This window comes from Cheilinus undulatus, linkage group 16 (assembly GCF_018320785.1).
Source record: "Cheilinus undulatus linkage group 16, ASM1832078v1, whole genome shotgun sequence".
Lineage (NCBI taxonomy): Eukaryota > Metazoa > Chordata > Actinopteri > Labriformes > Labridae > Cheilinus > Cheilinus undulatus.
In genome coordinates this window covers 13,303,308-13,425,959 of record NC_054880.1, presented here as the reverse complement: position 1 = coordinate 13,425,959, position 122,652 = coordinate 13,303,308, and the positions used below count along the sequence as shown (strand labels likewise).

Below are 122,652 nucleotides of genomic sequence, written 5' to 3'. Positions count from 1 at the left end.
GAATAAACATTTCTATAATTTCTTAAAAGGTTTATTTTGGGGGCTTATCTGCTTGGCCATTCCTGATAAAATTGTAAATAAGTGGTAGGGTCAGGATCATTGTTTACAGTCTGAAACTTGAACTACTACCTGTTGATCATATGTCTCAGTGAAGTGAACAAATGTAGACCAAAGTACATTGGTGGTTCAAGAAGAGGGGTTGGAGTTATGTCTGTGGTGGTGTGATTTATTCAGATCTTACAATGAAGGGATGAACATAAGGCCCAATGACCTTGCCCTTTGACATATGACCTCCAAAGTCTAATCACGCTATCCCTGAGTCAGTGTGGCATTTGAACAAAGTTTGAAGAAAAATCTGTGTTCTTAGAATACCATGTCTGCAAGAATGGCCCGCACAGATGTATTTACAGGTGGAAGGATGATCCATAAAAAAACACATCCAGCCTCAGCTATAATCTGTGCAGAGGCATAAACATGTATTTCCAAAACAATTTAATATCTACATTTGCATGTGGCTCAAGGCCAAGCTTTGCTTGTACTGTGCGCCTGTAAAACTGCTCAAATTAGAAGGAAACAATTAGTCTATGACCAACAAGGCCACTACTAAGCAGCACTTGCAGCATATGATGAGGGCTTGTATGCTGAATAGTTCAATTTTAATGGTACTTTGACTGTTAAAATTAATATGAGAGTCAAACATTAAATAGGTAAAAAGTTACACAGCCATTTTTATTTGAGTTGGGAGTTCAAGCATTGCAATACAGCAGTAACAAGTACTGGATTAAGAGGGGGAAAAAGATGAACAAATTGAAATCATGAAAAAGACAGGGAGAGAGTAGTGGTTAAACTGCACAAAGACAAAGGCAACATTTCGGTACAGAAAGATTGTCAAAGTATTTGTGCAGTTGTGCTTGCAATATGTATTAATATAACATGAAAAAATACTCTGTACCGGTACCTAGGACCTCTATTTTTTTTTTGCCGTGGCATCGAGATAGATGATTTCTGTGAGTTTATGGGAATTGAAAAAAAAAACATGCTTTTATTTTGTAGGATCTCACAGGATAGCTTGATTTCATGTTCTCGCGAGCTTTAAAAAACGAAGCGAGAGGGCGGTGTAAGTGCAGATTCAGACCGGTTTCTCGCCGATACCGAAGAGGAGGACGCTGGGGGTGGTGGACCCCTGATATCTGTTTGATAAAGAGGAACACCGGATTGTCACTTTAGTCTACAGGGACGAAGAATTTTACTCGCTAACTGGGTAAATATCTTGATTATTCTTGTGTGCCGCGTTGTCAGTTAGACGCTAGTTTCGTCGGCTAAAGCTAACTGACGCTATTAGCTTACCAACCGCCGCTAACGTCTCAGTGTAGTGAAACTGAACCAACTCCGTGTTCAAACTGTCAGACATTTACAACGCTCATACTAATGTTTTTTTTCTTCTAAATATAACAGCAGAAACTCCAGCTGACGGACGAGGTGACGTTTAGAACAATTTGGAGCTGTCATAAACAGTGAAGCAGGTCGGAGGAAAAAGACTTCAGCCGAGGGGAACCCACAGCGGCCCCGTTCCACCTCAGAGACCGAAGCCGGGGAGCAGGGAGTCGTGAAGCCCGGGAACAGAGAGTCTGTCAGCGGATATAAAGTCACGTTTTGGCTAGTGCAGAGAGAAGTAACAACTGTGAGCCGGGTCGTCCGGACTGAGACCTCATGAATGGAAATCGGAACAACAGGTGGGATCCACTGACTAATAGCCATGCTTAATGTGAAGTCCAGGTGCTGCTCTGGAGTTGTGAGCAGATACAAGTTTAACTCTCGTGATTGAGCTCTTAGGAACTACAACCTGTTTTAAGCCTGTAATACTTGATCAGACGAGTTATTAGGACCCTGATGTCCAGGATCAGCTAACCAATTTCCACTTTTCCATTTTTTTTCCATTTTTAAAAACAATTTTGATCGGCTCAATCTTATCCAGACAGACTTCAAAGTTACCATGTCTGCTTAATCAATGCTCTAAGTAATTGAAATATTGGTAGGGCTTCGCACACATTGATGATACTCGAATGAGCCATCTACGCATGTTTACAGCCACTTAAGAATGTTTGCTGATCATTTATTTTCTTGTTGTTTTACATATATGAGCTCCATCCATGCAGAGAGATGCTTATTTGTACATAAATGCAATCTGAGGAACGACATTTTTATGTGAGATATTCAGCTTCTTACCTTGTTGATATAAAAAATTTTTCTAGGGATGTACAGAATTATCAAGAATTATCAACATGAATGGTATCGGCATTTATTAAGATTTCTACCAATGTTTTTACCATACTTATCATCAGATTTCACAAGTAAATTTGTGCAATTTTAAGCAAAACTGATGGTACTAACTCAGCTTTAGTTTGTATTATTTTCATTCTTAGTCCTTAAACTTCGAAGTGTCTGACTTACAGCTAGTTTAATTTCTTGCATTTCAGGAGAATATATTTTATTGTTATTTTAAGGACATTGTCAGGATTGTTTTAGGGAATCCACATGCAGAACCTGTGATTTAATTAGGAGAATTAATTTCAATAACAGGGCAGTTCTATTAGATGAAAGACTTTTTTTAACCAGAAAAGTATATGGTATCAACATTGTCTAAAATGAGTTTGGAAATATCAGCATATCAAATACTGGCAAAAACCCAGTGTGATGCATCCCTCATTTTTTCTGTGCTTCTAGCTGCTGATATCCTGTACTTCTGCACTCTAAGATGATGGTTGCAATATGCAGTCTCATGAACAATAAGCCTTAATGCATGCAGCTCACCTGCAGTTATTAAAGAACATTAATCGAACATTTCAAGAGGCAAATGATGATATTTGAGCAACATCCTGCTGATGAAAACAGTCAAAAGACTAGAAACACAAAAAAACATAAGCCTACAAAATGAAGCAGGTGGCATGACCCTCTTTGCCACTCCTACCACCTAAGCATAGTCTCAATCTGTGGGAAACACTGAATAGTAAAAATAGCATTTATAGTTACTTTAACTTCTATGTACCACTTTGGAAAAAAAGTGCCTTAACAGACAGACATACCATAATGTAGTGCACATAAATTAGGCTAAACACTGTTTGAAAAGTTTCAGTGCATTTTAGTGCTACGTGTTTGAAAACAGTTTAATCTCCATTACTTCAATATCCCATAGTCTCACAAAGTACTGAAACTGTAAAAAAAACTAAAGCTACACCTTTAGACAGATGTTGAAAGAAATTAGTCTATCAAAAAATGCAGGTAAACTCCTGCTCATGCTAAATTATGTTGCCTACTGTATGTATTTTTGCTTTTTAGATAATATGCAGGTTTGCCTGCAGCTTTTGATGATTGACATTAAGACGCTGCCCTAAATTTGGTGATTAGGTCTTCTATTTTTGTTTCCGTGGTATAGAAGCCAAAATTGATATCGTTTAATTGTTCTAAAGTTATTGATTAACTTTGAAATTCTGTTGTTGTGATAATCCTTCTAGCTCTGTAAAACACAATAGGAGGAGTAGCTGGACATTAGGGGACAACTGATAAACTGTATGTTTCTAGGGCTAATGCTGATTAATAGAAGTTCATGTTACCGATGTGTGTTTATCATGATGTACAAAATGCACTTAATGTGGCAAAAGTAAAATTGCATGGTAAAAAAATGAAGGAAAGTAGGCTAAACATTTTAGCCCAAGGTCTATCAGCATGAGAAACTGCACAGAGCAGCACAGTAAAAGTAGGAAAACAGGAGGTGATTCCATGCACTTACTATGTCAGTGCTACCCAGGATTAAGTGATGATTGGCTAGTACTCTTGTGACATCTAGCCAATCAGGTTGTGTTGTATACTGGACATTCGGTGAGGCTGTGGAGACTAACTTTGCAGTGGAACCAACATAGCATACTTTTTGATTAATTAACTTCATTGATTGTCTGTAAAATAATATGCTTATACCTATAATTGGCCAACTGCAAAATATCGGCCTTAATAATTGGTCAAGCTGATAATCAGTCGACCCTTAATTCTAATACAGAAATATACAATAGGAACAAAACCTTCCTCGCTTAATTTCATTATAGCAATAAGTTTTTTTTAAACCACTTTTTATTCCTGATATGATGATGGATGGTTGGACATTTTACCTACAAGTAGCTGTTCATCTACAAAATGCATAAAGCCTCTGCAATACTTGTTTGAAGAAGAAAGCATTTCTTTTAACACATTATTTCCCAGTATCTCTGTTTTTTTCTTTTTCCACCGCTTTAATGCATGGTTTTGCTAAGTAATTAAAGTGATGGTGAAGTGATCGAATGGATAGCCTGTTGGACTAGTATGGTTTGTCTTGGACAAGACAAGATTTGTTCCAAATCAGAACCAAATCTGTATAACCTTATTTAGTTTAATGTCAATACTTTATAAACAAATGGTTTTTGAAGTTGGAGCAGAATGGTGAGAAACGATCCAATCCTCCTCCATAACCAACAAGCATGGTATACTGAGCTGATGGTTTCTCTCTGTTGTTTTAGCGGTCACTTTAGCCCTGAGCTCTGTGTGCGTCTGTGCATGTGTGAATGTCCCAAACCAGTCTCACGGGTTATTAGCTCTGTTTACGTCACTCTTTGTCGGCTGTCAAAGGCAGGTGGTGATCCCGTCAGGTGTGTCTGAAGCCTGAGAGAGGCTGCCTCACATTTAGAGAGGTGTGTGTCTTTGAATATGTGTGTATGTGCTCCTATTGGCTTGAAGGGCAGCCTTTCACACCAGCTGCAGCCATAATTACCCACGCTATCGAATAATGTTCAGTTAACCGCTGCCTGTGTTGATTAGAAATCAATTGAGCATGGCAGCACATTATTCAATTGACTTTGTTGCTAAGGGCTACAATTTGTGAGTCACAGCTTGTTTATTATTGATGTTGTTGGTGGCCAGTGGTGCACTGGGAGAAAGGAAAGAGGGTCAAACTGGTTCACAGATACAGACCCATTTACACTCTGTTGCCATTTTCAAACTTTTTTGAAGAGGACAGACAGAAACTGTATCTGAGAATAACATAACTTTAGATATTTGTGGCAGAGTTACATCACGCACATGTCTTTCACTGCACTGAAACTGATCTGTGTTAAGGGAAAAACAGCCTTTGCTTCTCAAACCTCTAAGACACAAACATTATTAAAACAGGTTTGGTTTTTTTCCTGGTAATAAGTAGTTTGTCAGTTATCCATTTCTTTTCTTTTTTAGAATGTGAAATCATACCCAGAGCCCAAGGGAATCCCTTCTACAGACAGTTAGGGATTCAGGATATTGGCAGATAATGATTTAAAAAGTTAATTACCAGTAAAGGCAATCATAAAAAATCTGACAGCATCACTGTCAATATGTCAGCTGTGCACATCACAGAATGAACAAATACATGATAATGCTTCACCTTACAAGATGAATCTTTATGTTTGTGGAGTTTTAGGCATCCTCATTAATGAAACTTTTAGGTTTGAACGACAGCTAGTTCAATTTTTACTCTTGTGCATTTTGTGGCACTGCTTTAAGCAAAGTCTTAGGATTGTCTTCTGAAACCACCCTGAGAACCCATTGATTAGTTAGGAGAATTAATTTTTAGGTGAGGTATAATCTCCGTTAAAGAGGGCCACTTTAATTTCATGCATTGAACAGCTCATCCTCTGTCAGCAGGTTGTCAACAGTGCTATTTGTAGCTTTCCAAAGACAGGTGAAGCTTGGTTTTACTTTTCCTGTCAAAGATTCATTTGTATTGAATGCACATTGGAGCCAAAGATTTTCTTTGTTTTATATTACTGAATGTCTGTATTTGGATAATTTATTTTTATTTATGGTGGAATCCAATGTTTGTCCACTGTCATGTCTGTTTCTAAAACAAATAGGCTGTCACTGTTAGAGTAGGAGAGACAGGAGAGACTTAGTGTCCTCTACCATGAAAAAGGTGTCCATCTATTGATAGCTTCAACCCATCTGGGTACTTTGCCCAAACGATGCTGGCCCTGCTCCTTTCTGGTTGAGAATGTTAATCAAAATGAATGGGGTTAAATGGAAAAGATTGGGTCATTTGTAATTTAATACTTAAGATATGAAACAGAACTGTGGAACTGTTACTGAGAGCCCAAATCTGATAGCAAGTGAGTTAGGCATAAAAATATGACATTTCAGTGTGATGATTGGCAACTTTAAATTACAAAACAAAGAAAGTTTGAGGTGAATATGGGCGTCTCTTCTGACTCTTTGTCAAAATGGACAAACTACCCCATCATGTGACCGGAGATGTTTTAAACCAGCGTCTCATGCCTTATGATTATATTGTAGTCATGTTTTGTGAGTTGATTCTCCACTTTTAAAAGCTCATTAATACACTGGTGAAAGCGTGAAAACTCTGTTTAAAGGTAAGTAGACTTTAACTCCTGCTGTTACTAGCTTAAAGTCAGTAGTAACACATTAACGGCCCAACATTTGACCACTGCAGTCCTCTCTACTTTCAGCCCAAAGACACAGAGTTCTTTTTTTACAATCTCTTGTCAATTAAGGGTGAAAAAACCCTATGTGGTAAATTATGGCTTTTTAATTATTAGATGCTCAAAATGCAATGCAATACCATTTAATCCCTTTGCTACTGCTGTTTCCCAATCTACTGCCATTCAAATAAGGCTGTTTACACCCAAATACAGGCGTGGTTTCTCTGGAGAGTGGGAAGTGATGTTGCACTGTTTCTGTCGATTGGTATTGAATAAAATAAGTTTGAAGTATGAGCTTATCTGCAAAAGTCTATTTTGCATCCCTACCAACAGTACTCAAACCAAAAGTATTTACTTGATGACAACATAACCTCGACAGTCTTCATATTTAAGTGATCAGGATTTATTTGTTCTGTCTTTATCAACATGCAAATTCATATCTGTCAACAGTGTTGGTAGGAGTTTTTGACAGACAAATTGAGGGCATGTTTATGGGGGTTAACTTAAGTACTTATCAGCGTGGGACCTAATTAGATTGATGAAATTAATTTTCCTGTCGGAGGATTTAGGAGTTGATCCTTCAGGAAACTTATGAATCAACAGAGCATTCATCCCTTCTTTGAGGCTGAAATGAAAGGGTACTGTGGAAGCATGCTGGTTAAGAGTCATCAAACAATCTGAGCCACACAACAAAGCCGTGGTTTTGTCTGTGGCTGTGTCGTCTGATCATTCCAAAGCATTACTGCTGTTATTTTATCTTCTCAAAAATGAAATGCTATGCATAAAATGGCAATTTCCTCAATTGAGAAGCCCTCTAATTTGATGAATATGTCTGTTTGAACTGAACCTTTTCCTTTTCCACAGCTAAACACAGAGGTCTTTCATTTTCTGTCCAAGGGCTACGGAAAACTAATTTACATTGTTACATAATCAGATGTTTATTTTTGACTAACTGATTAATCATTTAGTCTTGTAAATATCAGAAAACAATTAAAATCACAATTTTTCCTGAGCTCTGGAAGACATTTTAAAACAGGCCAAAAGCCGAAAAGATACAGTAAAATTATATTGAGTGTAATCTATACATTAACTATAATAGGAGGAAAAGGTAAATTCTAACAATTGAGTAGGCAGAATATGAGTTGTTACCTTTTTGATGTGAACAGATTTAATTTTATTAAAAAAAAAAAAAAAGAAAGAAATGGTTTACCTGACATCATTCTGATTGTTAAACACTTAGAGTCTGCAAGGAAAGAAGGTTAAGATTGTCCCTTTGTGGGCTGCTTCCGGTTGTGTGGGGCATTTTTTACGATTGCAGTAGCCTGATGAGTGCTGATAAATCTCTCCTTTGTTGCTTATTTTACTGTGAACCTCTGTGTTTTGGGGTCTTAACTGTTGAAGTGGCTGCTGACTGACTTTGGAGTAGATAAAGATGTTTTCCATAATTCCTCAAAGAAAGTCTGTATTTGTTTTTAATGCCCTTCTTTACATTGTATGAAAATGAAAGTAGATATTACATTTACTTCTGTGGGGGATTGAAACAAGTATGAAAATAGTGCCTTTAAAGGACGGTACAAGATGTAGAATTTTTGCGACAAATTGTCGAAGTTAATACAAAAATGTCTTGTTGTATGACTGCTATATAAATTGAAACTTCTACTGGAACCTGCTGTTCTATTGCTGTTTCTCATTCATGTTTATAGCTGCTTGCTTGTGATGGACTACGATTCTACTCTGCCATTAGCTGTGCATTCTGTTGCCAAAGCTCAGTCCCCCACCTCTTTTCAACTCCTCCTTATGATGTGGCCCCTCTACACATTTCCAAGACAAGTAGAGATGTGCTGACGTGCTGCTCTACTCCACCCATCCTGCTGCTCACTTCTTGATTTGAACTGAGGACTTGATTGCAAAAAAATTTAAAGATGTTTACCATTTTTGTTTCAGTTTGGATGAATTTTACATAATAAGGGAGTAAAGTGACCTTTCCTGGTGCAACAAGCTATTCAGAAAACACTATGGCAGCAAAAACAATAAAGACCACTTTTGACTGCCTTTCTCCCTCATTATGTTATATTCATCCATGAAATGAAAATGGCTGTGTACTGTTAAGGAAATACGCCTCATGAAGTTAAGTATTAATTTAATGGAGTTCTTTATTCATAACAAGAATAAATAAAAGAGGTGGGCAGAGCTGTGCAGCACATCTCTACACGCCATCCTTTGTGCTTTTTTAAAAAAGAATTAAGACTGAGAGCCCCGTGGTAGCAGAATTTACACAGTGTATGTATAAAAAGCTGGAAACAGATATTTTTTTTTGTTCTCAAAAATTAGACAAATCATTGCAGAAACTTTTAAAGTAGCATTTCATTCAATAATTATCAACCATCAGTCATCATAGTATTTATGTTCCGAAGAAGCAATGTTCATCCAAATGAATTTAAAATAGGGTTTAACAGATCCCAACAGGTCTTTGTTTTTGTCACCACATCCTCCAAATCCTCTGAATGAGACAAATCTGTGTGCACCTGTTTTTCTACCACCTGTCCGTGTGCTTTTGGTTTCCATGGAGAAACTGTTGCAACGTGAGTGCCATCTCCATGGCAACAGCACAGGGGAGGAAGCAACCTGGGGACACAGACAGATAAGACCTTATGGCAGCTTTAGTGTCAGCCCTAGACCCCTAAGAGGAGCTGTAATCTGGAACTCTTTCATATTTTTTCTCACCAAGCTGCTCTGGCATGCTCATTTTAAGGCCACGATTATTATTTTGTTGTCAAATGTCAAAAATGAACCACAAGTTAATTTACTAGCTTGAACTCTGTGCAGACTTCGTGCCATGTTCATCACTGTCTGTATGTGTGTGGGTTCTCTGAGTCACATTTGTGGAAACTGTGTGGCCGTGTGTGATGTCATTTAATTTCTTTCACCGAGTACTTTCCAGTTTGGCATTTCTGAAAATTGGTGTCAAATTGTCATGGTGTGTCAGCCGCCTACTTTTCCTCCCGTCTGGCAAAGGCCATGTCAGTCAGGAGAAATCGCTCTTTATTCAAAATGTCACCAAACCCTGTAACCTTTTTATACGGTCATTATCAGATCAACAAGGGGAAAAAGCATCCTCCCGTTTGTTTCAGGTTTGTCAGTTTTATATGAGGAAATCGTTTAACGTCCCTGACCATATTCAGTCCCGGCACATCATCTGCTCTTTCCTTCTTATTAACCACTTCCTTCCTCTCGTTTGCCGTCTTCTGTGAACACTCAGCTTGTTTGAAAGAGTACATAGCATTCAGGATTACTTGTTAAGGCTTTGTTTTGAGGGTTATATGTTGGAACAAACATGGCTTAGAAATGGCAGAAAGTTTTATAGACATCTAGGATGATAAAGTTACGTATGAATAAGAAGAAAAAAATGAAACAAAATCCAAGTATGAATTCTTGAAGCAAAGACAAATGGAACAATTTTGGCCCATTGCAGTCAGGAGAAGCTGTAATCACACAAACCACATTTCTCATCTATTCAATGTGGCATATTATTATGGAGCGTGTGTAATGTTACTTCCTACAAGTATAGAGCAACATTAGAGAATTGTGTTTGTGTCATAGAGGCAATTTTGAATTTGTTGACTTTTGACTCTATGGTTTGAACTAGGTCATGTTGAAAACATTTGTAGCTACCAAAAGATTGCCAAAATCTTGGTAAGCTTGATACTAACTTTTATGTTGTATCAGTTTGGTGATCGTTTGTATGAAGCAGATTTTCAAAGCTTTATTCCTGTAGAAACTGATAAGAACATCGTGAGTGAACCAAACATTTGAGTGGCAGATGTTCAACACAAAAACCGTGGCACAAAGAAAGCACAAAAATCTGTGTTGAAGAGCCACAGATGAAGGTCGTGCATTGCTGTAATTAAATCCACTTAACATCCACCGTTCGTATGAAAGTATCAAAGTATGTCCATTAATAATAGACCCATACATACATCTATCAATATATTTTGCTTGTGTTCCCATAGGAGCCGCTGGAGCCCAAGCCCTTTTTTCATTGCCTCGTCGACCGGGCTATGGCACCATTGGGAAACCCATCAAACTTTTGGCCAACTGCTTCCAGGTGGAAATACCCAAGATCGACGTCTATCTCTATGAGGTGGACATCAAGCCTGACAAATGTCCTCGCAGGGTCAACAGGTAACAGAAGACATATGAACAAATCCACCTTCTGTTTTCTGTGAATTGCATTGTTGAAATGTCTTCTTTTATTGTGTTCTGATCATTGTTTTTCTGGTCCCTTTAGGGAGGTGGTGGACTCTATGGTCCAGCATTTCAAGGTGACCATCTTTGGTGACTGCCTGCCAGTTTACGATGGGAAAAGAAGCCTTTACACTGCTAACCCACTGCCTGTCGCCACTGGTGGGGTAAGACTCAACGTAAATGTTTGAATGCTAATGTTTTGTACAGTTGAGACCATCAGATTTAAATGACAAAGAATGCCAAGATAACACGCTTTGGTCTATTATTTGGTTTTTGAAGGTATTGTCAATAGTATCTCCTAAAAATTCATCCTTACTTGCTGGATGTTGCACAAAAGTCTGACATTTACAAAGAACTGGTGGCAAATGCTTTAACCCAGTTGCAGTAACCCTCATCTTCCTCTTCAGGTGGATCTGGATGTCACCCTGCCAGGTGATGGCGGAAAGGATCGCCCATTTAAAGTGACCATTAAGTTTGTTTCGTTGGTCAGCTGGCACATGCTGCATGAAGTCTTAACAGGACGCGCCATGGCCGAGCCAGTGGACCTGGACAAACCGATCAGCACTAACCCTGTTCATGCAGTGGATGTAGTTCTTCGACACCTGCCCTCCATGAAGTAAGCTTCCTCTTCTTGTCTCTCAGCAGAGGTTTGTTTTACATGGGAACATGTTAGCTTTGGTAAAACCCCTGTTTTTATGAGGAAATGATAGTTTTTGAGATTCAGTTAAGTGATAATCTGCAAATATAAACAAGTATATAATTGGTTATATTACTATCATCTCACCAAAAAGCTTTGTTACTTTTTTACTTAAAACAGAAGACCTTCAGACATATACATTAAATGTGCTCTATTCTTTGAAATATATGTGTACATCTCAGTTTAACATCTTAAACATGGTGATATGGATTGTTTTAGGTTTGTATTGTTGAAATTTTTGCCAAGAAGTCATTAGAATAAAATGAAATTACACTCAGCAAAGCAAAATGAGGGGTTATTTCTAGATTTAAAGTTTCAAAGTTAACCGTTACCACGTTAAAGTTATTATCAGTTTAATTGTCGACAGGAACATGAATAAAAGAGTTCAAATCTTAAAATCTAAATTTAGAAAGAGGCGACTATTTTTCTGCAGACTACTTCTGGTCATGAAATGTGATCCAAGGATACTGTCATCCTGGAGCTGCTGGATAGCTCCCTTTATTTATTATGCAGTATTTCAACTGTTGTGTGTCACATATTGTAGCAGGTGCAGTGTGATGGATACATGCATGTGCCGTAAACCTTAACATATGAAATATTTCTTTTTTATTAGTCGGCCCAAGCGGGATTTAGGTTCAGCATGGAAGTGGGGATCAAAAGCATATTTTATGTAATCCACCTCAGGATATGCCATTTGGTGAATGCATTAACCAGAATAGCTTTTTGTGATCTAAAACCTCTCTACCCTCTTGTGGTTCCAGACATGTAACTCAGACAGCGCTTGTGTTATGCTGCACCCAGTGAACCACGCAGGGAATGCAACTCTGTCAGTTTTATTTTAGCACCCAACTAACCTCTGTGTCACCTTTCTGTCTCCATCAGGTACACGCCTGTTGGAAGATCCTTCTTCTCCTCTCCAGAGGGCTACGACCACCCTCTCGGTGGAGGGAGAGAGGTTTGGTTTGGTTTCCATCAGTCAGTGCGGCCCGCAATGTGGAAAATGATGCTAAACATTGATGGTAAGTAATCTTCTAAACCTGGGACATGGAAAAAAAAAGAGTTGTGCCATTTGAGGAATGTATTTATATGAAAGTAGTTCTACTACTTTCATCACCATAGTCATCCATATCTCTACTCCCTCACTAACCAATCAAAATCAGTGCATATTAATCTGCATAATGCCAAAAACCACCCTCCCTAACTTAACCTATGGCCCCCTATCAAATACACCCTCTAAAACCTCCATGAAGTCTAGATGATTAGTAACCCTGGTAAATGAGCTGCAGGCAACTTTTTGGATGCAAAATATGTATTAAAAGTGCAGCTAATACACTGGATTTTAAGTGCGCATTGTTTGAAAAAAAAACAATGCGCAAAAAAAAGAACAGAATGGAGTTTTTAAGTTTACTGAAGTCTTTATTTATCATTCTCTGTAGCAAATGGAGGCAAGATATAAAATCAGCTTGAAAGATTAAACGGCAACACTTTAACTGTAAATCATTACATTTTCCCAAAAGAGTAACATTTATTCACATAGTAATAACAAAAAAGGGATAATGTTAAATCAGTAAGTATCGTTCCCATGATCTTCTTGTGTAGTTGTTGTTGTCATCATCTAAAATTCTGCTGTAGTCAGCCTGTATGCCCACCATTGTCTGTTATCGTTCAACTTGTATTGAAAAACTTTTTCCACCATTTAATTTTCCTCATGGAAGCTGAAGAGGCTAAAACAGAGACATTGTTTTATCCTATGTGCCTTCTAAACAGTTGCAGTTCATTGGTTATATGTCATAAGAGAGGCAAGATTATCCAAAATGTGCAGACTGTGTTTCATCTTGTCTTAAAGGCGTATACATGTGAATGTTGCATCTAAATGGGTTGAAACAAATTTGACAAACAATGTATAGTGAGCTCTAAGGTGGCCCTTTCGCTCCCTTCTGCTAACCTTAACTAACCACCTGCTAGCGGAAGCATCTTTCACTATGGGTGTTTTCAGTCAGATACGGTTATGGTTCTGGTTCTGGCACTGGTTCCATTCTGGAGACTCAGAACCTTGGTGCTTTCTGGCAAACCAGCCTGTGTTCACACCCGTTTAAGCAGAACCAAAGTTTGAGGACATGATGGACATGTATTACCATGTCCTGCTCCACTTTTGCCCATCCCGGTATTCCTTCTTCAGTTTTTTGAATAAATAAATGATTTGGTCTGGTGTTCAGGTGAATCCAGCCTTTGCCATCTCTTCTGCAAGTTCAGCATATAACCTGCTCTTCCTTGTACTACTCTCCAGCTTCACCTGGAATTCTGTTGATGCCCAGATCACAACCAAACATTTTGTCTAACCAGTGAACCACTGTTACTTCATTTTCTAGTCATCTTCACAACCTAGAATATGATACGCCCACTGATGATGTCACGGTTCCCAAGAAAGAACCAACTATTTTTGGTTCCAGCTGAGAACCAACTTTTCAGGTTCAGAACCAATTTTTCCCGGTTTGAGCACACCGGTCGGTTCAAATTTAGGTTCAGGAACCAGAACTGACACAGAGCCCTGCCAGTCTGAAAGGCCTAAATGTTTGCTCTGCATCATTTTCTAAACAGATGTGAAGGTGATGCGGATTTGACTTCCAGAAAGAAGTTCAAAAGATGAAGAAAATGACCATGTTATAAATGTTTTGATTTTATGCCAGCTCTGTTAAACAGAGGTCTTGTGAATAACAAAGAGCTCAACATCCAGATGAAGTGGAAGAAACTCTTGTGACAGAAAAAAATGTGATCAAACTCTCCCTGCATACACTGCAGTGTGTCTAGTCCTGTTCTGTACACATAACAATATTAACTTGAAGTTTGATTTGCTTCAAAATCTAATGACTATCTTAAGATATCTTGCTTGTCTGCAGAAGGCTCAATAATTCTTTTAACAGTGCACTTGCCCTGTTAAGTTCAATGAATATGAAAGTGTCACCACTGTTTAAAACATTTTGCACTCTTTCACAAATTTATTTTCTTTCTGTTTTGAACTGAACATAAACAAAGTAGAACTTTGTCATTTATTTCTCTAATTGAACCAGACTTACACTTTAAACTCCTGTATCATTTCAGTTTCAGCCACAGCTTTTTACAAAGCCCAGCCAGTCATCCAGTTCATGTGTGAGGTCCTGGACATTCACAACATTGACGAGCAGCCCCGGCCTCTTACTGACTCCCACAGGGTCAAGTTCACCAAAGAGATCAAAGGTATGTCATTAAAGAAAGGATGATTTTCACTGTGCTGCAGTGCCAAGTCTTATTCTATGTAGGACTTAATTTAAGAGGTGAAGAGCCTGTTTCAATTGAAGAATTTCCTCCTGTTCTTTTCTGTTCCTAATGCTTATTTACTTTGATGCTCATCCATCTTCACAGGTCTGAAAGTAGAAGTGACACACTGTGGAACCATGCGTAGGAAGTACAGAGTCTGCAATGTAACACGACGCCCTGCCAGCCTCCAGACGTATGTTTCTACATCACACTACTGAAGCTGCTATCAAAGCTGTGGCTGGCTATAAATTAACAGATTCTTGTGTCCTTCAAATGCACAGATTTCCCCTGCAGCTTGAGAATGGTCAGACAGTTGAACGCACAGTGGCACAGTACTTCAGGGAGAAGTACAACCTGCAGCTAAAGTATCCCCACCTGCCATGTTTGCAGGTGGGCCAGGAACAGAAACACACCTACCTGCCACTGGAGGTAAGGACTGATAATAAATGTATAAATCTGTGCTCACAAATGTACATACTGTGTCAAAAAGCCAGTTTATTGGTAGTTTATTCTTCTAGTTTTTAACCAAAATGTCCAGATAGATCAGTGCAGCCAATCAGAAATCACATTTTTGTCCAGCCGGCTGCTTAACACCGTTCCTGCTTCCATGAATCTAAAGGGCAGGCTGCGCCACAATGAGCTCTCTCCTCGGATAGGTTCAACTAATCACACAGGTCTTGTGCCAAAAATAGCCAATTAATCAGACTCAGTCACTTTAAATTACATACAAGGGCATCATCTTCTTGAGTAATCAGTTGCTTAGCAACATTTATAAATGGTGTCAGAAATATTGAGTCATGTTTATATAGTTAATGTGCAAATCTTAAATCATTCTATTTTATACATTTAATAGAAATACATACACTTTTCTGCTTCTACAGCTTCTGTTTTAGCCAGAAACAAAGGCATGACTTTCTCCCTGAGGTTAATCTCACTAACTTCTGCTGTCTTAAGGTGTGCAATATTGTTGCTGGCCAGCGCTGCATCAAAAAGCTAACAGATAACCAGACGTCGACCATGATCAAAGCTACTGCTCGCTCTGCACCGGACAGACAAGAGGAGATCAGCAGGCTGGTGAGTGTTGATGAAATAAAACAACAATATTTTTTAGTTTGGCATCCATTTTATCATCTTAAAACAATAACATAACTTTCTTATCTTGTAGGTGAGGAGTGCAAACTATGAGTCAGACCCGTTTGTCCAGGAGTTTCAGTTCAGAGTTCGAGATGAGATGGCTCAGGTGACGGGCCGAGTCCTGCCCGCCCCCATGCTGCAATATGGCGGCAGGGTGAGCTCTGAACCATTTATGGTACCTTCCCCTTTAAATCATGCTTCATATGCATGTGTGTTTTTGTTCATGTTTGTGTTGATGTGTTTGAGGCAGTAGGGTTCTTCTAGTTTAAAAGAATTCTCAGTGTTGGACTAATTATCCTGATTCTTTAGAATCAATCCTGATTCTGTAGTCATTTAATGGCTCCAGTTTTTCCATCTTAATTGCAATAATTAATCGTAGCTACACTCAGCAATGTAAAGATAAAATAATTTTGTCTTAGGAAATTTGTATGTTAATTGCAGTTCACGATAGAATTCTCTTTTCTGTCTCAAACATCTTGTCTCTTTTTTGTCTGTGAACTTACACTTTTTGAATTTGCTGTGGTTTTCTGTTCTTTCATACAGTTCCATGTAGTTTGAAGAGATCGTATTAAAGCATCAGTTCCAATTCTCTGTTTTGCATGTCTGCTATCAGGAAAAAAAATCCCTTGCATTACAAGCTAAATCATGACTTAAAGAGAATCAAGCATGTGTACAAATTCAGAGTTGATTTGTTGATAATGCCATGATCAGTTCCTTCTCTGTTGATTAGTTAATCAAGATTCCTTGATCCTGATATCCCACCACCTCTTTTGAATCCTTGAATCCATCCATTTTCCTTGTCCTTGTACTGTATGTGTCTGTGTGACTGTCAGCCCCAGCAGATCAACCCTGCACTGTCGTTGCAGAACCGCACGGTGGCCACACCCAGCCACGGGGTGTGGGACATGAGGGGAAAGCAGTTTCACACTGGAGTGGAGATCAAGATGTGGGCCATTGCCTGCTTTGCCACACAGAGGCAGTGCAGAGAAGAGATCCTAAAGTGAGTAAAGATACAGTACCCCTCCAGACTACACCATATCATATGATACAGAACACTAAAAGATGAAGATACAACACATGACTTACCTGTTCTGGCAAAACTAATGAAGTTAAAGCACAAATTAAAATGAAGATAGAGAATACGATTTAGCCTACCTTGTCTTTGGAAGTTTTTCAAATTAAGCCAATAAAAGATTATGGGATTCTCTAATAATCTGTTGAGAGATACTTGAAAAAACTCTTTTTTTCTTTTGGAAACTGCAAACTGAAGTGTTGATTTGTGTTAAAATTCATTTTACCAGGTTCTCAAAGTGAATTTTATAGATGTTTTTGTTTGAAGATAAGATACTCTGTGTTTGTGAAATAACTATTTACTGATACATCAACCAGTAAGCTTGTTTTGTCTTCATTCTTAGGAGCTTCACTGACCAGCTGCGTAAAATCTCAAAGGATGCTGGGATGCCAATCCAAGGCCAGCCATGTTTTTGTAAATATGCACAAGGAGCAGACAGCGTGGAGCCAATGTTCAGACACCTGAAGAACACGTATGGGGGCCTGCAGCTCATCATCGTGATCCTACCTGGAAAAACACCTGTCTATGGTATTCATCACTTCATTTCTTAATAATGGCACTGTCTCAGGTGCAACAGGCAGCAGTGCTGATCAGGTATCCTTTATCCATGCTTTTATCTCAGCCAGATAAAATCTGATGGTAGCCAGGCTATGGCTCAGAAGGTAAATTTGGTCGTCCTGCAGTCGGAAAGTTGTGGGTTTGATCCCCAGCTCATGTAGCCACATGTGGATTTTTTTCTGTGGGCACACACTTTGCTGTCACATATTTGTTGGTTGTGTATAAATGGGTATGGATGCATATGATTAGCTAATATTAACGGCCAATTCTCCAAGGCAACCTCTGCCATCAGTGTGTGAATGGATAGATGTGACATGTAAAAAAGTGCTTTGAGTAGTCAGACAACTAGAACCACTATGCAAGCTCAAGCCCATTTACCATAAGGTCAGTTTGCTTAGACCTTTGGTTATAACCTTTATACCTTTTAACCTTTATAACATTTGCTGTTTGAGACAAATGCAAAGATGTTGGATAAAAATGTTAAAATGAACAAGTGAATAAAGTTTATAAGGAGTATGTAAACTCTGATCCACAGCTGAGGTGAAGCGGGTGGGTGACACCCTCCTTGGCATGGCCACTCAGTGTGTGCAGGTGAAGAATGTAGTGAAGACGTCGCCACAGACCCTTTCAAACCTGTGCCTCAAGATCAACGTCAAACTGGGAGGAATCAACAACATCCTGGTTCCACACCAACGGTAAAATTAACACAGAAAATGCTGGGGTTTTTTCTTACCTAGAGGGTTGGTAGCATAATTAGACATTCTGGTGGTTATTCTCCCTTAAATTGGGCTAGTCGTTTTCTTCTGATCTCTCAGCTGTTTTATGGGCTGTTTTAGCAGACTTTGTGTGAAATGTATACGTTTTAGTCTATCCTTTAACAATACTAAACAAGTTTTTGTGTTTCTTTAATCCATGTAGACCCTCAGTGTTCCAGCAGCCGGTCATCTTCCTTGGGGCAGATGTCACTCATCCTCCTGCAGGGGATGGGAAAAAGCCATCTATTGCAGCGGTGAGACTTGATGAAGATGAAAAAAAAACATTCTTTATTGACAGGTTTTCTTTCTAAAAACACTATTTTAGTGCCCAGCTGAGGCCTGTACGACGAAGCTGGATTTTCTCTGTTCAAGGTAATTTAAGGATTAACCCTGGATTTTCTGTATGACGACACTGGTTCACTTCTTACCGGGATAAATCACTGCCGTAACTTATGCTGAATGGCTAACCTGCTCCGGAGCAGGTTATGTTCTGGATACGAGATCAGCAAGTATAAAAGCACCGCCTCCTGACCAATCAGTTCTCTTGGAAAATGGCCTGCCCATTCTTAGAAGATCCTGGTTGGTGCACGGATCATGAGAAGAGCGCTAAGGAGAGAAAGAATATTTAGGGTGCAATAGATGCAGTCCTTTCGATTTACCCGATGACATCCTATACGAAAGGTATAGATCAGTGATACTCAACCTGTGGCTCTTCTGTGATGATTTGTGGCTCTCTTGTGTCTTAATTTCAAATATTATTCCCCCCCGAAAACCATAAAATAGAGAAACTTTGACTTCAGAAATTATCCATTGCAAGTCACATTAATCTGTTTGTTTCCCACAATTATACAGTTTGCTTTAATTGTCAACCAATTTTTCCCCTTTTTTGCCACTGGTAATCTATTTTTACTGCTTTAAGCCCACTTCTCGACACTTCTTTTTGCCACTTTCATTCTGTTGTTGCCCATTTTTCACCAGTTTTTGCCTATTTCATCCTGCTTTTTGCAAATGTTTGCTCTTTTTGGCCTTTTTTTACCCACTGTTCACTCATTTGAGCTGCATTTTGCCATTAAATGCCACTTATTCCCATATTTTTGCCATTTTGGCTACCTTTAACTTATTTTAATTGCTATTTTTCACCACTTAGATTGTGGCTCTTGCAAATGTATTTTTTGTAGGAATTTTTGGGAAAAAAAAAGTCTTTTCAAGTGCATATTGACTAATGTGAACCCCAAATGCTTCTGAAGATGACATGTGACCATCATTTGATGATCACCAGCCTTGTGGCTAAGTGGCCAGGGTCCGTTCATGACTCCCTGATCTTCAGGGAGTCTGCACTGGCGCAGAAACTTGAGCAGGGTATGACAACTGTACATTTAATATATAAATCATGTTCATAAACTGTGGTACTAATCAAGGTGAGGAATTAATATTACAACACAAAATTTGCTAAGGAAGCACTGCCCCAAACATCTGTGCCATAATAAAGTGAAACTGAGTGATCAGAGTGCTGTCCGTTTATATTGTCCAATGAATTAATATTGTATAATCTGACGAATTTATGCATTAACAGACTCGGCAATTTTCTGTCAGCATTCCTTTCTGTCTTTTGCTGCGGCCACAGTGTTGCTCCTGGCCTGGGTGATTGCTTTAAATTACTCATATTATTTAAGAATAATTGTCTGTTCCTCCACTGAGAAATATGCCGCTCTGCAGGGTTTCTCCATGTTTGCGATTGGTCAGGTGCTGCAAATACCAGCCCTTTTATGTGAGCGCGCACTGATCCAGATTGGAAAACCCGGGCTGCAGTTATCGAGTTAATAACCAGCTTTGTCGTACAGCTGATCTGGATTGCGAATGTCTTGATAAGTCAATCCAGCTAACGGAGAGATATCCCGGCCTTGTTAATCCAGCTTTGTCGTACAGGCCTCAGGTGTCCTTTACTATATAAAAAGACTGCTTCTATACACCATGTGCACTGCATGGCAGCACTTGTGTCCAGTCGGACTTGAAGCACTTTGTGACTGATGTTGTTTCCTCCTTCCTCCTTGCTTGTATTGCACTTACTCTCAAATCAATGTCACTTTAGGCAAAAGAGTCTACTAACTGACGTTGTAACTATTTATATCAACTTGGATGTATCTTGGATGCTTCTATACTTTGGTATTACACTTCAGTTTCTGAACTGTCTGTAATGTTCTTGTTCCCTCCAGGTGGTGGGCAGCATGGATGCCCACCCTAGCAGGTACTGTGCAACAGTGCGGGTCCAGAGGCCCAGACAGGAGGTGATCCAGGACTTGGCCTCAATGGTGCGGGAGCTCTTGATCCAGTTCTACAAATCAACGCGCTACAAGCCGACCAGGATCATTTTCTACAGAGATGGAGTGTCAGAGGGACAGTTCCGACAGGTAGAGCATTTAGGTGGTTTTGTTTGGCAATTATCAAATTAATTTTTAAATAAAATAGGCTTTTACTTTCTTTGCAAGGACAAAGTATTTGATCTAAAATACTTAATCACAATGTCTATTATGCCAGTAAAGATCAGGCTGTCTAGTGATCCTAACTTTTCAATGTATTTGTGAACCAAAAACACATTTGCAATGTTTTTTATTTAAAGAGTTTAACCATATTTTTCTCTTAAGGTGCTGTATTATGAGCTGCTGGCTATCAGGGAGGCTTGCATCAGTCTAGAGAAGGACTACCAGCCAGGGATTACCTATATCGTTGTGCAGAAACGTCATCACACAAGACTCTTTTGTGCAGATCGCAACGAGCGGGTGAGAGAAAAGCAGCTGAATGAATCCTTCAGCAGCTTTCAATGACACTTTGACAGTCTTTAAATGTAACAGGGTCAGGCTGAAAATCTCTCAATCTGTCTGATGTATTTGATAAATTGCAGTTGGCAGTTCTCTAAAAGAGAGAACTGAGATATGACAGGTTTGTTTATCATGGTTGCTGTTCAGGCCATTTAACAGGATTTTTGATTCAGGCTGTGTGAGCTTCTTAGCAAGGAGTTAAATGTCATTTTTCTTTCAGGTTGGACGAAGTGGAAACATTCCTGCTGGCACCACAGTGGACACGGACATCACCCATCCCTACGAGTTCGACTTTTACCTCTGCAGTCACGCTGGAATCCAGGTAACCTGCATGGGTCTACATAAGATTGAAGGACAATAACTGAGAGCATATGTATAAGTTTTTGTTCTATAAGGGGCAGCCAAAGACTAAAGTGAAATTGGTTGTAGCCATGCTGACATTCATCAGTTTGTGGAAGACTATTTCAATGTCATATTTGGTATTTTAGGTATCACATCACTTTGATACAATACTAATAAAATTGATACCTCTGTGAAAAAAATGTTATCCAGTGTCACTTCCTCTGTTCTTTGTCTTTAAGAGACATAAGCATAACCCAAAGGACTTAAGAGACTATCAATATATGATGGCCTGGCCTGTGGATTTGGGATCATAGACCCTGACGATTTCTGGGGCTGTAGTTAAATATTCTTTAAACTGTCAATGTGCTGTATACTTAGGTTACCTGCAGTTGTTGGATTACTAACATTGTACCCATATAGGTCTATGAAAAAGCAAGAACTATTTTTAGCTGCTGATTTTTTGTCTTCTCTCATCATCCTTTGAGGTACGATTAACTCTGCCATCCTCCCTCCAGGGTACGAGCCGGCCCTCCCACTACCACGTTCTTTGGGATGACAACTGTTTCACCGGCGATGAGTTCCAGCTCCTCACCTACCAGCTGTGCCACACCTACGTCCGCTGCACACGCTCCGTCTCCATCCCTGCACCGGCCTACTATGCCCACCTGGTGGCCTTCCGTGCTCGCTACCACCTGGTCGACAAAGAGCATGACAGGTAGGGAAAAAGTCACTGGATAATAGGATATATTAAATTAAAGAAATGGCCACTAACAACAGAAATGTTTTTTTACAACAGCTGAATATTACAAATTTGTAGTGGTATTAACCTAAAATCTATAAGAGTTTGACCCACATGGATTCATAAAACAGACCCTTAGTGTACATTACTTCTGTTCCTTCAGTTTTAAAGAATCCTTGAACCATTCATAGATGTTGAGTTACAAGTTTTTGATATGAATAATCTGATTTATATTGAAAATAACTAACTGCATAAATCTTGATACTTAACAAACATGGTTCAGGGGTCTGACCCAGAATTTCTGTGCATATTATAAGCAAAGAGTCATATTATAAGCAAAGAGTCATATATATATATATATATATATATACTCACAATTTTTATACAGGAAACTCCTTAAAAATTTTGTTGTATTTATAGTCCCCAGTGTTATACTGTATATGGATTTGCATGAAGGAGCATCAGAGTCAGAACAAAATGAAGGTTACTGTAGTTACACATGTTCTCCAAGACATGGCAGCATTTACACACATTTTAAAATGTTTAATGGCGAATGTACAGTATACTGTAATGAACTGTCCATTAAAGACTTGGTTCTCAACTAGTGGGTCAGGACCCAAAAGTGAGTCACTAAGCCATTCTAGATGGATTGTGGATGTGTGCCTAGAAAAAAATGGGACAACCTCTTTGTTCAGTCCATTGTCTTCAGTCTATGATCCAAATTGCACCATTTTTCATAAAAAAAAATACATGCAATTGAACATTTTTAGAAACTATGGTCCCAATTGTCATGAAGGAGATGATGGATTTTGGGGCAAGAAGAGTTGAGAACCTTGGTAGTTAAAGGTAGAGAAGTATGCCATGTTTTTCATGAGTTGCTGTTAACATTGCACACCAATCTATCTACACAACACTGATTAAATCAGTCAGGATTTAAGTCAAATTTAAATTGAAATCGAGCAGGACTGATCTATAAAGTAAATATCTTCTGATTGAAAAGTTAAAACTTTGTTGATCACTGGATAAGTAACAGTGGAAGCTGCATATTTCTGAATGACATCTATTTTGCTAGGAATTACTAATGCTTAATTACAAAGCCATTCATTCTCATAAAATCTGAATTGGATTATGTTTACCTTGTGCCATTTCCCTTTCCTGTGAGGAGGTTTTTAGCTTGTTATGAAACAGACTGAAATTAATACTGATGACTCTCTGTGACCTACAAAAACAAACCAGACCATAATAGAGATTACTGATTATTACCATTATTTTATTTGATGTTTTTTTTTAGATCTGGTTATTTTGTCTGCTTCTCAACACTGCTTCAGGGTAGTTTGAAACAAGACCAAAAAAAAAGCATCTCACACTGCAGGGCTCCAAAAGTCCACATTATTTATTGCCCCAAAGTGACGTTTCGAGCACTGCTGCTCTTCATCAGACTAAAGTGACATGTGCTTAGCACCTCATTAGGTACAGCTGAAGGTAATCACATGAACAGTCATATGACCAGACATGTCAGTCATCACATGATCAAGTTTTACAAGTAAATTCACACGAGATATTTATAAACTGATAACCCAGTGATAATAAATGTACATATATACAGGCTACCCATAAGGGGAAGGGAAAGGGGAGAGCTTCCAGCGTCCCAGCCAAACTGGGGGCCCATGGAGGTCAGCAGAATCATGGTCTATTGTTAATATGTGTCTTATTTTATGTTTAACCTCTCTTATCAAAGCAGAAAAAATGAAGAAAAATGGTTTTGTTTGTTTATGCTTTAGTACCATATAGCCTTCTTAAAAATCAGAACAGAAATGACGTTTTCTTGTTAATGTTAGCAACCTGGACGGGCACACTGAACTAAATAATTAGGAAAGTAAAGTAATTTGCATAATTAAGTCATAATATGCACAAACATCATGATGCCAGAAAATAAAATAGAAGAAACTGAGACACGTTTCATAGAAAAGAACTGAATAATTGTGATAAGAGACCAAAATGAGTGAAAAGTAGCAGGAATTAGCTGAAGTGGCAAAATAATTCTAAAGGGGCCAAATGGTTGCAATAATAAAAAAAAAAAAACAGCAGAATTGAATTAAAAGTGACACAAATTGGCCCCAAATTGGCAAAATAAAAAACAGCTGGTTAGGGCGTATTCTCTGGGATTCTGTAGACAGGACTAAATATTTCCAGTTTCAGAAGTTCACAGATTCTCAACTAAATTGTCAACAGTGTCAATGCTAAGATGTTAAATGCTCACAGTAGGTGCACACACAATGTAAATCCATGCAGACATGATGGTATAAAGTATCAATAAAGACGGATACCATAAAAAAATCTCTAGCTCTATTAAGGATGTAAAAAGACCAATATATCAGTGGCTAAACTCCATAGATGGATGTAACAAACTTCAGGTAGAAAGCCATCATATGGCACATAAACAAACTAGAGCAGCTCCTCTGTAAGTCGTGTGAATGACATTTATATAGTCAGAGTTCTAGTTTTCAGATGAGGCAATTAAAACTCCTGTGAGGAGTTTTTAACTGATTATAGAATATAAAGTGTCCAAAGTAAACTGATATTGGTATGTCTTTATGACATCGAAAAGCTGCTGAGACCATCAATGGCAAGATAATTTCTATAGAATTGCTGCTAATGTTGTAATTGCTGCCAGGTCTAGTATAGCACAGTACTGAAAAGTGTAATAGATTTTCTCTTACATGTAGACATCCACTATGTCTCTGAATAGAAACTTATGTAAATCTGATCAGGACAGTATGTCTAAATATGAAGGGTTCTTTTTCAAGTGAGCATTTGGTGGAAAAGGTAATTTTCCTTCTAGACATTACTAAATCTTCTTTTCCTCTCATGTTTTCATGACAGTGCGGAGGGCAGCCATGTCTCGGGGCAGAGTAACGGCCGGGACCCTCAGGCACTGGCCAAGGCTGTCCAGGTCCACCACGACACACTGAGGACCATGTACTTTGCCTAAACCCCAACATCCCTCCATCTACACAGACAGTCTGACTTCCATCAGCCACACATGGAGCGTCTCATCCGGTCAGATGCAACCTCGCATGCTGGATTTGGATGACGACTGTTTGGCTGTGGGCTGCGTGAGGATGTGATAAGCCAGAGAGGAGCAACAGCCACATTATGCAATAAGAAACCAGCCAATCATTTCTGCTCTGTCACCTTCATCTTCCTCTGCTGTATTCAAACTGAGTGGATTTTTTTGTCTTTTTAAGCTCACACATCACATCGACAGCTTCCAGTTTCAACAGCAGCTCTTAAGTTTTATTTTGCTCTTTATTTTATGTGTTTAAGAACAGCGGAGCAGCAGGGAATTCAAAAACTGATGATGGTTTTTGGGGTGAGGGGCTTAAAACAGAACCAGTGAGGACTTGACTCGCTCTGTAGCCTCACATTGAGCCTCATGTTGCTGGTTTGTATTGTAGATGGTTTTACATGTGTGTTTGTGGGTTTTCTGCTTCTTTAGATTCAATATTGTTTGTGTTGTCTGTTGAGCAAATGTGAGATCACAATGGCATGTCGAGTACGCTTGTGACACAGTAGTTTCCCCCTCTTGCTGCCTTTATGGTTACTCCTCTGACTCCCTTTAAGCCCGTTGTTCCTCACAGGTGTGACTCGGCACTCTACCAACACAGACACTGAATGAAATCTTAATTTTATTTAACACAAAGCCACGCACAGCCATCGATTGTTTATCATTTGAGGCCTTACTATGAGGCAAAGTGCACAAACAGGACTGTTAGAATACAACGCCACAAAACGGACAATTTTTAACTTCTCTTGTGTGAAAACCAAACTTTTGAGTGTTTTATTCCTCTTGCTATTTAAACGTTCTTTATTTTTTTTTTTTACTTAAATTAACATTCAGCAATAGCTCAGAGCAGACAGATTCTAACCACCTCTAAATCTTTAGACTTCTCATATTTACTCAAAGATCTGACCAACACAGTCGTCAGATTGTCCTTCAGTGCAATAAAGTGTTAGCGCAGAGCGAGCAGGGTCAGCGGTGTGTGTTTCCGATAAGTATTGGCGTGTTGAGATAGTTTTATTTGTGGGTTTTGGTAAGTTATGTGAACTTGGTTTGAGGAATGTTCAGTGTTTGACATTCTGATGATCATGGAGGACTGATGCAGCAGGTGTGAGGTGGTGAGTGGATCAGTCGTGATCTTTGAGAGTGAAGAGATTACACAAAGTGCCTGATTTGTTGGCTGGAAAGTTTTTAATCGTATGTTGGTTCGGTGCCTCTGTTGATACATTTAGTGAAACGGTCTCGTAATACTTTTGAACTTTAAATCATTGCACTGCCCGACACATGGGGCTAGATTAGCTGATTTTGAAGCATGAATGCATGCCAAGTTCAGGTGTTTACTCCTGATGTTTTCTTCTCTGCCGACCAGAAATAATGACCTCCATATCCTATTTAAACTCTAGTTTCCTTCTTAGCAGAAATATTCAGTTAGATGTGCTTTGTTGAGGCGTTAAATGTTTGAATTGCACAAGTAAGAAAGCTGAGACTTGCTGCAAGAATTGCTTTAAATATCAGCTTTTGATTTTATTGCAAGCTTTTTTGATGCCTATTAATATGGGTTATTTTTTAAGTCCAAGTCAAAACTCTTTAGTTTCATGTTACAATGTAGGACTACCTTTCCATCCAAGAAAACCAAAAACAGCTCACGTACTGCAGAACACTAATGTCCAAATTATTTATTAGACCAAAGTGACTTTTCAGGCTCTAAACTAAACCCTTGCACGCACTACAAGATTTTGAATAAGTGAGAGACTCCACAGATTCAACAGTTTAGTTTTGTTAGCAATGAGACAACAAGAACTTGAACCAGTCTCAGAACTCCCAAACACAACATTAGAGTAAAGAAGCTAATGTTTAGCTAAGCTACCTGCTATATCCATTCTGGTGCCGATGTCGGTCCATCTCCTCTCCTGTGGTATGATTCACAGTACACCCAGTATAAACACTTGTGTTGTTGCCACAAACCAGCAAGTTAGTCCTCCAGCCAATGTCCAACTAGCGTAATGCTTACTATTGTTGCTGTGGCTGTATTTGCTGTGCTTCCTCCTTTGGTCATCTTGCTTCCTGATTGGCTAATGCTCTGTTCCTGTTCATGCCTGCTTAGCTGTCCACATGGTTCTCCCTCACATTAGGATTTCTGATCATAGATATTAGATATTAACAATCTCCAGTCTGAGTGGCTCTGATAGTCTTCTGAGCTGGTCAGAGAAGGTGAAATCACTCATACCACTGAAAAATCTGGCAAGATCATCAGGCCTTTTATTGATTTAGGTCAGAAGGGGGGAATTTGTCCCAAAATCAACACGGTTATCCTCAAGTGTGTAACCACGTCCCAAGAGCAGCTGCCCTCCAAACATCACTTTGGTGCAGTAAATGATATGGACATTGAAACTAGGGGTTGCTGATAATAATTTTTCTGGGCTAATGTTGATTATTTATAGCTTAAGAGACCAATAACCAATATTTGGAACTGTTCTTCATTTATCATGATAAACTAAATGTACTTAATGTGACAAACATTAGATTGCATGATCTGATAATGAAGCACTAGCTCTGTTGACATAAGAAACGGCAGGAAAACAGGAAGTGGTGCCATACGCTCACTGTGTCAGTGGCAACCAAGCCTCAGTGTTGATTGGCTAGTCCTTGTGTTGTGGACTGATAATCAGTCGACCTTTAATTGGAGCCCTGCAGTTTGCAAGCTGTTTTTTGTTTTTTCCATGTTCTCTTTGACTCAAAACCTGCCCACTTTGGTTTGGATTCATCTTCCTTTATAACCATCTGCATAAAACCAGGAGACTCTTTATCCTTAGTGATGTTTTTCTTTCAAAATTAGACTAACTTCATGGATTAATTGACATTTTAAAAAGGGGGTTGCAGCCCTGCTTACTGTGTTTAAGAAATGCGATCATGATTTTCCTCTTCATCACAGAATAAGTTTGCGGCCAGAGCTGAAAAACAAGCATGATGGAAGATTGGGCTGTGTCACAAAACAATGCTAGAGGACAAAGTTATCATCTTGGGCTATTTTTCATATTGAAAATATTTTTAAGCAGATTTTTTACCCTATTATTTATCAGCCCAAGTATAAATCTGCTTCTACAGCAATTTTTAAGAAAACACATCATCACAGGAGAATATTTTTTGCATCTCTGTGACTTATTACAAGTTATTACCCAATAATCATGAGTTTAATGACGTAAAATGTCCTAATTTCAACAGCTTCCACGGCTGGATATATTTCACCACACTTCCCAGAGGGTGCTGTGTGTCATGGCCTTGCAGTAACAGTGTAATACTGGCGAAACCTTCAGGTTTCACCACTCGGACCAAACCAACGTGCCTGGTTGAGGGAGGGGGGGGGCTAGGGGGGATATGGGTGAGGGTTTGGACCGCTTTTACAGCATGGTGTTGAACGGCTCTGCTGGCCATGCTAGCTACACGTCACTGAACCAAACCGAAGCTGCTATAAGAGAACACCTTTAAGAGGCCATCAGATACATATAGGCTTTATTATATGAATATAGAGAGATGAGGAGGATATGGTATTTTACTGCACTTAAAAAGATGCATGTTTTTATGGTTGTGCTTGATTCTTTTGCCTCTAGGTGAAGCATTTTAAGTATGAGATCACACCAGATTGTCCCCATGTGTTATATTGATGTCAGCTGTTTCTTAACGTCGGACATTACCAGCATTTGATTTTACTTGAAAGAGAAATTAGGTGTGGGCATGTTTATTGTTGGATCTGCTTGATTTTGAGAGTCTATATAATTAGCCTTATAACGAGAACCCTTTCTGCGCTCATGATGCCACGTGCGGTATATCGACCTCTGGAGCCTGTCCGCGGCAGGACTCTGTCTTATCAGATGCCTTTATTTCCTCAAAATAAACACATTTTTAAGTCTGAATCGAGATATATTTATATGTGAAGATGTTAATGTAACGCACACACCACTTATTTTTTCTAACACAGCCCTATTTGAAGCAGAGGCGTGCTAGCTGTAGTGAAATATGGCGTTTAATAATCGTCTGTGAGATTTTGTTGTTTCCAAATTTAATAATGCAATAGGTTTACTTACTTGTGTGTTTGCTGGTTGACCCGCTAATATGTGGAGACTGTTAGAGGTTGTTTTTAGTCATGTAGGAGATCCGATGGACCCTCAACCCTCCTCTCCTGAAAACCTGTGAAACCTTCCCTCTTACTGTTGTTTTATCATCTCAAAATCTTGTCAAAGGCTTTTTTATTTTGAAGGGGTTTACAACATTTCTTAGCTGCAAACTGAATCAAAGTTAGATTTTTTTATTATTTAATTTAGCATATTCATGAGAGGAGGAGGGTTGAAAGTTCATCCTCGGACTGATTCGTCCGTTAACAGACTGTGCCTTTCCTGATGGTGCTGAAAATAAAAAAAAAACAAGTAAATCAAAGAAATCTTAACTTTCAGAAAGGCCGCAGAGGCCCAGAGTCTACATTGATAAGTATATATTGATACATGACAATACTGTAAGATGTGATTGTGTGAGTGTTTGATGTACTGCGTGTGAGTGTGGATACCTCTGACAAATGCCAAGAACACAAAAATATGCAGACCTGATCAGTGTGGAGCTGACCGGACCAAAAGGCCTGTGGGGATCTGTTTCAGAGGACGGGCACTTCTCAGCACAACCCAAAAATGAACCTTTTGGAAAACGGATAAAAACTAGGGAAACCTTCACGACCCCAAGTAGCTCTTTGTAGACATTATGTAGCATTATTTATTCACTGTCTCTACAGGGAGGATGTCATACTCTCACTGCCTGTAGACATATTTCCCTCCTTTTATTGAGTTTTCATCTTCAATTGGATGGCAATAATGAAGTTTCTCTGTATTCATGTCTTTAAATCTGACCTGTTAATTTAAGTTTATTTTAATGTGAAAATGTTGTGTTTACAGATCTTAGACAGTTCCTTGGTTTGATTGCTCATCTACAAGTGCCCGTCTCTCGTGTTAAAGGATTCCCCACGTTAATAAATCTTTGAACCTCTGTGGTCGGCTGCATATCAGATTTACAAACGAGACAAATGATGTTCGGGTTTCACAGTATATTCATGTGCTTTGATTTTGTTGCCTGATTTATGAAACGGTGTCACTTTTAGAAGTAAAAACTGTACATCAAGACCTTTGTCTTAACACTCATCTGATCCCGGTCCTAAGTTGAGCCTTTTTATTTGGATGTCATATTTAATTTTTTTTTGGAATAAATACTCTATGTATGAAACGTGACTCAGTGTGGTTGTTGGGCGTTAAAATTTAGGAAAATGCTGGCGTCGGGCCAAAACCTTGTATCTCCAAAATAACCACTTTTCATTTTTAAAAAACACTATTTTACAATTAATTTAACACTGAATGGTCATGGTCAGCATCTTTTAGGCACTTTTATTGCTTTTAATTGGTTAAAACCCACTGACAGATGATAAGGATGAATAATAGCGTTGATTTATGAAAATACATAACAAATGGAGATAGGAGTCAGCAGATCCTGTTCCATACATCATTTGCATTGTTTTCTATTAAATCTAAATTCCATGTTTTAAGTTTAGGTACTGAGGTTTCATCCAAACCAGACATAAGCCACCTCTTTATTAATCAGATCAAACCATAGCTATTGCAATTCTTTTTCATAATTTCTTCTAAGGCTGAATGAGCTGGAATTGTTAGTGGTTGATTTTGCATCCAGTCCATTAAACTTCTCAATTGCAAGTATTTAAACGCAGGATTTTGTTTAGATAAAATAAATAGAATTTATGATGAATAAAACAGAATATTCTGAGATTAAATAATTTACAAGAAGTAAAACAGAACTGTATAGTGCTTTATTTTGTCAATCTGACAACACAATCTTTTGGATTATAATGCAGAGAAGCAAATAAAACTCAAACGTTTTGAGAGCCATTTTCTAAGGCCTCTGGACTCCATGAACCACAGTGAGAGCCATTACCCACAAATGGAGAAAAATTGCAACAGAGCTGAGCCTTCCCAGGAGTGGTCAGCCTACCATCATTACTTCAGGAGAGGATTGACAACTCATCCAGGAGGTCGCAAAAGAACCCAAAACAACATCTAAAGACCTGCAGGCCTTAATAATATTACTGAAGGAAAAGCCGACCAGATGCGGTGTTTTGATTTGTATCATATTCACATTTTTTATGTTTTATTTGTCGACAAGATGTAATGCAGTTTCATAAAGGCTGCTCTTTATGCTAGAAATTAACATCAGAAGACTTCATCTTACATCTTTTAGACCATATTTCAAACATATAAGATATAATTTCACTTTACATAATAAACAGACATAAAAAGTGCAGCAACAACCGCAGCGACGTTCACTATAAATGGATGTTATCTGTGTTTACATGTACTCCACCTGCACTGGAGCGCTGCGGTCGTTATTATTGACAGGAAATGACCTGTCGGGCAGTTATGTTTGAAGTCTCCTCAGAGCGCAGTGTTATAACGGCAGCATGGTGTCCTTTCTGTGTTTACACGTCTATGTGTGGACTTATAACTCCAAATTAAGTCAGCCTCAGCTTCCTGCTTCTGCAGCCTCACATCCCTTGATTTTTGATTACTTTATCCCTCACTCCAATAAAACTCTCATCTTTGATTAAACTGTTCTTGTTCTACTGTGAGTCACAGGAAAGGATGTTTACCCATGACACCTGATGGAACAGGTTCCAGCTTTAGTTATATACAGAGGTCACTGAGTGCAGCGCTGGTCTTTTAAAAATGAACACTGTGACCCCACTATGAGCCCACCTCTCTGAGAAGTGACATCTAATTTTGCTATCTACAGTCATAACTCAAAAATTGAGCACTTGGACAGCTTTGATCTTGCATTTAAGGGCATTTTTTAGATTTGACTGTGCCTAAACATGATTACAACCTCCCAGCTGATCTGCATTCAGATTAATAACATCGTTCCATGCCTCAGCTCACTTGCTTAAACACAGATCTATATAGTTGGTTTGCAAATCTGCCAAAAAGAAGAAAGAAAAAGCAACCGCATTGCATCAGGGATTGAGACATCTTTTTATAATCTGTGCAGACAAAAGAGTCCATCCTGCTACTATGGAGGTTAAGTGTCTGCTAAACAAAGTAAATATGGATCTGTTTTAATATCCCTCTGTTTTGGTTAAGAGCTGCGCACAGCTCAAGGAAAAATAGGCGAGCCCTCTGCTCCTTAGTTTCTGTGCGCGAGAGACGTGCATTTCGTTGCATGAGTCTGCAAGCCTGGACGTGTAAACATGCAAAGAAGGTGAAAAACAAGCCAAGTCACAGCCAAAAATTGCGCCTTCCAGTTTGAAACAAGCTTTACACCTGTTTTTGTCGTAACACTCACAGCGCTTAGACAAAAACAACTGAACCTTTGGAAAAGAGCCATGCTCATCAATGTCACTGCTCTCTTACTGACCAATCAAAATCAAGAAGGGGCAGAACCTCTCAAATCACCTTTGTCATGTCCAATCAATTTACTTTACCACCATGGACTCCAATCAAGCAACAATCAAAAGAAATGGGAGGAATCTGAATTTAGTGGGTACTGTATCCTGTGTACTGTGTCATACATCCTAATATACTTTTGTCTTTATTCATTTCAATTACAATCAATTCAATTCAAAAGTTAGTCAAATTTCTGGGTACTAAAATCTCCATACTCAAGTATTGTTGGCAAAAGATGACCATTGTTCTTACATTCAGCCCTATAATCATCAATATATGTGCAAAATGCCATGATTATAACATTTAAGTATTGTTTCAGTGATCACAAAATATAGAAATACTAAGATGCTGGAGTTTAGATTTATTAATATGCCTTAAAACAGAGGAAGAAGATAATGTCAGATAAGCTTGGCTAGAGCAGAAAAACAATCATCAGCCCTTTATTTTTGCATGAAATTAAGAAACACGTCCCCTAGAGGTGCTTTATGTTCCTGATTCCTGCAGAACAATCAGTGAACAGGGGCTTTGCTGTGATGTACGATCATGGAGGGTCTCTGCTGAGGAGTCTTTTTACACCTCAGGATGTGCAGCTTGTCCATGACATTCCTGCAGCAGTGCTTTAACATGCTCCTGACCGCCGCTGACGAGAAGTAGAAGATAAACGGATCCAGGCAGGCGTTAAAGGTGCTGGAGAGCAAAGCCACGTGTCTCCACTCCTCGCTCTCCTGGCGAACGAACCCCACCACGTGGGAGGCGTTGTACGGCACGAAACAAACCGCGAAAACGATCAGCGTGCCGAGTGCCAGGCCGATGGCTCGCAGCCTACGTCGCCTGCTTATGTTGGGTAGACGGGACAGGATGAGAATGAAGTTGATGTAGCAGAAGCAGCAGATGAAGAAGGGGATGCAGAAGAGGACGAGGAAGAGCTCAAGGCGGACCGGCAGCACGATGGCTAGTTCATCGTCTGTGAAATCCAGGTAGCAGGTGGGTGGAGGTGAGGTAGGGCTAGTGCTGTTGCTGCTGTAGCTGTCTGCGTCTCTACTCCACTGGGCGTAGGGCATGATGTAGACGATGAGGAGGTTCAAAGAAGTCACCAGCCAGAAAGTGAGGCTGGCTAACACTGCGTAGCGAGGTCTGCGCCACATGGAGTACCTGAGAGGGAAGGCGACCCCGAGGTAGCGCTCCACGCTCACAGCCGTGAGGAGCAGGGTGCCGTTGTAGATGGTGACGTAGAAAATGAACCCAGTGAAGGGACACAGGTTGTAGGGTAACAGCCACACCATTTTATCAGACGCCTCCTTCATTTTAAAAGGCAAGAAGGCGAGGAAGATGAGGTCAGAGATGGTGAGGTTGAGGAGGAGGATGTCGATCGGGGCTGCCTTGCGTCGAACTTTGCGGTAGAAGGTGAAGAATGCCAGGATGTTGGCAGGGACCCCCATCAGGAAGGTGACGATGTACACGGCGAGCAAGAGTTTACTGCACAGCATGTCGGATGGTCAAAGCAGGGAAAGACTCGATCAGACTCTGGAGACAAGAAACAAGAACGATTATATGTCAAAGGACAACAGGCTTAAACATCTTCAAGAGCTGATAGTGCAGTAAACCCGTCTGTGGTTACAGCCTCCAAAAGTAGTATGGGAGGTAGAGCTCTCAGTAATCAGGATGATCTGTTTGGAGAGGCAGACACCCCCTCTCTTTTTATGAATTTGTTCAACTTTTTTTTTAAGTCTTTTGGTGAGTTTCTCTTGTGATTTGACACATCTAGAATTTATGGATATAAGCTTATGATGTTGTTGAGTTGATAACATTTAAGACAGACATTGTTTTTGAGCCCATCTGCTAATGTGCACAGCCTGCTAGAGCAGATGAATAAGGTCCTCGACCACCACCTCAAGCAGACTCAGGCCCGATTATGTCACACTGACCAAATAAAACTGGACTTTGAGATGAAGTGTACTCAGATCTGGACCCAGGTCCCTCATGTTTAAGCCCCCTCACAGGCAACAGTAGAAGGTGAACTATGTGATGAAGCACACGTTTCAAATCAAACAAACAAGCACATGACGAGAAACTCCACAGCTAGCAAAATGTAAGCAAAGATTATGGGAGTATTTCGGATTTTTGTAAATACAAGGATGTCCAGAGGTAGACATGAGCCACACAAAACAAGGTAAAATACTGCAACAACACGGCAAACCTTCAGACAAGTTGCTATGATATCAGCTATGCTTGCTGCATGTGGCCGGACAGTCTTGCAAATACAAGTGGACTCATATTTTCATAAATTGAAACCAGATATTGTACCAAAAAAAAAAAAAAAAGGGTAAGCAAGGCATCAAAGTTTAAATGTGGATTGGTAATAGCTCTGGGATAATGAAAAGATTATTTGAATGCAATTCTTGGATCCCTGAAGACCTGAGCTCATTAAAACTAGCTCTTTCAAAGTAGATGTCCGCTAATTATAAGCCATAAAATGCAGATTTTTATCAGTTTGGTGCAAATTTCAGAAATAACCACTTTAGGAAAACTTTAAGAGCCATAAAAGCAGGTTGAAGTTTTTCTACAGTCAGCTGTGCAGAAACATCAGAGCAATGTAAACTAATGTCATCTGCATCTGACTATTTAGGAGGAAACAACATTATTAATGTAGCTAGTGAATAAAACAGGACCCAAAACTGATCCTCGTGGGACACCTTTAGATAAAGATAAAGAATCAGATTTTCTGGCCTGAACACACCTTAGAAACTGTTTTGTCTTTCTACCTTGGAGCAACCAAAATAATTTTGTGTAAAATGCTTGGCAAAAACAAAATGTAAAGAAAGGGGGAAGGGGAAATATTGAACTACGCTACAAAAATACTGTACATTCATTTAAACTTTTTCCAGAGTCACTTAAATCATCTTTTCTCCTCATTCTGGACTTCTTCATGTCCACATGCCTTAATGCGTCGTTGCTGCAGTGTGATTGGCTGATTAGATATTTCTGTTAATGAGCAGTTGATCAGGTGTACCTAATAAAGTGGCCAGTGAGAGGGCATAAACAGTCCTTATTATTGGGGTTGACCTAAATTTCACTTAGAGTAAAATGACCCAGAGCTTTTAATTTGACCATTTATCTCCCATGCTTACACATTACTATCAAGGACAAATCAATTAAAACATAAATATAAAGCTGCTTGGAAAGCTGGACTGGAAAAAGCACTGGGCACTGAGCAATGGGACAGCCTTAGCCGTCATATTTTGGAGAAGAACCAGATCTTGTCAGGATGTTGATGGACTTTAAGCACCTGCATGCAATAATGCAAGTTATTCATTTATGATGTGTCGGCAGTATTGTATCCAACCTCTGCTACACATCAGTGTGTGCTCTCTTTCCTGTCTGCTTTCGTCTACTGCCATAAAAATGACAAAAGTTTGAAAAACATTTTTTACTACATAGGTTTACAGCTCAATTAATTATTGTTCCTGAGCAAAAGTAAGATGTAAGAAAGTAAGACAAACTCACCTGTCAGGCTCGCACAGCTCTCCTCTCCATCCCTGTGTTGTTGTCTCGGTGTGATGCTGCAGCTCTCTGTCTGCACACTCCTGGAAGCAGACTGTGTGATCAGATCAGACAGCTACACTTAATATGCATGTTCTTCTGAAGATCTGCCGTCTCTCCTTCAACGGAGGAAATTTAATTAGCTTCTGACTGCGGTCTTTGTTTTCATCGCTCTCTCTAAACAACATCTCCCAGCAACCTCTCCAAAGCTGGAAGTGACGTCTGCAGAAATGTGAGATGATAAGTTTTAATGTGAAAGGTCAGGACAGATCAGAAAGGAGGGTGAATGTTGGAGGTGATTATGAAAGAGACAGAGATTCATCTCTTTGTTTGACCCACAAGAGGGCAGAAAATCCCGATTAACTTTTAGAGACTAAATGGTGCAGCCCTTATTTTCTCTTCACAATGCTCAAAGCAACAAACAAGAATCTACAGAAGCCTTGAGTGGACATGCTTGCAATCATCTTAAAATGCCATGATTTGAAGTCAATTATTTTAACACTGCAAGTTTTCTTGAAGAGGAAAGGGTTAATTCTGTCAACCCAGCAAGCCAAACAACCTCGATTGAAGTGGTGATTTCCTGGAGTAACCAGATCTTTTATTATGAAAGGGGTTCTGGTTGTGTCAATCAAACTTAATGTCTGCTTTATTCAGATTAATTTGAACTTTCTGTCTATGAGGGCATTTTAATGTCTTTATCATCCTTGATCTGACATTTCTGGTTTGAATGAGTTGATATCAAGAGACCATCCATACATGTTTGATTGCACTATTGATGTTGTACAGACTTTAATTCAACACATCTAAAAAGAAGTAGGGACATTGTGTAACACCCCCTCTCCTTTTAACAACAGTCTGTAAACATCAGGGAAATGAGGAGACCGGTTTCTGGAGTTTTAGGAGAGGAATGCTGTCCCATTCTTGTCTGATGTAGGATTCTACCTGGGGAGATTTTTGTTTAATGATGAGCCAAATGTTTGTAAAACATGCAAAAGATCTGGACTGCAGGGAGGCCAGTTCAGCACCCGGACTCTTCTACTGTGAAGCCATGCTGTTGTGATAAATGCAGTATGGGGTTTGGCATTCCCTTGCTTAAATATGCAAGGCCTCCTCTGAAAGAGACATCGTCTGGGTGGAAGCATATGTTGCTCTTAAACCTCTACATCAGGGGTGTCAAACTGAATCACAGAAGGGGCCAGATTCAGAATTTGGGTCTAACCTGAGGGCCTAACAGGGTCAATATTTAACAATAGACCATCAACCTAAATGATATGATATTAAAAGGTCAACATGATAAGTTAAAAACTCAAAATCTGAGATAAAAAGTCAAACTTATGTTTTAGAGGTAAAAACATGACATTTAAAGTCAAAATAATGTTTTCAAATGGCAAAATATGAGATAGAAATCAATATTTTAACATTCAAAAATGACATAAAAGTCAAAATCATGAGTTTTAAAGGTCAAAATATGAGATAAAAGTGAAAGTTAGGAGTGTTAATGCTCAGCAAAAAAGGGGATAAAATTTTTAGTTTTAAAAGTCAAAATATTAAAAAAAATGAGAAATCATGAGTTTAAAAGGTAAAAAATGAGATAAAAGTCAAAGTTAGAAGTTGAAAAAGGTCAAAACTGAGATAAAATTCAAAATCATGACTTTAAAAGTGCAAAATAGGATTTAAGATTTAATATTATGAATCTAAAAGATAAAAAATATGGGATAAAAAGTAAAAGCAATGAGATGTAAACCATAAACCATAACTTTGAGATGCAAAATTGAAAATAAAGAGAGAACACAAATTTCTCCTACGTCCCTGACTTTTTATCAAATTATTTCTTCTGTGTACTTTTTCTCATTTTTATGACTTAACAAGGATATTATCATCAAGATTAAGTTTACATTTTATACTGAAGGATATCTGCAGACCTCATGGGCCAGTTATAATAAAAATATCATATGATCTGGTGGGCCAGATATTACATAATACATCACCTGATAACAGCAGAAAAACTGAAATCTTACTTTAAACTGTAAGCTTTGAGTTGATACTGCTGGAACGTGAAGGGAAAGATCTTTATTATCAGGATCACTGTCAGCTGTTGGTCAGTGTTCTGGTGCTGTAATGTTACTTAAAGTCAATTTTATTTTGATAAAGTTAACACAATATTTGCCTTACACTACAGCTGTAAAGGATACAGATCTGACAGTGGCAGCTCATCTAGAACTCTTCAGCAACCCCCTAAAGGTCTCTTAAAGTGGGCTTGAAAGAATGGGTCTGCACACATTTACATATAAAGTAATTTCAAATTAAAAGCTTGTAAAGAAAAAAGTAGAAGTTTGAGTGACGATGACTTACATGTTCTCCAGTTCAGGTAGTTTACTCGTGTTGATGGAACCACTGGGAATCGTCTGATTAGCCTGTTGTCCACCAGTTCGTCAGTTTGAACCAAAATCCTTCCAGCAACTTCTCTTTTATACTGTGTGTCTGCACAGCAACTTAGATAAAAAAAGGTGTGATATAGTCTGCGTCCTGGTGCCAAATGATCCCTGGGTGATCTTTACTAGCTGAAGTTGAGCCTTAAGGACACATTAAGAGCAGATGGTTCATGTGAAGGTTTTTATATGGGAGGTCAGTATTTACTCCCAACAAAAGAGGGAACACCGACCAACTGAGAGGATTCAATAAAATCCCTTTAACACAGGCAGCATAGCAGGTTAGCCAAACAAAGGCAGAACACGCTGTTGTATTCATCTCAAGATGTTTTTATATGAAATTTTGAAAGTAGATCAGAGTTCAAATAACTTACTGAAACATGAATTATTTAAGCAAACTACTATAAGTCTGCTAAACTGTCCTGCAACAAAGTGCACTCAAAGCCTCTGTGAGGAGCTTTGGGGCTGTGTTGATTTTGGCGACCCCTGTAGACAAAACAGGACAATTGATCTCTTGCTGATCTTGTCCAGTATACAGTATGTAATGGTGCTTTTCTACGTGTGGAGCTGACTTGACTCGGCTCAACTCTGCTCCGTTTTGGTATCAGGGCCTTTTTTTTCATTTACAGTAGCTATGTACTTTATTAGTACCTCCTCAACGTAGGTGAGGCCGTCACGGCTTACCTGTGCCAAACTGCTGTGACATCCAACACAAGAACAAAGGAGGACATTGAGGTGATTGTGTAACTGCTCTTCAGTCTGCAGCTTTTTGGCTCGACAAGGAGACAGGTTTTGTTCCAGAGATGGTTGCAAGGGGTGAAACAAAACACCACCAAAAGTACAGGAGAGTTAAGGATATATACAGCAGTACAAAGCCGACTACGAGATGGGTTTGGTCTCAGGTTTACCCACAGTAGGAGATGCACTGAATCCAGTTTGACTGGCTGATTTCCATTTCTGAAATTAGTCCTGGTCTGACCTGCTGATACCAGTTTTGTCCAATACCAATTTTCTTTCTTTGAAAAAAAAAAAAAAAAAAAAAAGACAAAAACTTTATTGACAGGTCTTCTTTTTTTACATTGCCTCTAAAGGATGTTATATGTTATTTAATTATTACAATAAAAAAATGGCTATTCATTGACATTTAATTGTAAAAAAAGAACTTCAAATGTGCAGCAGGTCACATGATCACCTCTTATTCTAACTTAAATTAGTCCCATAATAAAAGTGTTGTAATATTTTTTAAGTAAAATACAAAGATGTTTGAAATATATATTTAATACAGCTGCCAAGATTAATGCCATTAATCATGATTATTTAAGGTCCAAAATAAATACACTAACCTTTTTTTTTTTTTTATCAGCGATTAATCTAATGCTTTCTTTTCACTCTTTATTCAGGCTACTGCAGCTTCTTTAATCTCATTTTACTGAAAAAAATACTCACAGACAGCTGAGTGTACTAGTCAAGTCATCCACACCTTGTGTTGTTAAAAATGGACCTTTTTACCGTCCACTTGTCTCCTTTCCAGTCTGTACCAAGGTCCTTTTTCTGTGGCTAAATTAATGTTAAAAGCTACCTATAAAGTAGGTCTGTACCCAAACATGAAGTTAATAAACCTTAGTTTAAGAAAGCTGACAAATCCAGAATGACACAAAGACTGTTTTACGTGCAAAATAGTGGAATTTAAAAATAACAAAGGGTGTGATTATCAGACATCAACAACAGGAGTTCCTTGATTAATCACGATTAAAATCTGTAATCTTTAGACAGCCCTAATATTTAAATAAATATTTAATATGTGCATAAAGTTTATATTCTAGAAAGATCTAAACAGCAATTATAAACACTCATTATTCCTGCTTGTGTAACATACTGGTAACTCTTTATAACAAATCCTAGAAACAGAGATGCTTTTTGCTTTACTTAGCAGTATTGGTAACAGATGGACAGGGCGAAAAAGAACAATATAACACCTGCAAATGTTTTAACTTTTCTTTATTATCAAAAGAGAACAGACATTCAACACATTTCATTCCATATTTCATCTTGACAGACATTTAGGAGCACATTAAAAGAAAACAGAAATATTAAAATGCTGATTAAAATGCCAACTACTGCACATCTTTTCTAAAATGTGATTTTTATTTTTATTCAATAACATTTTTTCATGTGTCAGTAGAGCCATTTTAACTCATCACTGTCAGTAAAGGACACTAGTAAATATCTGATGCATACATGTACCCATGAGCCATGTGGTTTATCTGTCCAAATACAGCCATAAATGCTGATTTAAGCCACAAGCGTGTTTAATAAGCCAAAATATTATCAGGCTGAGGTCAGCTGATGTTATATCTAGTCTAATAAGAGGGAAAACAAAACTAGGTTAAAACCTAGAATATGGCTAACCGTAACTATCTGGGATGTCTGTTGAAACGCCGGACTGAATTGTGTGTTCTGGCAGTGATTGGTTTTTGGGGTGTGTAATTATGCTGTCCCATGTCTGTGGGTTGAGAATTAAAGAACCCTAAAAGTTTAAAACATAAAGCCCTGCTGGCAGGAAATGGCTAACCTGACACGCCAGATCGACTCATATATCCATTGCATGAATATATTTGACATTCATCTGGGAAAGCTCCTATAGAAAGCATTTGGGAAGGGTATACTTTTCAGAAAATCCTCAGGTGATTGGAGGAACGTCCTGTCTGTCACATTCATGACAGACCAATCAGAGTGACAGATGACATAGGGTGCATGCCCTACTCTTGTGCAGGCTACCACCGTTTTAGATTGTTAACGGCAGAGCTTTGTCTAAAATTGATGCCAAGGCCACTCGAGAGGTCGTGCAAAAAAATCTCTGCCAAGAGAAGCTTTCAGTGTGACTCTTTGCTCTTGTGTTAAAAAGAAATGTGGTCCAGTTCTGATTAAACTGCTGCTTTCCTACAGCTACGTCTGAGCTAATGGCGACCACGGCAGCAGCCTTTGGATACACCGGAAAACCCCACCGTAATGATCGTAAACCCATGTCAAAACAGACCGGGAGAAGAGCGAAAACATTTTCTGTCACAGAAAGCTTTCAGTGTTGCTCTCTGCCCTTGTTATGATAAAGAAATGTTGTCCCGTTCTGACAAAACTGCTGCTGTGGCTAAGTCTGAGCTAGTCACTCCACTAGCAACTACTGCCCACAACCGTTCACACAACAAGTAATCCTTTCCCCTGTAACTCTCACATACTCATGCCGTAGCAGGTTGGCAGAAGAGCAAAAACATCTTTGACATCATGAGATGTTTCATACAGAAACGTGGTCCAGTTCTAGTAAAACCGATGCAATGCTAAAACTGCACGCGAGGTAATCACCACACTGGAGGCAGCCACTACTGACGGCTTTGAGTACAACTAAACCCTGCCCATAATGCAACTCTATATGTATGGCTCTGAGAGTATTGTCACTCAGTCAGTGAGACAGACACACACATACAGACCCATGTGCAGGGCTGACATCAGCCAAAAAGCAGCTTTTCCAACTGTCTTCTGTCTAAACGTTTGATCTAAACTTGTTTCCTCATGATGTAGTGATGAACTTGGAGAAAAATGATTCTGATTAAATTATCAGTAAAAAGTGGTGACTTTAGATTCATTTGGGCAAGCTGAGAAATAGTTGTCCTCTATTCCTCAATGTTTTTATTCGATTCAACAGTGTCTTTTGAATCCCCTGATGTCTCCACCTTCTGTGACCTCACTCCTGACTCCTTAGTCTCTTCTGCAGCCACCTGGCTCCTCTCAGACCCTTTAGGCAGAGCTCTTATATTTGCAGCTCCATTAGCACTACCGTATTGATGCCTCAACCCTCCTCTACGGCTGTACTGGCTCTGCCGTCCACACACTCTTCCCATGATTCCCCTCGAAACAGCTGGCGACAGCATCAGCATGACCACTGGCTCCAGGAAAACATTACAGGAGCTCGTCAGCATAGCGTATGTCCTCCACTCAACATTCTCACCCGATACAAATCCTACGACGTGTGAGGCATTGTAGGGTGCATAGCACACCACAAACACAGCCAGCGTGGACAGAGCAACAGTCAGGACTCTTCTCTTCCCATAAGGGCGCAAGTTTGAGCGCCACACAAGGATGACACACCGCAGTGTGCAGAAAGACGTCAGAATAAGAGGCACAAGAAACAAAACGATGGCCATCTCCAGGCGTAGGGGCAGCAGAAGAGCTAGCTGTGAGGTGTTGAAGTGGTCATAGCAGACTGATGCATCACCTTCAACCGAGACAAAGTTAGCACCTTGTTCAGCCACCAGGCTGATACTGAGATGAATGAAGACGAAGACCCACAAGGCAGTGCTGATGAAGCAGGAGAGACGAGCACGCCGGTACCTTTTGTATACTATTGGGAAGGCGATGCTGAGGTAGCGCCCGACTGTCACAGCGGTGATGAAGAGGCAGCTTCCGTACAGTGAGGAGTAGAGGAAGAAGCTGTAGATGGGGCAGACGAGTGCAGGGAGCATCCAGTCTTGAAGTAAAGTCTCCACAGCTTTGATAGGCAACCAGACCACGAGCGCCAGGTTGGCCAGGCACAGGTTGAGGGCGTAGACCACGTTGGGTGTGGCGCCATGCTTGCGAGCCTTGCGAACGTACACGAACAGGACCAGAATGTTTGAAGGAAGGCCCAGCATAAAGGTGAAGATGTAGACGAAGAGCGCGACAAAATCCTGGATAGACACGTGCATTTCTTCAATTTAAGACATAAACACTGCTGAGAGGCACAGGAAGTCCAGGATAAAAGTAGCACTGCCTCCAATTTATCATGATAAGGTCAAGTCCTCAGAGATTCTTCCAAAAACAGGCAAACGGAAGTCTTGCTTGATGAGTTATAGGTTCATGGCTGCTCATCCATTTATAAAACCACTGGTCAAAGTCAAGTCCTTTCATTTTTTTGCTGGAAATTCCTTTTCAAATCTGATGCGAGCGCTGCTATAGGGACAGATTTCACCCTTTATCATGTTCAGACTGAGCTCTGAGTCATAGGGAATATCTCTGACACAGGTGACAGAAAAAGAGGCGTTGGCCACTTAGCCGTTGATGCATGTGGGCACAAAGGGGGCGAGGCACATACGACATCATGGCAGAGAAGCAGATAAAAAGATGCCTCCACTCATGCAGAAAAAGGGGCATTTAGCCGGCACCAGCCTGCCTTAATTGCCCTCTCAGAGAAGCCTAACAGACAGGTAGCATCTGGGCCCTTAAGTGAAATGATTCAGAATAATCAGCGTGTCAGGAAACACATGGTCATACCCTTAAAGCCGAGGCGGTCTAAGTGAACTGGAGGGCCAGGCAGTTAAGTCATAAATGTGCTCAAGCTGATGGTCCATGCGAGGATGGGATGGGTTGGGCTTTGGGAAACGGTGACTTGTTTGTGGCGTGAAGGCAGCTTTATGGTGGGGAATGAGATTTGTAGTGTATGTATGCGTGGAAGTTAGTGTAAGAGAGGAGTGGGTGGGTCATGCAGAAGTGCTGTTGGTGGAAAAAATGAAGCAGAAAAACACTGCAGCTTGTTTTATTCACGCAGATACCAAGAAATGATTTTCCAAGAACAGAGCTGCAGCAGTCAAAACATGGCAGCCAGCTGTTTGATCAGTCTATTGATCCATTGTGTGAACAAGTCTGTGTACAGTTACACTTATTATATGTTGAAATGAGTGCCACAAAGTAATTAGTACATATTTGCCCTGTTTACTGGCTGAAATGAGGCCAAACTCGGGAGTGCAACAAAAATATCAATACAGTGATTTGTCATAGTCCTGACTTGTGTTGGGCAATAAATGGATCACTGGTGAGAAATATCCATATTTGAATGATAAAGAAACCACACCACTCTAAAGGGTTTCCCTGCCAATTTGACTCACTACTTCATGACTCCTCACGTTGCAGTTATGACACAAACCGTGACACTGGGAGCAGAAGTTAACTGGCAAAAGAGGAAGTTAAAAGTGGGATAAAAAAAGAAGAGGATGTTGGACAGAGTGAAAAGAATTTAAAGGATAAACTGGTAAGAGGTGAAATTGTGGTGAATACATTAGCTTTGCATTTCTAAGGGTATTTCATTAAGGATGTAACAGTATCAAAACTCCCAATTAGACTTTGAATATTACAATTTGAGCAAAAAAAGTGCCATAGCTGTGCATTAAGCTTAAAAATATATACTTGAACATTTCCATTGGTATGTACACTTTGTGATGATGAGCCCCCAAGAGACTTTTGGCCTGGCCAGATTCTGCTCCTTGTATCTTTGCTAATCCTGTTGTATTGTTTCGTATCGCATCATATTGTAGCTTACCCTATTGTATCATATTGTTTTGTATCCTACCCTATTGTATTGTATCGCACCGCATCGTATTGTATCGTATCTCACCGTATCATATCATACCAGCTCCATGTTGATGTGTCCTTGGACCTTGATGTGACCCTGAACCAAGGTTGTTATAGTTACCTAAAACCAACTAGATAACTAAAACTAAAATGTGAAAATCATTTTAAGTTTACTGAAACTAAATAAAAACTAAGCTTTTCTAAAAACATGAAAACTAACTAAAACTTTATAGTGCACTTACAAAACAAACTAAAATCAAATAAAAATAAAGACTAAATATCCTTAGTTTTAGTCTTCGATACAACCATAACTGACTTCACACAGTGGTAGTTTTATGGCTGGAGTTGTATTCAAACATAAACTATTATCCAATAAAGTGATGTTAAGAGTAGCCTGTTTTAATATGTTTTTTAAAAAATTATGATGTTCACTCAGTCCTGATATCTAACACTAAAACTAATGAAAACTAAACTCAAATGAAGCATTTTTGCAAAATAACAATTAAACTAACAAACCAGCAGTAAAAATTAATTTAAACTAAACTGAAATTGAACACAGAAAGTGAAAACGAAATAAAAATGAAGTGGACAGTCATGCGACTTAAGTTGAGTTTATGTTGACTAGTCACTGGAGATAACGAGAATAAATCCACAAGAGAAGAAAAGACAGAAATTAACAATATATATTTGCAATCATACACTGCATACACTGTTAAAAACAAGTCACTTGTAACATCTGTACCAACCATCAATTTAGTGCAAAGGAAGAAATATTAGTATTGTGTTAGTCTTTCAGTCTACAAACAGCACATCAGGTGAGCATGCAGATAAATCTGTCTACTGACAAGAATATACGGCAGCCTACTGTAGATTTATTACAGGTGGTGGAAAACTGATAAGAGATTGTTTTTGTCCTAAACAGACAGTAAATTATCTTACACAAGAACTGACTTTGTAATCTCTGAGATAAACAGCAATCTAAACTTTGTTTAAGTCATTTTTTTCTCTCATTAAAACAAAAAAAAATGACAAAAACATCCATTTAAAGACACGACAGCTGGGGAGGGGAGTGTATCAAATGCTCGTTTACCAGATTATTTTTCCAATCTAAACCACGTATACTGCATGAGTTTAAAGTTCATGTCATGTGGACTGTTTTCATGCTCTGAAAAGCCTCCGTTGATCAAACACTATAAAGAGGTCAAACAAAACCATTAAAGTAAATGTTCAATAAAATTAATGACCTCAACAAATTTGAAAGTGAGCTTTACAGCAAGTAAATGTTTTTACACAACTGCTTACTTTTAGAAAAAGACAACAAACCTGCACAAACAGATTAAACCGACAAGGATTTCCATTTTAATCAAGTGGAGGAAAAACAAAATCCACATTTAAAAACATAATTTGTCATTTTTAGTCACATAAAGTACACACAGCACAACTCAAAGCAAACTACCCTCAACAAACAGAGTATAGACTGATCATAAGTGTTTTCGCATGAGAATACCATCTCTCTTAAATTAAATAAATAAATATAGAGAAATGTTTTGGTTCTTCACAGCTTATGGGGGTGAAGAACAGAATTAAAGGCATCATGTCTTATGCTCATAAATGTCTGTATGGTTTGAATCTTAAGTCAAAAGTGAGTGAAGCATCCTGTATATTTGCTGTCTCAAGCTGACAGCACACAGAATGATTTTCAAATCTTAACCTATTTTTTCTCCTAAATCTGCACTAAAATTGAGCTTGAAATCATCCAGTGTTTCACCAACTTTCTAGCCCTTCCTTTAAAGAACTGTTAACCCTGATCTTACTGGGTCAGCAGCTGCAGGTTGCTCCTCCCACTGGAGTTTGTTAGAGGCACCAGCAGTACCGGGGCTTTATCTTTGCAGTAGGCAGATGTGAGGCGGGTACGGGTGTTCATGCTTCGCTGTTCCAGAGACAGAGCTTCCTGTTTTCTGGAAAGATCCTGCAGCATGCGGCTGTGGTGGAGCTTCATCTTCTGCAGAGAGTTCCTGTGAGAGAAGAGGATGAGATAAATGTATAAGAGTAAGGAGGGAGTTCTCCCCTGGTTTTCAGGAACACTATAGGTACTATTTTTGTAGCTTAATCTCTCGGATTATATATGCCCTGCATTTGTTTATTTCTGATGATTACTTTTATGGATTCTTAACATTCTTAAATCATTGCCATAATCATATCAAAAATGGAAATCAACTTTTGTTAACAAGGCATTCTATCCTATTTTAATGTTGGGTGTTTGACTTTCCTTTACACACAGCCTGGTTCATTCATAAATATTTGCTAAGTAACTGGTCAATATAAACATGGATGACCTATATATTTCACAGAAATTAAAGTATGAGAACAGTGACTCACTGCGCCTCAGAGAGTTTCTGTTTCAGGGCAGTGATTGTTGCTTCAAGCTGATGGACCTCATTCACAAGGCAATGCTGCACCTGCAAACACAGGAAGAAAGCCGTTCATCAAATCTTACAAAGATCATATTTACCAACCTAAACTTGTTTGTTCTGTCATGGTAAAACTGCTTTTATTAACTGTAATATTTTATTAACTGTAGTATTTCACTCAGACCTCATCTCTGCAGAGGTCCATGCCAGATCTGCTTGTCCTGTTCTCCAGTCGGGTGTGAGCCAGCTTCAGGGAGGCCGTTTTCGCCTGCAGATCCGCATCCAGCCCGTGGATGTCACTCTCCATTTCTGCCATTTCATCTTCAGTCTAACAGGAATAAATACAAAAAAGAAATCATTTGAGATATTACCCTCGGCCAAAAAGCTTGCTCAGCTGTCGCTTTGCTTTAAAACTGGGAAAACTGTAGAATGTGTGTAAAATATAAGTTATTAGTATGAGCTTGAGACATCTTACATTTTTTATTTGCCATTCGAGCTCATCACGGGCCTGCTCTTCATGGTGATTACGTTTTCGGAGAGCAAACTCTGTGGCTCTGCGTTGATTGTCCAACTCATTCTGCAGCTAAAAAAAGAGAAATAAATTATGGTAAATTTGCCGTATCAACAAAGAAAATAGAGCAAGAATGATGCTAATATTCCTTTAAAGTTTGGAAAATAAAGCCGAAAACTAAACCCATTAACCTCCTGGGACATGAGGTTTTTTTTTGGGATGCATTTTTAGTTTCTCCCTCTTTGGGAGAAGTGGGACCTGATAAGTATCAAACCTGAGCCTTGTCTTTTCAGTTCAGCACAGCTGGTAGAGCGGGTGCCCATATAGCCTACTATGGTTATAGTCGACACACTGGTACCAGGACTGAATCCTGGTCTCAGTGCATCTTTGGTGCATGTCTTCCCCACTCTCTCTCTCTCCCTATGTTTCCCGTCTCTTCAGCCATCTTATCCAATAAAGGCAAAAAAACCCAAAAATAATCTATAAATCTAAATATCTGTGTATATATATCAGAGATTTCCAACATAAGAAATACCCCCAAATTCCCTAAAATTCCCATACCTTAAGGAAAAAAATCTTCAACAGTTCATAATATTCTTTAAATCCCAATAAAATACCCCATAATGTCCTCAAATATTCCTCAAACAATTCAGTGAAACTCTCTTATAAAACTGTAAGGTTTAAATACATTATCACAAAAAAAAAAATCCAAGAAAATGTTCAACCCAATTTCCCATTATTTAAAGCAAACTCCACCCTAAATTTCTAATCAAATGTCCAAATATCCAGAAATAAATTCCCCAAAATTTCATGGAAAATTTTCATTTTAATCTAAAAGTACCAGAACATTTCAAAGCAAATCCTCTCAGAAAATTCAAATCAAGCACTCAAAAAATATACAAACATATCTGCAAAAAAATGTACGTAAATTTCTAAAAGAAATTGAGATTAAATTCACCAAACATTCTTAGCAAATTACTTAAATTTCTATGAAAATTCTGGACAATTCTAATAGCAGAATATACTGCTATATTGTGAGAAAGCCAAAATGTAATGTTCTGATATGCACTTGCAGGGTCTCAAGAGGTTAAGATCATCACCCTCAATGGGCATTTTTTTGTACATGCTTCATTTATTGTATAGTTTATTAGTTTATTTGACAGGGGCCAGACACAACACAGCTGTTGAACCAGAGTTAGCTAATCTACATCTGTGGTTCCTTGGCAGGATGATGCAATTTCATTAATTGTAGTTTATTTAATTGTGTATTTAAGGTTTTTCTAAAGCTGGGTTCATCATAGAAAGTATCCTATCTGATAATTGAGCCATTTATTTACTCTACTATCAGCACATATAACACACACCTGGGCTGTGGTGAGACTCATGTCCTCCCTCATCTGCTGGGACACCTGCATGGCTTCCTTGGCACGAGCAACGTTATACCGGCTGAACTGGACCCACTCCTGAGGAGTCGTAGAGCTAAAATAATAAAACATTTTACAAAAGAGGTTACACAGATCAACTGAGATAATGAGACGTATTCAAGTGTGTCCTACGTATGTATTATTTTAGGGTTCATTACATTAATTAGAAGTTTTAGTGGAGGTAGAAAAAATGGTCATAATGTAGTTATAAAACTAACAAAAGACATAACACTGTATATCATTTCTCTGTTGTGTCAAGCACACCCTCATCCCAAGATTACCCTGATGGCACACGAGTAGGGTTGGGTTTCAGGGAAATCTGAGGTGACTTTATTGTAAGGGACAGACAGGACATATCAATGTCAAGGGCGTCCATCTTGTTCTGGAGGTCTGCAGTCAGCTGATGCCGAGCCTCCTGCAACACACTGTGAAATATAAACAAAGAACAATGATCAGAGATGGACAAAGACTGCCCATCCCGATGATTTAGGTGTTAGACATATCATCTCATACCACAGCTGCTCAAAGGCTTTGTCTATGTGCTGCTGCAGCTCCTGCTGCACTCTTTTGATCAGCTCTGCTTCTTTTTTCAGCTGCTCGTCTACCGGGTCGGTGACGAGCTCAAACCCCCGACGTCCATCTCTCAGTGTCAAGCACTCACTGGTGACCTCATTTGGAACATCAGTAGCAGCGAGGGCCTGCTCAGTTCGCTCTTTAGTCTGTCCAAACATACAGCATGTCAGAGATGAGGCCAACCATGGTCTTAATCTACTGAAGATTAGTCACTTCAAGTTTATTGAACATTTAGGCTCAATCCCAGCTCACCCCTTGGCCCCTAACATGTAACCCTGAAAACTTAAACAATAGGATTACGATGGCCCTTCAAATTAAGATTTTCAGAGGAACATTCCCACGTGAGTGTAATGGCAAATCTCACAAAACGCCTTGAAAATTAATAACAAGATGGCTGCAAAAACAATGAAAGAAGTGTAAAAATGTTAGAAATTTCTTTATTACTAAGATTATGAAAATTACTGCAGCCATTGGTTTAGTTAATGTTATTTCAGTGTACTATTGTGGTCATTTTATGTCTACATGCTACTGATAACTACTGATGATGTATCAGGGCCACAAATAATCATCCCATCATGTAGGGGGAGATTCCACTAATCATAGGGTCAAAAGGGCACTAAAATTAAGAGGTAGATGTCAGCAGTCATAGGAATGAGCCTTAATCTTAGAAAACACAAAATGCTCACACAGTGTGTAAGGATATGGCTTTTCAAAAATGTACATATTTATGATATTGTTAACATAAATGGCAATTATTTCAGAGGGATATGGACAAATCACCAGGGTCAAAGCCTCCATCTCTTCATCCACTTTCTGTGCACAGGTTTCTAACGCATCCCTCCATCGGGCGACATCCCAGGCCCTGTCACTCAACCTGCGAGAAGTCTCACTTTCATCCCAGGTTGTCTACAGAGAAAAGTTAAAGTGATCAAATGTGGATATATGGAAAAATTTATGTTACCCTGCTAAAGTCTTCCTCCTGTAGATAGTGAGCCTGACTGTAACACTTTCTGGCAGACATCTTCACAAATTAACACCCACCTTACAGCTGGTCTCATTGCGTAGCGACCTCCCTTCCTGCCGGATAACATTTGAAATGTGCCGCTCATGTTGTGCTGTGGCAGATAGCTGGTGGTTGTTACTGAACCACTCTGACACACTGTGGTGTAGGCCAGGCTTTGCAGGAAGCGCAGACATCCTCCTGTTGGAGAGACATGCAAACATCACAATCACTGTGATTTCCAGTGACATTCTTGCAGAAGTTCTTAAACAGTGCAGGATGATGCAAAACTCTGCAATTCTGTCAGCAGTCTGGTTGCACATGTACATTTCTTTACATGTTATTTTACATTTACAGTTTATTTCATATTATTCAAGTATCATAACAGAACAGGTACTGCTGTTCAATGGCCCTTTACTTTTATAAACTTATATGTTCTTTGAATTTCTTAACTTATATGCCAATACGCCTGATTGCTTTTCATGGTGCATAAATATTTACAGTTCAAGTCCAGCATAGCGGCTCTGAAAGGGGCAACAAAATCAGCATTAGCAGTTAATGGATATTCAACATCGTCTGCTTTCAAATATTTATGATAATGGCTAAAATAAATACAATTTTCTAATACATTTGGTTTGTATACAACTAGACTAATGTTCTCTAATTACACTTGCTTAGTCAATTTATTCTTTTTTGCTGTGGTTTGTGGCTATACAGTGGTTAATTGTTTGGTTTTCAAAAGCTGAATTACTAAAAAAAGCACAAATTTCTAGCTGGCTTTGAGTTGACTGATGTGTTCTCATACCACGTATTTCCAGTAGGTGTAGCTATTGACAAAACTATAACATGCCTGTTAATATTTCAATTTAGGTGTTCAGACATGTAGCCAGAGGTCTGTAAAACCAAGCATCAGCCATACAAAAATACGTGCCCCTGGCCTGTTCACATATGACATATGATATTTATGCAGTCTTCTACATAAATGACAATGGGGTCTCAACATGAACAATGTTCGCACATCGGTCATAAACCGGGCCGTTGAGGTTCCACGTAGAGGTGACACAAGGCCACGAAGTGTTACAATACTCCCCATAATACGAAATTTGTCGTAGAAAGTATTACTGCAGTAAAAGAGGTCACGTCTTAGTACAATGGCAAGTTTAAGCCTCATTTCAAAGTTTTTAAATAAAGTTTTACTCACCGGATTTCTAGAAGGTTCAAACAAACGGCGCGTGCTGTTTCTCTTGGACAAGTTTCACTATGGCAACAACTGCTCGCAGCGTCACCAGGCAACAAAACGACAAACGGTCAACTGAAATTTAAATAATTAAAGTAAGGGGGCACAGCTTGGATCATTCACCGACGTCTCAGGCCACAAGAGGAGTCAGGTACAAAGGCTTTATTAAATCAGTTAGCTTAAGAGTTGAATAATAATACGGTATGTTTTAAAACTTTACATTTAAGTTCAAATACGCCAAAATAAGTGATAAAAACGAGCACCAGAGCTTCATTTGACCTCCGAAGAGTCTCGCTTCAAAATGTAGGCAAAACCTTTTACCACATTCAGGTACAAACACTTGTTTTATTGTAGTATCAGAATTAGTCATGCCAGTGGTTATATTTCCATGCTGTGGTGACCTTCAGTGTAGACAAAATCTGGTTATTTATCATCAGTTTTTCCACAATACCCTCAGCACATTCATGATCACGGTAATGTTGTTTTGAGGTCTTCTGTCACAAGCAAGGGTTCCCAAAGAGTTTAAGAAATAGGAAATATTGCAAAAAAGCCACTAAAATGCAGCAGGACTAGTGAGCCAAACAGAGGTTGGTCTCAAACCAAGACCTCTTCTGACTGAACCTCTTTCAGTGCATCACACCAGTGACCTATAAAGCAGATATACAAACAAACAATACTTTAATGCCCATTAAAATCATTCACTCATTGAAATTCATGTCCATATGCTCATTTATCTGTACATTGCAGCTAATGGGGACAAAACAGATATAGGAACTCTATTTGTAAAGATTTCAATGAGTCTGGGAACCACTTGCCAATGCACTATCCCAATTACCTGAGCTATATTAACACCTAGATTCTCCAACAGGCTTCTATTAAGGCCTTGCACTAAAAATAAAACCTTCAAGCCTATCAAAGCTGTTTTTACTCTGAACTACTGAAAATTATTGTTTTGAATTGCCTTGACCATGTTTATTAAGATTTGAGCCCTGCCAAGTGCTTTGAAAAGTGGTGTTAAGAGGAAAATTGAAAATGTTTCCTCAAACGGCACATAGATCAGATATATTATATACACACATGATGCACTGACAGTAAAAGCAAGATATTCCCAGGATAACATGGTTTTGTTTTCAGGACAGAGTAACTTCAGAGATGTTTCCATTTTCACATTCCTTAAAGACTAATAAATTAAAAGGAAATTGGAGCTATCATTCATGTCACATTTAGTAGTTTCAAACACAGCAAAAGTCAACTAAAACAAAGGAAGTAGGAGTTTGTGGACGATAAAAAGTTGAAATAATTAAAAAGAAATTCCTTGTCATAATTTAAAGTAAAAAGAAAGTTTGGTGCAAGTGTTGTGGTGCTGTGGAGAGGTTGATTTCCTTGAAGCAGAGGTGAGAGGTTCAGTTAGCTACACAGTTAAGGATTTTGGAGCGTTCAGCCTTCAAACAGCTGAGACAAGTGGAGGAGGCGTTTTCAGTTTGTAGTCCTTCAGTTTTTTTTTCACAAGCTCTGTGTGTGTTTGTGTGGTTCAATTTCAAATGGAAATTGTCTCTCATTGTTAGTCCTTTTCCAGGTATTTATTGTTCAGGTGGGTGGGAGGATGCAACATTGTGTTTGTGATGTTGACACATGTCCAGTCCACAATCACTGTGGTGTTGCATCTCCGCTGACTTCGATGCCATGCTGCTGTAGCTGTGCTCGAAGAAGTGCATTATCATTCTTCAGTTCTTCAATCTAGAAATACAAATAAAGATCATTAGACAGAAAAATGAACAGAGAAGAAGCTCTAGAGTTGGCCAGCTGAATTTAATCATTCAGTCATGTCAGAAAATATCAATCGTCAATACAAGCCAACACCTGCCAATACTGATGTCATGCCAATAATATTGCATATCCCTATTCACTATGGCACTGTGGACAAGCAGCGACGGGCCACCAATTAACATGGTCACTATTTAAGCTACAACACCTGTTAGCAGTGTTAGCAGAGAAGCTCTGACAGAAGAAAGTAAAAGTAAAGACCAGCTTGCTAAAAGTGAGATTTTAGTGATAATAATGTCAAAATCCCCTGGTCTGATGAGCTTGATAAACTTCTGGGATTTGATTGAGATGTTAGACCAGTGAATGTCATCCAGTGCTGTGACACCCCGCTGACCAGACAGTGAGTAACGTTAGCCTTTTTCTACTTTTCTGCTAATTACTGTCAAGACTTCAGCTCCCTTGTTTTGTCCCAAAAAGAGTTGGATTGTGTTCACTGATTGTCATGTTCACATATGTCCAAAATCAAACATGGCCAAAGAGGGAACTGCCCTTTGTTTTAGCACAGCTTCTCTAAACAATCCTGGCATGATAGCTCCCTAAAAATACTGCTTTCAGATGAAAACTTGATGACAGGTTTAGTTGTTTAGTGTCACAGGTTTTACTACCTCTAAAATGCCAACAGGTCTGCCAACTCTTTGTCATTTCACAAGCAAATATGTATACATGAATATTTAATCTCGAGAGGGGAACTTGTGAATATGAAGTTAACCTGTTGTCTAAGCAGCTCGTTGTCCATCTCCACCCGCTCCACCTCTTTGTAACTCTCCTGAAGTCGCTGGTTACTCTGACGCAGCTCTCGGATGTAGTCACAAGCTTTGGAAAGGATGCCTCCTTTACTCTGAGAAACACAGAACAAGAATAACCAGATGTGTTGAAAATGACTCATCACTTCCTTTCTTAATAATTTCTTTACTTTTTTCTTTCTGTGGGTAAACCATAAAATAATCTTTTATTTAAACTCTTGGTTACAAATGGAACAGTATGAGTCATAATTTTTCACTTATGCAAGCATGCACAGAGTGAAAAAGCATTTGTTCAAGAACAGAAGAAGTCAGCAGTTACACATTAAAAAAAGACACAGAACAGCCTTTATCAGCAGTCTGACATTACTTACACTGACATTTGGAGCCAGATTTAATCTATTGATACAAGAATGAGTGGACTGTATTGGCCTTTAAAAGAACATTTAAGGGTTTTTTTTTATTCAGCACTCACCGCTCCAGTTCTGCTGTCTACACTGCAGTCAGGGATGATTTTTGATAGTGTGACGATCCAGTTATTGATCTTGTCTCTTCTTCTTCTCTCCACTGCAAACAAAGAAACAACCTTTTTAACAGCAGGTCGTTGTTCATATAGATTTCAACTTCTAAGACATGAAAACAGTTTGAAGGGAAGAACCTTTAGTCCATTTCAACATCAAGAAATTAAAACGCTCCATGCATTCACATCAATTTGCTACTACTAACTTCAAATTTACCAAAACAAAACATTAAATACAACTCTTAAGAAGGACAAAATAAGCTTTATTAGTTTCAAATGTTCACTAAACAACCAGTCTTTTTTTCTATGTAATTCATAACCAAAATGATATAAACACACTTTACAAGGAGGGCAGGTCTAAATGTACTCTATTATTTATATAGACCCAACATTAATCCACCATGAGCACAGCACTAAACAACAAAACTTCCTTTAAACAGGCAAAACAACAAGCAGAAATACATTTATGTTTAACAGTCATCTGCTGAAGCTGTGGTGGGATTTTAAAGGGATAGAGAGAGATAAAGAAAGAAAAATAGATTAGAGAGATGCAAGAGAGAGAATAGAGAGTTACAGATAAAAAGAAAGCGGGCTGCAAGATGGGGATACTATAAAAATAGTAAAGTGAGATGAAGAAAAAGAGAAGACTGAGATGCAGAAAAGAGGCTGAGGTACATGCAAGAAGAGAGAAGAGGAAGATACAGAAAAAGAGGGGAGAAGGGGCAGAAAAATAGAAGAGGGAGATGCAAAAAGATGTGTTACAGGAGAGGAAAAGAGGGGGTGCAGAAATACAGAAAAGAGAATAGGGGAAAAAAGACAGAAGAGGGAGGTCAAGCACATAGAAGAGGGAGATACTGTACAAGAGAAGAGGATGATACAGGAAAAGAGACAACAGGCAGAAAAATAGAAGAGGGCGATACAAGTGCTGAAGAGGGACATGCAGAAAGAGGAGTTACAGGAGTGGAAAAGAGGGGGAAACTGAATGAGAGAAGATGGAGATGCAGAAAAAGAGAAAAGAGGGATACAGAAAAAGAGAAGAGGAAAAAAAGGACAAACAAGAGAGATACTGAAAGAGACACACGACACTGATGACCATGTACCTTCGTTATGCTGCGCTCTTCGCCTCTCATCTCTAGGCGCTCGTGGGCCCTCCACTTTCCTGTAAAGACAGTAAAAAGAATGTGACAAAGAATTTATGAATATATCCATTACTCCCAAAGTTAACCAAATCTATGACAGCTGAGCTAGACTCCAGTCAAAAACAATATCCTTGAAGTCAATGCATGAGAACAAAGACCCAGCGTTTGGAGCTTTTCTCTTTTATTTGTAACTGTTACCTTGGGAGGGCTCAGTGAACCATTAGTTATTACATCTTTACTAACATAGACTGTTTTAGTTTGTGAACAGGTGCAGCTGAATACTGAGGTCCCAAGCAGGGATCCAGGAGCCAGTCATTAGGAAATTAAACATGGTTTGAGCCATTTTATACAAAAGGATTCAGTCATAGGTGCTAGATTAAAACTGCCTCTTAAATGAACCTATCAGTATACAAGGATGCTAATAACTGATCAGTGATGCACCAAACATCTGTCTCTACAACACATGATGGGGGCTGGGTGGGGGCGTATGTGAAAGTTCTTCTCACCAGTTTGTACTGCCATGCTGCAACATGTCGCTTTCACCGAGGTCTCTGGGGATGGCAGGTAAGTAGGACAGAGTGTGGTTTTCAGATGTTGGATGTTTTAAATGATGGATATTGATATGTTTTTTGAATCTTTATTTTCTATACACAATGACAAAATCATTCCATAAAGGGGAAGGAAGAGAGAAATCCAATTCATAGTGAAGTTACAGGAAAAGAGGGGGTGAGAGATGTGGAAGTGAAAATTCGGTCAAACACGAAGGGAGATTACGGTGATATGATAACTTCAGGGAGGGGTTGAAGGTGTGAGGATGTGTTTTGTTGTACTCACGCAGTATAAGTATGCGTGCGTGGTGCAATGGTGCGAGGCGTCGTCGTCTGCAGGACCTCCGGGGGGCTCATCATCACGTAAAACTGACCTATAAAATACAAGAGTCAATATGGATGATGATGAAATAGAAAACAAATGTCACTTTTCCTTTAGAAGATACAGCCATTTCATTACCTCCTGCCTGTGTGATGGTTTGGTCCGTGGTGGCCTGCACTGACACGGCCGTGGCTGTTCCATCGCTGACTGTGGCAGCAGGAAAATATGCAAAACGTGTCTCCCCTCCAACAGTTTCCCCGGCAGGACTTCCCCCATTGCTGAAAGGATTTTGGATAACTGCCTGGAAAAGGTGAAGTCCGAGGTAAGTCACTAAAACAAAGTCTTACATTTGATAAGGCTGTGTCTGCCTTTTTATGGGCTAGCATTAAGACAAATACGACACCTTTACAGCTGCTTCAGTCTCACAGGGAGTTTACTCACCTGAGCCACCGCCTGAGGGGCTCCAGCAAACGCTGCTGTGGAGACGACACTCACAGCTCCAGTTCCGTCAGCTGCTGCTTCCAATTGATCATCTGTAACCTGAACCACTCGGTAGGTCACCTGAGGACACATCACAGAGCAAATGTTAAAAAGGAGCCTTCACACAGGGTACATTTCACACTTACAAAAACTAAAAATAAAACCAGACAGTGGTGACAAAAATTGCCAGGTTCATTTAAGCACACTGTTTTCAGCATTTACCTACAAACACAAATCTTTTATTCATATAATCTTTACATCACATACTGTATATTTTGTGTTGCATTGCTATCAAGCGTCAACATACAATTTTCCATCACATTTTGGGTATACACTTAATATTCAAGTTTGAATTATCAAAATTATCTTCAAAATTGCTTGTGAACATAACTAAGGACATTTTTCCACTAGGTGTTACGTCTACATATTTGCTAAGGACTCACAATGTTGAAACAGCCAACTGAACTTTAAACTTAAATCCACTGTGAGCTAATCCCCTCTTTCAAACAGCTATTTTTTAATCATGGGTTAGCACCCTGCTGGCATAAATATCTTCATAAGTAACATCACTTTAATGTCAGCCTCCTACCTCATAGTGCGTTATATCACAACTGAACTACAGTTCAATATTCACTATTAAGGCCCTAGTGCTTTGCTTTAATCCAGCTCTACTGTGCCCGTTTTATAATATTTATGTTGTGTTTTATTGATTTCAAAGAGTGCAATTTTATTCACATAAAATATATTTTGTTTGAAATTGCATATATTTGCACATACAAGTCAAAAGATTTTTTTTGCCTTTTGCATTAAAAAGAGAAAATAAACACAAAATTTTAAGTTTGAGGACTTTGCCTCCACAAACTCACCAAGTGACTTTAAGAGCCAGTGAAAGACACACCTGTTTAGACAGGCATTTGGCTCTTTGTAAATATATTGTAGAGCACTTAATGACTCATGTCTGTGAATTTTACATACCTACTTTACTTGCAAATTAACAAATTTCAGCCCTGAAGACACTTAAAAGTGGAGGGAATGAATATAAATAGAGAAAAAGACCTCAGTTGAAATAGGAATGTTAGTCCAACCTTAAACTTCACAGACTTATTTTTCATCTGGCAAAAATCTACCACTGATATAGCAGATTTCTGCAGCCAAAATACTGGCTGAAGTCTTCATATCTGCTGATATGGCTAATTGACTTTTTAAGCTAATATCTGTTGATTCCAATTTCATGCCGGTAATATCGTGCTTCCCTTCATGTCGGTAATATCGTGCTTCCCTTCATGTCAGGTCTGAATCAAGCAACCCATCAGGGTCTTTGGCTGATTACAACACTGATACACTTGAGTGACTGGCTTTGATGTGTTTTTTTTTTCAATATGTTCCTCTCTTTTTAGTAAAAAGGACTCAATCTAATTGAAACTGGCTTAATATAAAGTCTGATTAACTGATGTTATTTACTGTTGTACAGAAGAGAGGCCCTGCATACTCACCTGTCCTCCACTGTTCTCTGTACGGAACTGGTACTGAACATTGTGGTCAGCGAACGCAGCCTGTGGGACACCGGTGATTGTCACTGCGGTCTGCTCCTCTGTCCCAACTGCCTCACCTGCAGCACACAGGTACACATGGGTCAGACATGAAAGACTGCACCACAGCAGAGCCTTAAAACACACATGAGATGATGCATTCTGCAGATATTTGTGCATATCTTCTTATGAATCACAAATTGAATTTAAAACTGAATGTCTTCTACAGTTGTCAGGGTGTAAAAAAAACCTCTGCTCTCACCTTCCTGTAGCTGCACCACCTCCTCTGGTTCCTGTTTTTCGTGACTGAAAAAAAGAGATAACACAAATGAGTCAATTTCAGTCTGAAACCAATAGGCACAGTTAGAAAAAGCATAATGAATAAACATCTGTGCTGCTTTGGAGCAAGCTTTTCTACACAGCTGTAGGCTAAGAGCGCCCCCGCGTGGTGACATAAGGAAAAGATAGAAAAACAAAAATAAAGTCGTACAAAAATAGCGTGCAAGCTACAGAAATCCTGATTTCTTGCAAAGTCTTGGATGGAAATTGCAATTACATAAGAATTTTAATTTAAAAAAGACTTGTTTGATTTGCTGCACACGACAAGTAAAACTTCATAAATGCGTATAACGCTTCTGTGATACTTTAAGCATTTTATAATGAAATAGCTGTTAGCTTCCTTAACAGTGCAGTGAAGTACGATTGTAGCCTTGAAATTAGAAAAAGTTGCTCTTTTTCATTTGCATTAGTGTCAAGTTAATAAACAGCAATGGTGCTGTTAAAGATCTGCTAAAAAGGGCGCAAATTTTCTGCTAAAATTTGTCTTGACGGAAGCCGAAATGCATCTTTCTCACAAGCTGCAAAACAGCCGATTCAAGCACAAAGTAAAAGGCAAAGAATTCCCAAATATTAAAAGTATCTGGAGCATGCAGGTTATAAACAGAGCATTGCGTTACAAGGAGAAAATGGGTTTTAGGCCGGGCTCGGAGCCATGGCTGAGCAGGAAGCAGGCTGCAGCCTCTCACCTCGCCGAGCTGTCCAGACTCTGCTCCAGCATATCCATGAAGCTTTTGCGGTGTGTAAAAAACGCCGATATTCAACGACACTGATTTACGGAGATGGAAGCGCTGATCACGGGGACAAACACACGGGTCATGTGAGGAAGACAGTCCAGGACACGTGAGGCAACCACCGGGCAAGGAGCTAAAATGGAGGCCGCTGCCGAGCAGGAGGAAGCCGTCTGCGTCTGTGCGGAGAGGCAAGAAAAAACAGTCCGGCTGTTTCCGCAGGTTCACGGAGAAGGGAGAGCCTCGGCCGGGGGTTAAGATCGTTAAAGTCTAGTTGATTTACTGCTGCATTCCCGGATGGGAGATGATTTCCTTTTTTAATTTGCTGAAATTCTTGTTTGTCTCTGGTTTTCTTTTTTGTTGCTCCGCGGTGTTCAGCTGCCGTTTATCCGCGCAAAACTGCGGCGGCTACATGCGCTCAATAAGATATGGAGTGGACTCAGTTTGTTAAGTGATAAAACGCCGACTTTAAATCTTGATGTCGCCTACTCCTCTTAATATTTCATAAGGAGTAGCCATTTATTTCTGTGACTTGTCGAATGCAAAGAATTTGATGGGTATCCGCTGATATTGAGCTTATTTCTCGGCTTATTTCTACATTGAAGCGTGTATTTTCGTTGATTATTCACTATAATTTTCCAAGACTTTGTTGCTCACTTTTCTAAACGTTCACTCGTGTCTGTACAGTCTTTATTTGACAGAGCTAGGGCCGACAAATCAGCTCACTGGCACTTTTTTCAGGTCCTTTGCCCAGGTGACCACTATGATCCAATACGGGTTTTCCCACAAACCACATGACAAAAACTGCCCACGTCTGCTACAAATCGAAGCTCCACGCTTTCAAGCTCCTCGTAATTCACTGTTTTATGTCTTTTTACACACCATGTTTTATTTTGGAGGTTAAAATAAGAAGACTAGACGTGTTATGATAGCTTTATTCTGCCTTTTAGTGGGTATTGTCATTCAGATCTGTGAAATGAAGCCGGATAGGCTGTGCAGTATCTGTCAGCGCTGCAGACATGATTCCCTCAGCTAGAAATAGAGTCAATAATCCCACCACCACTCAGATCAAATAGTTTCCCTATTGACATGTTTTATTGAATGAAAAGATGACCTTCTGGATCAAAGCTTGAGTTTCACTGTAGTTTAAAATAACTCTTTAATCTGACAGACACACTGCCTGGTTAAGTAATACTCTCAACAGCCTGAGGTAGATGGTGGGAGGGAATGGGAAGTTTGCACATCAGTAGCAACAGGATGCTGGAATTTGCATGCTTGCAACCACACCCTTTTCGTTCACAGTCATTCTCACGGAAGATTAAGAAATGTTAAAAAATAAATTTACAACCATTAAGAAGAAGTTTAAGGCCCCACAGTAAACATCAGTGTTCTTGTACTGTGGTTACTGGTTCATAGTAATGTTGATATTAATGAGATATATGGGACCACCTTTGTTTTTTAAGGCATGCCTATCTTCATGTAGTCTTATATACTTGCTTACACATCCATATATTTTATATGTAGATGGTTATTTATATCAATATCAAATGTGTATCCTGTTTATAATCACTTGATTCTTCATATTTCCACTATATTCGTACACTTACATGTTTTACTTCATTTCACTCAATAATCTTGCACTTTGCTCAGAACATTGTTTTTTGCACACATCTTAAGAAGGGTACTACATCGTGACTTATAAGGTCCACATTAAAGAAAAGAGCAAGATTTCAAAGTGGTCATAATATTAAAAGATTGAATTAATATATTTATGACAAAGTCTTAAACGTCTGAGATTTAAGTTAAACATTTACATGATTCAAGAGATAAATTAATGAAGTTGTCATTTCAGTTGATGATTAGTAATTTTGAATTTAGCCTATATATTAAAACTGCATTTAGGCTCTCTGATTGGTCATATTAATTGATTTAAAAAGGTTAATGCTTCATATAATCTGCACGCAGTTTGAACACGTTCTTTCAGAATCACAAGTGTCACAAAGAAACCAAGGTTTTGTGTAAATTAAGATTATGATTTCAACTTGTAGAGCAGTGATCATCAGCTGGTGGCCCGCGGGCCTTTTCATACCCGCCAAAGCTCCTGATCCGGCTCCCAAAAGATGTTTAAATTTAGAAAATTTGAGGAGAAAAAAAAGATAATGTGGTTTTTAGGGTATTATTTGATTATAGATTCCTACAATAATTAAATAAACCCCAAAAGTGCAACGGTTTTATCTGGATTTTTTTTTTTCCAGAAATCCACCTGCGAGTTCTTACTAATAAATATGATGCATGATAAACACATACTTATCAGTCCAGCCCAGATAAAATCTGCAGTTTTCTGTCATCTGTTCAACTTGAGGCTCTTGGAGAGTTTGATTTTCCGTAACATCAAAACAAAAAACCTGTTTGCTTCTTTGTTTTCTACCAATTAGAATGCAGCATATTAGCATCAAACATGATAGTCTTAGAAATATGCAGCTTAACTATTTTGATTGTCTATAACCAATAAGGACTGATCTCACTGCTTAAATTATTTGAGTTTTGGAAGAAAATATAACTACTAATACAGCATGTTATGTGGACCAAAATATCTCTTCTATTTTTGCCACTTCAGTGTCTGTTAAGACAAAATCTGGCCCTTGTAAAAAGAAAGTAATGCTCCCTATTGTAGAGCACACACTGGACATTCAGAATAAACCATATTAATGACAGACATTTCTAAATTGTCTATGAAAATTATTTTCTGCTTTAGCCAGTTCATTATTCCAGTAAATCAACACTTAAATCCTGTAAATTTACAAATTGAATATCATAAATTGATGTTTTTTTAATCTCATGAAATCATGACTTTAATTTCAAAGCTCTAGACTTTCTTCAAACTGGTACAACTTGTGTACTTTTTTATCCTCAGCATAATGCTGGTTTCAGACATAAACACTCTCTCACTGATTAAAATAACATTTCCTGCAGTTTAATGCAGCCACTTCATCTATGCTCTTCAAGAAGAGTGTGTAATGTCTTTATATTCTTATAAAACATGTATTTTATTCAGAATAAAAGTGAATAAGAACTAATGTGAACTGAATGAATGAAAGAATGCAGAAGTTAAACCATGTTTCTGTTTCTATCAGAGAAAAACTGAAAAATGGGGATCAAATAGACAAATATACACAAATAATCTAATTAGGTTATAAGATCATACAGTTAATAGGAGAGATTTAAGAAATATGCAAAACCTGCATAAAGTAAATTCTGTAATTATGGGTTCATATTTTACCATATTTTTAAGGCAGTGGACTTTTAACAGAACAAAATCGCTGTAATAACTTGCTTCTATGTCAACAGTGAGCAGAGAATATTCAGGAAATGCTTAAAGATGTTAGGCTGAGTGTATAAAGCGCTCTGTCCTTATTATAGTGTGTAAATCTCTATACCTCCCTTTCATACTGAATGTTAATGTGTGAAATGCAAATAAACACGGCTGTAGGTGGTTCTGAGAGAATATCACACCTTCACTCTTATGCTTCTCTCAGAATTTCATTGCAACACCAAGTCTGAAAGTGTAGCTATATTATGCAGGGTTGGTTTAAATTTCTGTAGTGGGGCCCAAGGTGAAATCCAGCGCACCTGAGGTTTCTAAAAGAAAATGATATGAAGAAGCTGTCACCTCCGATCACAGTGAGAACACTTGTGATGAGGGCTCTCATGTTCCTTTATTCTAGGTGGTGTCAAACCAAACGAGGGTGGTTATCAAAGATCAGCACTTTTTACACTTCATATGAACATATTTGCATCATTGTTGAAGTGCTGCTTAACCCCAGTACCAGTGGAATACATATATTTTATGGTTGGACTCTAAAATGAAGAATGTTTAACAGTTGTTGTGGGTTGTAAAGCGCTGAAGCCAATCACAGCAGCTATTGGTCGAGAGGCAGGCACACCCTTGACTGGTCACCAGTAAATCCCAGCTCTGACAAAAACACAAAAAATCCATTAATTCTGAATTGTCTTGGGTTTAATAATATTAGTAAATTCAAGCTTTATCTACTATAATGTACTCTACTGACCTGATCACAGTGCAGTGAAAAAGAAATTGCCTCATCTTGTTAAATTATGAATTAATAGTGTTGAACCAATCGCTGTGAATTAGACCAGTTAAATCAAGAAATCCCTTAAATACAACCTGTCTGACAACGTGAAGAAACACACCTACATAACAAAGACATTTCTAAGGCTTTGGGGCTCCAGCAAACTGTGATGAGAGCTATTACCCACCAATGGAGAAAACTTGGAACCATGGTGAACATTCCCATTAGAGGCCGGCATCAACGACTCATCCAGGTCAGAACCCAGAAGAAAATCTAAAAACCTGCAGGCCTTACTTGACTCAGTTGAGTTCAGAGTTCAGGGTTCACAATAAAAAAGAGACTGGGCAGGAGAGTTCCAAAGCTAAAACCACTGCTGACCAAAAAGAAAAAAAGGCTTGTCTCACATTTGTCAAAAACATCCTGATGATCCCCAAGACTGTTGGGATAATATTCTGTTGACTGATAAGAAGAAAGTTGATCTTTTTGGAAGGTGGTGCCCTGTTACATCTGGAGCAACACTAACACAGCATTTCTTAAAAAGAACATCATACCAGCAGTCAGCGTGGTGGTAGTGTGATGGTCTGGGGCTGCTTCGCTGCTTCAGGGCCTGGAAATTGATCAAACCATTCTGCTCTCTACCAGAAAATCCTGAAGGAGAATGCCCCTCCATCAGATTGTGACCTCAAGCGCACTGTTATACAGCAGGACAATGAACCGAGACACACCTGTACCCAAGTACACCTCTGAATGGCTTAAAAAAATAAACTAAATGAAGGTTTTGGAGTGGCCTAGTCAAAGCCGGTCTTAGATCTGATTGAGATGACCTTAAAAAGTTCAATCATGCTGGAAAATCCTCCAGTGTGGCAGAATTTAAACAACTCTGCAGAGAATAGTGGACCAAAATTCCTCCACTCTTTAACTCTATTACCTCCTCAAGTATGGCAAAGTAGGTTTGGGAGTGCTTTTCCCTTAGTTGATTAAATCATCATTTAAAACAGTGCATTTTGTTTCTTCTCAAGTTATCTTACATCAAAATGTAGTAGATACTGTGAAAAAGTGATGAATATTGAACCCAAGACAATGCAACCGTTATGGAATTTTACTTAACTGATGTTTTGCACATCCTTTATATTTCTTTGAAACTATGACAACTTAGTTGTTCTCTTTTTCTGGCAGAAAACTGGTTTGTAATGGGATAAAAACTCCTTCTTAGTATAGTTTTATGAGGCAGCTTAGTGCCTCTTGACTTGAGCTATTGTATCAAAGCTGACTTGTGTTTAAGAAACACAATTTTGGGCTGAACAAAAAGGAAATGATCCAGATGTGTATCTTAGAAGGAGGGTTGAGGATTTGAAAACTGTAGTTCTGTGTTCGAGAGTTAAAACAGTCTCCAAGCTCTTATATAACTTGTTAATTTTCACTTTATGCAAAAGTATGAGCACTGAGGTTTGAGCTAAACAAAGCAGACGAGATGAGTACAACTCTCAGGCAAAAGGATTGCTTAAAATGATCCCTATAAGTATCACATGGCATTGTGCCTCTATTTGACTAGAGGGTGACTCATTCATTCAGACTGCACACCCATAACAGAAAGAGAGAGACAGAGAAAGATGGCGAGAGAGAGAGAGGGAGAGGAACAACCACCTACCGAGTGCCAAACTTGAGGCCAACCTCTCTCCTCCCATCCCATCTCATTCTTTCCTACATGGGCATTCAGATGAGCTTGTAGACAGAGCAGTAACGTCTGAGCAGAGCTGGAGAAGTAAGACGGACTCTCACATCATTAGATAACAACCAAAACTAACAGAAAAGTCTGCAGATAACTTCGGAGCAGCGTTTTCTCTTCATCTGAGCAGCTTTAAAAGGTAAATCTTTCTTTTTAAAATGGGCATCTTTTGTGCAGAGGGATTACTTTGATGTTTGGGTGGAGTCGATGTCCCCTCCCATGTCTTTTCATTAATTATACCCTTTGTCTGCTGTTTGTTTTATGCCATTGCACACAAAAGACATGGATGTTTCCAGAAATGATCATTTACAGCAACATACGTTTTCATTTTTTATCGTAAACTTGCATGTATGACTTTTTTTTGGTAATCTTAACTGAGAAAAAGTAGTTTTTGAAGACTAGGGATGTTTTAAATCACTGTTTCTAAACCATTTATTATGTTTTTCATAAAAAAATGAAAAGTATTAAAACTTGCAAATTATTTTTTTTCTTTGTAAAGATAGCAGAAAGGTGCAATGGCGACGCCCAAAAACACTCCCCGAGGTGCAAACACACCACTGTCCCCCAACCGAATCACCCGGCTCCAGGAGAAGGAGGACCTGTGCAACCTCAACGACCGACTGGCCATCTACATCGACAAGGTGCGCTCTCTGGAGGCTGAGAACGCCGGCCTGCGTCTGCGCATCACCGAGTCAGAAACAGAGGTGACCCGGGAGCTGACGGGCCTCAAGGCGGCCTATGAGACCGAGCTGGCCGATGCTCGCCAGACGCTGGACTCTGTGGCCAAAGAGCGGGCACGCCTGCAGCTGGAGCTGGGCAAGCTGAGGGAGGACTACAAGGAGCTGAAAGCAAGGTGAGTGACAGGAAGACAAATCTACATATAACACTCTTTTCATAATGATTTTACTGATGGAGAAAAAAAGGCAGAACAATGTTGTTTTGCATCAATCAGATTGGGACTTGGGATGTTTTAGGGGTGTCCAGGCCCATTTGAGGCCCTGTATTTCTTAGGAGCACCCCTGTGACTTTAAAACATGTAGTTTCTTCACATTTCTGGGGAGACTTTGTGAAGTGCTAAAGACATTAGGTTGATTATGTAACTCATAAAACATTATTTATTGCAAAAAGATAAAACTAGACTTAATATTCTCAGAAGTTTTGTCATAGAAGCTGCTGCATGTGGCTGCAAAAGTTAGAAAACATTGCTGTGTGAAGCTCATTTTTGTGCTTTTTATTGTCTTAGTGACTCATCTCTCCCTGTGCTTGTGTTGCACCTCATTACTTTAGCACTATTATCCCATAATTATCACTTGTAGGAGCAATGGCTGCTGCTCAGATGGTCTGGTTTTAAAGGCAGGACTTCTCAACCATACAAAACAAAACTGACAGTTTAACAGCAGAAATCATGTTTGGAAATTGACTGATCTCCATTTTTTCTAGTGTAGTGATAAACATTGTATAACTGCTTGGTTCTTTTAAAAGATTTTTGGCAACTAATAAAAATAGATGCTGCTTATCTGATGATCATGTGAAGACATGGATGCCTAAAGGCTTCAAAAGTCCCTCTTTCAAACTTAATCTTTCTCAGGTTAGAGCAGCCATTTTCCATTAAAGTGAGAAGGTTTGCGATTGCTGTGTTGATATTTTGATCATTTCTGCATGTGATCCATTGCATATGTACACACTTACTCATCAGCTCTTAATGGCAGATGCTTTAATAACTTTAGCTCCTCAGAGCGGGCCACTCCCTTTCTTCATCCCACCCTCCTCATTGCTCAGTTTGACGTTGGACTTCCACTCCGTCTCCTTCCCATGCTGTCTGATGACTAACTCTTTCCCCAGTTTCTCCTCCTTCACCAAAGCAGTCATTGCTCACATAATACGTGGCAGTGTTTAGAGTTCTCCACTCTCGCCTCCATTATTTTTCCACAAATACTCAAACGATGGCCATTTGGCAAAGCCGAGCCGTTCCCATGGCAGCGTCAAAGCTAAACATCAACGGCTGTGGCTTGTGGCTACCAGATACACGGGGCTGGACGTAGATCATTGTGGCCTTATGAGTCATATGCACCAAGGTCTTTCCCGTCTCTGGCTACATCCTTCTTCAAAAATAGCTCATATTTGTTTCATTAGACTGTTAAGGAAACTGTAGTAGTTTTGTTTCCACTTGGTTCTTAGGTTACAAGAAAAAACAGATGTCGATCTTGATCCTTCTTACTGTAATATCCTCATCCAGAACTGTAAACACATCCAAACATCTGAGACTCTTTATGTCTCTGCAGGAACAGCAAGAAAGAGTCTGAACTGACCGCAGCGCTGCAGAGGCTCAAAGATCTGGAGGCTCTGCTCAATTCCAAAGATGCATCCTTGACTACAGCTTTAGGAGAGAAGCGTAACCTCGAGGTGGAGAACAGGGACCTGAAGGCGCAGGTTGCCAAGGTAAATGCAAACTCACGCACGGTTAAAAAGTCACTGGAAACACATCTGGGGTCCAGTTTTTGGCAGTTAGCTCACAAGTCACTTAACATACTTTTGTTGCCAAAATAGCTGCATATTTTTGAGTTTTTCCAGCTGACACAACAAGCCCAGGACTTACATAATCCCTCTAATAAACAAAATATGAACACTTTTGACACTGGCGGACTCACAGGGGGGCGGGGGGTGATCGCCCCGCTTGATAGTTCATAGCAAAAGTGCCCTTTTGTATGCCAATATGGTAGATAAACACAATAATGTGCCCACTGTGGTGTCCGCTGGGTGGACAAAATTTGTTGAAGTGCCCATTTTGGTGCCTTTTATGTAGACAGTCTGACAAAATGCCCTTTTTGCTGCTCTCTATAAGGACAACAGTTGTCTTCTGGGGTGCTCTAAATTTTAAAAAATGCTGCAAAAGGGCCCTCTCTTTGGTGTCTTCTGAGTGGACACTCTTTGTTGAAGTGCCCAGTTTCGTGCCTTCTAGGTGAACAAAATTTGACAAAGAGCCCTCTTTGGTATCCTCTGTGTGGCCTGAAATCTTGGAACTTACCTCCTCATGTGCCCCCTGAATAGACAAAATTGGACAAATGCCCTCTTTGGTGCCCTCCAAGTTGCCAAGATTTGACTAATTGCCCTCTCTGGTGCCCTATATGTGGACCAAATTCGACTTATTGCCTTCTGTGATGCCCTCTCAGTGGACAAAATTTGACAATTGGCCTCTTAAGTACCTTTAAAGTGAACAGAATTTGACTAAATGCCCATAAAGTTGACAAAATTTTGCAAAGTGCTCTCATAAGATCTGTCTGGGTAGACAAAATGTGAGCAAGTGCCTTCTTTGGTGCCCTGTAAGTGGACAAAATCAGGCTTAGTGTGCTGTACGTGAACAAAATGTGGCTTTGTGCCCTCTAAGTGGGCAATATTTGACCAAAAGGCCCACATTGGTACCCTCTAAATAGACAAAATTAAACAAACTACACTTTTAGTACCCTTTAAGTGGACAAAATTTGACTTTATGCTCTTTAAATTGATAAAATTTGACAAAGAGCCCTTATTGGTGCCTTTAAAATAGACAAAATTATATAAATTATCCTCTTAATTGTCCTCTATGTGGACAAAATTGGGCTTCTAGGCGGCTATATGATAAAGTGTCTTCAGGCTTCCTTTGCTGTAATGGATAAAAAACAGTAATTTGACCTCTATCCTCCTCCACAGTGAACAGTAAGTGTTAAAGTGCCTTCCAGGGTTGTCTTCCAGTGATAAGGATGTCCTCTCAGTGGATGAAACCACATGACCAACAGTGGAGAGAAAGCAATGAAGTGCTATATGCTCCTTGGTGTAAAGTTCATTTTCATTAACATCCTCCCTTGTAAATCAGGTGTTAAATGGTTCATAATTACTCATCTGTTTTACAGTGGAGGAATGGCTACAATCATAACTATCTAACTTTCTATTTCACTAGAAATGTTCACCAGATTTTATAAATATTTGTGCACGATTGTGTAAGAAAAATGAGGGATTTGTTCGCCGTCTGTCTGTATAAATTAAAGGACACTCTCTACTCTGTTGCCTTTTTTTACTGCATATTTATTCACTCTGCAGGGTGTTTATGTGAAACCTTGTGTTATACTGAGTCCTTCTTTGGCTTTCTTAGCTGGACACAAGCTTGAGCGATGCCAGGAAGCAGCTGCAGGAGGAAATGCTGAGGAGGGTGGATGGAGAGAATCGCATCCAGACCCTGAAAGAGGAGCTGGAGTTTCAGAAGAACCTTCACTCTGAGGTCAGACTCCCTGACAAATAATACATTTTCAACAGCAGGTATTAGCTTTGTCACATTAGCATTTATGCATATAACATAAATGAGTTATCAGAAAAAATATTAAGACACATAATCACAATAAATGTCAAAGGAATTCTATTGCTGAACAATTCTAAGGGTTATGCTGGGACAGTAGAGGCGTGGACAACTTTCAAGTCCACAAAGCTTCCTATCTACGTTTTTGAAGCATATATTTGTAGGTGGGAGTTTGTAAGACTTTGCTGTTCTTCTCCTTCAGGAGCTGCGGGAGATAAAGCGCCGCCATGAGTCCCGTATGGTTGAGCTGGACAACGGACACCAGCAGGACTTTGAGAGCAAGCTGGCCGAGGCTCTGACTGAGATGCGGAGCCAGCACGAACTGCAGATTAAGATGTACAAGGATGAGATTGAGAAGACCTACAACACCAAGGTAGACCATCATAGTTCATGATATAAAGTAGAAAAAATGAAAGAAAAAGGCAATGCTACTGTCTACAGAGATAAATAACCAACTCAACATTAGTTGCATGTAGTAATAATACTCAATTTATGTTCTACCTTGTTGTTTCTTCCTGTCAGTTGGAAAGTGCTCGTCAGTCAGCGGACAGGAGCAGCCACCTGGTTGGAGCAGCACATGAGGAGCTCCAACAGACTCGAATCCGCCTCGAGTCTGTGTCCTCTCAGCTCAGCCAGCTGCAGAAACAGGTGATCTGAAAGGATTTGCTCACATAGATCACATTCAGGGTCATCTGCACAGTGTGTCAAACATAATACCAATGGCCCTTTAAAGATAAATGGGATTATGTTGCTCTTAATAAATGAATTTATGTTGTTTATTTAAAATACTATGTATTTGTTCTCTGAGAGCAAATGGATTCCTATAAATCTGAGGGGCGCCACTTTTTTACAGTTTAAATTAGTAAAGTAAAACCCATAAAGACTGTATGTTTTCCTACCACATAATCTGAAAGTAACCGCTGACTGGTTTCTCTTCCTGTGACCCAGCTTGCAGCCCGTGAGGCAAAGATCAGGGACCTAGAGGATGCCCTGTCTCGTGAGCGGGATACCACTCGCCGCCTGCTGGGAGACAAAGACAGAGAAATGGCTGAGATGAGGCAACAAATGCAGCAACAGCTGGATGAGTACCAGGAGCTGCTGGATGTGAAGCTGGCTCTGGATATGGAGATCTGTGCTTACAGGAAACTGCTGGAGGGAGAGGAGCAGAGGTATGAAAGCCCACTCTCTACATTCAGGCTGCTATTTTCCTCTGATGTCATGAACAAGATGTGAAGGTCAAATGTCAAAAAAGTTACACCACTGTATCCAAACTTAATAAAAGGTTTCAAAGGGGTAAATGTAACATAAATGCCCTTTACCTGAGACAGATTTCTGAAAGGAAAATTGATCATGAAACATGAATCCATATTTCAATAAAAAAAACTAAAGCTTTGTCATAAACCTGTTAGCCACTGTCACACGTAAGCTTAGCCTAAAATAATGTCATATCATTAACAGTAGTATAAGCTAAAAATAGGTCATGTTAACATTAGTTGCCATGGCTGTTTGAAGCAAATATGACTGTAACCTTATTAATAGATGAAGTCTCAACAGCTTGCATTAGCATTCAGTCATTTCTAAGCTAACATTTCTGTTTAATAGTGTGAAATGTTTAAAAATGTTCGACTTCATTGCAAGTAGTAATGTTATTTAACTAGAAATAATGCATGTTACATTAGTTAACATGGTTTTTTGAAGCCAATATGATCATAAACTTACTAGTAGAGAGAAATACAAACAGCTCACATTAGCATTTAATCACTTCCTTAGCTAATTACTCTTTAATAGTGTGAAATGGTTGAAAATGTTCACATTCCTAGCAAATAGTAATTAATAGTAATTAATTTATTAATAGTAAAGCTATCAAAGAATTGCTAGAATGCTAACATTAGCTTTTGGAACTTAGCTTCCTGCAGCTAATGAGTTATTTAAACATGTCTTATGCATTAGTATAGTTAAGTCACAATAGCCAACTTAGCAAGCATTCATTGCTGCTGATTGTTGCTAAGAACTCCATCTTCTCAATTAATACTACTGTTTGCTAACATTAGCCAGTATGAATAAGCTTCTTTAAGCTAATAAGATATTAAAACATTTCTTTAGTAAGTTCATTAGGACAGCTAAGGCATAGCTAACTTCAGCTAGCATTCATTATCGCTGATTGTTGTTAAGTATGCCAGCATCTTGGTTAATACTGTTTGCTAACATTAGCTACTATGAATTAGCTTCTTTCAGCTAATAAGATATTACAATATTTTTTAGTAAATTCATGAGGACAGCTAAGTAATAGCTAACTTTATCTAACATTCATGACTGTTGGTTGTGTTAAACAGGACCAGCGTTTTTGTAAATGGTTATGTTAGCTAACAACAGTGACCTTAGCTGAATATTTGAATGCTAATTAACATCATGTAGCTAATGGGATATTAAACAACTTACATTAAAAATACTAAGATAAGTCAAAGCAACTGTCGTCACTAAGTTTACTGTCTAATAGTGTGAAAGGGAAGAAAATTTGATGTTATTTCATTAATAGTAATGCTAGCAAGGAATTGCTAAAATGCTAACATTAGCTGCTGTGTCTTTTCCTCCTGCAGCTAATACATAAAGAAAACATTTTTTCACAACAATCTTTCTCTAAATCGTTTTCTCTTAAGTTAACCTATTGATAAACCTTGAAGAAGAAAATTGACTATGATCTCTTAGATTTCTGATGTAAATATATATCTTTTTTTTTAACCTGAACTACAACAGTCAAATATTGTACAACATCTGAACTTCCCTCTGTGAGCCTGAGGTCAATGGAAAGGTGGTTACCACACAGCACTGTTAGTTTTCACAATAACATCTGAGTTTTACAGCGACAGCCTGTCACATGTAATTAATGAATAAACACTCACATAATTGTTTTTGCAGGCTGCGTCTCTCCCCCAGTCCTCCGCCCACCAAAATGACAGGGAGCCGCTCCTCCTCCACAGGAGCTCACTCTCGATCCGTCCACTACACTTCTCAGAACTCTCCTGCCAAGAGACGCCGTCCCAATGACACGGACAGCGAGGCCTCCAGCTTTGCAGGCGGAGCTGTGTCCCGCACTCGTATCACCCAGCAGGCTTCAGCCAGCGGACGAGTCACTGTGGACGAGGTGGACCTGGATGGAAAATATGTCAGACTTGGAAACAAGTCAGATGAGGTTAGAAGATGCATATTTGGCATACTGATTTATGATCTACTGTGGGGTACTAATGAGTTGACTCTATTAGAAATAAATTTTTTTTTTCAATTCTTTCATCAGGATCAGAATTTGGGGAACTGGCAGGTGAAGCGACATGTTGGATCTGGTGCTCCCATCATCTTCAAGTTTCCAGTAAAATTCACCTTGAAGGCCGGACAGAGGGTCACGGTAAAAAGCATCTCCTTCTGCAGAATCACAGATTAAAACAGTGATTATAAATGCAGTTAGAGATACTCACATCTTTTTGTACACTGTCATGGTCGTCAGATCTGGGCCTCTGGTGCTGGTGGGAGCCACAATCCTCCCTCTGACCTGGTGTGGAAGACTCAGGCCTCGTGGGGCACTGGAGACCTTCTCCAGACAACCCTGATCAGTGCCAGTGGAGAGGTATCAAAGCTTTATCACAGCAAGAGCATGGTTTTCATGCAGTATGAAAGTTTGCACTGAATGACTAAAAATGCCTTTTTTTCCTGCAGGAAATGGCAATGAGAAAAGTCACCCGTACACATTTTGATGATGATGATGAAGACATGGTGAGAGAAACAGTCTCCTGTTTCCTTTCAGAGTAAATGTATCTAATACCGCAGCACTAACATAGTTCTATCTGACCTTGTGCCTCAGCAGGTAGCTCACAGCACCTGTGGGGACAGCGAATACAATCTGCGGAGTCGGACAGTGGTCTGTGGCTCCTGTGGACTTCCTTCGGAAAAATCCAGTAACTGCTCCGTGACCTCAGCCTCTCGCTCCTTCCGCAGCGGAGGAATCTCTGAAGGTTTACTGCCGCAGTCCTATGTGTTCAGCACCAGCACTCCTCGCAAGGTGACTCAAACAAATGATGCATTACTTCATTTTTTACTTTTAAAGGCATAAAGACAAGCTGGATATTATTATGTTTATATCAAATGCCTTTCATTAATTGAACAGTGTCTTTGCTTGTGTTTTCTCTCAGACTGGAGCGAAGCTGGAGACCTGTCCGATCATGTGAGCCTGTGGATCCACGCTGAAACACATCGTCTGCATAAGTTTTCAGCCATTTGTTCTTTAGTTACCAGTTGTAGTTATTTAGGTCATACCTTTTAATATGGAATGATTTTCAAGATACTGTTTGCAATAAAACTTTATACTGCTTTTTTATAATGTAAATAAGCATGCTTATGAAATATTGTCTTCAATTTTTATTACCATCTTTGTCTGTATTGGTGACATTCCTTCAAAATACCAGCTACTTCAACAGCTTAAATGGACAGTATGAAATCTTCAACAATGCAGATAAAAGCATACGTTTAAACTCTAGTACTTTTTGTATCCAATTTAATTCAGATTTTCAATACACTCTGTTCACATGCTGATGCAGTAGGGTTGCAGTGTATACATTTTGCTCAGTGATTAAAAAAAAGACATTTACTATGACTATTTTTTCAGGGAAGTTGACCCCAAACTTGCTTTAAAACTACACAATATTTTGTATTTTTGCTGATATAAATAAACATGTTTTAAGATCCTTGTCTATGTTTATCTTGTGCAATAATAATGTCAATCTGCCCTGATTTCCTCTCCCCCAGCTTCTGACTTCGTCCATCGTGCTGTCTCCAATAAATGTGTGTTTTTAAAAAAGATGCTGCTCTGATAGGAAAAATATAATGGTCTGGCACATTTAAATGTATGGTTAATTCTCTTTTCACGACTGACTGGCAGTTTCTCTTGACTTAAATTTGCAGGAGTATTTTTTGCTTCTCTTCAAATTTTTGTGGGTAGGAATTTAATACTGTAAAATATCTGAACACTGTCTTTAGAGCAGGGCTGAAAGATTTGGAAAAATAACGTAACTGTGGTATTTTTTCCCCAATATTGTGACTGTGATTAAGTATATGATTATTTCTAAGTTCCTCATGTTATTTATTTTCAGACAATATTATCACTAACATGATGCCAGAAAGATTAGACTAAGGCATTTAACACTTGTTTACATGATGTGCAGAGCATAACATCTCTAAAAAATGTATTTATTATTTTTACACACATTTCAGATTAGAGAAATATTGCACCTTCTACGATTTGAAAATTGTAGTAAAACATACTTCTGTTTAATATAAATTCTTATTTATTGCCCAGCCCTAATTAAGAGTTATGAATTTGACTGAACATCTGCTGGAATCTTGGTTTTTATGTTTCAAAAGCGTTGAGCACTTAGGTAGAAGAGACAGGAAACAGTAGGCCTGCTGTCAGCCATGTGAAATAAAATTGAAATAAGATAAAGCGCTAGAATTTAACACGACTTTAAAATTTGTAAGTGGGTGTATTTAATAATTTTCATTACTTAATTCCAAAGGGAAAATCTGCAACAGCAAAGGGACTTTTATTTTGACATCAGAGCTTTATTTTGTTACTCAGAACCCGGAAGTGAAGAGGGTGACCGTTGTAGTGCTGTCAATGTTGTTGCACGGTGTTTCCACCGTATATTAGCACATTATTGATCATTAAGTTGAACCACTGCGTTGTTTCAAAGAACAAAAGTGCATGTGAAGTTAACTGACAGAGATTTCTTTGGTTTGGTGAGTTTTATTTAAATGTTGTCGTTTAATCAAGCTAAATCAAGCTAGTAGCAAACATTTGCTAGCAGTTGACAACTTCAGACAGGTTGTACGTTTGTTAACCAACGTATGGTTGATTATATCGTTAGTTTTCTGTATCTAAATAAAGCTTTTCAGGCAACATAATGGGCTATAAATACAACTCTGACTCAATCAAAAGTTGACTGCTAATAAGCATTCTGCTTTCTGCTAAAGTTACCTTAAATGAAGCTTTTTCAGGTGTAGTGTGAATCACACCATAAAAGTAATTAGCCTGAAGTCCATTCACTGCCATGACATCAGCTTTGTGTGTATAGATCCTAACGGATACATTACCAATAATCTTATATGTAGCTATATTTTTTTTTCTCATTCAGCAGAGCTGCATACGATAAAGTCAAACATTTTATTCTAAAGTTTCTCATTAAATTCTGTATTTTTAATTGTTAGATTTCTTAAAACGGCTTCATATTGCTATTATTGAGTAGGTCACAGATGTGCGCTTAGAAAAAAGATGTTGCTAATAGTAATAATAATGGACTTTTATTTTGAAGGGCTTGTCTCCTTCTCGTCGTTCCATCACATCTTTTGTTTCATCCAAAGTTTGAACTGTTCCAGTTTTATTAGAAAAGTTTGGTTATGGTTGAAAGAATTTGAGACGTGATTTGTTGTTAAGAAGGTAGTGGGGGTCCTGAGGCTTTACCAAATGAGAATAACTGCTTTAGAAGATTTTTGATGGAGAGAAAAACATCTTACAATCAATTCACAAAACAGAGAGAAAAACAATAAGAAAAGACAATAAATTAATGTACAGTACAGTGCAGAAATTTTAGGCTTGTCTGGGGCAAAAATTGCAGCTGCTGGAAGGCGTATTTGTGGCGCCTAAACTGTCTGAGAGCAGGAAGGACAGAGATCGCTACAACCCAGGTCTCTGGTTTTGCTGTGGATTTTCCAATTGCCCAGTGCTAAAAAAAAAAAAAGGCTCAGAAAGAAGAGAGGCTGTCAAGCTTGACCTTGGCTGCAGAGCGACACATGCGTGTGGACATGTGTCAAGCTTGACTCTGCTTAGATATCCTTTGAAAAAAAAATGCTGCTGGAGAAAGAGAGGGATGACTGAAACATTGCCAGTGCATTTGTGCAAGTTAGACAATGTGTGTGAGTTTGCATGCAATTTTTGGTAAATGAAACAAAAGTTGACCCAGTTATTCTTTTATATTTTTGGCGGTGGTATTAAAACAGGCATCAATATTGTGTGGTTTTTACTAGTATCACTTATAGAAGTAAAAAAAAAATCTGGTATCAGGACTAACAGTCCTGGTTAACATAGGTATACAAATAGAACAAGCTACTGTTGCAATCAAAATAATCCAACCCCCATTGCAAATTAAGTTTATTGTGAAAATTTGCAGACTTTCTGCTCTTTGCAATGAACCAATCAAACAAATAGCTCAACTCAACAAATGCTTCAAGTGGTTTCCCCAAATACAACTGGAAATGCAATGTGGGTTCAATAATTTTGATTGCAATGAATATATCTTACATGTGAGCTGCAGGAATCATCAACTGTTTGCCTTTATTCCCTTCAAAAAAGTAACCATTTCAGTAATTTTCAGCATTAGTTTAGGCTGAATGCAGAGCTTTTACAAGCTCGATAATCTTTGTGTCCTCTCTTCCTGAAAAACAAGTTCAGCTGAAGCTAAGAGCATGGAAAGGACTGATGCAAATCATCTACACTTTGTGTGCTGTTCACAGCCTGCAGGTGGGTGTAGGGAGCAAAGAAAAGTCCAAACAAGCAGTGACAGCAGTGTAGCAGCTGTAGGAGGCAGCAGTGTCAGCAGAATGAACAGTAGAGCTTTTATAAGTGGGAAAAGCACATGACACCAAATGTAAAAGTTTCTTTCTTTGCTCTACAGTCCCATTTTTGGAACTCCATTAAGTCATGGGCTTACTGTGAGGTAATAGCTTTCCTCTACTTGAGTATCACCGTGATCTCTTGTTTTCCAGGAGTTTGGATCCCTCTGGATGTTGAGTGCTCGGGCTCTGTTTGGGATCGGCTTTCTGGTGACATCAAGAGCAGCGACAGTTCTCGCTCAGACATGCCCACAGTCTGCTGCAGCTAACAACCACAAGAGGGACTGTTTCAGCAGCAGAGCAGCGTCCACCATGGCCCAGACGGTCAAATACCTCGGGTAAATCTCAAACTCAGAGCATTTAGCTTACAAAAGTGTGTGTAGACTGTCCAAACTGACCTGTAGGTGGTCCACAGGCAGGAGGAGGCCCAGCACATCGACGAGGAGCTCTTCAGTGAGTACGGCTTCAGTGTGGATCAGCTGATGGAGCTGGCTGGACTCAGCTGTGCCACCGCCATCACCAGGGTGAGATGTCAGAAAGTGTCAAAGCCTTAACCTTTAGCTTTTTTATAACTCCAATATGATTTTAGTAAAACTAAAATAACATTGATACCTGTCTCAATACCATGGCAATCAAAACAGAACTCAGTAGTATTCAGTGTTGGCTTCATTCTTGTTTCACAATCATTTTCAAGCACTAAAATTTACAGATCAAACAAAAATGTTTAAAAGCACATCAACACAGAAGCCCAGGAGGGACATGGATAAACACATTTTGTCATTTTCTATTTTTCATAATAACCTGTAAGTTTTGTAGAAATGTTGAGAAATTAACCCATTATTAAGGGAAAACCAGCTTTTTTCTTTGAGATAATGAGAAGTAAGTCAAGATCTCAAGAAAAAAAAACAAAAACTAGTTGTTTTCTCAGCTGCAGCTCTGATATTAATTCCTCTCTTGTGCAGCTGTCTCATGAAATAGATGAGTTTTGTAACTTTCCTCATTCAAATAACAATGTTTGTATCATTTTAATACACATGGCACCAATAAAGCATTGACGTATGGACATATATACAACCTTAATTTACAGAGAACTTTTCCAAACTCGTGTTACAAACAAAGCAGAAAACAAGGCAAAATAAATCAGTTAAATCTTCGTATCTGTCACCAACAATATAAGGGTCAGTAAATATAAATATCAGAAAAAACACACCTGGAAATCTGTTTTAAGAAGAAATTTTTCGCTGAGTCTGCTCAGCTGATTTCTTCAGGTAGCTTGTTCCAGAGCTTCACCAGTAAATGCTCTGTCTCCATCTTAATGTTTGGATTATCTCATTGTTATTCTAAACACCAGAAGATAAAATGCAGACATTTTTGTGTCATTGAGTAGTTTGTCCAGCAGAGTGCACTCTGATATTTTACAGATGCATAATTCATCCATGAAGAATAAAAATTGTCTTCCTTGGAGCTCTTGAGCTCCATAGGTTCCTCTGAGTGGTTGGCATGGACGGCTTGCAGCTGGGGACTTGCCTGATTACAGCTTTCAACTATCAACTATCAATATTCAGTCTTTAATTTATTGTCATTATCAAATTATCTAATAAGCTGCACAGTGTCAGCAGCTATAATCACCAATATCTGTCCTATCCATTTCACTATCATCCTGGTTGCTAATACTTATAGATTTATCAGTTATCAAACATAGTTGTTATTGCTAATACTACACATACTGTTACCATTATTACTGGCATTTAGCCTTATAGGAAGCATAAGATAAGGATTTATGGCCAGGACACCCATAAATTTATCTTCATTATTGTTGAAGTCGCTCTCTACAGCTCCTCTTAAACTCAACACAGCTTCAGCAGGAGCACCACCAATGATAATAGATGGATCATTCTAATATTAACACTGGGAATTATACTGAAAAGGGGAGGTGATTATTGCAGAAGACGTGCAGCATTTAAACTCACTTTAACATTTATAATAATAGTACTAGATGTAAACCTGACATTAATAGGTGTTGTAGTTGGAGTCAGGCGGGCCTACAGCAGCAGCTTATCCATACAAATGATCCAGATAACCCTACAATCTCAGGAGCTTGATAAATTATATATTTCTATAGATGGATTATGCAGGCTTCCTAAACTCTCTGCAGCATGATTTCACTATTCACAGATTATCTTAAATGCACACATATCAGATACACTGTATTTCTCCATCTCTAGCTGCTCTACCAGGAAATCACAGGTTGCAATTCCAGATCAGAGACGTCAGTGATATGTGTAAAACTGATTACTGTCTGAAGAAGTGTATAACCACATCACTCCATCCTCATCTTTTCAGAGTATCCACTCCAAAGGAAATCCTCTGTTTCATACAGGATACCAGTTTTTGTGCTGTTAAGTGTAGAATTCTATATATAGATATTGATTTTCTGCCGGTTTCACCCCCAGGCATATCCGCTTACTTCTCTGGTCAAGGCCAGACCCTCTCTGCTGGTGATTTGTGGACCAGGTAACAACGGAGGAGATGGTCTGGTCTGTGCTCGACATTTGAAACTCTTTGTAAGTGTCCTTTAATTAAGTGACTGTAAAAAAAAAGTGATGAGAAACTGAAAGTTGAGAGAAATGTTATATGCTGTGACACCAGAAATGTTTCTTTCATTGAAAGACAAACCTATTGAAAGGAGAAAAGTATATTTATGCAGTGGAGCTCTGATTTAAGAGCTTCAACATGTCATTGACTCTTCTGTACAGCCGACTAGATCAATACTTCATTAGTGTATTTGTTGCCTGAGAGGAGATTTATTTTCTCTGACAGAGTTGCTGTTTTTAATTCTCAAACTATCAGGAGTGTTTTCTCTCACAGGGTTACGAGCCGACCATCCTGTACCCAAAGAGACCAAACAAACCTTTGTTTCAGGGTCTGACCACACAGTGCCAGAAAATGGAGATCCCCTTCCTCACCGAGATGCCTGAGGTTTGGTTTTCATTAATAATGTATTAGAAAGAAAATGACCTAAGTATTATGGTTATTTTATTTCCATCAGTATGAGCGCTGTCTTACCCATTATTAGATCTTGGGAAAGAGGCTCCAGCATGAATCAGATAAAGCTTTTATTATCCCTGTGGATGAAATGTCATGGGGGAGAACCTGCATGAGTGACTCACCAGATGTTTTCTAGTTACACTTCTGTGATTTTTGGATGTGTTAATGTCTACTTTGTGATAACAGAATCAAGTTGTTTGGTCTTTTGAGCCTGACTGAAAGAAAAAGAATAATTGAATGTGTAATGATGGATATATCCAGGCTCAAGTGATCGATGAGGCTTACAACCTGGTGATAGACGCCATCTTCGGCTTCAGCTTTAAAGGTGCCGTGCGAGAGCCTTTTGGTACCATCCTGGACGCGTTGAAGAAGACAACAGTTCCCATAGCCAGCATTGACATCCCCTCAGGTAAGTCCTCGCAAGATGGATGTACAGCCACAATTAAAATAAATGGGTGCTGTGTAAAACGTAAATAAAAACAATGTAATGATTTTCAAATCTCAACATATCAGATGTTGAAACTGAGACATTTGACCATTTAATGGAAAAATATTAGCTCATTTAGAATTTGATGGTGGAAACAGATCTCAAAAAAGTAGGGACAGGGCAATATTTACCATTGTGTGGCATCTTTCGGGAGTGTCGTCCCATTCTTGTCCGATGTAGGATTCTAACTGCTCTACAGTCCTGGCTCTTCTTTGCCGGATTTTTCCTTTTATGATGCGCCAAATGCTTTTCCTTTTGGTGACAGATCTGGACTGCAGGAAGGCCAGTTCAGCACCTGGACTGTGTGAAGCCATGCTGTTATGATGTGATATGTGGTTTAGCATTCTCTTGCTGGACATATGCAAGACCTTCCCTGAAAGAGACAATTGTCTGGATGGGAGCTTATGCTGCTCTAAAACTTCTATGTACTTTTCAGCATTGATAGAGCCTTTTAGATGTGTAAGCTGGCCTTGCCACAAGTGCTAATGCAACTCCATACCACTAGAGATGCAGGCTTATGAACTGTGTGCTGATAACAAGCTGGATGATCCCCCTACACTTCAGTCTGCAGGACACAGCATCTGTGGTTTCATAAAATAATTTCAAACTTTGATTATCTGACCACAGAACAGTTTTCCATTTTGCCTCAGTCCATTTCAAATAAGCTTTGGTCCAGAGTCCAGGCATTTCTGGATTATGTCCACATATGGATTCTTCTTTACACAATACAGCTTTAACTTGCATTCATGGATGGCATGGTGAACTGTGTGGACAGACAGTGATTTCTGGAATTGTTCCTGAGCCCAGTTTGTAGTATTATGTACTGTAAAAGGTGGGATATCCAAAGTTGTCACAATTTTATGTTGAGTATCATTTTTCTGAAATTGTTCCGAAATTTTAAGATGCATTTTTTTCAAATATAATGATGCTGCTGGGAAATGATTTAGATTTGAGCTTTTTTCTCAGAGTTTTAACACGGAAACTTCAGCCCATAGACTCTCCTATCTTCTTCGAATGGAAGAGACAGGATTGAAACTTCAGTGTTAGGGTTAAAAAAGATAATTGTAATCACTTCAAGAAGCAGATAAAATTGAAAAGGCTATCTTCTTCCTACTTCGCTTTACGCAGGAATCGCTGCACTTTCTGAGGAAATCTACGAGAAATAAAAGGCTGAAGGAGAAAAATTAGTCAGTGGAAATTAAACTCTGCTATCTTCTTTATAACAAGACTGGTCTAGCAAAGCTCTTTTGTGTTAACATGTGCCGTAAAATTTTCGCTTCTGCGTTACGATGGTGATGAGGGGAAGGATTTAGTGATGATTACTCTCATGCATCTGTAAATGATAAAAATGTTACACATTATCAATAACAGTGAATGTGCAGCTCTGTCCTTGTTGTAGAGGCAGATTTATTGTGCAGTAAACCACTTTTCTACTACTTTTTGTGTTTCCTTGTGTAGACGGAGATTGTATTCACAACGTTGGTGTCTAAACATGGAGCTATTTGAAGATGAAAACAGAAAACGAAGCAGAACGCTGTAGTGTAAACAAGGCCTCAAAATAGGCAGATTTTTTTATTCATGAAATGGTCAATGTCTCAGATTTGTTGTTTGCTTTCCATTGTTAATAAAATATGTCTTTATTAGATCTGAAAATCATTGCATTCTGTTTTCATTTTATTTACACAGCGTCCCACCTGTTTTGGAATTGAGGTTGTTTTTTTCAATAATACGTGACTTTATCTTTGTTCACTTAAAGGCTGGGACGTGGAGCAGGGCAGTGTGGACGGACTGCAGCCCGACATGCTCATCTCTCTCACAGCTCCGAAGAAGTCTGCGTCCCTCTTCAGAGGGCGGTATCACTTCCTGGGAGGACGCTTTGTGCCTCCTGGACTGGAGAGGAAGTATGAGCTCAACCTGCCTCAGTACCCTGGCACGGACTGTGTGCTGCAGCTGTAGAGAGAGAGGCTTAAATGCTGTCTGGAAAGGAATAGTTCAAGATTTTAAAAAACTACATACATCCACTCTTTTTCCAGAAGTTTAGACGAGAAGGAGACGATCATTACCGCTCCTATGGCTGTGATAATTCCTTTGCTTGAGCCTGAAGTAGGCTAGCCTGGCTTAGCGTAAAGACGGTACGTATGAGTTTCTAGGTAAAACATTTGAACACATTGATTATTTCATGTGTTTTGTTTTTACTGCAAGGCCATGTCTTGTATGATATCATCATCCTCTGACCTATAATCAAAACTGCTTGACTGGATAGAAGATCAGCAGTTCTGCACCCTAAATGACAAAAGCTTTTAGGTATAGCTTTTCTGTATAGATATAAGTGATTTAGTCAGCTTTAGAGGCCTTGGTAGACGTATTTTGGAAGTTTGGACAAGCTGCCCTGCCTCTAGTCTTTATGCTAAGCTATGCTAACCTCCAGACTTCAGTACTCTAGTAATTGAAAATCAAATCCTCAGTATTTCTGAATCCTTAAAATTTTCTTCTGCATTCTGACATCAGTTCACAACAGCTCCATGTGAATATCTATTAGGTTACAGGTGATTAAAGGTGAAGTCAGGTTAAAAAAACATCCCTTTTCTTTGAAAAGTATAAGTGAAAACCTCACAAAAGTGGTGTAAATCTTCACATTTAATATTTGAAATGAAAAATTATAATGAATTACTATTCCTTTAATTTAAGGATGATTTGTTCCAAGTGGTGTATGATTGGTGAGATATCAAGGAGGCTCTGCTGTACATGTAATAAATGAAGATCATGATAGCTTGAAGTTTCCCTTGTTATTTCTTCTCTACCTCCGACCATCCAAGTCAAACATTTTCAAATATTTATCAGAGAAATTAGCAGCTTCTAACAAAACATACAACCATGAAACAACTTTTCCATCACATATTCAGTTTTTATTAGTACATCTTAAGATTTTCTTCAATGTACAGCTAGTAACTGGAAAGACAGTCTATCATAGTCCATTACATTCTATTTTAGAAATACTTTACCATACGTGTGGTGTGTCTCATGTTTTATACATCAGGTGGTGTTAATGTCGTAAAAAGCTTTCTTTAACAATCAGCCTCGTGTACAACGGACCCCCTTATGGTACATTTTATATAAATGTGTGACTACATAGACTTAAAGAAATACTGTATGTACAGTATATGCTCTGACAATGTGGCTCATTAATGCATAATGGGTTCTCATGTAAGTGCAGAACATGCTTTTGCGCTGAGTACTATATACAGTGCTGGTACCATGCTCTCTTTGTATGTCGTATCCATTAGGTGATCTATGAGGAAAAGGTAAAATAAGAGATTTGAGATGCAGAGATCCCCCCCAGAGTTGTCTTCATGCAGGTCAGAGGTTGGAAGGATGTTTTCGGTCTGTGGAAGAAGCCTGAGGAGAAAAGAAAACAGGTAATAATGAGTTTGATTGTATATTTATGAAATATACTGTAGTGTTTGTAGGAAAAAGACAGGCCAACAATAAACAGCGAAACCTCTTGGATTAAGTTTTATATGTAGAATGGATAAAACTGATGCAGTGGATGCGTTACAACAGTTGTTTCAGTTTAATTACCTCAGCTTACACACACCAACCACTTCAGCTTCTTATTGCAAATATAAAATTAGTCGATCACATGGCAGCAACCAATTTATTTAGTCATGTATACATGAGCAAGACAACATGCTGAAGGTCAGAACCAAGCATCAGAACAGGGAGGAAATGTGATTTAAGTGTCGTGGTTGTTTGTGCCAGACCCAAGTTGTTCACCAACTGCCCTTGTTGATGGCAGAAGTGGGAGGCTGACCAGACTGGTTCAAGTTGATAAAGGCAACACTAACTCGAATAACCTCTCGGTAAAACTGTGATATGAAGTAGAGCATCACTAAACACACAGCATGGTGAACCTTGAAACAGATGGTCTACAGCAGCAAAAGACCACACTGGGTGCCACTTCTGTCAGTTAATAACAGAAAACTGAGGGTACAGTTTACACAGGCTCACCACAATCAACAATATAAGATTAGAAAATGATTGCATGTCTCTTTTGTTTTATTTTTTTAAGATGGCTGATTTCTGGTGCAACATTTAAATGATTTGGTCTGAATTTGGCATATACAACATTAAACTCCTGAGACCCAAGCTTTTATTAGGTGGGAGTTTTTAAAGTTCTTCTAGATATATGGGGTGAATAGGAAGAGAGAAGCATAAAAACTAATCATTGTACCTTAACAACAAGCAGTTTTTAAAGGATGTCCACATATGAGGACAGTGGGTTTATTTTAGTGTATAAAAGTAAAGACTCCACTGTGTAACAAAATATGGGCCATTCACTAAACAGGTGCAAAATATATATTGGTTTCATTCCAAAATCTCTCCAAGCTATACTGAACGGTAAATCACTTACTAAGGCTCAGTGTCTTCCCCATTAGCAAGTTCCAGTCATAAAATTTGAAGAGTTTTTGTACCTTATACCTTTGTATCGAGACTGGCTGTAGAAAATTTTGGTGGAAATGGCAGCCATCTTTAATGTACACTGATAATTATAATGTGCTTATGTGACCCCATGATGGCATACAAAAGGGCCCCAAATGGGGCTAACAGATCTGAGTTAAGTAAAACTAGGTGCAACAGTGTTAGGAACCAAAAATATAATGTCTTCATATGAGGACACAGGTTCATAGGAGGTTAAAGCCTACCAAACCACTAACAACCATGCCACGCTCCAAGACACTTAAAAAGAACCCTGCATTAACTGACCTCTTTGGTGCCTTTGACATAGACAAAACTTTACAAACTGCCTTCTGTGGTGCCCTATATGTGGACAAGATTTGACAAATACCCCCCATAAGTGCCCCCTAAATAGATCAAATTTGACCAAGTACCCTCTTGAGTACCATATGGAAAAAATTTGGCCTAGTTCCTTTGTGGAGAAAATTTGATTTTTTTGCTCTCTACGTAGGCAAAATTTGGCCTTATTAGTGGTCTCATTAATCATACAAACTGCTCTCTTAAGTGTCCTTTAAGTAGTCAAAATTTGGCTTAGTGCCCTTTCACTGGATATATGACAAAGTGTCTCTTAGTATTATCTATGGACATTACATGAAAATTTCCCTCCGTGCTGCCTTTCCAGTAGATAGTAAATGATAAAGTGCCCTCCAGGGTTGTCTTCCAGTGGGCAGCATGTCCTCTCAGTGAAAATGCAATCAATTAATCACTTGCCTGTTTCTTTTTTAACAGAGGTGTAGTAACTTTAATCATAACTTTAAAAAAGTTTAACTATTTTACTACAAAAGTTTGACTATTTTTTGAATGATGGTGCCTCTCTGCACACAGCAGGTGCCCTTTTTATAATTTCTGTCCCTGCCCCTCAAACATCCTGAGTGTGCCACTGGATAAGAGATTTTTTTGGCGTGATGAAATAACTTTGTTTACTTGAGATCATATTGCAGTGACTTGAACCTCCAAAATAAAAGGTCTAGTTATTTTGAGCACCCCTGATTTCATCTTTCTGATGACACTAAAAGGCTGTTTCACTTCATGAACTTACCAGTGCTATTCTCCGACCTGCACTCCCGCACAGTTGTCTTTACTCTCCGAGGCTATCGCTAAATATTCAGCATTTCTGCATGGAAAAGGGAAAGAGAAACAAACCTTAGTGGTAATCAGAACATTTTACACTATCCAAATGAATTGGATGAAAAAAAAAAAAAAAGTGATCCATCACAACGATGGATGCGTGACAGTTGTTGTTCCGTTTTTGACTTACAGGAGGTGGGATGTTTTGGTTTTGGTTTTGGTTTTGACTAGGAGGGAGGATGACAAGATGGGAAGGACAAGACGAAAACATGACGAGTAGACACAAGGAGCGTGAGACGTTAGACAAAACAGAGACAGTAAAACACACAAACACGCTTGAAACACTGATGGTCTTATAAACAAAAACAGGTCATACTTTGGACAGAAACGTAAAAGAGAAACCAAGGGGGGGTGGGGGTTAAAAAACTTCAAAGTTTTAATAGTACTTGTGTGACTTTGGCAGTACAACATGAATAAAATATGACTTATTCATGGCAAAACACACTTTTCAAAGCCTTATTTTCACACTAGAAGTTAAGCTTTTCTTAAGTTAAGACCCCCTTACACAAGCAAAATCCAACAGTGTGAAAATATTTACAGCTAAAAGCTTGTTGGTGCAATGAACATGAAAGTGCGGCTGCAAAGCTAACTGCTAATACACAGGCCTGCCAGTAAAATGCTAGCACTAATAGTCACAAGAGCTCATCACGCCTTTCTTTCATGCAGGTTGAGTTTTGTATTTCCTGTAGCTTCTTTTTACTCCTGTTTTCTGTAGTTTTTTTCAGTCACCAGCAAAGTTAGCAAAGAGCTGAAAGAAGCGCACCAAGCTAAAAGGGCTGCTAGCTTCCATTTAGCTTGATAACTCAATAGCAAACACATCTCTGAATTCAGATTTTTAAGTCAAACTTATATCGTGGGTTTTTGTGTACAAGTAGCCTATCTGTAAACCAGGTATTTTTAGGTGAGGGGAAACATGACGGGTTAATTAAAGTTTAGCTGTCAAGCTAGCTAACAAAATAGCTTCCTTCAGTTTTGACCATGGATGCAAGATAACATTTTTGTCTGTGTTGACCGATATTTGCCACTTTTTTCCTTGTCCCAGTCTTCCATTCACTGAGGGGTTTAAAAGATACAAAAAAACAAACAAGCTAACAGCACTGCTAGGTGTCAGTGAGCTAAACTGCTGTGAATTCAGCTTTGCTCAAGAGACAGATAGCATCAACTCCTGTCTGACCACGTTTAGACTTCTGTCTGTTACTTTTGAAGGTGACGTACTGAGGTCTATTAAAGCTAAGCTAATGAGCTGCAGTAGCTTCCTTCAGTTTTGGCCATGGATGCAAAAAGCCTTGAGTGCTAGTTCAGACTAATTCCACTAAAGTTGTCCAACTGCATTTATAGACTGTGTGGAAATTGCTCTAGGCTCTTAGTTTCATATTTGAAGATTAGAGGAAGATGCAGAGTGACAACCTCCACAGTTTAAAAATGTGCATCCTCATGTCTAAAAAAATAAAATAAAAACTGTAGTCCCTTCAGTGTCCACTTGAGGCTTGCTGAAAAGCTCAGTATTCCAATTAACACCCATTTTAAAAAGCACATTTTTACAGCAGATGTAAGCATGCTAACAACCTTGTTCAAAATGTTTTTGGCTGAAGTAGCTCCTGTCTTTGTTGGCACTGCATTTAGTTGGTTTTATTCCTATCTTTTAGGCAAAACCCATAGGTGTAGCACAGGGGGAAAAGGGTACTGATTACCCAGGCCCACAGTAGGGAGGGGCCTTTGAGAAGCCTGCAGTGGAAAGTGTGTTTTAATTCATTTTTTTCTTAGTAATTAGTGTCATTATCGAATCAAAAGCAACAAAATGAAGCGGTCAACAGACTGAAATTTGTACCAGATAGAATAAAATAAAATACTGGGGGCCCCTTGCTCCTTCCTTAAAAATGTCAAAATGGTGTTGTCCAGCCCTGCAAAATAATGCAAGTAAATTTAATTTTACCACAGTGAAAATATTGCTCATAAATGGGGAAATTATGGTTCCAAAATACATTAAAATGCATAAGCATTTGTAAAAATGAAGTGTTTGTTGCTTGGGTAGCTGGTCGAGGGAGGCCCTGTGTAATATTCTTTCTGGGAGCCCAAAATCCCCAGCTATGCCCCTGACAAAACCTATGCAGTCACCACAGGGAACCACTCATCTTCCATTTTGCACGATCTGTTGTATACTGCAAGGTTCAATTTTATGTCCAGTTATTTTCTGTATAAGCTCCCACTTGGAAAAATTATCCAGAATCTTAACCTTTCTTTTCGTTTTTATGTTGATAACAGATACACCTTCCACCAAGACCTGGTGATCCTAATAGCCTTACTGTCTCCAGGATATCAGGATGTGTGGATGGCATTGTTGTTTTTCTAAAATAAACCAATATTTTCAAAAATACCAGCCTACGTGTGGACTATGTCTGAGACTACGTTCATATTTGACAGACAGTGGGGGTTGCCCTGAACCTGCACTCTTTCTTATAACCAGCAGAGGGCGACTGTAGAAAGAACTGGTGGAAAAATAACCCGTCTGTTTTAGGCTTCACAGGAATGATGTTCATGTAGTCAACAAAGACTAAAATAGTCCTCATAAGTAAATCATATGTCAGATCAGATTTTTTTGTTTCACAGTGATTGAAGTCAGCATATCTAGAGTTCTCTTTGATGTCTCTAATAAATGGGGATATTTTCTTTCAGGCATCTTATAAAGCTCTGCGACCGCAGCATTGTTTTGAGCTTGACCACAAATCGTTGGTTCAAGTCACTGAAAGCTTTTCATCACTAAAGAGGAGATTTTCTCATCCATAAAAAGCTTTTCTGGAATCCTTCAACATCACAGATGGCGTTGAGGGATTTTCATGCCTGGAGCACGATGAGCATGCAGATGTATTTGACAAAAACACTTACGCTGCTTCTCGTAACGCTTCTTCCCCAGCTGCTGCGATCTTCCTGTAGCAGTATATCATCTCTATTAGGAGCCAGACCTGAAGGCCGATGATGGACACGTACATCATGATCTCAGACACAATGGAGGCTGTCCCTCTGGTGGCTACGAACAGGAAACAGAGAAATTAATAAGAGACACCTGCTTTGGTGTGCAAGCTCAGTCCCATTTCCTGCCTTTAAGCTCCCCACCCTTCACTCATTTTGACCACCATATTAAGGCCTTACAGAGTCCATTATTAAGACTTCTATGAAGTAGGTTTTTAGAAGAAAGCCTTTCCTATTTTATGACATTTGCTGACTAGTTTGGGGATGATATACCTTTCTACTAATATTGTCATTAAAAACAAGCATTTGAAATTAATGGCTGAAATGTAAGCACCTTTAATATCCTTGAGTGTGACTTAATACACAGTCAAAGTCAACATATAAATGATACCTCATGAGGCTGCAGGGATTGTTTAATGTTGTATTGTCATATTGTAAAATATTTTAGCATATTATACTGTATAAAAACCTCCCATATCATATGTTTTACATGATATTGTATCATATGGTACTGTATAAACTAAGTTGTATCGTATCTGTTTTTGTTGATCTCTAGGCTGTCTTTGACACACTAAACCGCCAAATTCTTCTCCCCACACTCTCTGAACATGGTATCTCATGATCTGCCCTCCAGTGGATCTTGTCCTACCTTGTAGGGAGATTTTTTTGAGTCACCTGGAGGGGACAAGTGTTCAAGCCACATGGATTATCAACAGGGATGCCTCAAGGATTAGTGCTTGGTCCGCTCCTGTTCTCAATTTCCCCTAAAAATACCGCCTCACTCGGTGCATTATCTACTTCCGTTGTGTCTCATATCACTGCTATGCAGATGATACTCAGCTCTTCCTATCATTCCCACTAGATGGCACAGGTGTCTCGGCCGGGATCTCATCATGCCTTACTGATTTTTTTTTAATTACCACCTCCCTTTTTTTCGCAGTCCCTTTATTTATACCTTTAAGAAAAAGACAAGGACACAGCCATTCCGGGATCACCTACTGTATTGTACTGCTTGCTGTCATATTGCTATCATATCATACACTATATGAACAAAAGTATTCAGCTACTTGACCATTACACCAACATTGATTGTGATGACGTATTCAGCAACGTGTACTTTAATATGGAGTTGGTGCCCCTTTTGCTGCCATAACAGCTGCCACTCTTCTTGGAAGGCTTTCTGCAAGATTTTGAGTGTTTCTGTGGGAATTTGTGCCCATTCATTCTGTAGAGCATTTATGAGATCCTGGCTCACAATCTCCATTCCAGCTCCTCCCAAAGGTGCTTGATGGGGTCAGGGCTTTGTGCGGGCTGGACAAGTTCTTCCACACCAAATTCATCAACTATGCCTTTATAGTCATTGCTTTGTGCACTGAGGCACAGTCATGTTGGAATAGAAAAGGCCTTCCCCAAACTGTTGCAACAAAGTTAGAAGCATAGCAAAATGTCTTGGTATGCTGAAGCATTAAGGTTGTCCTTCACTGGAGATTTCACTTTGCAATGATTGACATGATAGCATTAAATTCAGAAATCAGTCAAATGCTCATTCAGGCCTCTATCAGCATTAATATGAAAACCTTGTCCTACAAGAGTGTTAGAATTTTTTAGATTCTTGAATATTCTTTAACTCAGTTTTTCCTGCTAATATTCTGAAATACAGCTGCTTTTGTTTCTGTCTGGTGTTGTAATCATACCTTTAGCCACCACAGTGAGATGGACCACTTTGCTGACGACAGTGTTGTATTCGTAGTTATCATAGAAGAGGATCCGGTTGAAGAAGCACTGATAGGTTCCAGAGTCATTGAAGGTGACGTTGAGCAGGTATATGGATGCATCTTGGATGTCGTTGCTCCTCTTACTGCCGTTCCAATCGACGCGGTCCATAAAGTGGTCGTGCTCTATGGTGGGGCCTTCCTCATTGTAGGTGTAGATCTAGAGCCATGGAAAATAAAAACAAAAAAATGAAAATACTGGGGCCATAGAAAGGGGTTTTCATAGCACACAAATCAAGTACATTGATATAGCTCAGGATTACGCTTAACTATCGGACACATTGGAAATCTGACTTTAATCCTCCCAGCCTCAATGCCTACATGTTCTACACAAGTTTATTTTATTTATGCCAACATTAACAGCTAATGTTAATACTTTAGTACATTTTAGGCATCTTGCGATCCTATGTTTTTTTGTTTGTTTGTTTTAATACATTTTAACTTTAAAGAAATCCCTTATTTTGTGGATTGCAATGGCCTTCATCCATCCATCTCCTGGTTGTTTTCATGTTACGGCAAGACAAATGCCTTGAAATATTTACATATATATAATCAACAATATTAGTCCTCTCATTTCATTATCGTAACTGCTAATGCTAATATTAGTGTTCTATCTAACACAGTTGTTACTGCTGATACTTCACATAATGTTACCATTATTACTGACATTATAGCCATATTGGAAACACTAGTGTAATATAGGTTTATGGCCTGGACAGCCATAAATTTATCTTACAATATTCTTGTCTCTCTGTCTCTCTCTTTATATCCAGTTTATCCCAACACAACATTGCAGATGGCTGTTCAGCATTAATCCGGTTCTGCCGGGTAAAAGAATGTTTCTCTTGACACTGTAACTTTGCTAGAAGTTGCTTAATTTTGAGCTCATGGGGGGTAAATGTTGGGTCTCTATAAATATAAAAAAATATAAAAAGAGAATGGTGTAGACCTTCCCTCTTTGCAAAGAGTCTTGCGATAACATTGAAAATAAATTGGTGCTCCACAAAAAAGATTCTATGGGGCAAGGAACCTTATATGGAGGTCCCATACTTCCTGTTATCTTCAGAACTTCCGAAATGCAGTTTTCCACCTCTTTTTTCCCCAAAAAGGCTCTCAACATCATAACTATCCATGGTAAGTTGACAAAACTCACATTATTCAGGTGAATAGTAATGCTAAAAGTGATACTAGGTCTTGTTTGCATTGGATTTCTAGCATCTGTAATTTTAGTGTAAAAAATGGAGAAACCATATATTAAGACATATGGCCATTTGATCTAGCAAGCCCACTCATGGTATTTTCTTGACAAATAACTTATTATAACAGAGGACAATAGCACTCATAGCAGTGGTTCCAAGCCTTTATTCCTTTGGGTCCCCCCTACTTTTATCTGAGAAAAGCTAAGGCCCTCAGGACCCACTTGGAATAATTGAATATGAGTTTTGATTATTTCCATGGTCAAAATCCCAACATAATAGGCCCACATGCACTTCTTACTTTAAGTGTTGTAAATGTGTGTGAACCAAAACCTGGAACTTCTGAGATTATGAAGTCGAAAAGTTGAAAATCTAACAACTGTTTTCAGTTCAGTTTCTTGTAGCTTTTTTGACATGACACTGTTGTAAATTTACAATTTTCAAACTTAAAGTATTTAAGCTTCTAATGTCAAAATGTATTTCCAACTTTTTAATCTCTGAAATTCTGAGTTTGCTTTGTTGTAATTGCTCTTTAAATTTTCCTCAGAAATGTATAGATTCTGTCTCTTTTCATCTGAAGGTTGGCTCTATTATGCCGCCTAGATTTTGTTTCGGATCATGACCTCTTTTTTAAATATACACATCAACTTTTGACGACATCAGAGCAGTCAAGGTGCCCCGCCCCAAATCTCTGATGATATGAGGTTTTATTTGTGCCTATGGTGCGGGCAGCCAACACATCTGAAAAGGTGCAATCAATGCTGAAACGTAGAGGTTTAAGAGCAACACATGCTCCCAACTAGACTACGTCACTTTTAGGGAAGGCCTTGTGTATTTCAGCAAGACGATTCCAGACCATACACCACATCCATCACAACAGCATGGCTTCACAGGAGTAACAGAGAATGGGTGCTGAACTGGCCTGCCTACAGTCCAGAACTTTCACCAATAGAAATATTGGGGCATCATAGAATGAAAAATCCAGCAAAGAACAAACTCCACTAACTGATCTCCTCACTTCCCAGTCGTTTACGGAGTGTTGTTAAAAGGAGAAAGGATTCTACACAATGCAAACATGGCCCTACTTTTTTTTAAATGTGCTGCTGCCATCAAATTCAACATGAGCCTATATTTTTCATGAAATGGTGAGATCTGCATGTCATTGCATTTTTTTAATTCACATTTTACACAGTGCCCCAACTTTTTTGAAATTGTGTTTGTCCTTATGTTGTGAACAATCTTTTAGGTTCACTTATTACTGGGAGCTAATGCACACGGATGAAGAAATAAGCATGTAAACAACATGCTGTGTACAAGAACGTACACATGAGATACAACCTATTTTGAATGCAGGAAACAGTAGCAGAGAAAATATATGGATGAGATATTCATCACAAAAATTTGGACAACCCAGTCTTCATACATGTTCTCCTTTTGTCAGAATGTGACTTTTTATTTACTGGGTCAGATCACCTAAAAGTTATTCAGCCCCACACATATAGGATTCTCGGAATAGGACATTTTGAACGACCCCTCCCTTCTTCCCAGAGTATTTGTTCTCTGAGATTTCTTCACAATGAGGGCCCTTCATCCCTATTTCCCTCTTTGGTCTGACTCCCCCTCACATCTGGAATCTGAGCTGTTATCCAGCTGCATGATTGCAACATCCACTCCAGCCACTTCCGAAGAACCTTACACAAGATCAGCACATGCAATGCGTTATCTCTGAAGCTTTTAATGATCTGTGGTGTAAAATATCACAATCGATTCTGGCTGAACCTCACGGTGGTCTCAGCTCTGCCCGCCATCATGTAAGTGAGGGTGAATGTGTGAGTGAGAGAGAAAGGGATGAAGAGAGGAAACGAGTGAGGTCACGCTCCTCTTAAGCATGCATATATTAATAGTGGGGAGTCTTGAGGAATGTAGCCTGAGACAAGTTGGATTTTAAGGATGCTTTCAGAGCAATAACCCTTTCTCTACTTCACAGTGTGCTGCGCCAGACATTTTCTGCTTGCTTCAGACTAAAAAACTCCTGAGAGAGGGTACTCACATGAACAAAGTCGGCCTCTCCTTTGGCCCTGAAGTACCACTCGACTGTGGCAGCTCCTTCCACCTCGCTCCTCCTCTTGCAGGAGATGCAGACCATTTTGAAGCCATTTCCTGCTACTGCCTCTGTGTCTGAGTCCACCTCTGCACACGCCCCATGACACTGGTACACTGTTTGAACACAATAAAGAGAAGCAATCATTACTCTGTGTTTACATAACATAGCAGCAAATTACAACGGCTGCATGCACACAATAAGCTTAACTCACCAAACAAGCTGCAGAGGAGAGAGAGAAGCAGGAGGTTTACTGCTGCTGCCATGTCAGAGGATGTTAGAGCAGCTGTTGTCTTTGATGAGGAGTCTCCAAAAGTCCAAACTTTTACAGACAGCACTCAAAAATGAGCACCTCCAAGTTTGTAAAGGTTAATATTTGTATATCCTAAGATGAAAGAAGCTTTAAATCCTAACAGCTGTGCATCAGTAAAGTGCTGCCAAATGTGACACAGGAATCTTGCAACTAGACATGCATTGTAAAGTGCAAAATGTATCCGCCTACAAGCCGCCTCAGACCTTTGTGGATAACGTCCCAACAGTAAGACCACTGTTACTGTCTCCAATCTTTGGCACAAGCCAGCAACAGTTTCCTGTTGTTTACAGGATGAATTGCCAGAAATTATTGCTGCTTTGGAGACAGCCCCCTTCTTTATCAAGCCTATTTAGCTAATGCAGCCAAGTGGTGGGCTTTGTACTTTTAATTAAGGGGGAGCACATGGAACATTACAGATATCTGGTGACTCACAGTGTTCCCCAGAGCAACACCCTGAGATTTGATTGTATTTCTCCCTGAGGATCCTAATGTGAGATGCACAGATCAGTCATTAAACCTGCCAGGGGATGCATGCTCAGCTCCTCTGTGTTGCAAAAATACAGACAGCACGAGTACACAAAGCTTATAATAAATGTTTTAGGATTTTGTGCAACATAAAAGCTACAGACTGGACGTCTTCAAAACATAAACACACTAGTGCATATACAGTTAATTTGCATGCTCTTTGATAAGAATCAAATGGCTACCTCTTACAGGCTACACGATACTAATATCAAATTGACCAATCTAATGGTCCAAAGATGTTTCTCCTTAATGGTGTCTCTGAAATCAGAGCCTACTATCCGGCTGTAAAGGCCTCCTCTGCTCGAGTCCTCTCTCCGGAGAAGAAAAAAAGGATGCTGTCCTTTGCCTGTGATGACAGCTGAATGTGAAAAAATGTGAAAATATCTCATCTGATCACTCCGTGCTCGTAGAAGAGACGCTTCTTTGATCGCGCAGGCATTGCAGAAAAAATACTGCACGAGCACACACGGCTACATAGAAAATCCAGCCCACCCAGAAATAAAAATATAATAAACGTGCCAGTTCAAGGTTTTATTCCTACGCCACAGCGGCACCTCTGTCGCTCTGCTCGCAGGATGCTGCAGATGCACTGCGGTAAAACACGGTAGTGCGTGTATGACCAAGCCGACACCTCACACAATGAGTGTTAAAGCTTAGTCACTACTCTGTTTAGAGTCAAACAAAATTCTATTTGACTGGAAACGGCTTCGGTGTTGTTATGGAGCATCCAGGGTTGATTATGTGAGAATAGTAAGCTTTAATGGTTTTGGTTAACGCTGTCTAATATAATGGTGAACTGGCCCTTTAAACTGAATCAAATGGGGCGGGGTGATCGAAATCTGACAGCACAAATTGCGCAACATGCTGAGCATTCACGGAGCGTGGGATTTTTCGTGAAATATAGCTTCTTACGGGGAAATAAAACATGAATGCCCTCTCAGGTTAGGTCAGAATATTTGGGATTGCTATGGAAAATGTTTCAGACCGAATACTCGCGCTATCATATTTTACGGAGACTTGAAGGTCTTGAATGCCTTTTTCTTCGTATTGAAAGTGAACTTCGAATTAATTGTCTTTTAAACACAGTAAATTGTTCTGTCTGTCAGCCGCTAACCACGTAAAAATACACAACGTACCTCTGAAAATTTAAATACGGTGGGCCAAAATTTTACATGTCAATGTTATTTCAAAATAACGACTCAAAGCGGTCAACTGCCTCTAAAGCTTTGAATTCCGAGCATCGGATGAGCGCCTGAAAGCACCGTTTCAATCAACGCTCCCAAAGTTTTCGATTTTGTTGCTATAATACTTAACATAAACTTTGGCTAACAGAGCCGCATTTTAAAGTGTTCACTGTGATGGCAGTAAATAATATTTCAAACAGACTTTCACACCAAACACCCACTCACGTTGCGTTTCAGGACGCTGATGATGCTCTTTCGACCAGCTAGCATCAGCTACGCCTACGGGCAAGCTGCTGTTAGCATTTAGCTAGCTTCGTTTTTTTGTTTTTCTTTTGCACAAACGCGAGACAGAGCTGTGTGTCTGGGAACCACGGACAACAATGTCTTGGTACACAAAAGCGACGTTGCCTCTTATTTAAAAGGCTCAACATAGAGATAATAAAGGTAAAGTAACTCAGCTAACGGCAGGTGTTTAACGGCTAGTTTACGGTCGTAGTGGTTGCTAGTTAGCTTCGAGCTACCTTAGAACTGGATATGACATTTGTGTAGACTAGCAGAGGGCCAAGTACAGCTGCAATTTACTCATTTTTCCCATTATTTTTTCCATAAGCTAATTGGCGTCCCAGGATAAACAAACCAATGCTTAGTGTCATGTAAAGCTAGCATTCGCTAGCTGACATTTAGCTGTTGTCAAGTGAAAGCTCACTTAGCCTATTTATATCCCAGATTCAGTTTGGTGACAATCCCCCCAAGTGTTTTTAATCTTGCGCTGGTAAAATAAGCTTACCTCACAGTTATTATTAATCAGACGAAAAGGGAAACAAAGGTGTTGGTAAAGACAATAGATTTTTGTAATCCCCCTGAAAAGACAAAATATCCCTTTGTTGTAACTGTAATTTGCTGTTTTTAAATGTAACTTTACATAAGATTAAGAATATTTTACAAAAAACTTAACTAATAGAAGTTGAATCCCTAATTGATAACCCCTTTTACATAAAACATAAACATATCCTTGATTGTTTATATGACTGAACTAGCTTAGGTTAAAAATATTGCTATCAATACCTGCAGATTTTAGCTAAAGTGAATTATCGGTATTAGCAGATATAAAAGTTCTCTGAAATTTACAGTTTTCACCTTCAACCTTAAATTGTGTGTTTTAAAGACCAAAGTGTTAGGAGTGGACTGCATTTACATTTTGGTATGGGCTAAAATTAATTTGTGAATAGAGGTATATCTAATATCAGCAAAAATCCAATATCCTGCATCCCTAGAACTGTGTTGCTTCCATGCAACATAAAATCTGTTTTTGGTCAGTGTATCTGGAAATATTTTGTCATTCTTGATCAAAGCCTATTTCTGAATATTAGTACACCAGCAAAAGCTCAGCTTCAAAAAATGTGACTGAGGAATGCTACTTTGTAGTATTCCTTGCATGTTCCTCAAATCTATGTACTGAAATGGTTTTAAACTTCCTTGCAGTTTTGGGTAACCATGGATCCGACCTGCAGTAATTCTTCACCTCCAGCTGCTGGTCTGACAGTCCAGGTGTGTTTCCCTGGTGCTCGAGCGGCTGTTTTGGACAATCTGAATCGTCAACGGGAAGAAGGCAGGCTGTGTGATCTCTCCATACAGGTGCAGGGTCATGTGTTCAGGGCCCATCGCTGTGTCCTTGCTGCATCATCTCCTTACTTTCATGACCAGGTACTTCAGTGAGTGATGTGCACCAAGCAGCCATAACACAATGCAGTCCAACTAGAATTTAGCATGAAGTGTCTGCCTTTTTAGCAGTTGTTGACATGTCAGAGAGGTAGTGCTGCTTTATATTTAGTAGTAAGGGTGGCGTTTGAGTGGTGGTGTACTGGAACACTTGAAATTGAAAGGTATTCCTGATAGTTTGCCCTCTCCATTGCATCATGTTGTACTGATTGACATACTGTTATGGTTGATTGGTATCTACATACATATATATGTCATTGACATTTAATTTATAACATATTTATTTGTTCCTATGTCTTAATAGGTGTTACTGAAGAACGTTACCACTGTGTCCCTCCCCTCTGTAATGGACCCTGTGGCTTTTGAGAGCGTGCTGAGTTCTGCATACACAGGCCAGCTGAGCATCGTGCAAGATGACATCGTCAACTATGTCACCGTGGCCAGCTTCCTCCAGATGTGGCACATTGTGGACAAATGTACCGAAATCCTGAAGAGACCCCGGCTCTCGGCAGAAGTCACTTCAGGAGAGGCGACCTCAGCTCCCCCTGGGACCGCATCCCGCCAGCAGTCTCCGAGCAGCACAGACTGCCTATATCTGGAGAGGGAGGGAAGGAAGAAGGAGAGAAAGCCTGATGCTTTGCCTCCTTTGGCTACATGGAGACGCCCGCAGCAGTTTCCCAGACTTGGTCGCCCTCGGCCCTCATCAGCCCAGAACTTAGCAGACTCTCAACTGGACGCCCTCCCTTGCTATGTGGAGAATGATTACACCAGCTGTGATGAAGCATGGGTCTCAAGCCAAGCCAAAACTGGTCACTACACCCATGAAGGACCTAGTCACAATAGCCGGCACCACGGGGTGTTCCCAAGTGGTGAAGCATTAAAGCAGAAAGTCAGGTTGCATCAGCGGGGAGCGCCGCAGAGCGCAGATAGGCCGCTTGATAAGAATAGAGAGATCGGGGACAGTGATGAGGCACAAGAGAGGAGGAAGAACGAGAAACGAGAGATTGAGGCTGATGAGGGAGTGGGAGAGGAGGCGGTGGAGAAGAAAGAAGGCTTTGCACAAATGGGACACTGTGGTAAGATACAAAAGCTTTATTTTACTTTAACACAAACAATGTCTCTGTCTTACACAAAGGCTTGAACCTGAAAAATTCATCTAGAAAATTTAAGCCCTATTCTTTGTCCTTTTCAGTGAACACTAAGATATTTTGCGATATCTTTCTTAAAAATTAGTCATTTTGTTGAAATGTCCCTTTCTTTCTGGTTAATTATGCAATTTTTCTTGGCACCTAATGATGAAGTGAAAAAAGATCAAATTAATGTCACTCCAAAGCAGAACATCCTGCCAATACTAGAATAGCTTTCATGCACTGATCCAGGTCATTGTTTTTTTAAATTAATTTCCACAGGGGCTTCCTCTAATGGAGATATCTTTGCAGACGGCCAGGGGAGAATGACGAGTTGGCAGTTACTAGTCTTAAATCTTATTACTGAGGCTTTTACTCATAGAGTAAAACAAGCTTACTTTTACTCATCATTGAGTGCAGTTGTATCTTGGCAGAGAGTAAGGAACACAAATAAACTTGGTGCATTGGAGTGAGTCACTGTGCGGGTCATTGCAAACTTAGCAAGAGCCGTACACAAGGCCGGATACAGTAAAGAAACATGAGTGGGCAGTCACAAAACCTTACAGTCTGCAGTGTCCAATTTTATATTTTTATCCATCCAACAGTTTGCAACCTTGGGCTTAAGCTTGCTTTCTTTAGCCATGTGGTTTTGGTTTGTTTATCTATTTATTTTGTATTGTATAGGGACCAGTATGAATCAAGTAAACTGTTGCCATATACTTCAGTATTTACAGCCCAATTGAGTTGTCCATCATTTAATGGACCTTTAAATACATAAGAATTATCAAAGCACCTAAGGAGCACAAAAGTTAGAAAAATACAGAACAATATAGGCAACAAAAATGTAAACATCTTGGCAGGTTATTGCTTTTAAGTGCTTTCAGAAGTGCAAACATGAATACTTTGTGCAATTAAACAGCCAGTAAACCAAATGAAAAATTACAAAGTTAATATTTGATGACCTATTGTTATAAATAAATAATCAACAAAAACAGACAAACATACAAAAAAAGAGAAATAATACTTTTTCCTTATACACTGTTGCATGTACACAAGTAAAGCATAAAACATTTTAGTTTGTGACTTCCAAGATAAATGTACGATATATTGTGAAAAGAATATGAGGCGTAGGTCAGTTTTTTCACTGCGAGACTAGCAGGTCTTCTTATTTGCACTTAGCATTGTCACAAAAACAGCATTTCAATACTAGTAAGTCATCAGATCTCCTAGACACACAAAACTGGTTTAGTTTATCTTGATTTCCAGCTTGCACATAAGAAAGACTGGGTCACTGAACACATGCTGAAATCAGACATGTTGTTAAAAGTAATAATGGTAGAGTGAAATTTTCCTAAAAACAATTATTTAAAAAAAATCCTCTGAGTTATCATTACAGTCCAGATGAAGAGCACTTTTTCCCACCAAATGGCTGTGTACCTGAGTGGTAGAGATGACCATCGTCCTTGGCTTTTTTCTCCTGCTTTGACAGTATTCACCAACAGTACATTATATAAAAACACTGAAATAGCATCATTTGTCTTTTGAATGAAGTAGCATATAATCAACCATCACGCTATGAATGCAGGTGTACAGGATGATATCGGCAGAGAAGAAGCTGCAGAAAAATTAAGAAATGGTGGAATACTAAGCTTAAATTTTGAAGACATTGCACTTTTGTTTAGGCATTTACAGAAAGTGATGTACTAGTGGATATCCCTCTAGCACACGATAAGATAAGATCATTTTTTATTTAAAAAAAATGTCTGCAAATATACATTAGTGGCTTTAAGCATACCTGGATGGCCCACCCAACTAGTAGGGATGCACAGTATTATTGGTATGATATCAGTATCGGCAGATATTACAATGTTTCAGTGTCAATTATTAGATTTTTGCCGAAAGTGACATACATTCAAGAGTAAATACACCACAAGCAAAGATCTAGACAAGAAGAACAGCATCAGTAAGTGCCACAAATTAATTTTAAGTTAGCTATTGGATCTGCCTATAACAGCTGTGAATATGGGCTGTACCAACAAATAAGCTGGTGGAGTTTTAGGCTGGACCAACAGACCTATGTCAGCTGAAGTCTTTTTCTTTACTCATCATCATCCCTTTCACTTTAAAGTGTGTTTTAAGGACTGAAATTTGTTAATTTGTTCTTCCTAAAGCTTTAAATGGTGTTTCAAGGACTGAAGTTTAAGGCCTGAACTACATCAAAATATTGGCAGGAATATTAGTATCTGCTTTGTAAAGATCAGAATATGGGATATTGGCCAAAAAAAAAACCTAAAACCAAGTAGTGTTTTTCCAGTTGTCTGACCACTCAAAGCGCTTTTGCACCACAGATCACACTCATCCTTTACACTCTTGTGCTCAACATTTATTCACTGATGCTGAAGGCTGCTATTAAGAGTGACCATCACTACTGGCTTATCCATTCATACGTATGCATACACAGTTCACAACACTGATGTTGCAGTGCAGACAATTTGGGCCTCACCAAAGGACCCTTGTACATGTGACTGCAGTAGCTGGGGATCAAACGCCCTGACCCTCCCGTTGAGACACCACCAGCTCTACTTTCTAAGCCATGGACTGCTAAATCATCCTTTTACTTCCATCTTGTTTGTGCGCAGATGTATGTGTGCCCTTTTTTTTCAAAGCAGTTTGTTGTCTCTCTGTATCACTGTTTTGTTTGACACCAGTGGTGCTCTCTATGTGATCTCAATGTCTGTCTCCCACTGCTGCACACTGTTTGTGCTCTCTCTCTGCTCATGGCAGCTTTGGGTTGAAAATATCACAAACTTACAGCCAATACTGTAAGTGCTGTAAACTTACAGCCAATATTCACAGCTCAGATATCAGTTGCAGATATATTCAAAGTTCAAATGTAAAATTCTGACAAACTTTCTTGCAGTTTATCAACCAAAAAAAAAGTTCACGCTGTGTGCTGCCTTTCTCTGCTGGATCACGTATTTTGTTCCCTTGCTAGGTCTAAAGTCCAGTTTATTTTACTGGAGCTATCTGTATGTGACTTTCTTTTACATTTCTCTTACAGACTTCCATCCAGTGTCAAATGAGAACAAGGTTTCTGGACAAGGAACAGGGAGGGCAACTGTGGAGGAGATGAAAGAAAAAGTCCAGAGTGAACCCTCCTCAGACATGTCCAGTGCTCAGGCTAGTGAACCATGTGAAGGAGCTCCAGGACCCTCGTGTTCTGCTTCAGCCCAGACTGAATGGCAGACAGGTTCCTGGTCACAGCAAGAACCGAGGCCGCAGGATGGACAAGCAGGCAGCTGCTGTAAAGACGAGGACGAAGACGAGGAGGAGGATATGGACTTCGATTGTTTCACAGGTGAGACTTTTAACAAAGACACATATGAAGAGATCGAAGAGGGAACAGGAAAGATATCCCAGAGGCCGTTGGTGCCTGTATCTCCTGACTTTGGGACAGCTGGCTCTGAGGTGAACTGGCCCTCCACCAGTGTGGGACAGAGTGGCTCATTAACACCAACCTCAAATCGGCAACCATCTCCATCCTCTGCTGCTTTCCCTCCTCCTTCATCTTCTCCTCCAACTCCATCGTCATCGTCCTCGGTGTCCCTTGCTGGCGCCTCCTACACAGGCAAAGTCCATTTCTGCCACTGCGGTAAAGCCTACACCCTTAAAAGCATGCGCGACCGACACGTGAAGATGCAGCACCTCAATCTGCGCCCCTTTGGCTGCCCTGTTTGCACTAAGTCCTTCAAGATGAAGCATCACCTAACTAAGCACCTTAAAACTCACGGAGGGCTGCGGCCCTACGAGTGCGGCCTGTGTGGGAAGAAAGTCATTTGGAGAGACAGCTTCCTCAGGCATCAAGCTCGATGTGAGAGACTTGCCTCCAGCTCTTCAGCTAACAGTAACAACACAAGCACCACAGCCACAGAAATGGACGAAAGCTACTCTTATGGATTTGAAGACGGGGAGGCTTTTCTTGCATCGGGAGGACAGGTGAAAGTGGAGGAGGTGGACTTCCACGGGGAGATGGAGGATGGGATAGGTGGCCTGTTAGGCAGCGTGTCTGGGATTGTGGATGAGCTACGAACTGAGTCAGCGAGCCATGTATTTAAAGAGGAAGCAAGTGAAGGCTTTGGAAGAAATTAATGTGAAATAGGTTTACAGCACTTAAACTGTATAATAATCTAATAAATGAATTGTGAAAGTTATGAAAAATTTCTGAAGGCTTTTTGGAGCAGCTGCTTTTGTTTTTTCCTTTTTTGTAAATTATCTTAAAGTATGGATAATTTGGGGGAAAAGACAATTATTATTTCAAAAGATCCTTTTTAAGTTGTACAGTTCCATGTTTTGTGATGCTGTAAACTATCTGTAACAGGCAGTGCTGTGAATGTACTTCTCGAGCCCTCATAAAGTTAATTTGAATCTTGTAAATAAGTTTAATGCCATTGTTACATATGGAAAAAAAGAGGGTTTTTAATTTTTCTTGCAATATTGATATCTCTTTGCACTATGTATAGATAAGAAACCTTGATGGAAATAAACCACTTCACTGGAATTTTCTGATTGTAAAATTTCTGGCTTTAAAAAAATGACCCTTTGTTGGCACTCTGATTGGTCCACTGACCACCCAGTGTGAGAGCCTGGCCCTAGGCTTTACTGTGCACTGTAGTGAAATTATGATCTCCTTGAGTGTCTTCAAGATTGACTCAAAAGAAGGTACATCATAGATCTGGCTGCATTCAGGGCCTCAAATCTGTTTTCAGCCACAACCTTACCCATCTGATTTATCCTAGCGACAGGAAACTCCATTGTTAAACTTTCTCTGAGTTCACCCACAGTTGTCTAGAACGCTGACTGGCATTTTAGTGAGTGATTGTATCAGATGTAGGTTTACTGGAAAAGTTATAGAGCATTGAAGCTCATTCTAACTCATAGTTCTTTATATTCCACCCATTTTAGTGGGCCATTATATAAGACTTAGTCTTATTTTTAAACACTGTGGGTTATTCTATTTTAAACATTATTGGTCAATTTAGGGGGTTATCAAAGAGAACTGAGACTCATAAAGCATTGTCATTTATTTTAGGCATGGTACCAAATTTTTGTGAATGATTCTGGAACAAAGCATTTTTTTAATGATCAATTTCAGAACACTAGGCAATTTTATAACACTGGTCATCTTTCTAGACTATTATGATTTGTTGTTGTGGTTTACCCTAAAAACCGAAGCCTGTTGTGTAGTTCCTTTGCAGAACAATGAAGTAGCACCAGAGGTCTCTCTTGCACAACACTGCAGCCTCCCTTTCCCTTTAGTTAAGCTGTGCAAAAGGTCTTCAGGGTGGTTGAGGAAAAAAGACAGATGGATTAAAAGCCTGCAGAATCAGAAACAGGGAGAGCTAATGAATATATCTGTCATTTAATATATTCAGATGCATTCTAGTCTATAGAAATTTCCATTTCAATTGCATGAGGCTGAAGCAATCAAAGAGAACCCCTATGAAGATATGCAACAAAGCACCACGGTGTTGCCTTCAGTACTCTAAATACAATATACAGGAAATTTCACAGCTTTTTATACCATATTAAAGTGTATTTTTTCTTCAAAGTGATCTGGGTTAAAAACCCCTCTGTGTGAAATGGATGTCACACTGCTGAGCCAATTATGGCAGGAACAAGGAAACAGGAGAGATTGAGCTCTGCTAATTGTGCTTTTAGGGCCAGCTGTCCTTGAAAAGTTATACATCAGCATTATTTCTAATGATGGGAAACATTGTTTTCCCTGCTTCTTAGTACTGTCGTCATTAGGGGTTAAGAAAAGGACAGGATGTACTGTTTGATGTTATAGAGCTGCTATTTCAGTGTGTAGAGAGCTTTGATATGGGGATTATTGTTTTAGAGATGTGATTAGTCTCTGGAGCATAATTCAAAAGCAGGTGAGTGTTAACTGATGGATCATGGGTTGGGTTAGGGGCTGAAAGTGAACATACTTCCTGTAGCTTTACTTTTTTGTCTCTGTGTTCAGTCATTTTGATGCTACAGTTTTAGCGCAATTGTAAGGGGTAGCAGTTAGAAAAAAGGATTTGATTTATACTTTTAAAAAAGAACTCAAAAACTGAAAGACTCCATGTGTAATGCAAACATGTCTTCTTTAAAAAGACACTGAAAATTTGATAGTATAACAGGATTTGGAAAAACCAACAATATTCCTTTAAAGCCTTCAAAGACATACTGAAGAGTTATCAATGTGGTTTTAATTTCTCACGGTATGTTTGTAAAAAATATTTGACATTTTGGCAAATAAACATGCACTTATAAAACTTTGAAAGGTTCAAAATACAACTAAGTCGACTCCCTGTCAAGGCTTTAGCCTGCAATATTTGAGCTTTGGTTTTTGAAGGAAATACATACAGTACATCATGAGAATTAGTGAGCTTTAAAGAAGATGAATGCTAATGAGTTTACCTGTATAGAGTTGTCCTCCTTATTCCTAGTCCTTATGCTAGGCTTAGCTACCAGCCAACACAGAAACTCCCCATGGTTGGTAATGAAATGCTAAGTTCTGAGCAAGGTAGTATAAGATAAGAGTGACAAATTCTTGCTGTTGCTGTGTACATTTTTTGTATTATTGTGTGGGGTCTGCAAAGACCTGGAACAGACGTGACAAAGACTACAGAATTCAGTTTTGAAGCCGTTTGATGACTGAGATGTTTATTTTCAGTTAGAGATGAGCATTAAGACAGAGTTTTACATACAAAGCACTCAGTTTTCTAAATATACGATCCTTTTACTGTAGCACCACCAAATGTCAGCAACCTCAGACAAGAAACACCTGTACAGTTTGACGTTAGATTAACCACACAAACAGCATATAAAAACAAGAAAGGCAGTGTAATTTATCATGAACATACAGCCTAAAAGCCATGTGTCAGAACATTTGAAATCCACATCATCTATACTAAACACCTCATACCATCTCAGTACCTCCGCCTTAAACCTTTTAACCACTTACTTTCTGACCATCAGACTATATGACTATTTGTCTGTCATCTTAAAACACAAAACATTAAATCTTCAACCTACATTCAAGCTGAAAATGTTTTACTTATAAAATTAGGCCCATGCAAAAAGCTTCTATACAGATAGGAGAGTGGGATAATTTAATTTGTAGGTAATTCTTTTAGTCGTATTATGCTTAACAGTGCATTTGAAAAGGGCACTTTTTATTTTTGGATAAATGTCATTATTCTGTACATATTTATTAATTACACTGCAGCATAATGCAACAAAACTCTTACATCAACACCATATTAGAGTCATTATTTCTCATATACTGTAGGTTTCCAGTTGTATTTTTGAAATGCCTTTTCTTCTTAAGCAACAAATGCACAACATCAAACAAGAACTCAGTCCAGGTCCAACAAAACTAATGCTTTCTTTTTTTCCTTGGGGGAGTGAGTTGTGTTAAAACAGCAGGATACAGAAAGCATCGCCCATGTACAAAATTTAAATGACAGGAGACGACTAGAAAAACAAACATCTGCCATAGACGCACCTCAGACAGCAGACACTAGCACCATCAGACTAAGTTACAGAAAATTATGAAATATTTGACCAAAAATACGACCACATTTCTTAACAGCTGCACGGTGACTGAGACGAGAGATGCTTTAGGATTAAAAGGAACACTTGCACAGAAAGGCTCAACACCTTTTGAGAGTAGATTTCATATTTTTCTATGTGGTGTTACAGTCTGAACATATGGAGGTCTGGTGTTAGTTTGTTAACATTTCTTGAGGTTGTGAGTCCGCCTCTTGCAGATCCATTTCTCCTCCTTCACTTTGTCCAATTGGCGTCAGATCTGTGGTTTGGTCCTTGGCGGAGAGCTTAGAAGATGGTACTCCAGCGTTTAGGGGGAGGGCGGGACTTGGGGTCTCCCTGGAGTGAAGAGAATGGGTGATCAGAAAAAAATCTATTTATGTACATATCTTACATACGGGGTCTGACTGCACATTTATTAGTTCTTGGAGTTCATTTAGGATTTGATTGTCATTACTTCCCGTTTCTTTGGATTCACCAACAAAAAAAGAAAGAGGTAGATGACGTTTTCAATAAAACAAATTACCATTTGTGCAGTGCTTGAGCTTGCATGTAGAATGACTTAAAATGAAAATGTGACTCGTAAAGTTTCCATGAAATCAGAGTTGAAATGGTTTCTAAACTGCTGGGCAACAAAAGGACAATGTATAGGCATCTGCATACTTTTATACTAGTTGTACTAAGTATGGCATCAAATGTAGTATGTCCCATCTGGATTTACAGTATGTGAATTTTGTGTATGCATGTAGTCCCTAGATGTTTACGAGATTGGCTAAAATTTCAAAGAATGATACTGAAGCTCACCTGCCATAGTCACCTCTTCTATTCTCTCTTCCAGCTCTGGTAATCAGCTTATTATGGGCGTTTACTTCCTTAAGTACTAAGCTGATCACATTCTTCCACAACCTTGAATGACCAATCATCATGCACCGGTCATATTTTAAATTTGTCATTCTCTCTTTCACAGTCAGCCTGTTTCAGTGTGGATGCTGTGACCCTCCTCCACCCCAGCCACCTCCATTGGGTTCATCAGCACCTAGTCCAGATCCTCACAGGTCTTCTGTTCATCTCATTCTCCATACCTCAGCTTCCTCTTCACATCCACCTCACTGGTTTCCCAGTCAAGCTACTCAGAAGTCTGCTCCTCGTCCTTCATCAACACCATCACCAGTGTCTAGACTTCAAAGGGGGAGTATCCTATTCCTGCCATTCCTGCCAAATTATTGTTAAACTCATACTAAGTCTGTCCTGATTAAACTGGAAATTACACCCTTATAAAGACAAGTCAGATCAGCATTTTAAAAAATAGCTGAATTTGGTGCTAGCTATGTAACTTGGACTGAAAGTACCGTGGTGTGGACTATTTTAAACTGTTACATATTTCTGTGTGAATAACATGAATTTTAACTATGAATTTAAGCCTACATTAGGCCTGAAATTCAAGCTGTATCTGTATTTAATCAATGGACCCCATAAAAAAATCCCTTATTTAGCCTAGCTGCCAACTTAACTTTTTTCTGATGCTAGCTAATAAGTTGTGAATATGTTGTTTCAAGTAAAAACATGGTTCAATTGCCCTTCTAAATTTTTACTTTTGTGGTCATTTTCATGTCCTGCAGGAAACATGGCTGCCATTTGATTAAGTTGGATTGTAAACACATTCATATGCTGAATGAATAATGTTCTGTTCTCTGCTGTTTTCATGGGAACTTTAAGCTCATTAGTTCGTTATGATGAGGCCATGAGAGCATGTGGATGAAAGAGGATGGATTTACCAACTAAAGTGATGAACAGTAATACTTTGTACGTTTTTTACTCACTGATCTTTGAGGAGAGCATCACTGTTGCATTTTTGGCAAACACAGACAGGAAACAGTGTTTATGAGGCCTATAGTTGAACAAGTAGAGAGGGGAAATTTTGAGTTTAGCAGGGAAGCAAACATGTTAAGCTCACCAGGTTGAAGAGTCTGGACAGTGTGCTTTGGTCTCTGCGTCTTCTGACTGGCGACTTTGCGCTTTCGGCGCGTGGCGACGAGGCCTAGAAAAAGATGCTTTATAAGCTCACAATGGGGACCTGAAAGCAGTTGCCTGCTTTGTCACTGTGCAACCTTTAAATAGAAGTTTAATTCATTTTTCATTGATGGATTGACCCTAACAAGGCAAGACACATTTAACCTTAGAGTGCCACAGATGTCTGATCCATTTAACAAAATGCCAAATGTAAAACAATTGCTTTAAATTGTTGCAGGGGGTAAAATCACATCTTCGAACATTATACATCATTCAAAATTAAAGAAATGGTAGTTACTGTCTTTATATTGCCAGGACTTTTGCACTCTGAAGTCTTTTTTAATGCTTGGCTCTTTGTTTACCATCCATCCTGCTCAACTGCACTGGGATCGACCTTTTGTGTTTCTATCTGTTTTTAATGAGTTTGAAGTGCTTTGCTGTGAGTCAAATTTCCCTTGTGGATCATAAAGGTCAGCTAAAATTGAACAGCACAAATTTAGGATGTTTCAGACAAGCCAAAAGGACAATAAGTGGATGAAATTGTTTTAATAAACAACCCTTGTTTGATTTTGACTGCATTTAAGCTTCAGAATAATGATTAAAAAAGCACATGTATGTGCTTTCTCTGCAACAGCAGCAGTGGCATTGAAGAAACTTTGGTGTCCTGATATGTTGTTTAAAAGAATAAAAGGCCAAGACATGGGTGGACATGGAGTTGTGACAGGAACAGATGCAGATGACATCAGCCTTCTGAGGAGAAAGAGAAATGGATGACAGGAACAAGGAGAGGTCCCAGGGTGAAATGACACAGGTGTGTCATCCCTGTCAGATGACACACATACAGCTGTCCACAGTCACCAGACAGATGAGAAAGGACACAAAGGAGGTGGGAGGCCAAAAACAGATGGATCGGTGAGTCATCTCTGGCACAAAGGGGATGAAGGTGTTACTGAGAAATAGAGATGTGAAAGAGAAGAGGAGGAGGAGGAGGAGGAAGATGCAGGCCAGGAGGTCCTAAGAGAAAATGTTTACCGGTTGTGGTTCATAAATAGTTGAGCTGTTTCAAAGTCATCCAGAAGCAGTGAATCGCTCTGGATTAAAGCAAAGAAGGAGGAAGTTGAAATATGATTATAAAATTTACCAATATCTGTCGTTTTAAATGGTAAGTATATTTATCTTTTCATCTTATGAACAAATGAATGAAAGCAGTAATATATTATGTTTTGCCATTCATCTACTGTATCTAACGATGGATAAATCTGCACCCCTTTCAATGCGTCTCTGACTCACACGCTGAGGTAGAAACAATGTTTCTCTTCAAGGAGAAAAGCAGTGAAACATAAAGTAAGAAAGAGACTGAGCATGTGTGAAGGTTAGGAAACAGGTGGGCTGGTGCAGACAAAGGACACACTGCAGAGGAGCTCTCTGCAGACAGAAACAGTATCATAGCACAGACACAGGCATACAGAGAGGCGGTACAGTCAGCAATGGGGCTGTTGTTCAATTCAAGAAGGCAAGATCGTGTAACGTACCAAGCCCAAGACGTCTCTCCACTGGACATGAAAAAGAAACAGACAGTGATATGATGAGACCAGAGAGCGTGGAGGTGAACGCGTCTGCCTCAACACATGTGAGGATCAGTCTTACATGTAATAATCACGTGGGACACGATTGTAAACCAAAGTAAATGGGATTTTTTTTTCTGTAAATACCTTATCCACATTTTGCGTTACCAACAAGTATTTCCAAATATCTCTAACTGCAACCTCTTCAAAAACGACAAAAACGACTTAAACCATTTCTTTCATGTAACTCTAAATTATACTTCACAAGAAAAAAGTAATAAAATAATCACCAACTAAGAAGATTTATTTTCATTTCTCAGTAATCATCTAAACCCCACAGATTCATCATGTGACCCATATAATTATCCCAAAACATAGGCAGGGATCTAAGCAGTAACAAAAACCATTGCTTGGTAAAAAGCTTTTGAGCCCCTCTTATTAATAAATAAAATGTGATTTACAACCAACATTTAAATGTTTCTATTTTTAATAATATTATTAATACCTAAACCAGTGCTAATAAATGTTTTATTAGCCAGGAGTTTAAAATATCTCTAACTTTTTTATGGTTTATAATGAATTTTGCAGCCTGGTCTCTGAACAATTACGGCTGATTGAGACGTCGGTGTCAAATCAACTCCATAGAATGCCATATTATTAGCCGACATGTACCTCAAAAATGAAACTAGAAACTAGGCACTCAGATGATGCAGACCACACACCCTGTGACTGGTCAGCAGGACAGCACCGGGTGCCGGTCTCTATTTGTCTACAGGCATATTGTGTGTACCTTAGTGTGAGATAAATGGCTACAGACAGCAATACAAGTCAGATAACAATTTTGATCCCTTAGAGAGACACTGCCACTGGCAATATGTGTCATGAAGCGACAGTAGTCAGTAGCAGTAGCTGATACTTATTCCAATAATACAGCGTTGGATGTCGTTCAATACCCAGAACTGATCTGACACCAGTGTAAACTTCCCAGGCTGACTGTTCTTGGGAAAGCTGGCACATTGTTTTAGCCTGACAGTGAACTCAAAACGTGGCTCAACAAACAGAATGGTAATGTACAGCCTCTCTGTGACACTTTAAAGTGTTTTGTCCTGTCAGCTTTATGAGTTTTACTTCTAAATATTAAAATAATGATGAAAGAGAGGGCCACATAACAGGCTCTCTCTCTTTCTTGCTCTCTATTATTCAGCTGTCTCCATATTGATGTGCGTGTTTAAGCATTCACCGTTTGACAAAGCATGACTTGATGACAAAACAGCCTGCCATTGGTTGACAGCCCCTCAAAAAGCATATTGGCAAAACAGTATGACCGTTAGCATTCAAGCTAGCGGCAATAAATGATCAAAAATGGATTGAAAAGACTGAAAAAAGACGCTGATGGATAGCACCAATTGAACTGTGCAATGGTTAGCTTCAAGAGGATGGTTCAAATTTTATTTAACTCTCAATAACCTGTGTCACTACTTGCCGTATATGACAATACCGACATCAGATCGCTGCATTAACGCGCGTGCACGATGATATCATTACCCATATTTTTAGGAGAGTAGCATGTATTTCCAATACTGGTATCAGAATTGGACAGCTCTAATTAATTTAATGCTGGCATTTAGCACACCAAACTGCTAATTCAGAGATTTGTTATCGGCAGAAGGTGTGACCTGTTGGGCAAATTCTGATTTGTTTTCATGGTCAAACATAAGAGAAAATAGGTTGAGATTGTTACACCAAAAGTATTAATGAAAAAATATGGACTAAATTAACTCCAACATAAAACACTTGGTTTCTGTTATTGTGCTTTCTCTTACACAATCAAACAGAAAATTTGGCTCTGGGACTGGGAAGTGTTATATAAATTGCTCTGCTGTTTAACATTTGGTTACAGAAAACCAACGTATTGTAGTGCTCATGATTGCATAGGCTATGACAGCGTAGCAACTGCAGTGAAGGTTTGATTAGATTCAGTAGAGAGGCATACACCAGGCTCCACCCAGTGATTTTGGTGAACTTGAATATTTTGTTGGATTACTGACAAGGACTTTTTTATTATTCACTGAAATAACATTTAAAAGATGGATAAACATTAAAGTTTACACGTGCTAAATTACCACAGGATGTCACGTTTTATATCTGAGATCCATTTAATTTCCCTAGTGTCTTCATCAGGATAAATATCCTCTTTGTCCTTTTTTTGCCTCTGTTACAACAAAATATTAAAATATTTTTTAAACAGGCTGCTATGGCCCCTTTAGATGAGCTTAACATCAGTATCAGCCGATATCTGCTTGTCTGGCACTAAGTAGTGTGACCTACACAGATATCAGCTGCCAGGGTTTATCTGTTGTCTTTGCGATGCCAATGACTCAACCACACCTCTTCCTGCGTTTCCATGAATTTAAACCTGACCATCTCCTCTTTTTGTATTCTCCCACTCCACACACCTCCCGCTCATCCCCCTTTTTTCTATTTCATTCTTTCCTCTGGTAGTTAGACGTGCCTGGCAGCTACAGCAGATCCCCTAAGATTCCCTGAATCTATGTCAGCGAGGAGTTAACATCTACTGACTCAGATGAATCATTCCAATGGCATAAATAAAAAAGCTGTCAAATTGCATCTTGTCGATGCTGTGGTCCTTGCCAATGACCATTTTGCTTTAACAACTAACAACAACACTGATTTAGATTGGAGGTTTTTATTTGGTGGAGGAAATACCTGTTGAATAACCTCTGATCTGTTTTACGGTCAAACATGAGAGAAAATGTTGGCACTGTGGAAATTTTACACAAAAAAGCAATGGAAAGAATGTTGGTATCGGAGTTGACAATCAGCTAAATTGTTATTTTAAACAACACTGTTGGTAAAATAAGATTATATTTCCTAATATTTTAAAAAGGCACTGGTACCAAGGAACTAAAAAACATGCATCATTCCTGATAAACAATATTGTTTAAATATTAGAAAAATATAGGCATGCTGCCCACAGTAAACAACTGCTGTTTATGCCCAGAATTTTGGCCTTACAATTTTCTAGAAGCATCTCAAATTATTCTATTTGCATGTTTTTAAATTTCACACTGCAGGGAAATTTTTTGCCCTCCAACCCAGGATGTGTTGCTATAACCTGATGGTATGAAAGTCATAAATTCAGACACATACTGGCTTAAAGATGTTGAAAGAATTTGCAGCATAAAACATGGTTTTATAAATGCAGCAGTTGAATTCTGATATTGACCAGTACATAAAAACAAAGACCAAAAAGCAGTAAATGTTGTCTGAGAGGGATCAGAAGTCATTTTGAAAGTTAATTAAAAAAATACTCTCTGCATCTTCACCCTGTGCTACACATCTCGAAGTCAACAGAACAGATAATGTGAAGAAATGACACTCACCCTGGATTTAGGACGAGGAGAGGAAACCTGAGAAACACCAAGCGGAAAACAACAAACAAATGACTGACTGCAGGAAGCAAATACAGAACAACAAACTTCTGAAACAAACAAGTGCTGCTGATTTAAATTTCCCCATAGTTCCTTTTTTTTGTTTTATCCGTATGCAAATGAAGGAGCCACACAGCTTTGCAATCAGAGAGCTTAGCATGCTGTCACAGGTCTGCTGCCAAAGTTAGATCAGAGTAAATCAAGGGAAAGTGTCACATCAACACTCATTTTTTTACTAACTAGAGGGAAATGGTTGGACTTTTGTATTTCATGGCAGTGACACATCTGTTGATGTGTGAATATACATTTGAATAAAACAACAAAAAGTGATGTAATGTGGATGATAGATGCATGAAATATGCATGTGAGTAATGATGTTAAGTGTACAGTATGAGATGAATGAATACAACTTACAATGCTCCTGAAGAATTGCACCACTGCGTTTTCATTGGTGCGGCGACGAGAGGAGGACTGCTGGGGTGAAGAGGCCAGGTGACCCCTGAAAGACCCCTGTGAGGATCAACAGCAAAAGAAGGATTTAATGTGTTTTGTATAGTATGATGTTCATCATACCAGAGGTCCTACTGGGACTGAACGATTTTGGAAAATAATCTAATTGCAATTTTTTTCTCCAGTATTGCGATTTGATATGCGATTATTCCTTTACTCTCTTTTAATCCTAAACAAGGGCTAAAAAATTCTTTAAAAATATCTGATTATGATGATTTGGACTTGTACTGCAACTTGGATATGAACTGTTGCATTGAAGGGGTTTTGCCATTCTCATATTTAATAAGAAAAAATACAAAAATGAAGGAGGTAGGATTTTTTTATAGACTATTCTAAAAAAATGGCACTTGAATGATTGCATGATATGCAATCATATGCATGCATAACATCTTGGCTGCAAAAAAAAGTTTAAAACTGCAATTTTGACACAAACTTCAGGTCAAAGAAATATTGCACGTTCTGCGATTTGAAAATTGCTGCAGGCTATATTGCAATTTAATCTAATTTTCAATTAATTTCCCAACCCTAGTTTCTACACACTTTTGGGAATTAAGACATTTTAAGACCTCTGCTGAGAAAATTAATACCATAATTTTTGTGGCAGAGTTAAAATTGGATGCATTGTGAGATTTCTTGGTACACCAGACAGAGCTGAATCATCTGGTTTAATTCACTGTAAATGAACTGTCAAGTGATACAGGAAATAGATATGATTTGGTAATTAACACCAAGATTTCATATTTTTTTGGTACGTCAACTGTCTCTTTTTCATCAGTACATGCTATTGGGATATTTATGACAAAAACGATCAATTTAAACAGAATAGATTTAGGTAGAAAAGAGATTGGATAAAGACATGTCTACCTTAAAGCACCTTTAAAACAAGTAAGACCCCTCGTAAAAAATAAGACTTTTTAGGACTTTATGGCCATAGATGTATAAAGTCCAATTTTAAAGAACCCCTATCACAAAGCTGCTCACTTAAAAAAACACATTATGAGAAAAATATTTAGTTAAAAAGTTGTTGATGTTTCCTGGTGAACAATTAGCCTAGTCCCTCGCAATCTACAGTTCTAACTGTAACCACACCAACGGCTAATTCTGCGGCCTTCTAACACAAGCTAACTGACTGTTCTGTTTTGTAACTTTAGGCCTACGTTATTAGAATTTTCACTTCAATAAAGTGAATCAGGGTTAGCATTTTAATGTCTTTTCCACTTCTGCTGGAGTTTGAGGACATTTTCTTTTGGTCTAAGGACAGTTTTGTTACTTACTTGTTGTTAAAAAGTACCGTCTTAAATTTAGTGACGTTCTCAACCATAGTTCTTGTTCTTTGTTGTTAATGACGGCGAGGGGGAACGTCTGTCATAATAACGCCGTTATTCCGTCTTTTAACCGGTTTCCTTTGCAGTCCTCTGTCGCATTTCCCTGTCCCGCTGTAAACAGTCAGACGTTAATTCAACCGGACATCTTTCCGCGGACTGATATCCTTTTTTTTTTTTTTTTTTTTTTGACTAGAGCTAGTCCACCTTGGTATCCTAACGGTTAGTTGGTGCGTAGGGCTAACGGTCGCTCTGAATATTCACTAGTCAGTGTTTAACACAACTACGGGATTATAAGAAACTATGGTGCTGTGAAACTGAATGAAATAGCCTAATATAAAATAACATCTTACCACGTTACTTATATCCGCTTATACAGGATGGAATAGTTTGGTGTGCTTGAAAAGACATAGGCTAAATCCTTTTCTAAACGTTGATCCGTGCTGTGCCACAGCTAGTTCCTGATCGACTAACAATTTAATTGTTTTGTAATTGAATCATTAATACATTTAGACTTATATGTTTATCAACTAATGTAACATATGCATTCAAACCACGTTTTTGTTTTCAGTAGTGAAATTAATTGAACTGACTATAGTTTAATACGTCCGTAGACTGTCTCTAGTTGATAATCTTATTTATGTATATATATATTTGCTTGATTTTGGGGGGAATTTTAGCTAACTGTGATAAAAAAATATTTTTCACTAAAGCTTTAAGCTAGTAGTTTCGATCTTTTTTATTAATTTTTTTTCACTTTACCCTGCACATTTCACTTATGGTTCCCTCTGTAGGTTACAGCACTTCCTTTGCATAAAAGAAAAAATACAACAATTTTATGTACGACCTGCTGGGTTTGAAGTGTCACAGCGTGGGAGAGAGATAGCAGACTTTTAAGACAAAAGGCATTCAAACTAGATCTATAAGATTCTGCAGTTAAGTTAATTCAAGGCAATTAAAGTGCTAAAGGAAGCAGCATGACAGACTTATACTAAAGAGTGAAGTGTGACATAGTCAAAACAATATTTTAGAGATCTTTCTGGCATATCTGACACATTTTCACTCTGCTTCATCCTAGAGTCTGTCAAAACACACCTATGTCTGTTTCTTCTCACTGAAGTGTCTTTTCTGTAATATAGAATAGATACACAATACTACTGTCAATCTGTGTTTCCTGCAGTGTTTGATACAAACATTGCAGCATGCAAAGCCTGAAGAGAGATATTCTAGCAGACCTTTCTTCAAACTCAAAAGAGGCTCAAATACTGACTGAGATGAGACGTCTTTTTACTCAGAAGTAAACTTTCTTGGAGGTCAGATGAAAGGGGGTCTGTATGTATGAAAGCAGGGCTCCTGAGGGCCCCTCCCACCACAGAGTGCTGTATATCTTGAGCTTGAAAGAGTTTTTTTGTCTGAGGCTTTTCTGTCTGTACTTCAAGGGCGGGCTGATGTTCAATCTACTGAACCAAAGCAGAAGAGCATCTTCCATAAAACTGGCCCTGGTTTATTATTTCTGTACAATATCAGCATGGAATATACATTTATCCTCTAACTTTATGAGCTGCAAGCTGATTTAAAGTGCAGGCAAATGGAGAAAAAAAATAGCTGCCCTTTGGAAAGGCTCAGGTGCTATTCTGTGAAAGGAATTAGTAAGACTTAAATAGTAAAATAACAATAATTCTTGCAATGGTAATGATTGGTAAGGATACAACTCAGAGAAAGGCTTAAGTGGCCCAAAGAAATAATAATTCTATCTGGGATAAAGACCTTTCAGAGTCAATTTTCCTTGTCAATAAATTTTAACATCTCGCAGCATCAGGATTTACATGAGGCCGGAATGAATTTTGCATTGCAATGTGCTTACAAATCTAAACTGGTCATCCATTTGTTCATGATTTTCATAAAGTACATATTGCTTTATGTCTTCAAATCTCTGTACCCTTTTGCACTCTGCTCCTAGTATATTGCTTATTTTTCCATAAATGTGCACTTTTTGCACATATTTTATTTGCAATGCTTTTATTTGTTCATATTCCTTTGTTTTCTTGTGCTCTATTGGTATTAGAGCAGCTGTTATGACCACACTCCCATGCAGATTAGTCAAGTATTTCCAATTCTGACACTGAGAAACGGGCCAGGAGAAATAGAATAGCCATCCAAATCTTAATGAAGGAGTATCGAGATGAAATAATGAGCAATTAGAGCGCACTGATCCTCCATAAACTACAAAAACCCTGAAACTTGACTCTTCCTTTCTTAGAAAGTCATGCAGAGGAAATTACAGAAATAGAAATGTTCTGATTGTTGCACTTGAATGATTTTATCTTCAAATTTGAGGACCTGTATTTTACATTTTGTTAGTTAAAAACAATCTGCACGATCTTAAACTGCGGCAATATTTTTATACAGACAAGTTAAAGCACAGATGTACGTCTAAGTTCATAAATAGCTGAGATTCTGGACAAAAATAGTCTTGGCAGGACGAATAAATCAAATAATTTAGTAACAGAAAAGATGAACTACAATCAACAGTCTATAACATGTTTCCAATTGAAAAAATCCAAATACAGCTCATTTTTGCAATATCAAGAGGAAATATTCTTCCCTAGCTTTACTGAAGTTAGAAGAGGCATACATATGTGTGACGTAAAATAAATGCAGATGAATTTATGCTCACCTTGCTCCTTTTCTTTTTGTCTCCTCCAAAGAACTTGCTAATCTGATCCATGAGGCCAGGAGCCTTCTTTTTCCTCCCAAGCCCAAAGGTGCTCTGCCCTGAGGTGCTCGCTGTAGCCATGGTAGTAGTTGTTGAAGTTGGGTGGAGTTGACCTTTCGCTATCTAATCTGTAGTCCTCCTCCGACTCAGTCCCAGTCCACACTGCCTACACCCGGCTCTGCTGCTCCTTCAGGGCACTTTGCAGCTCTTCTGAAGCACAGGGGCCGTCTTTGAAGGTGTTGCCCCCTCGGTCCCAGGGCACCATGGGACATGAGGATGGTCAGGGTTGGTGGGGGGGGCAGACCGGGCAGTGGCCAGTGAGGTCCATGGCTCTGGCTTGGCTCCAGGCATTCTTTCAATCTTCAGTGGCTGTGTCAGTCACTGCCGCCCTCCGCATGGGCCAGGCCATTGTTCCTCAACCCATCTGCTTCACCCCGGCCACAGGGACAACAAGGGTTATCTCTGAGTCTGCACTCGCACCCTGATGCAAAGCAGCCCGCTGCACTGTGAGGCCATTGTTGAATGGGCCTCATATATTTTCTTAATGGATCGAGTTTAAATTGGAAGTACAGTCACACAGATTAACATTATGGAAAGACTCAGGAGAAAGAGAGAGCTTGTTGTTTGAAAACTTGTGAGCTATAGCTAAGTATCTGTTTCTGCAGAGTAATCTACTGTGACTCTGTCTCTTTAGATTTGATCTCTCTTTATGGGCGAGGTAAAACCAGTGAAAAAAATTTACAAGTTTCATCAAACACCTTGTTTTATTGCTTGTATGTCCTGTCCAAACAGCTGCTCCCCCCTTTTCTTTTTTCTTAAGATTGTTTTTGGTGCATTTTTCCTTTATTTGACAGGGCAGCTGAAGCAAGACAGGAAACATGGGGAGGGAGAATGGAGGAAGACATGCATCGAACATGCGCCAAAACCAGGAATCAATCCTGCGACCAGTGCTTTGAGGATTTTTGTCTCTGCTTGTGGGCACCTGCTCCACCCGCTGAACTACATCAGCACCCAGCTTCCCCTTTTTCTGAGTATCAAAATGATTTCTACCATTTTGTTTTGGGTAAACTGTCATCTGCTGAAAAGCAGGTTAGATCCAACTAATCCAACATCCTCCTGGCTGGCTCGCCAATTATGTAAATGCAAAGAATGAGACAGATACGCATTTTTCTCCAGCCAAAATGTGGGCTCTTAAAAGAAGAAGCTTCCAGATTTACAGAGTTAACAGCCCACTTTCTTCCCAATACAATCGATATATATTGGCTCATGCAGGCAACACTATATACCATGGATACAGTGTCATGCTATAATAAACAATCATAGTTCAGAGGTACCTGGCAGACATAACTTGTTCTAGAAGAGTCTGTATGTGCCCAGTGATTCAGGCCCACACAGCACCTGTTACCCAGTATCCCTTGTCAGCTGTCTTTCAAAGACGACAACTCTATTTAAACAAATGTAGTATTTAATAAAAAGTAATGGAAAGTGTTGTCCACATGACACTTTCACATGTGAAATTGACTCCAAAGTTGCATCTTTAAAGTCTTGATAATAGATGAGACAAATGCATCCTCTCATGTAATTCTTGAAGAGACAACTTACAGAAAAATGCACAAAAATGCACTAAAGTATTCCAACAATCAGGAGGGTGCCCAAATTAACATTAATGGTTTGGGGTTAGGATAGGATGCTACTTTTGCAATAAGAGGGTTTGGGAAATTTCATCCCTACTGGATATTCCACTGTCAACTGTAGGTGATATTATTAGAAAGTGGAAGCGTTCAGGAACAACAGCAACTGTGGAGAAATCACAGAATAGGACATACGACTGCTAGGATGCATGGTGCGTGAAGGTCACTAACACGGCTGATTCCTTAGCTAAAGAGTTCCAAACTTTCACTGGAAATGATTAAAACACAAAGAATGTGCAGTGGGAGCTTCATGGAGTGGGTGTCCATGGTCGAACAACTGCAACAAGCGTTGGATAGAGAGCACACCGACACTGGGATGTGGAGTGGTGGAAACTTGTTCTGTGGAGGAACAAATCACACTTCTCTATTTGGAAGTCAGATGGGTTTGGCGGATGCCCAGAAAGTGTTACCTGTCTGACTGCACTGTGCAAACTGTGAAGTTTAGAGGAGGAGGGATAATGGTATGGGGATGTTTTTTAGGGTTTGGCCTGACTCCTTTTCTCCAGAGAGGGCCAATCTGAATGCTTCAGCATACAAAGACATTTTGGACAATGCTATTCTTCCAACTGCGTGGCAACAGTTTGAGGAAGATGCTTTTCTATTGCAACATGACTGCACTCCAGTGCACAAAGCAAGGACTATAAATACACGGTTTGACGAGTTTGGTGTGGAAGAATTTGACAGGCCGATGTAGAGTAGATGCTGTTAAAGCTGCAAAGGGAACCAACACCATATTAAAAAAACATGTTGAAATATGATGCCATTAATGTCCCTGACAGTGTAATGGCCAGGTGGCCACATACTTTTGTCTATATAGTGTATCTTGGTCAGGTTGAAAGGACTGTCCATTTGTCCATTTATTCTTTGCACATGCTCAGTTAATGAAAATTTGCACCTAGAGCTCCAAACTTCATGTGCTGATCTAAGCACAAATATATAAGCATCTTGTTAAATTTCTGTCACTTACTCATTGCTGCATGGTAAAATATACCAATAAATATTGGCTGTGAAAATTCTGAATACATTTTTGAACCACATCACAGCACAGCAGCGAGTCCTGGATGTGTTGTTTCGTGGGCAGTGGCTGCAGCAGCTGGAGAACAAAGCCCCATCCTGTTGTGGGGAAAGTTGTGTTAGAAAACACCCATGCAGCACCAGAATATTAATATTTCTGAACAGATGTGTATTGTTGATGCTGTTTTTTATTTGCAGTCATTCTGAGATGAGAGAAAAAGATAATTACTGTGAAACTGCAGGACGGCACATGAATGTGTTTGTGAGCTGATGGAAGCAGGGAGATCACATCAGAGGAAGAGGAACAGCTGCCGACTTTAGAATTTTTTTTCTATCCTGCAGCTTTTATGATGCACTAGTGATCTGGAGGAGCAAAATAAGAGGAGGGAATTTGAAATGTGACAAATAATCTGATTAAAGTTCTTCTTTAAAGCCCTTTTTTTTACAGAGGAAGGTGTGAAAAGACAATTAGAGAACAACCTTTTCTATGTTTTTCTCAGACTCCATGTCTCTTCAGAAGCAACATGGGTACAGATG

At 39.1% G+C, this 122,652-nt stretch overlaps 10 protein-coding genes across 18 annotated transcripts; 4 read left to right on the top strand and 6 right to left on the bottom strand.

Annotated features, from left to right (window-relative positions):
* Positions 1 to 1,118: 1,118 nt before the first annotated feature.
* Positions 1,119 to 30,445, top strand: ago3b (argonaute RISC catalytic component 3b). 4 transcript variants are annotated; one of them, XM_041808215.1, is made up of 20 exons: positions 1,119 to 1,261; positions 1,456 to 1,733; positions 10,502 to 10,673; positions 10,780 to 10,900; positions 11,144 to 11,352; positions 12,316 to 12,452; positions 14,533 to 14,667; positions 14,833 to 14,920; positions 15,009 to 15,156; positions 15,682 to 15,801; positions 15,893 to 16,015; positions 16,728 to 16,861; positions 17,277 to 17,461; positions 18,027 to 18,186; positions 18,410 to 18,500; positions 20,460 to 20,654; positions 20,889 to 21,023; positions 21,283 to 21,384; positions 21,920 to 22,119; positions 25,027 to 30,445. In XM_041808215.1, exons 2-20 carry the CDS (start codon positions 1,715 to 1,717, stop codon positions 25,133 to 25,135), a joined length of 2,583 nt encoding a protein of 860 aa, XP_041664149.1. In that variant the 5' UTR covers positions 1,119 to 1,261; positions 1,456 to 1,714; the 3' UTR covers positions 25,136 to 30,445. The 4 variants fall into 4 exon arrangements, with proteins under 4 accessions (XP_041664149.1, XP_041664147.1, XP_041664148.1 ...); XM_041808213.1 differs by having other exon boundaries at positions 16,695 to 16,861; XM_041808214.1 differs by having other exon boundaries at positions 15,893 to 16,036.
* A 2,573-nt stretch (positions 30,446 to 33,018) lies between these two features.
* LOC121524176 (free fatty acid receptor 3-like) lies at positions 33,019 to 36,265 on the bottom strand. The gene is made up of 2 exons (XM_041809442.1): positions 36,193 to 36,265; positions 33,019 to 34,212 (listed from the first exon to the last, which is right to left on the bottom strand). The coding sequence occupies exon 2, from the start codon at positions 34,173 to 34,175 to the stop codon at positions 33,198 to 33,200; it is 978 nt and encodes a 325-aa protein (XP_041665376.1). The 5' UTR covers positions 34,176 to 34,212; positions 36,193 to 36,265; the 3' UTR covers positions 33,019 to 33,197.
* A 5,171-nt stretch (positions 36,266 to 41,436) lies between these two features.
* Positions 41,437 to 45,189, bottom strand: LOC121524328 (free fatty acid receptor 3). Its single transcript, XM_041809666.1, has one exon. The coding sequence runs from the start codon at positions 43,391 to 43,393 to the stop codon at positions 42,323 to 42,325; it is 1,071 nt and encodes a 356-aa protein (XP_041665600.1). The 5' UTR covers positions 43,394 to 45,189; the 3' UTR covers positions 41,437 to 42,322.
* A 514-nt stretch (positions 45,190 to 45,703) lies between these two features.
* tekt2 (tektin 2 (testicular)) lies at positions 45,704 to 52,249 on the bottom strand. The gene is made up of 10 exons (XM_041809584.1): positions 52,153 to 52,249; positions 50,993 to 51,152; positions 50,732 to 50,857; positions 49,892 to 50,097; positions 49,660 to 49,803; positions 49,319 to 49,433; positions 47,919 to 48,026; positions 47,628 to 47,771; positions 47,412 to 47,491; positions 45,704 to 47,047 (listed from the first exon to the last, which is right to left on the bottom strand). Exons 2-10 carry the CDS (start codon positions 51,146 to 51,148, stop codon positions 46,843 to 46,845), a joined length of 1,284 nt encoding a protein of 427 aa, XP_041665518.1. The 5' UTR covers positions 51,149 to 51,152; positions 52,153 to 52,249; the 3' UTR covers positions 45,704 to 46,842.
* Positions 52,250 to 52,849: 600 nt separating this feature from the next.
* usf2 (upstream transcription factor 2, c-fos interacting) lies at positions 52,850 to 60,445 on the bottom strand. 2 transcript variants are annotated; one of them, XM_041809585.1, is made up of 11 exons: positions 60,316 to 60,445; positions 59,553 to 59,596; positions 59,255 to 59,370; positions 57,723 to 57,842; positions 57,420 to 57,582; positions 57,246 to 57,333; positions 56,918 to 56,962; positions 56,373 to 56,431; positions 55,228 to 55,319; positions 54,722 to 54,850; positions 52,850 to 53,925 (listed from the first exon to the last, which is right to left on the bottom strand). In XM_041809585.1, the coding sequence occupies exons 1-11, from the start codon at positions 60,351 to 60,353 to the stop codon at positions 53,836 to 53,838; spliced, it is 984 nt and encodes a 327-aa protein (XP_041665519.1). In that variant the 5' UTR covers positions 60,354 to 60,445; the 3' UTR covers positions 52,850 to 53,835. The 2 variants fall into 2 exon arrangements, with proteins under 2 accessions (XP_041665519.1, XP_041665520.1); XM_041809586.1 differs by lacking the exon at positions 56,918 to 56,962.
* On the top strand, positions 59,252 to 75,234 carry LOC121524271 (lamin-A-like). 4 transcript variants are annotated; one of them, XM_041809580.1, is made up of 13 exons: positions 59,252 to 59,383; positions 66,674 to 67,027; positions 68,457 to 68,613; positions 70,301 to 70,426; positions 70,704 to 70,874; positions 71,024 to 71,149; positions 71,450 to 71,670; positions 73,418 to 73,691; positions 73,794 to 73,901; positions 74,001 to 74,120; positions 74,210 to 74,266; positions 74,355 to 74,552; positions 74,683 to 75,234. In XM_041809580.1, the coding sequence occupies exons 2-13, from the start codon at positions 66,690 to 66,692 to the stop codon at positions 74,716 to 74,718; spliced, it is 1,932 nt and encodes a 643-aa protein (XP_041665514.1). In that variant the 5' UTR covers positions 59,252 to 59,383; positions 66,674 to 66,689; the 3' UTR covers positions 74,719 to 75,234. The 4 variants fall into 4 exon arrangements, with proteins under 4 accessions (XP_041665514.1, XP_041665515.1, XP_041665513.1 ...); XM_041809581.1 differs by lacking the exon at positions 59,252 to 59,383 and adding an exon at positions 60,424 to 60,548; XM_041809579.1 differs by lacking the exon at positions 59,252 to 59,383 and adding an exon at positions 65,208 to 66,313.
* A 905-nt stretch (positions 75,235 to 76,139) lies between these two features.
* naxe (NAD(P)HX epimerase) lies at positions 76,140 to 84,458 on the top strand. Its single transcript, XM_041808270.1, has 7 exons — positions 76,140 to 76,285; positions 78,308 to 78,492; positions 78,570 to 78,678; positions 80,608 to 80,718; positions 81,023 to 81,133; positions 81,464 to 81,611; positions 83,446 to 84,458. The coding sequence occupies exons 2-7, from the start codon at positions 78,326 to 78,328 to the stop codon at positions 83,643 to 83,645; spliced, it is 846 nt and encodes a 281-aa protein (XP_041664204.1). The 5' UTR covers positions 76,140 to 76,285; positions 78,308 to 78,325; the 3' UTR covers positions 83,646 to 84,458.
* A 115-nt stretch (positions 84,459 to 84,573) lies between these two features.
* Positions 84,574 to 96,762, bottom strand: scn1bb (sodium channel, voltage-gated, type I, beta b). The gene is made up of 6 exons (XM_041808271.1): positions 95,583 to 96,762; positions 95,318 to 95,484; positions 91,994 to 92,231; positions 90,216 to 90,357; positions 87,244 to 87,318; positions 84,574 to 85,085 (listed from the first exon to the last, which is right to left on the bottom strand). Exons 1-5 carry the CDS (start codon positions 95,632 to 95,634, stop codon positions 87,249 to 87,251), a joined length of 669 nt encoding a protein of 222 aa, XP_041664205.1. The 5' UTR covers positions 95,635 to 96,762; the 3' UTR covers positions 84,574 to 85,085; positions 87,244 to 87,248.
* Positions 96,763 to 97,092: 330 nt separating this feature from the next.
* On the top strand, positions 97,093 to 104,794 carry zbtb22a (zinc finger and BTB domain containing 22a). The gene is made up of 4 exons (XM_041808269.1): positions 97,093 to 97,834; positions 98,873 to 99,094; positions 99,414 to 100,185; positions 103,298 to 104,794. The coding sequence occupies exons 2-4, from the start codon at positions 98,885 to 98,887 to the stop codon at positions 104,383 to 104,385; spliced, it is 2,070 nt and encodes a 689-aa protein (XP_041664203.1). The 5' UTR covers positions 97,093 to 97,834; positions 98,873 to 98,884; the 3' UTR covers positions 104,386 to 104,794.
* Positions 104,795 to 106,919: 2,125 nt separating this feature from the next.
* mbpa (myelin basic protein a) lies at positions 106,920 to 119,630 on the bottom strand. 2 transcript variants are annotated; one of them, XM_041809423.1, is made up of 6 exons: positions 119,372 to 119,630; positions 115,277 to 115,372; positions 114,815 to 114,841; positions 111,378 to 111,398; positions 109,790 to 109,873; positions 106,920 to 108,174 (listed from the first exon to the last, which is right to left on the bottom strand). In XM_041809423.1, the coding sequence occupies exons 1-6, from the start codon at positions 119,489 to 119,491 to the stop codon at positions 108,124 to 108,126; spliced, it is 399 nt and encodes a 132-aa protein (XP_041665357.1). In that variant the 5' UTR covers positions 119,492 to 119,630; the 3' UTR covers positions 106,920 to 108,123. The 2 variants fall into 2 exon arrangements, with proteins under 2 accessions (XP_041665357.1, XP_041665358.1); XM_041809424.1 differs by lacking the exon at positions 109,790 to 109,873.
* Between the last annotated feature and the right edge of the window lie 3,022 nt (positions 119,631 to 122,652).

Excerpts from the sequence above, each read along its gene's own strand:
- LOC121524176 (XM_041809442.1), bottom strand. The coding sequence starts at position 34,175 with ATGCTGTGCAGTAAACTCTTGCTCGCCGTGTACATCGTCACCTTCCTG.
- usf2 (XM_041809585.1), bottom strand. The coding sequence starts at position 60,353 with ATGGATATGCTGGAGCAGAGTCTGGACAGCTCGGCGAG. Across the intron at positions 59,371-59,552 it reads GGTGGTGCAGCTACAGGAAG|GTGAGGCAGTTGGGACAGAG; the intron begins GTGAGAGCAGAG and ends TGTGTGCTGCAG. Across the intron at positions 57,843-59,254 it reads CAGAGAACAGTGGAGGACAG|GTGACCTACCGAGTGGTTCA; the intron begins GTGAGTATGCAG and ends ATGTGTCCTCAG.
- ago3b (XM_041808212.1), top strand. Across the intron at positions 14,668-14,832 it reads GTTCACCAAAGAGATCAAAG|GTCTGAAAGTAGAAGTGACA; the intron begins GTATGTCATTAA and ends CCATCTTCACAG. Across the intron at positions 22,120-25,026 it reads GTCGACAAAGAGCATGACAG|TGCGGAGGGCAGCCATGTCT; the intron begins GTAGGGAAAAAG and ends TTTTCATGACAG.
- LOC121524328 (XM_041809666.1), bottom strand. The coding sequence starts at position 43,393 with ATGCACGTGTCTATCCAGGATTTTGTCGCGCTCTTCGTCTACATCTTC.
- tekt2 (XM_041809584.1), bottom strand. The coding sequence starts at position 51,148 with ATGTCTGCGCTTCCTGCAAAGCCTGGCCTACACCACAGTGTGTCAGAG. Across the intron at positions 48,027-49,318 it reads TGAGTCTCACCACAGCCCAG|CTGCAGAATGAGTTGGACAA; the intron begins GTGTGTGTTATA and ends CTCTTTTTTTAG. Across the intron at positions 47,772-47,918 it reads TCGAATGGCAAATAAAAAAT|ACTGAAGATGAAATGGCAGA; the intron begins GTAAGATGTCTC and ends TATTCCTGTTAG.
- mbpa (XM_041809423.1), bottom strand. The coding sequence starts at position 119,491 with ATGGCTACAGCGAGCACCTCAGGGCAGAGCACCTTTGGGCTTGGGAGG. Across the intron at positions 115,373-119,371 it reads ACAAAAAGAAAAGGAGCAAG|GGGTCTTTCAGGGGTCACCT; the intron begins GTGAGCATAAAT and ends TGATCCTCACAG. Across the intron at positions 109,874-111,377 it reads GGAGAGACGTCTTGGGCTTG|GCCTCGTCGCCACGCGCCGA; the intron begins GTACGTTACACG and ends ATCTTTTTCTAG.
- LOC121524271 (XM_041809580.1), top strand. The coding sequence starts at position 66,690 with ATGGCGACGCCCAAAAACACTCCCCGAGGTGCAAACACACCACTGTCC. Across the intron at positions 71,671-73,417 it reads CTGGAGGGAGAGGAGCAGAG|GCTGCGTCTCTCCCCCAGTC; the intron begins GTATGAAAGCCC and ends TTGTTTTTGCAG. Across the intron at positions 74,267-74,354 it reads ATGATGATGATGAAGACATG|CAGGTAGCTCACAGCACCTG; the intron begins GTGAGAGAAACA and ends CTTGTGCCTCAG.
- zbtb22a (XM_041808269.1), top strand. The coding sequence starts at position 98,885 with ATGGATCCGACCTGCAGTAATTCTTCACCTCCAGCTGCTGGTCTGACA. Across the intron at positions 99,095-99,413 it reads CTCCTTACTTTCATGACCAG|GTGTTACTGAAGAACGTTAC; the intron begins GTACTTCAGTGA and ends ATGTCTTAATAG. Across the intron at positions 100,186-103,297 it reads TGCACAAATGGGACACTGTG|ACTTCCATCCAGTGTCAAAT; the intron begins GTAAGATACAAA and ends TTTCTCTTACAG.
- scn1bb (XM_041808271.1), bottom strand. The coding sequence starts at position 95,634 with ATGGCAGCAGCAGTAAACCTCCTGCTTCTCTCTCTCCTCTGCAGCTTG. Across the intron at positions 95,485-95,582 it reads TCTCCTCTGCAGCTTGTTTG|TGTACCAGTGTCATGGGGCG; the intron begins GTGAGTTAAGCT and ends GTGTTCAAACAG. Across the intron at positions 92,232-95,317 it reads GAGAGGCCGACTTTGTTCAT|ATCTACACCTACAATGAGGA; the intron begins GTGAGTACCCTC and ends CCATGGCTCTAG.
- naxe (XM_041808270.1), top strand. The coding sequence starts at position 78,326 with ATGTTGAGTGCTCGGGCTCTGTTTGGGATCGGCTTTCTGGTGACATCA. Across the intron at positions 78,493-78,569 it reads CAGACGGTCAAATACCTCGG|GCAGGAGGAGGCCCAGCACA; the intron begins GTAAATCTCAAA and ends GGTGGTCCACAG. Across the intron at positions 80,719-81,022 it reads CTCGACATTTGAAACTCTTT|GGTTACGAGCCGACCATCCT; the intron begins GTAAGTGTCCTT and ends TTTCTCTCACAG.